Source organism: Vespula vulgaris, chromosome 2, assembly GCF_905475345.1.
Source record: "Vespula vulgaris chromosome 2, iyVesVulg1.1, whole genome shotgun sequence".
In the NCBI taxonomy this organism is placed as follows: Eukaryota; Metazoa; Arthropoda; class Insecta; order Hymenoptera; family Vespidae; genus Vespula; species Vespula vulgaris.
In genome coordinates, this window is record NC_066587.1 from 10,537,771 (window position 1) to 10,681,949 (window position 144,179).

A 144,179-nucleotide genomic window follows, 5' to 3' on the forward strand; every position below is an offset into this window, starting at 1 on the left:
ATACATAAACTTCATTATGCTTTTATATCGTATTTAATATTCATTTAATTAGAATATCTCATTATATACAAACCTTTTACTATAGCTTATCGAAATCCTCTTGAGAGTGTAAAATTATATCTAAAAGTCTTCATATTTGTATAAATATATAATCTCTTCGTCATTATATATAAACTTCATTATGCTTTTATATCATATTTAAAATCATTCAATTAAGATGCCTCATTATATGTAAATCTTTTATTGTACCTTATTGGTGTTCTGTTGAGAGTATAAACTATGTAATGTATATCTAACAGTTTCACTGTATTTGTAGATGTATGTATAAGCTTTTCATTATTATATATGGACTTCATTATGCTTTTATATCGTATTAAATACATATAAATCATTTTATTACGATGCTTCATTATATGCAATCCATTTATTATAATTTATTGATAGCTTAACAAGAATATAAAAATATATATGTATATGCGTATTTGTATATAGATTTTCTTGATCACTATATACAAATCCTCTCTTCTTTTTTGTATATTATATTTACATGTGTGTATAAAGGTATATATAATATGTCCATCCATAGATATCCGAACAAATATTTTGCGACTAGTTGAAATTACAAGAAAATTTATTACAAAAAATTTGCACAACTCTGAGTCAGCTATAAAGTGTATACAAACATTTTTTCTTACTCTTGATTTTTTCGAGTTATGAAAATCGATATAGTTTTTTTAAATGTATATCTATAATTTTTTGGTATATTTATATAGTAGTGATCATTTACAATCGAAATCATACGTAGTAAAAAATTGTTACTATGCATTGTTTAAGAGATAATCGATATTTTGACGACTCACTAAGATATTTGTATTATATTGTAATTCATACTCCATGCTATATAGATATATTACTTACAAATTAAGCAATCGTATTTTGAAATTGATTTTGTTTGATGTAATCGACATAAAAATATTATGTAGTCTGATGATTATCTTTCACATTGTGATACTATAACACTTTAAATTCCAATTATCTCGTAAATTATCGATGTATTTTAACAATTTTTTATTACATATAATTTTTATTACTTATGAGCATTGCTATATAAATATGCAAAAAAGATTACAGGTGTCCATAAAAAAAATCTACGTTTTTTTAGTTAACTTCGTCTATAAGTCAACCTTCGCAATTCGAAAAAATAAATATAATTAAAAAAAATTGAGAACAAATTTTTATGTGCTATTTATAGCTGACTCAGAGCTGTGCAAATTTTTTTTATTAAACTTTCTTGTAACTTCAATCAGTTGCGAGATACTTACTCAGACATCTGTCGACGAACACCCTGTATATTTATACAATAATAACACATATATGTGTATGTATTTCATTTAATGAAGTTCATTATATATATGTTTCCAAACTTGATAATGATTATAATCTAACGAATCGTCGTGGGTAGCCTTTTTGCGTCGCACATGCAATTTTTCTCAGTATATACAAATGGAAGGACATACATATATGTTCACACAGTAGTAAGTGTACTCTGCACGTGACAGAATGACAGATTGCATACACGCGAATGTGTCTCCTTCGTCTCCCTTTCCCTCTCTTTCTCTCTCTCTCTCTCTCTCTCTTTCTCTCTCTCTCTCTCTCTCTCTCTCGCTCTCTCGCTCTCTCGCTCTCTCTCTCTCTCTCTCTCTCTCTCTTTCTGTGTGTCTGTCTTTCTCTCTCCGGAATCCCGTAATTTATTTCGACAATCGACGACTGCCTTCAAATTTCTATTCTGCATCTGCTACGAGAAAATTCGTTTCGAACGCGAAATTTTGTTCCAACTAACGTAAGAGAAGGAAATTACAGAGAAGAGAAAAGGAGATTACGAAAAGTTTCTTTGATCTTAATTTCTTTTATTGGGTATATATACCAACTTTGCGCTAATACCTTTTAATATTTAAGAGATTATTTCTCGTGGTAGCATGAGTAGTAATAATGATATTGTGATTAGCAGCAGTAATGATATTATTAATATATTTATATAGCACTTTAAAAAATATTTTCAAATTTTATACTTCTATTATATTTCTTTTATTCGATATGAAACTTAGACTAACAACAATGATTAATAGTGATAATTTTATTTATCAGGTTAGCCAATAAATAATGTTGGAACTTTCGATATTTTATATCTAGATAAACAACACTGTAATTAGTATTTTTTATTGAAAATTCTGAGATTATTTATTGTCCAATTCAATATTGAGATATATTTATTAAAATTAAAACAATATTTGTGAATATTGTCTCATCATATTTTTTTTTAAAAAGCTCATAATAATAATAATGATTGATAGTAGTAATGATATTTATATTAACATATCTATATAATTAGAAAGAATATTTTAAATACACTATTTTCTAACTAACAATAATAATAATTAATAATAATATATAACACATATTGACTTATTTATATACCGTTTAAAGCAATATCTATATATCAATGTTGTTTTCTAATCATCTTATTTTTACGTGTGAAAGTAAAATTCAAACTATTTAATGATGATTATTAATAATAATAATACATACAAACATATGTATATAATAATAATAATATTTATTAACATGTTTATGAAATTAAAAACAATATCACCAAACATTATTCCCCTTTAGAATACTTTAGATTATTTACCATTGTAGTATAATGTTTCAAATCCCAAATGGATTAGCTTCGATCGACTTTCCAAGTTATTTTTCGAAAACATTTAGAATATTTCCCTAGTGCTACGACTTCGATCTCCGGCCTTGGCGTTATCCCCGTCGGAGTGTCTCGGAGTTTGGCTCTATCGGAGATCCCCTACTCCAGATCTCCATATATATATATATATATCCCTCTCTCTTCGTCTCTCTCTCTTTTTCTCTATAGCGTAGCCTATTTTGTGCAGTCGCTGCGGAACTTCTCTCGGTAATGCTTGTGAGCGCGAGATAGAATCCGTCTATCGATACGAGAATGGATATTCGTTCGTGCCTCCGGCCGTATTTTATCTCAAGAGAAAGAGAGGGGGAAGAAAGAGAGAGAGAGAGAAAGCATACAAGAGATCCGATACAATGACAACGGACGAGGACAGAAGCAAGGACGAACTTTCAGTCATCTTTTTATCTTTTTTCCTTTTATCATTCTTTTTCTTTTGTTTCTCTTTTCATCTTAAACCTGAATCTCTTATAAATATCATAAGAAACTCACAGAGTTAAATTCGAATTTGTTCTTTTGTTTCCTCCATCGAGCGAGTATCGAGACACATTTTATATAGTATAATTAACAAAGTTTTTTTACTTTCCAATCAATATCACTTTGTTGTTTGTCATTGTTATTACGATCATTAAAAGTAGTTTCTTCTTAATGGAATTTTATTGTAGATTATCTACAGAAATTTTTACAAGAAATGGTTCTTCCCGTTGACATGATTAGATATATATCTATAGACTATAAATCTCAATATTATATCGTTTAACAAACGTTAAATAAACATAAACGTTAATAAATATTTTGTTCATATCATAAACGTTAATACATCTTTTGTTCATGGATCAATCGGTCATTAACCATAACGTTGAATTACATCACTCGATATTCTCGTCTCGTGTTACTACGATTCTTTTGTGATTATCAATATCTTCCAAATTTATTTATCAGTTAAAACAAATTCACTCTGGAAAATTCATTAAATTAATCAGTGAACGAAAGTTTACGAAAAAAATCTTTCAGGCAGGTTTTTCGAAACAAAATTACGCAATCGATATACAGGAATACACGTGTTTGAAAGAACGAATGCGCAACGACTGTGGTTGGTATATACATACATACATGCATACATGTGTGTGTGTGTGCGTGTGGTGTGTATTCTGGCACATCAATCGTGTTTTATAAATTTTAAACAGCTTGTCTACAACTGCTTATATCTTCCTCCTTCTTTCTTTTTTTGTCTTTCTTAAAATGAACAAAGGAAAATACACTGAAAATATAATATGTACTTCTTTAAAACAATGGAATTATATTTATATTCGTCCCTAATCATTATTAGAATTTTCTATAAAATTTATTCATTGATTCATTTTAATTTATAGATACGAAATCACTGTTCTCAATGGATCATCTTTAATATATAAATATTCAGAAAGAAGTTAGTTACTTTTTGATTAATTTCAATCGTTGCATAGAATAATCGCACAGAATTTATTCACTATCTTACCTTTTTAATTTATACTTGTGAAATCATCATTCTTAATCAATTATTTTTAAACCGTAAACATCAATATAAAAGAATTTAGATTAAATGAGAAAAAACAATGTTCTAGTACAATGACAGCATAAACAACGCTTCGGTAGATCGAAATGAACTCTATTGGAATGTGATCATGAAGTAGGCTAATTCTAAATTTCATATAGAGGAATTATACAAAATTTATTGATTGTTTTATCATTTGAATTTGTAGTTATGAAATTATCATTTTTAATCGATTATTTTTAAAACAGAAAATTGACAAAAAAGAAGTTGATCCAATCAAAAAAATAATATTACAACCTTAACGACTCGCTTCGATAAATTGAAGGCGATCATAAAGTAGGTTGATACTGATGATTATATCAAATTATGGCAAATTATAGTTAAGCAATTCATTCGGTGCATCGATCCGAAAAAAACCTCCCTCAGGTTTAAACCGGTTAATTATGCATCGGTGTAATATAACTGTAATGCCGATTCGTCTATACTTATTTGTATCACGTGATGTATGTATATATATATATATATATATATATATATATATATATATGTATGTACCTATGTATATATTTGTTGAAGATATATATGCACTCATCGTGCTTGCGAGTTTCCCATTAAATTCGTTCAAGTTCATATGCATAGATTTATTGAATTATAGGAATATTTGAACTTTTCAAACAAAATAACATTTTATAAATTGGATAATACACTCTTAGATTTTTCACATAAGATACAAAATGTACGTATTCTATTTTTTATATAGCACATTACTTTCTCTATTCGTAAAAAAAGTGTTTAATTTTTTAAAAATATTTTTATAACGTACTGTGTTTTGAAAATGTCATAGAAATATAATATAAATCTTTTAAGATTAGTATATTTTATTATCAAAATTATTACAAATATTTCTATATAAGTTACATGTTCAAAAACTATAAAAAATCTGCGTAACACGTGATCTCTATTTTTATCTAATAAGAATCACGATCAATAAAATATAAAAATCCATCTATTGCTCTCTCTCTCTCTCTCTCTCTCTCTCTCTCTTTCTCTCTCTCTCTCTCTCTCTCTCTCTCTACTTATCTCTCTTTCTCCCTTTTTTCCACACGTTTTCCTTCTTGAAACGGACGTAGTCATAAATTGTACATAGTTAATCTCTCAACGTAAGTGTATGTAACTATCGATTTAAAGGGAAAATAATTGACTAAGGTAATAATTTATTCGTTGCATCGAAGATCTAATGAACCAAGCGATCTATTATCCGTATTGCGGGGGACTCGTCGTCAACGACGATGAACGACAATATATGTATAAAAGATGTCTATTGCGCAAAAGATTTTTCCACGAAGAGTCGTACATTCTAATAAGATTTATTTCCATCTATGAACGAACAAACGAACGAAAGAAAGATGGCAAGACTCTTGTTAGCCATTTTCATGTAAATCACATTGGTACGTCGTTCGTTTTGTTCATTCGCGGAATATTTTACGAAACTCGTTCGACGTCGTCGTTGTCGTCGTCGTCCTCATCGTCGTTATCGTTGTCGTGTTGAATGAACCACATCGTTTTCTCTCTCCAGTTCATGCGAGTTTCATGCTTGTCGAGGATTTGAATCTATCGTGTGAGAAGGAAGGTGAAAAAAGCAGGGAACAAATAAAACAAAGAAGAAAGAGAGAAAAAGAAACACAAGATAGTTCGAAATGAAATAGGAAAAAATTTCTCGAGATAATCGTATCAATATTCTAAAACTACCGATAATTATTTTAGAATATTAAATAAAAACTCAGAAAAATAAGGAAGAGGAGATAAAAAAACATTTATTCGATTAATCGTATGCATATAATAAAAAAATTGAAATGCTTTGAAAGAACATGCGATGAGAGTGAAAACAGACATTTTTATAAAAATTGAAACCAATCATTTTTGATCGATATATTTACTATTAAATCGACTTAATAAAATTTCAACTTTTATTTTCATATATTAACTACTTCGCTTGTTTAATTTTGTTAAAAACATCTGTATAATATATAAATATAAATTTATCGTCATTTTCTTACTTTAAAATTATTATTATCATCTTTGTTCAACCTAACGAACATAAAAATATGCAGAAGTCAAAGAACACGGAGAAAAGCAGAGCTCTTCTTGGATCACTCGAGTTGAGTGAAAGAAAAAAGAGAAAAAGAAGAAGAATTCAAAGAGGACATGGAAGGAGAGCTACCTAAAGTAGAAAACGATGTTATCAGGATGATGAAAGAGAGTCGGGCCGGTAGCGGAGTTTAAGAATAATTGAAAGTTATGATTGCCGTTCTCTTCGCTAGCAAGAAGTGCATCCGATGTGCTGTCAACGGGATCCCGTGGGACGCGATGAGATTTTGCGTGACCAAACGAATAACGACGACAACGACGACGACGACGACGATGACGACGGCGACGACGACGACGACGGCGACGGCGACGACGACGACGGCGACAACGACAACGACAACTACGACGATGATGAAGATCTTTGCTTAGGAGCTTCCGCCTACGAGCAATCTCGAGGTACTAATTCTCTACTCTAATGGGAGCCGATTTCAGTCTATTCCTCTGGGAGTTGTCTCTTCTCTTACTGTAATTGCAGTCAGCTACGAGTCTCTCTACCCTTCTATATCTCAATTTATCGAACAGAAACGTAAGAAGATGAATGCTGTATCGAATTGAGAAAGATATTTTTCTAATTTCATTCTCGAATTTGATTCTCGGATTTGATTTTCAAATTTTTTATTTCATTTTTATTATAGAACTTAATCGTTCTGATCTGTCATGCATCACATATTAGTTTCTTCTTCCATATTGTTTTAATCTAGTAATTGTCACTAGAATTTAATAAGCAAGCGATCAAAATCGATCTATGAAGAAATTAATAATATTTTTTCTTTTTCTTCTTCTCTTAGACATCAATAGGAAAAAAAGTGCAGTGATTCTTTGGAGAAAATATAGTTAAGTAGGAAGTACATAGTATTGCATAATTAAATATAATTATATTTCTGCTTTTCATTTGATATATATTTTCGTTATTATATCTTTTTTCATTGTATATTCTTATTATATCTTTTTTTATTATATAATACATATATATATAAATTTTTTTCGTTTAGTATATATATATATAACTGAAATTATAACGAATTTCGAAAGTAACAAATTTTACTTGAATTTATTCAACAAGTAAAACTATTGATAATATTATTCTAGTATATTAAGATATAACTCATATATACATTCATTTATAAATATTCTGTATGTTAGAAAAAAAGAAAGAGCGAGAAAAAGTAAATCATATAATTAATCATATGTATATAATAAAAAAAGTCATAATGCAATGAAAAAACATATGATGAAATTTTTAGTAAACATTTTTATAAAAATGGCTCGGGCCGATTATTTTGATTTTGATTTAATATTAAATAATTAAATATAGTTCCTGGTATTTCTGGTATATTTTAAAATTTTGCATTTTTTTGTGTGATTAGATCGATAATTAAATGTATTTGCTGAGAGTTTTTGAGAAATGTTTGTGAAACAAAAATTTGAAAGAGGAAGAGAAAAAGGCGTGGTCATTGAAAAGAGGGAATAGGTTTCTGGGTTTGTTTAATTTACACAAGAACTTTTAATAATATAACAATAATAATAATAATATATTACTAATAATAACAATACTATATCACAACAAGAAGTTTAATAAAACATCTCAAAACATTGGGTACATATACACATATATACATAGGAAGCAGTAATATTAAAAATAGCTACTATAATTAGAAAAATGTTATAATAATAGTGAAATGACATATGGTTAAATCATGATCCGTCAGATGGTTGCATACTCATGAAGCGTGAGGTAAAAACACGATGAAAGCAATAATAATAAATATAATAATAATGATGATGATGATGATGATGATGATAACAACAATATTATTATTACTATTATTATTATTAATAGTTAATAATAATAATAATAATAATAATAATAATAATAATAATAATAATAATAATAATAATAATAATAATAATAATAATAATAATGATAATGATAATGATAATGATAATAATAGTAGTGGTAGCAATAGTAGTAGTAGTAGTAGTAGTAGTAGTAGTAGTAGTAGTAGTAGTAGTAGTAGTAGTAGTAGTAGTAGTAGTAGTAGTAGTAGTAGTAGTAATAATAATGAAAATAATAATAATAATGATGATAATAATGTATGAGAGAAATGAAATGGAATATGGACTCATGTTATCTAATATTCATTATAATTTTAATTGAATATAAAATTTATCTAATTTCATCTTTCTCTCTTTCTTGTTAAAAGATAATATTAATAAAAAGAAAGAAAAGAGAATTGTCCTTTAGTTCATTGTATTCTTCTTCTTTTACTTCATAATGGTATTCGAACAATCGACGAAATGGCAAAGATCAACAAAGAGATCTTTTAGAAAAGGATTATTCTCCTTCAAGTAACAGATTCCAGCGGTTTTGTTCGACCTACGTTGCGGTGGTAGTGATAGTAGTAGTACGGTGTGTGTGGTAATGGTAGTGGGGACGAGGAAAAGACGCATCGCCATCTGTTTCTCGGCGTCACCGTAGATTATTCTTTGACTTGGAGTTGTTGGATTAATCAAAGCACGCATATCGCGGTTTTCTCGCATAACGGAGAAGAAAGTTCGTTGACTTTACACAATAATTTCAGTCAATAGATACGAAAAGAGATACGAAGAAGCCAAAAAGAATTTGGAATTCTTTCATTTATTTACAACAGAACAACAAGCGATCGAATGATCGATATTTTTTGTCTTTTTTTTCTTCTCTGACAATTCTCTCTCTCTCTCTCTCTTTCTTTTCCTCTCCCCCACTCTTTTCATGACATGCGTCACATCTCATTCCGTCAGTCATTTTTGACCGCTCTCGACAGCTCGCATTCGTTTTCTTCTCAACGACCGATGACGTCTCTCTCGAAAGCATTGTCACGAGAATTTCGTGGAGTAAGTACTACGAAAATAACTCTGCTCTTTTTCTCCTTCCTCTTTCACTTTCTCTTTCTTTCTCTTTACAACGTGGATATATCCGTACATCGTAGAAACGAACTTTATGCGTTTCGTAATACTTCTCACTTCTCCATTTATACGACGAGCAACAAATTGCAAAGAAAAGGAGAAGGACTAACTGAGATAAACTTAAACATTTCATTTGATCGTTCAAACGATTCTAAATGATTTAATATGAATCATTATTTGTTTGTTAATAACAGTCACTTCGTCATGATGTTTCTTCAATCTCCATCTTCAGCTCTTACTAATTTTCTATCTCTACCATTCACCAGAATAGTCTGGGTGCTTTCGTGACACTCGTAGGAAAATCTGATTACCGTGAGCAGTAATCCTAGAGATTCTCTCTCCCTTTCTCTCTCCCTTTCTCTCTCTCTCTCTCTCTCTCTCCTTCTCTAACGCTACTTTCATCCAAGCCTCTTTATCCTCTAACCCCTCACCTTTCAGTACTCTCTTCTCTCCATTTGTGAGAGGAGTTAACGAGACCGACCATGAAACAATCTAAGGGGTTGCATACTGAAATTTTCTCTTTCTTTTTTTCTCTTTCATGAATATTTAAATTGGCCGCCTGAAAGACGGTAGACGTTTCCTCCTCTTCATCCTCCTCATGTTTTTTTTTTTATTTCTTTTTCACTTTCTTTTTTATATTTCATACACATGCGATTAGAGTTTGAGTTCGCATATATGCCGATATTACGTGATACATTTAAGGATATTGAAAAGCAAAGATATTCGTAGAAAAAGAAGAAAAGATTCTGAAAGAGCAAAAAAAAGACAGAGAGAGAGAGAGAGAGAGAGAGAGAGAGAGAGACAGAGACAGAAAGAGACGTCGGTGAAAGCAATTCCTTATAAATTTATATTTCAGGGAAACTTCTCGTCATGGGTCGAAAACTTCGAAGGAAAATTTACCGAGCCTTCCTTCCTTCACCGACTAGAGAAAATTAGTTTAGACCAGACGGATTAGCCCTTTGCACTGGAAGTACTCCTCTCAGACACAGATAATATTTGACGTTGTACTCGAAGCGTGTCTTCTCAGGCATATTGCTAATATACTGCAATAAAGAATCGATATATATTGTGATTTATAATTAAAATATTCTATTCTGTAATTGACAAGAAAATTCTTGAAGAAGACAGCATTTGCGTAAATAGCCAAAAACAGTTCAAGTGTTGTAATATTTAGCTAAAATAAAGTTCGAATGCAAAGATCTTAAATCGTTTCTTCAAAAATTTTGTTCTTTTCAAAGATAAGATTTTATTGTCTCGTTTCTTGAAAAAAAATTAAAAAAAAGTTATATCATCTTTCGATAACATCTTTTCTTTCAAAGAGAATGTAAGAAATCGTTCGATATTTTTCAAACCGTTCTCTCCCTTTCTCTTTCTCTCGTTGTCACAATGGCGAAAGAAAGTATAAAAGAGCTGTTGTCGGTCGATTACAGAACGTTGTTAAGCTATTTCCTTCTTTTTTCTTTTCTTTCTTTTTTGACTTTTTTTTCCAAACGACCGTCGTCGTCACAGTTCGCCACAACTTGGCCAATATAAGCGAAGAAAAGAATTTCGGGAGTGGTTAAAAAGGGACTACTCTTTCTATCGGACTTACTTTTATCTACGGCTCGCAGCGTGCATGAACGTGATTACTCGAAACTTTTAGAGTTCTCTAGAAGCACGATGTCAGCGGTCATTTTTATAGAAACTTTTCTCTCTTTAAAAAGAAAAAAAAGAAGAAGAGGAAAATAAAGAAAAAAATTCAGATTATTTTGATTCCTGAACAATTTTTTCGAATTGTATAAATAATCGTTGAATATTAGTTAAGAAAGTAAAGACAAAAAGTTAAGTAATTATCCAAGTTTTTGTACCATTTAATTGAGTTTTGTTAATAATTGTTTTTATACATTTATTTAAGGTTTGTTAACTAAGAAAATAAAGATAAGAATTTAGGTAATTATCTTAGTCTTTGTACGATCTAATAAAATTTTATAAATAATCGTTATTTAAAATTTTATCAATCAAATTAAAAACAAAACATCTAAAATATTTGTACAAACAATCGTAAGATTTCAGGTAATAGCTTTTTAGAACAAAAGCTCCAAAAAGCTTAAGGATTTTTTCGTAAGTACCTATAACATTCTGTCCGTTTTCATGCGTATATAAAATCGGTTTAGACATGGCCGGCAGTTAAACTGGAATATATATGAGTCGCGCGTGCTTTCCTCCCGTAAGCTCGAAAGCTCTCGAAAGCTCTTGGCGATGTAGTCACATAGGTATTCTCGACAGATACACCATACACTAGCGGAGCTTAGTATATCGGACTTTGATGGTCGACGACATACGGTGAAAATGAGAAAATTCCTTTCTTTCCCGATGCATTCTCTGGCCTTTTCTTTCTTTTTTTATTTTTTTCTCATTCTTGAGCGACGTGTTTTCTTGTACTTGTCGTCGAGTCACTGATCTCGAAAGACTGCTCTTGCAACCGAAATTAAGCAGGAACACACCCATCGAATATTTTACTTTTGTCTTTCCTTCATCAATTCAACGATTTATTATCTTCTTCGAGCATACGTATATATGTATGTATACTTACATGTACATACACATATATATATACACTATTGTATCGTATATATGTTATATATATATATATATATATATATATATATATATACATATAATGTAATAATTCATATTTATATATTAGCATAATATATAAGATAAATATATATTAATATTATAATATGTTTATCTCATTTGTTGTGATGAGTATTTAAATTGTCTCATAAAGTAAATTTATAAAAGTATATTTGTTTTGTCAAATAATTTCAATAGATGCGTAAAAGAATAAATAAATAAATAAATAAAAATAAAATAAAGGTGTTAACGCACAACTTTGTTCAAGAAGAATGTTTTTAATAAATTAAATATTTAATTATCCTGATCTCACTTCGTCTTAATTGATTTTAAAATAGTTTAGTATATTAAATTGATAAAGATATATTTATTTGTAATAATTTTGGCAATAGTTTAAATGGGTGCAAAACAAAAAATAAATAAAATGTAAATATGTATTTATGCAGTTATGTTTATAAAGAATGGTTCTAGTAAATTACACACTTAAGAATTAGTTTTACCTCACTTTTTTTCATTAATTTGTCAATTATTTATTATTAAATTAAATTAATAGAAATATATTTATATATTTACATATTAAAATAATTTGAAGAGATACCTAATAAAGAAAAAAAAAATAAAGAAAAAAAATATATTACATATATTTGTACTTTTTTTAGAAACAATTAATTTTTGTATGCAGAAAATGTTTGTTCATAAAAAAATTTACTTTCCTCATAAATGGAGAAAATTTCCTTTTCATGATGCTCCATTATAACGAGATATTATAAATGAAAAAGATAATATGAATTTTCCCATCTTATTTAAAATAGGTATTTCTTTTTTGAAAAAATATTATTTCAATAAATATTCAAAATGATGGCCTTATAATAATTGTAATTGATGTAATATAATTTTTTTATCTAATTAATATTAAATATCATAGAAAGTGAAAGCTAGATGAATAAATGTTTCAAACAGAAATTGTTTGCTTTTTTGCTTAAAATAAGATACCGTCCCAAAAATTATAGATTTTTATTAAAAATAAGTAAAGTTGATTTTATAAGGACTAAAAATATTTACTGAATTAGACAGAAAGAGTATTGGTATGTTTGCTTCTTAGAATTAAACACTTTTGTTTTAAACTTTCTTTTCAAAAACGTTTTATTTTTGAGATATTTAAGTTAATTTAAAAATCTATTATATACTATATATTGTACACCTTATATTATGTACTACATATTATACTAAAATATTATTCTCTATATTAGTTATATGTATATAATTTTACTTTATACTTACTATTATATTATATTGGAGATAACTAATATACATAAGTCATAATAATAATAACTTTTGTATTAGATTATAATTATATTTTAGTAAGTGTAACTTATAATTATCAAACATTTACATAAAAACTAACAATGAATTTTATTAAAAAAAAGAAATAAAGTAAGATATACGTGAGTATATAACTTCCAAATTCCATAATATTACAAAAAGTTAATATAATTACGCGATTTATTAAAAATGTATAACGTAAATCTCTGATCGATTTTCATAAAGGTACCATAAAGTTTACCACTAAAAATCTCTTCGAAGTTGAAAGAAAAGCAGCAAGACGAGTAGAAAAGTTTGTAGGGGAAGCACATCTTCGGAGTCATCTTCCAAGTCAATCGCGGATTACGTCGCATTCAAGGAGGAAAAAGAGATTTGGATTCTGGAAAGTAGGTCAGAGTGGTATTGGTTGATGCTGATTGTGATGGCGGATATGTTATGTATGTAGGTAGGAAGAAAAGGATAGATTTTACGATCGACAGAAGCTCTGACTCGTTTTTAGGGTCTTCTTTCGATCGGAGCTCGCGTAGCCTAGCCTCGTTTATTCGTCTCTATAAAATCAATTCCGAGGTTATGCGCCCTCTTCTCGTCGTCCCTTCAACCTGCTTTCCTTTCTTTATCTTTCACATGAGTCTACATAAAGCTCATATATATGTACTCTTACTTATACTTTAACATATACTACGTAGTCTTCTTAACGATTTTAGTTCACGCTCAACGTTGACCTACTTTCATCGTTCCGCCCTATAGTTCTTTTTCTATGTTTTCTTTTTTTTTTATTCTATTTTTATTTATTATTTTTGTAATATAGAATATCTTTTTCTGATATCTATGTTTCACTTCGTCTCGCACGTTCGCTTCATTTCGTGCGTTTTCAACCGTCACAAATATATTTGTAATATATTTGAGTAAACCAATTGTGAGATCATTTTCTCCCTCTCATTTGTCATCAGATATCTCCCTCTACTTAATTTCCAATGTCTTATCGTTATCTAATGTTCCTAAAGCATTGAAATTATTCAAAAATGCTCGATATACATCATGCATGTTATTCAAATGTCCCCAAATATGATTTTCCCTTATCGTCTTTCGATTATTATTCTTTTTACCTATCAAGATTGAAAGCGGCACGAGTTAACGTCACGTTAAATGCGGAAATTTTCACCATTTAGGAGGAAAGTAAATTTTTTTCGAACACATTTTCTTTATATAAACAAAAATGTATTTATTTATAAAGAAAATTGCATGCAGTAAATAAATTACAGAAATTACTACAAATAAATATCGTCTTTTAATGTACTTAACAATTTTAAAATCAATTAAGAAAAAATAAGATTAAAACAATTAAGTATTTAATTTATTAAAAGTATTCTTCGTAAACAAAACTGTGCGTAAACATTTAATTTTGTTTTTTTTTTATTTATTTATTATTTGATGCACCTATTGGAACTATTGTCAAAACAAATACACTTTTATAAATTTAATTTATGAAACAATTTAAATACTAATTACATTGAATGAGATAAATCTAATTCTTAAATGTGTAATTTTCCAGAAACACATTTTTTTGTATTCATCTCATATCTATTCGTTGAGTCATTCATTTCTCAGGAAATCTAGTGCTTTATATATTTGAATCTGTTCGATCTCATTAGATTGGAAAAATTCATTAAAAACAAAAAATAATGGTCCAATGTCCAATGGTTTTTCAATACTATATCAAAACTTTTGAATAAAATGTTAATCGAAATTAGCATTGTACAACTATTTTAAACGATTCATTGTTTTTGTAACGCACTATAGTCAACGGTTAAATGGCGATCTGTCTATATCTGGCACTTGCAATCCATCTTCTTTACGAGGCTATTCGTTATTGGTCATTCATTGGCCCTGCCTTGATCCGGTACGCTAGCTCGCAAACGTGCAGCATCTCGAAATAGCTTTTCGTTGCTTCTTATAAATGGATGAACGCGTTATATATGTATCCACACACACACACACACACATGTGTATATATATATATATATATATATATATATATTTTATAGATGAGCAAAAAAGAAAGAGAGAGATAAAACGATAATGCGTCATTATTACAATAATTCAGACGATAAAATTTATAAATATCTCTAATTTTTATTAGTAACATAAATACAGCAATACTTAGTATCGCAATCGAGCAATATTTAATTATTAATTATGATTAAAGATTCAATTTTTAAATACATCAGAACTGTCTATATTTTAAAAATCAAATTATCTAGATTACTGAGTAACAGTTGAAGTTCAAAACGACTGCGGTACTTGTATCTTCTTAGAAATTAGATTTTTTTTTTGTATGATATTATAAATTAAAGTAGATAGAAAAGCTTTTACGGACTCATATACATCTATCGATTTAATTTATTGATGAATTAAAAAATTTATTGAAACGAGATAAGTGAGAACGTATGTAATTTACTAACAGCATACATCGAACAGAAATGAAATTAAATTTCAATCGAAAGCTAACAATAGAGGATTATTGTTTTTAATTACGACTTTTAGTAATTGATAATAATTATTAATCGACCAATTACATTAAAACTGTAAACGATTAATTCGCGAAAGGTAATTTTTTCTGTAGGATCATCATCGATATTGTATTTGAATGATCATTGTAAAAATAAAGAAAGTGAAAGAAATGGGACAAAAATAAAAAAAGGACTGGAAGAATTCTGAGTGGGCAAAGGGTTGAGTGGTTAATGGTCCACAATAGGCAGGAACACCCTCCAATCGTACGGCCGTGAAAAGCAGTAAAATAGAGGGGGCGAGTCGAGCAGAGAGTTAATCGTCCACGAGGTGACATTTGAAGAGGAAAACGGAGTGCAATTGGAGAGAAATGGAGAGTGAGTGAGTGAGAAAGAGAGAGAGAAAGAGAGAGAGAGAGAGAGTTTGTGTGTAAAATGATAGTGTGTGAAGAGCCAAGAACGAAAAGAGAAAAACTGGAAAGAGAGAAACGGGAACAGGACTCTCGTGTGTCGGGGTTGAAGTGTAGGAAAAGAGAGAGAAAGAGAGAGAGTCGAAAGCTGCATTGCGGTGCTCGACCCTGCCTAACAGAAGCGCCGTCTACTGGCACGTTGTTTTGCCAAACTCACCCTTACTTTATTTTCTTACCTCCTTCTTTTTCTTCTCCCTTTTCGTATGCCTTAAAAGAATCTTACAAATTTCCTCCTCTCATTAATTAATTATAAATTTTGTTACCACAACTTTTTGTAGATACAAGATATATGGAAATTTATTGTCTCATATACTTTTTATACTAGATTTAACTCTTATAAAGAAGAGACTATATTTAAATAGATATTTTATATGTTAATAACATTTTATTATATATTAGCTTTCAAGTATAAATCAATATTATTATATTATTCTGAGATACTAAATAGATACCAGATAATATATAGGGGAATTTAATTTTTATATTATACTTTACTCTTACTAGAAATGTTTTAATGCTATTATACAATATTATTAATACAATAGATGCTATTATACAAAAGATATTTTTTATTTTGAATTTTATTTTTATTTTTCTGATCGTACAATAGAAAAATAGTAAATTCCTCTATTTTTTGTCATACGTTTTTTATAAAATTTTTTTCTTCTCTAGAAGTATACTCTTAAATGCTAGATAGATAAGAGATACAGGCACATTTAAACATCACTCTTAATATTATATAACCTTTAATATTTTAAATGTCACAAAAAAGATTTTAAAATGAAATCTGCAAAGTTAAATGTCAATTGAAAGTTTACAATTTGAGGGCTAACGACTGTATCATACTACGTAAATTTTTGATATATTTTTAGTTTTTGAAAATAACTAATATAAAAATCAATCAATCAAAGTCACTATATATAAATATCTCATTTTGGTTTCACTATTTCGAAAAAAGGAAAAAGTTACTGGAAATAATCCCTTTAAATTTTTTAGAAAATCCTTTGATTATTTCGCTTATTCTCTCTACTTGCTTGTTTTTTTACTCATCCGATTGCAAGTAATTTCTCGTTCACTAGAACGAACGAGGAAAACGACACGGGCGCTTAGGCGAGGAAACGAGCAGCCCTATCATCGTCCTACGAATTACATCTCTCCTCTACTATCTTTGAAACTCGCTATTTTTTCAGGCAAATTTATTCATTATCTCAACTTTCCTCGTTCGACTATCTCTCTGTCTTTTCATTTTACGAAAGGAGATAGTGTTATTTAGAGAAAAAAAACCTAAATCTTTATTTTGAATTAGATTTGTACAAAAATCAGTGCAATGATTTTTAAAAGTAGATTATAAGAAGAGTTTTTCTTTGCATTTTGAAAATAAATAACAAAAAAATGACGATCTGTATTGATCTTTATAACGTTTTTTCTATAGAAAAATCAAAAAAAATTATCGAATAAAAAGCGTCGTTTTCTTAGTAAAATAAAAAAGTATCTATATATATTAAGTATATTATAATTACTTATCTTTAGGTATACTTATATATTATAATATTTTATAACACTTTTATAGCTTGTATACATATATAGTCACATATGTATACAATGATTAGAATTAAAAGTTGCTAATAGATCTTTTAAATATTTTCCTTAATATCTTTTAATCTTAATCTTTTATCATTTTTGGTACCAGGTCTTTTTATCTCGATCGTTTTACCATTTTCAAACTTATCTTTGATCGATACTCAATGAATGGCATCGATTTTTTTTTACATTGGAAAAAGATATTCATTTTTGATTCAATTCAAAAATTATCTATTTCACTGACTTTCCTTCTCTCTCTCTCTCTCTCTCTCTCTCTCTCTCTCTCTCTCTCTCTCTCTCTCTTTCTCTTTATCTATCTATCTATCTATCTTGCTTTCTCTCTTTCATATTTTCTTTTTCTTTTTTCCCTCTTCAACCCTTTCAAACCGGTTTTGTAGCTCTCACAGAAGCTCTCAAGCGAGTCGTCGTTAGAAATTCATTCGAAAATGCCTTCTTCTCTCTCCTTCTCTCTTCTTCTTTCTCCCTCTCCCTCACTCTCTCTCTCTCTCTCTTTCCTCCTTTAGAAACGAGCCCAAGATTTAATTTATTATTCGCGCAGATAATCTCTCGTGGGATAAGGTCGAGGAAATTGAGAGTGCCGAGATATTGGATATTCGCGCATTATTACGAGATGACATAATTATGTCATTTAATTTGATAATTATTTCCGATTACTTTCTTTTTATGTTAAAAAACGGCTATTTATTTTGAAAAAATATCTGACCAAAAAGAATCAAAAGATAAAATAGTCGAGAAATTTTAGTCCATGGAAAATGTTGAGATGGAAATCAATGTATGAGAACGCATGTATGTTATTATAGAGATATAGAGCTCTCAAAAAATTGTCGTCATTGTTATATTTGATTCACCTCTCTTTCAAATACCTTCCTACATATATGTGTGTGTGTGTGTGTGTGTACATATATATACATATATATACATATATATAAGTACATATATACATACTGCTGCACATACCTACATAAATAGGTGTGCAAAAAAGAAAAATATAAGTACTCGTTCGGATAACATTATCTGTTGACCCACTTGCTCGCTTCACCAAAAACTTGCCATCGTGTCGGCATTTACCTATCTATCGTATTTTGTACATATAGATACATATATATCTATGCGTGTACATACACACACACAGATGTATATATATATATATATATATATATATATATATATATATATATTATTTATATGGTATAAAACGAACGATCGAATATTTCAGTGGCATCGAGTCGCTTACAATCAATGTGAAATGGTAAAGAAAGCGAGAAAGATAAAGAGAAAGGGAGAAGAGAATATATGTAGCGAGCATGCGTGGGCGTTTCACCATCAAAAACGCCCCTGTTTTTTTTATCTCCGCTTGACCTTTTGATGCAGCCCCATTTTTTTATCGTTCGTTTCGCCGAAATACGAGAAAATGTGAAAGAAAAAATATCATCAAAAATACGCCGATGGTCTTTTTCTTCATTCTTTTATTAAATTTCTAGATTAGATATCGTAAAAATTATATTGAGTATATGTTTATTATATTTTTGTGTATACATATATTATTGTATATATCATAAGATTATTATATCGATATTCTCTTCTATATCATTGTCTTTTACTAATTGTTTAGATTATATATCGTAAAAATTAGATTTGATGCATATTTATTATATTATTTTATATCATTATATATCATATGATAATCAAGATATAGCTTTGTTGGAAGAAAAAAAGAGAGAGAGAAAGAAAATTCTTTTTTTAGATTATACATTTGGACGATAGTTATGTGTTGTTTTGTCATTTAGCAGCTAAAAAAAGTAAACACGTGTTTTTACTTAAGTATCGTTGTGACGAAACAATGAACCAATCAGTGGAGTAACAAGTATCGAACTGTTTACATCGCGAGATCTCGAATTATAGTTGTTATAACTTTCCATATATGTCACCAGTTGCGATCACCGGGAAAATGCCGAAAATATTACAGTACTAACAATATCATTCGTTCGTTACGCGCATGTGCGACAATGCTTTCAATGAAAGAAAGTAGTGATATTAACTTCTACTAAAACACGCTATTTAGAGATTAAAACTCCGAAATTTATTAATTTAATATATTTGTAAAAATTTAAGAAAATTTTTCTATTCTATTATTATTACTAAATATAACTATTATAATTATTCTATTATTAAAATATATTAGTCTTTTATATGCAGATAGATAAATTATGCTGTCTGTACGACCGGAAAATATAAAACGCAAAATATTTCATTAGATAGATAAATGTATAGAAAATATTTATATTATTTAATACTTTTCTTCTAATAAACAATAGTGATGTATAATCAATTTTGGTTTTTCTAAGGATTGATTATACGTAAAAGTGATTAAATGTTGGCTGATTAAGTTTAAACGATGATGTACTACGCAATTAATAATCAATTATTATTATAGACTATCAGTAATTATTAATATAAATAAAAGTAAAAAGTAAAATTAATTAAATAATTATTATTATAAAATTTATTGTCATTTTTACATTTCATTTTGTAAGCATTTCATTAATAAAATATCAATTATATTTTATAATTTTATTATCTTTATTTTTCTTTTTATTATTATACCGATAGTTAATATCTATATAACATGTTCTTATAAAGAAATATAATTTTATAGAGTACAGTTTTTATTTTTAATTTTATATTTTGTGAATGTTATTTGCCTATTTGTATTAAACTGTTTTACTAGTACTAACTTATTATTAGCAAATTATTTCTAAATTAATCTATATAGTTATTTAATATATTTGTTGATCATTTGTAAATGAGGGCGGCTTATAAATTTATTTATACGTTCTGTCCTATTCTTAAGCATCTAACGGTTGTATAATTCAGTTTCATATTTAATCGACTGCGCACAATATCTTGCTTAGAATGGTAACAAAGTAAATTTTTTTATTTCAGCGGTGACTCTTCCACTTATAGGAACTAGCGATAAATACTACTACATATATGTAGTTTTTATCGTACTTTTCCAGTGATTTTTTATAGAATTATAAGAGAAAACCATTTTGTCCTGTCATTATTAACACTCGAACATTCAACTCTCCACAATCATATCAATGAATATTGAATATTACTGCATTATATTCCTGAATATATACACATACTCACGTATATGTATATATAATAACACTTTTAAAATATTTAATTCGCATAACTTTTAAATTACATATATAAATCACATTCTATAGAAAATTAATATAATATATATTATAATGGAATATATGCGTGTGTATATATGTCTCTATCTATCAATACAATTCATGCTTGTATTCTACAAATATATTTTACAGTGGATGTAAATCAATCAAGCACGGTGCATCAATCAAATTTCCTAGGCAATACGCTTCGTATCTTGTTAACGTATATTTAATTACATGCTATTTAATTAACGACCTCTTCTACGGTGGAGAAAATGAAATCGCTTTTCCTGTATTCTAGGATGCTTGCATTTTTATTTTTATTTTTTCACTCTTTTTCGTTTTCCTCTTCGTTCCACTCTTCTTTTTCAAGAGTTTTGCTATCTCTCACAGTCTCTCGGTAGTCTACAGAGCAAATTTTTCAACGTTGACCCTCTTTCAACTTTGATCCATCCGTTGAGTATTCATCTCTCTCTCTCTCTCTCTCTCTCTCTCTCTCTCTCTCTCTCTCTCTCTCTCTCTCTCTCTCTCTCTCTCTCATTCACTCTCTATTTCTTTTTCTCCCGTTAACGAGACTTGAAAAATTTCTGACGAAAATTGTTGATTCCGGTAGTTCTACATGTAATATAACAAAATTATTAATATAAAACTATCTATCCTGAATTTATTTTTTATATCCCCTCGTCGAAACGTAAAAAATCTAGTCTTTTATGTATCATGACATTTTTTCATATAATTTTTTGCACATTTACAAATTATATTATTATATAGTTAATAATTATTATAGTTAACATAGTTAATAATTTAAAGTGCAAGATTTATACTTCTTTATATTTATTCTATTAGTTTTTTATTCATCACGCAAAAGGTGTCAGGAATATTGTAAAAATCTTGAAAAAAGAAAAGGAGAAGAAAAAAGAGAAAACGATTCAGCAAAACGAAAGGGAAACGTAGCGTCTTGTAAGAGGAAAGGAATTCAAGGAGGACCGAAGGCCGTTATTGTTCTCGCCCAACAATATTTTTCCACCCACTTTGATACGAAAAGAACGGGGGTGAAAACACTTCTCCCTTGCGGTCCTTTTTTGGTTCTCATCCCTCACGTTGTTCTCGCGTGGAAAGCAAGCTTTCTTTTCTCTCCGCCTTGCTTGTACTTCTCTTTTCTTTTCTTTATTTTTCTCGTATTTCCTTTTTTTTTGTCTATTTTCATAGTAAGTACGAAAAGAGTACGGTTCTAGAGTGTTCGTTCTACTTTCTCTCTTTGTCTTTTTCTTCTGAATTTTCTTTTTCTTTTTTCTTTTTTGTTTCATTCTTTCCTATTATATTTTTACGTTGGCCAGGTTAGGTATTCGTCGGAAAATTCAAACGCGTGAAAAATACGAACGGATCTGCTGCGGCTCGGCACGTAAATTGAATATAAAAATTGTACCATGAAACGAGAGAACAAAATAAAAAAAAGAGAGGGAGATAGAGAGAGGAACGTGAAAAACAGAAAACGTGAAATTCTGAAAATGTGAGGAGAGAGGCTAGGAGGGAGGGAGGAAGGTAGCTTTGGGAATCGTTTTGTCGTCAACATCTCGCGCGACAATCGATATGACAGAACCTCCGTTCCAACAAAGTTCATTTTTCCTGTCGACTTTCGTCGCTCGAAAGTAATAGGCGCGCAATTTCCGCATTCGCGATCTACGCTCGACGTTTTTCTTTTAGTACGAAAAAAGTGACGTGTATGTGTTTATTAAAAAATAAAAGAGAGAGAGAGAGAGAGAGAGAAAATTAAAGGAACTTTCAAACGTTTTAATCGAAACAGACAGCATTTTATTTAAATATGACGACTGAAAGGGGTACTTTTACGTTAGACTAAAGTAAACGATTTTTCTTTGAATTTATAAAATGTTTTACAATGTTGTAAACATAATTACTTATTTTCATCAACATAATTACTTTATTTTCTATTTGCACTATGACAGATTTGTCGATGCCATTATACGTCGACAAGCAAACGAATGAAATGTTATAAAATTATAAATATAATTAAAATATCATACATATATTGAATATGTTATAAAGAAAACACTCTCTCATTGGTGAAAATTTTTCGCCCTTCAGCGTTTTCTATTTTCACTGTGACCGATCTTTCAATGCCATAAACGGAAAAGTTAACATTTCTTTGAACTAATAAAACGTTCGAAAATTGTATGGATATCGAAAATGTTAGAAAGAAATTACTTTTATCGGAGACGATCGTTCATGTTTCTTTTTCTTTTCTTTTGGAGCATCTTCAATTTTCTCTGTCATCATTTTCTCGATGTCATTAATGGAAAAGCCAACGAATAAGATGTTACAAAATTGTAAATATTATTAAAATATTACATGAATATTTAAAATATTTAAAAGATATCGCTCTCCTTGATGAAGATCTTTCATCTTCTAACATCTTCTCTATGAAAATTTTTTCAAATATTCTAAAATTCTAAAATTGCATGAATATTAAAAATGTTAAATAAAAGAAATCTCTCTTAATGAAAATGATCTATCTTTTCCATTGCCATTTTGATAATTTTCTCAAAGCTATATAAATAAAAAAGTAAACAACGTTTTTTCGAACTGATAAAACATTTCAATATTACACGATTATTAAAAATATTAAAATGAAAAAATCTCTCTCGATCAAAATAATCTAGCATCTTCGATCATCGCTCTGATTATTTTCTCGACATCAGTGAAAAAGTTCATCGTTATATAAGCATTTAAACTAGTTTTAACGGCAATTTCGTTGTCATAAAACACGTATGTTTAAAAATGGAACGAGATATAGTATTTAGAGTACCATCTTCAGCATAAGCCGCTTTTAAAATCATTTTCGATAGACGAGATATAAAAGATAATCTCGATTATCATGCCCTCTCTTTCTAACTCATCTGGTAAAGAAAAAAAGATAAAAGGAGAGAGTCTAGCATGGTTGACCCTTCTTGCGTTCAATTATTGACGAGGCGCTGTGACCCGTATGCTCGTTTGTATTTGACGATTCTCCTTATTCGTTTTCGTATTTCCCTTCAAACAAATTTCACTCTCCTATCAATCCTTATTTTCTCTCTCTTTCTCTCTAGCTCACTTTCTCTATTTTTTTAACACGTTTAAAGAGGAAGTGTTCAACACTGTATTTACGAATATCGATTACGCACTTATTTTTACTAAAGTAAAAAATCCTTTTTTTTCCCAATAACAATAGTTCATACCATTACATTAATCAAAGTGAACCCAATTATTGAGGAATTATATTTATGATTTCTCTAATTATAAGCAAGAAATTTCAAATCTTTTTAATTCACGAATTCTCTAAATCCATTTTAGAATTTTACTAATTGTTTACTGTTCGTTTATTAATGTTTAATTAACATAAAAATACTTCGAAACTGTCTTGCATTTCAATCATTGATTCGATTAAATCGATTAGATTTTCTAACTTAATTATTATTAATGAAATGAAAATAAATTAGAACGAAAAAGAATTTACGAGCGTTTAATTCGAAATAGTAGTTATCGTCTAGTCGTCGTGTGTCTCGTTTTCAACATTCTTCTTATTTTCCTTCTCTCTCTCTCTCTTTCCCACTGTTTCGGTGACGGAAAGATTGTAGCGAACGATGCGAGTACCATAACAGCCACCGTCGACGTCAAGAATCGTGCCAAGTAATAACCCTCCGGCTATTCTACTATCTCTACGCCGCACTTCCTTGCCCCTTTTCTTACTCACTCTCTCTCTCTCTCTCCTTCTCTCTCTCTCTCTCTCTCTCTCTCTCTCTCTCTCTCTTTCTCTCCCTCTCTCTCTTACACTCATCCTGGATCGTAAGCAACTACTCGAGGCTTCTCTTCTTTCTCTTTCTCTCTCTTCCACTCATTCACTCACCCTCTCGAAAGCAGCTCATATCCTTCGACATAACCCAAAAGAGAAAGGAAAAGATTGTGAGAGAACGAGGGAGAGAGATAGAGAGAAACTTGGGGTGCACTCCCTCGTGCGGGAAATAGCTCGACCTTGACCTTTAACCATCGTCCCACGATCTCGCGTTTAAGGGAGGACCGAAGTGACGGCAGTGGCAGCTTCGAGAACTTGAGGAGAACGTAGAGAAATGTTCCATTATCGATCACAAGATACGAACGAGAAAGAAAAGGATAAAGACAGAATAAAGAATGAATTTTATTCGTCTGCGTTCTTACGTTCCTCAATAAACTGAATATTAAAAAGAAAATACGAGCATGCTGTGTGAGAAAAAAGATATTTTTTCAATCGTAGCTTAGCTCGCTCTGTTTTCTTTATCTTTTCTCTTTCCCATTTTGCAAACGCTTAGTAATATGATGGCTCCTCTGTATGTGTGCCTGTGTGTATGTGTGCATTACTTTGCAACTTAATGCTTATAAAATTACAAAATATTTTAATGTTGTTTAATTTAATTATTCATTAAATATTATAATAATTTTATGTAATTTTGTTTAAAAATAATAATGATAATACAACTGCACTATTATATTCGCTTTAATATTGAATTAATAGATAATATAATATTATCATACATTTAATCTATACAAAAATAAATACTATATATTAAAGAATTAAACAATAATCTATTTATTTTATCATCATTTTTATTCATTTATTGATTTTACATCTTCAAGTTTTTTATTCTTCAGTTAATATTGAAATTTTAAAAACGAGTTTCGAGAAAACGATTTAATTTGAAAAATTAAAAAAGAATTGGGGCGATTTCATCCAGATGAAAATCTCTAAAACGACGATCAGGAAAATTTCAATTATAATGAATATTGGAAAAAAAAGGAACATTTCAATTTGAATTGTCAGGCCTTACTTTGAATGATGTAGTAATACTTCGATCGATCTCGCTAATATACGATTATCAGCACTTAATTTGCACATAGAAACTATGCGCATAACTAATTGCGTATTCGCACCTGATGACGGCAGAGGAACTACCCCTAAAGCTCCCGGTAGTTAGCTAATTAAACCGTTTAACTCCCCGAAATCTAATATGTTCGCATAACCACTTTCTCTCTCTCTCTCTCTCTCTCTCTCCCTCTCTCCCTCTCTTTCTCTTTCTCTCTCTCTCTATGTTTCTCTCTCTCTCTCTTCCTATTTGTATTATTTGTTGCCACAAATTAATTACTTTATCCTTGACCAAAAAACATTCTGTACTTTATTTTAATACGATGGTTTAATTTAAAGAAATACGTCAAGCTTGTAAAAGAAAAATTTAACTCAAGTTTGTAAATGAAAAATCTACTTTGAATCGTACCGTTTATATGACTATAAAAAACTTTAATTACCTACTTCTCGGAAAATAATTAAGAATTATAAACACCGTAAATATCAAGCTGCGATCTCAAATATTCAATTAAATTTCTATTGTATATAGAGGCATAAATATGATAAACAGATAAAGTTAGATGTAGTCATGTAAAAATTAAGAAGTTAACCTCGAATAGACTGGCATGAAGAGCTATATCAAACCAGTGTACAAAGTGATGTCGAATCAAACAATTTCATATAGATTATTTGATAAAAAATTATATATAATGAGTCAATAAATATATGATATGATTTTATAACAATATATTTTATATTTATTTATGGAAAAAATTTGTTATATTAATTCGAATTATTATTATAAAAATTATTATAATAATAATTCTTTTCATTTATTTTATTTATTCATTTTAATCAATCTAATACATACGATATTTTATAATCAGAATTCCTAATTTTTTCCATTTAGAAACCCAATAAATATATTTTATAATAAGAATACCGTTTTACAAATATATTAAATTTTGAATTGTAATCAATAGTGTATTATTCTAAACAAACTCCTTTATTGAGAACATATTTTAATATTTTTATTTGAGAAAACGCCTTTATTTGAGAAAATTATGATGTATAAATGTTAGGAGTTCGAAGTATCTTACAAAGAGAAATCAAATCAGATTCTTCTCCTTACGATTGTAACGTTGCATCCAACGACAGTTGGTCGAGGCCTAGGATCCTTTAATCGATACTTCGTTCTCTGAACACTCGTGAAAAAGACGAAAATAGTCATTCATCGACTCCTATCTTCTTCGAAATAACTGCGATCGATCGGATACTTCGTCGGATGTTTCACCCTTCTCTCTCATTCTTCCCTCATCATTATTCTCATGGTCATTTTCATATTTCACAGAAATATCCCATTGATTTGAATTGATTGTCAGTTTCATCGTTGCTGGAGTTGGTCCAGTTCTATTCGACCGAGCCGCTATATTGTTTGAGACTGCTAATTATAAGCTCACGTGATGATGATACATATTTCTTAAATAAAAATTAAATTCTGAATGACATAAAAATTATCTTTAGCATTTTTACATTTGAAAATCTCGGATAGTTTCTGAGATATTAATTTGAAAAGTAATATATTTTAATGAAATGAAGAAAGACATATAGAAGAGAAAGAAACATGGAAGATTAGCAGCAAGGTTTTTCGTAATTTTGTTTCTTTCTTTTTTGTTTCCAAAGGGCAGAAAAGAATGAACAAACGAAAAAATTTTTGTTACGTGGAGAAGAGCTTTTCTATATCATAGCAGTGAGAAAAAGAGAGGTCGTATTATAGATAATCCCTTTCATGAGGGATAGAAACGGAACCAACTCGCCACGGATTAATATCCAGGGACGCATATAAGCGCATGCTTTTCAAAAGGGAGATTACGCTTTTGTTATCGAGGCCAGTTTTTTCGTTTCTCTTTCCCCTCTTCTCTCTCTTTCTCTCTTTCTCTCTCTCTTTTATCGCAAGTCCGTCACAACGTTACGAAAATTAATTTCGAACGGACTCTCGTCAAAGAGAACTTGGATTGAGCGATTGAGGAATAAAATCAAGTAATAAAGAAAGAAAAAAGAAAAAAAAAATGGCAGGCACTTTTGAAATATTATTGAGTTCTTGTACTCCTTTCTATTCACAGATCTAACAATTTTTTTTATTAGTTTATTATGATGGAAAATGTATAAATAAAAAGTATAGTTGACATCATAAAAAAATATAAGAACTAGAGGAAGAGAAAGAGAGAGAAATAGTTAGCGCGAAAAAGATAAACGTGAAGTAAACGACGATTGCCCTCGGCCATTCCGGTTTAATTAATTCATTAATTAAACGTCTGCGGTCGTACAGCTATGAATCCGAAGGCTTTGACGCGGTTTGAGCAAAACGGAAATGGACTTAACCATTCGTGAATTAAACTTGTAGGACAGGACCAAAAAAATGATTCCTATCTTCCTTTTTAACGTTTCTTCAACGTTAGAATTATAACAGCAACTCAAATCACAAATTTTAGTTTTTCTACCTGATGATAAATAAAAACCTGTAATTATTAACTGTCTATAAATCAAATTACTTCTTGGGTCTAAAGAAAACATTATATAATATAAAACTTATATTACAAATTATACGAAATAGAATTTATACTATAATATAACTTATATACCAGTATACTCTGATATAATTACATAGTATATAGTGTAAATATATATAGTAACAAAATATACTCATATTACTGTAATAAGTATATTAGTATAAGTTATACTGTAGTATAGTATAACTTATATTTATCAAACATTAATCTTCAAATACGAATCAATACGATTTTATGAGGATAAAATGAAATAAATCTAGTACAAAATATATAATCTAAATATAGGAAATAAATCTAGATACGGAATATATAAGTATCTGATTTAAAAATTTCATGGTATTATAGAGGATTAACAAAAAAATTATTAAAAACTATTTATATTTGTTTATTATCGCAATATTTAATAAATTAAAAATAATAACAAATAATTTTTATTATTTTCTTCTCTCTTGTAAGTATTTGTAAAATTTACAGGATTTTATAAAAATCGATAACTGTAATGTCAAAGATAAACTTTTGTTAATATTATCTACTTTATTAGTTTAGAAAGAATCCAGAGATTACAAACAAGAGAAAAATTAATTATTAGTAAAATAAAATAATTCGTTATTAGTCGTTTATTTATTAACCCTAAATTAATTAATCATTTCTTTATCAACAAATCATTTGTTCTTTCTTCTATAATTTTCTCTATAATTAATAATAATTAATTGTTAAGTCAAGTAATCGTTTTTTTTATATTATTACCCCTTCCAACATTTAAAGTGATTTATAGAAAATGTTTTAATATTTAATTAGATAAAACTCTTCTACTTGTTATTTTTACAGATAAAATCGTGTAAAGCAAAAAAGAAAATCAGAGAATAATCATAAGAAATCATAATCAAGCAAGGTTTAGTTCCAAGGTGGACAAAACAGGAAAGCTGCCTATCGATACTCATAAAAGAATCGTCTCTAAGTAAATTCCAAAGTTCATGGATTGCAACCAGTTACTACGAGCAACGAATCCGAGGTTGAGAAAGGAAATCGAGACAGGATGCATTCCTGTTTCGAAATCGCTCGAAATGCTCAGAGGTGCTTGTACGTATGATACTTTTAGATATAGCTACGTGTACCTACACGTAAGTAAGTAAGTACGTACATTTTCCTTTGCCTCTGGATAAACCAGTTCTAGACTCACCAGACATAGGCGTAGACTCAACGAACCCTATTCTTCTTCAGCTAGATTTCTTGTCACTCTTTTATCTCTTGATAAAAGGATTTTTATCGTTGAACAAAAAAAAATACAAGAAAAAATACTTATTAATTTTTTATGCTCTAGAATTATTGACCTTTATGAAAGATAAGGATTTCTATAGATCAAGAGATTTCAATTAAAATTCTTTCACTTGAAAACTACAATATTCACAATCGTTGACGTATATGATCATAGGGAATCATAGAAAGTTTTCTTATGCTTTTGTTCTTGTAAATTTTATTTAATTTATTTTTCTTTCTAAATTATACTTTTGTTCTATTGAAGAAAAGATACTTATTAATTTTGTATGCTTGAGAATCATTGAACTTTGTGAAAGAAATAAAAATTGATAGGGATCTATAGACCGAAAGATTTTAATTAGAATAATTTCATTTAAAAGTTTTATAATATTCACATTTGTCGACGTCTATGATCGTAGGAAACCATAGAAAGCTCGAAGGTGGAATCGAACGAAATGCATCAGCAGCATCCCCGAGTCTGTAATGCCTTAAGTAAAGCACTCCGGTAGAAATGCAATGCTATTATAAACGTGTCGAGAGTGCTTTGAATATGTTACAGTTGCGTACGACGTATTCGGACATTTCTACGTATCTAAATCCGACGTAGTAGCAACCATTGTCCTGCTACGTGATGAAACGAAAATCGAGTATGATTGATGACAGGCCAAGGTTTACTCGTCGACTGTGTGTATGTTGCTAAGATAACATTTCGTAATCCGAATCAAAATAATATCATCTCTCTCTCTATATATATCTGTGTGTGTTTGTGTGTATGTGTATGATAAATATATTATATATAATAGAATATATTATAGAAAATATTCAATAAGGAGATATATAGTTCAATATAAATTGATATAGGACACCAGAAGTAAATTTTGGCCCGATCATTTTGTAAACTATATAAAATAAGTTAAAGCTTGGATGACATGATCATGGATTATCACCACTGATCAAATGAAAATCATGATCCCATGACATTTGAAATTATTATATTTATCCGAATGAAGAATATGAAACTGATCATCGTATCGTTTTGAATTAGTTATCGATCTTGATACGATCTGACGAATTAATTGAAACTATATAAATCCAAAAATATTTATATTATATACTTAAACGAACAATAATAAATTACTTTATTTAAAAATGATCAAATCCCACGTTTATTATTTCCTTCGAATAAACGCTAAACCATGGAATGTCAAAGTTCGTCATACCACCTACGCTCAATACTCATTCAACGCGGCTACGCAACTCGGCGAATAAGTTTCATTTGGTATGCCTGAACCAAATTTCAACGAAGGGAAACTGTTCTATGATTTTCATCGACTTTGATAACCATTGGCCCAATACATATCAAAGCTTCCAGGATTTGGTAGAAGCGTAAAATAGATGATTATAGTCACGCATCTCCCTTCATATTTTTTTCAGAATGATATTTTTTGTAAAATACGAATAATATGAAAGGAACAAAAATAGTACTACTTATTTTCTCCGTTTATTTAGGTAATGCTTACAATCGCATATGTCATTTTGCAAAATATCAATGAACGTATACGCACATGCAGGTGAGGAATCATGCATGAAAGAAGCGAGGTGCTGCAAGGGGAAAGAAAAGAGGTAAAAAAAAGAAGAAATAAAGGAAAAGTATTGGCGGTCTTGAAGTGGGCCGACAAGGACGAGGTCGCGAGCACTGCCTAATCGACCCCGGTTCTTATAGGTGTTGTGCAGAAAGATAGAAAGGGAGAGAGAAAGAGAGGGTGCAGCAAAAGGGATATATACGGCTGCAGAGTGCAGGCGCATCCCCGGGCAGCAGAGCGATGGTGGATGCACGATGGAAGGGTGGGTGGGGGTGGTGAGCAGGTACCGGGTCGCGAGCCAACGAGAGAGAGAGAGAGAGAAGGAGAGAGGAAGAGAGAGAAGGTGCGACAAGGCAAGGATTCGCTTCCGTGTCCCAGTAGCACTAATGACCGCCATCCTCCCCTCCTTCCGTTAACTCGTAGCATTCTCCCCACCAACTCGGCCTTGCCCGCGTACCCCCACTCTTTTCTCACTCAGCTCTCTCTCTCTCCCTCCTTCCCTCTCTCTCTTCCCTTCTCTTTCTTTCACTCTTGCGCTGGCGCACGACACATCCAGGATGACTCGAGTTACGTCACATGCAGAGCGTGCGACCTGATAGTTTCTCCTCCAAGTTCTCTTCCCCCACTATGCTAACCAACCTACCTCCACCAGGTTTCTTTCGGTACTCCCCTCTACCGTCCTCTTAGGAGAAATACACATAGCGCAGGGACGACACGACGTTGTTTGTAAGTGTTAGTAACGACGATAGTAGACCTGCTTCGCTACTGCTACTGCTGGAATAGTGGTGTAGTGGTGTGGTGGCAGTGGTGGGGCAGTGGTGGTGGTGGTAGTAGTTATATAGCACACAACGATATACGGTTAGCATCGTAGCTGTATGTATATACGTCTCTTTTCCACTATACCGGCTACCACTCGGTGAGTCCGAGGGGAAGCCGCCAGTCTCTGCTGGTACATCGGAGTTGCGCGTTCTCTCACTTTTCTCGTTTTCCGATCTCTCTCATAACGCGTTTCCCGAGCGAGTTCTCTGGGAAGAGGCGATCGTATAATAGTTTCATGATAATCGTTCCTTCCTTCGTCGATACGTCGTAAATTCTCTAGTCATATAACTGTTCCATCAAGGAGATATATATACGCATTACATATATATATATAGCATACAGACATATTATATATATATATATTTTACTGTGCATCCTGTTCTACGCTTCTACACGTCTTCAAGTTTGCATATGGAGAAAGTATAAGATACACGTACGTAAGCCTGTAAGAGCGAGCATGTGCATTTGTGTGTATGTACGTGCGTGCTCGAGTTTCCAAGGAAAGCACTATCCTTTTAGGGCTAGCGTAACGTGCCACGAAGTGTATGTGTGTGTGTTTGTTTGTTGATGTGAACGTATCGAGTACAGGGGTATGTAAGTACGTTACATGATATTTGATTGCCGTAGGTACATCTCATGTGTGTATGTGTGAGTGCGTGTTCCCTAATGCTAGGTTTAACCACAAAAAAGAGAGAAAGAGAGAGAAAGAATTAAAAGTGTAGAACACGGAGAATGATTAGACGAAAAGAAATGTACGTGTCACAAGCATGATGATTCTTTTTCATCTCCTCTCTCTGTCTCTCTTCCATTTTCGTTTATATCTTTGTTTCTTTCGTCTTATGAAAAAAAAAGAAAATATGAAAATGATTAATTAATGAGATTGTTATCTTGCTTTGTTTAGATTTTGATTTCGTTTATATGCGATCAGCTTTATATTAAACGTATAAGTATAGTAATTAGAGTATACGTTTAGTATTTTGCAATCATTTCGTGATAATGCATACGATCACTCTCTCGTTTTCATCTTTTTATTCGAATCTTTCGTGTTAGAAATATGTTACACATTTATCCTAATGAAGATGCTCCTTTAAAAAAAAAAAGAGGAAAAACGACTAAATCCATAAGAATTATGTCAAAATAACTTTCTCGATTTACTCGAGATTGGATTTAGGTTTTTAGGAATTTAATTATTAGGAATTAATTTTGATTTATAGAAAAGAAATCATTAGAAATTACGAAAGGATAAACGTCGTTGATAGTTATATATCTATCTCTATTTCCCAAGGCCAATGAATCGTCCTTATATTTGCATATATACATATATCTTTCGTTTAAGCGGTGTTACTTTTCTCTTCGTCTCTTTAAAAATTTAAATATAAACTTAGAAACGAGGGTGTTATATTAGAATATTATTGTATCTGAATTTTCGAGATGTATTTATTATTATGGTATATCGTAATTGTTAAATACGATAAATAATATTATTATGAAAAAGATAAAAAAGAAACTCTCCTTTCTCTCTCTCTCCCCTATTTCTTTCTCAACGTTCATAAATCTAATCTATTTGTTGACAAAATGACCGCTCACAAAGTCGATAAAAGCTGGTATGAATCATGATGGCGTGAAAGAAAATTTTAGGAAAGACAGTGCTAATATTTCGTGAGTGCGCGTAAAATGAGCCATAAAAGATTTATATTTGGCATCGGCATGTCGCATGATTTACAACACTCGAAGGCTCTTTCGCGTCTTCTCTCTCTCTCTCTCTCTTTCTTTCTCTTTCTCTATCTCTATGTCTATCTCTATCTCTATCTCTTTTTCTCTTTTGTGTCCGTCCGACAGGTGTCGTAACTGGCCCAGATTCCGGTTAATTCACCAATAGGCTGTCGTCGTCGTTACTGGTGGCGGTACGCTTAAATATATCGTAGGACAGCTGCGCGCACACATTTCGTAACGTATAAGCGACGAAACATTGCAAATTGCAAATTGATATATATATATATATATATATCGATCGGATTTGAAATCGGCTTTGTTCGTTTGAAGACAAGGAAAGAAATGTTTTTTCTTGTAACAATAACAGTGAGCATCCATTTTTGTTTTTTCTATTTCTTTTTTTCTACCTAATCTTTATATTTTCGTCATTTATACGGATTCTACATGTGTATTTAATGATTTTCATATTTTAATTTTTATATAAAATCATATAAATAACTTGTAAAAGAAAGAGGAAAGAATATCACGAGGAATCTTATCTCATTGGTATGAAAAGGAACAGGAAGAGGAAAGATATAATAATATTTTGCTTTTGTCAAGGCGGAAAGTCGTATTCGAGGTATATTTTAACGTAGCTAATAAATACGAGCGTGCTCGAAGAAGATACCGAGACCTTGCGTACTCGTTATATGTTACTTAGAGAATATGAATAGAGAATATACGAGACAATGACGATTACGACAATTACGTGCGACCGCGTAATACGTCTTCTCGCGTGTTATTTTATATACACATATGTATTTATGCATGTATATATACTAGTACATTTATATGCGTACTTACATTGTTTGCGTGAAATAATTAATGTTATAATTACGTATCGTTTCTTTTTTTTTCAAAAAAAAAGGACGAGAAGAAAAAACAAAAATTAAATATAATCGGACGAATGACGAAAGTCGACAAAATTATTGAAAACGCCGGAAGAAAGCACGGAAATCATTGAAAGTGGAACAATAGTCGAATGTTTCCTGAACACGAGAAAGAGATGGAACAGTCGAAGAAGAAAGAGTGAGAGAGAGGGAGAGAGAGAGAGAGAGAGCACTTTGCACGAGAATCGATCGGCGGTCTAATCGATTCGATACTCCCACGCCCGTTCCAATCAGTGCCCGTACGAGTTATACAAGACGTTGTGATTGGTTGGTTCTCTCTCTTTCCCCCTGTCTCTCTCTCTCTCTCTCTCTCTCTCTTTTTTACTTTATCTTAGTTTTCGCTTGCTACATCAAGTCCCTGTAGAAGGTTCTTCTCGAGACACGAATTCGAAAGAAGTAAGAAAAAAAGATATTCTAGATCCGGATTTATCGGGCTACTGTGATCATTAACGATCGAGATCTAACTAACGAGGGAAAGGAAGCAGCATAAAAAGCGGCGACCGTTCGAGGAAAGTTTTCCGGCTTTATAACTACATTAACTTTTTTTTTCAACGCCCCGCTAGCTTTCACTCGTTACTTTAGAGTTCACCGAATATAATCAGAATCGGACTCGATTGTCCTTATCTTTAGCTTAGTTCGTCAATTAATAAAAAAGAAAGTAGCTTGTAACTCGTTAGTTGAGATGAAAATCGATTTTTCATTATCAGCAAATTCTAGAAATAATGTATATATCACTCATAGAATTAATTGACAATTGAAAATAAATAAAAGATTTGTTCTGAAAAATATTGTAAAATGAAAAAATAAATAAATAAACGTCGAAATGTTTAAATAAATTCTAGAAATAATGTATCATAAAATAAGTCGATAAAATTGATTGATAATCGAAAATACATGAAAAATTTATTGTGAAAAGAAATTGAACAAAAAAATTAAAAATTAATAAATAAACGAGAACTCTTTTGAATGGTACGTAAAATAAAGGATGCGTAGTTCTTTTTTATAACCGTATTACTTTGGACAACGGAGGATAATGTGAATAGTGGTCGAGGGGAAACCTAGCGAGTGCCTTCCTAATCTACCGGGCGCGGAATTAATTTTAGCTCTTTCAGTAGTTTAACTCTCGGCGTGGCTTCTCTCCTACGTGGCAACTATGACGTAGCGAGCTCGCGTGGCCGCGTAAATAAATAAACGTCTTGTCTCTCATGCATGCTGTCTTCTCATCTTCATCTTCTTCTTCTTCCTCTTTTTCTTCTTTTTTTTCTTCTTTTTCTTCTTTTTCTTTCTCTTTTTCTCTTTCGTCCTGTTTTTCATCTTCTTCGTTTTCACTGGCAACAACGCATCTCGAGAAAGTTAAAATTCAGAACATGACGAAACAAAGTTGATACTATTTTTATCCTTTTCTCAACATTCGACAAAAAATTCTCCCAAAAAAATCTACTTCGCTAAATCGGAAACGAGATTTAAAAAAAAAATTCATTTTAAATTATACACTGAAATTCAATTACTCTTCACGCGAAAAATATAGAATAAAATTATTCGAATTCGAAGTGATTTTTCATCGATTTTTCACGAAACGATAAAGAATTCTTTTTAATTTTCGGAGCAATGGACATTAATGTAGGAACTTATGAATTGATTGGAAATTCATTGTATTCATAAATATGTGTGTGTGTGTGTATATGCGTGTGTACGATGTATGTATGTATGTATGTATGTATGTATGTACGTATTAAAATACGGGCGGGTCCACACTGAGTCATGGGTCGATCTTCGCAACGTAACGTGCCAATTCGTGCTTGATATTGATCTGAGTTTTTCCAACCGTCTTATAAATGCCCTAGGTTCAGAATATGATCTAGTTTTCTGACACAGCTCTATATAAAGAACTTATTTGTATTATTTATCGTTCTATTTTTAACATTCCATCCTAATATCGATAACATTGCAAATTTCAATAATTAGAAATTATTACCATTTTAAGAATCATGTATATACGATTATTATAGATATCTTATCATCAAGATATTTATCGGCACTTACAGTTTTCATTTACAGAATTAGTAATATTAAAAAGATTAAGAAATCTTCAGTAAATCTTCATTTGTATTAATTTATTCATATTAATTAATTCGTCGTTATTACGATTTTATGTGTCACAAAGAATCAATTAATAATGCTGATGGCAACACTGTATAAGGAAAAATAAATACTTAGTTGATACAAGGATAAACATGAATGAGTCAAAGAGAGAGAGAGAGAGAGAGAGAGAGAGAGAGAGAGAGGTTTGATTTATGTAATGGATCATTTGCTTATTAGTCAATTATTCCGAGTGTATCGAGCACTTGCAAGCTTCACAGTATATTTTGCAGAATTAACTTTCGAAGAACAATAATGCGAATAAATCCAAATACTATTCTCTAACTATTTTCTATTTGTCTCTTTACGTAAAAAAGAGAGAACAGGCACAACCGATCGGTCGATTCCTTAAAATAGTGTATTTATTTTAGTCTCATCTTTTATCCTTTTTTCATTTAAGCTACAATGCATGTGTCCTTGAGAATCTAACTCTTCTCAGACGTGTGTTAGTTTGTATCTTCCAAATAGGGCGAGAAAAGAAAGAGAGAGAGAGAGAGACAGTATGATGACTTTCTTTGATAAGATGAGCATTTTGAGAGCTTTAGGAAGAGAAAGAAAAAGAGATAGAGAGAGAGGAAAAAGGGAAAATGTTTTCAGCACGATCAATACGTCTATCTCTCTACCTTTTTATCATCCTGTGCTCCAATCTCCCACTAACGACCCTCAAAATTACCCTCGTTCCGTTTAAACGTTCCTCTTATCGAAAATTTTTTTCTTCTGGCTTCTCCCTTTCGCGAATCTTGAAAATGTGCTCTGATTACGAGTCGATTTGTTACGTTTCATAATCTTTTCTTTTTCTCCTTTTTTCCTTTTTTTATTTATATTATCTCATTGAAACGAGCAACTTTCTACGTTTCTAGAAAATTTTACGAGCTGATTAAAAAATTTTCAGATATGGCATTAGAGCGAGGAGAGTGCTAGAAAAAAGAAATCTTAGAATCGAAAGAAATCTTCGGAATTCGTTTGATCGAGACAACGAAGGTCAGCCACTGAGTAGGCTGACCTTCTGATCGATGGTAGAAAGTCAACGTACCTCCTGTTTCCAATCTATTCAATGTTCAACATCGATACGTGTCGTTATTCGATCGAATGAGAAGAAAGAAAATTACTGCTATTAAACGAACAGTCAATTTCATTTGAAAGATCGTTAAGATCGAATCGAATCGATCGATTATATGCGCGTTTTAATTTGTCATTGAAAATAATGAAAATTTTGTATAGTTCTTTGATATTGCAATGTAGATGTCAAATTGATTTTATTTATTACAATTAGAATTTGTTATTTTCTTATAATTATAATATACTATTATAATATTTATGTCTACATTTCAACTTCTAGTCATTTTTTAATTTACGTTATTCTTTGTTTACTTCCAAGTAAAAAATAAATAAATACAAAAAAGTAAAAGAAGAAAAAAAAAACACACCAGCTAACCACTCAAATGTTTCCTGTATGTAACATATTATCGCAAGAACGAGCGATAACGTTCGGATAATCGCAGCGTATTGACATGTGAGTTTTAAAGGATTCCTCTTATCAGAGGTACGCCGTGTTGTACGGAATACGTTCGTGATCCTCGAGAGAACGTTCGTGTATATTAGTAGTCAATATTATATACTCCTATATAAGTTGAATATAACACGATAAAAAAAAATAACGATTCACAAATCAATAAAGAATTTTATTAAAAAGATATTGTTTTTCACAGAATCATAAATTATTCATACGAATTACTTCTTTATTAGTTTCTTTTATAGGACTCGTGTTACAGTTCATATGTAGGAAGTTAAATTGTCTGATTAAAAAATTCCAATCAAGATTATCGTCGCATTTGATCCAATTTTCCATCTCGTGTTGTCCCATTCCATTTTACCGCTAACTAGACAAGAGGAAGAGAGAGAAATAAAGAAACTCGTTTCACGTTAAAAGTTTCATTACATATACGGCTCGACAACTTTCATTAACACGCTATAAGATCGCGTTAGAAGAGCATGCGCAAACCTTGGCAGTTGTATCTGGAACAAGTCTAGGTTTAGATTAAGTTTTAATCTAGATTAGGATAAAGGATCACACGATCTTTCTCATTCAGTGGTGAAAGCGATTTGTCTTGTTAGTTTCGTTAAAAAGTGGTAGAATGTTTGATGAATTTTCTTCGTTACGATCTTCGTATCTGGTTTTTTTTTTTTTTTGTTATTAATAGAATAGGAAGACGAGATCGAACAATTTTTTCCATTTTCTTAATCTTGTTAAATGAAACAAAAAATAGAAAAATATAAAAATACGGACGAAAGATTTTTTCAAAATAAATCAGACACGACCGATTATTGTTTGTTTTCCTATCGTTCGAAGCAACAAGCAAATGCTCGACAATTTTTTCAAGCTTCTCTTATCTTTTAGAAAAAGAAATTAAATGCGATAGGACTTCTACTCGGGAATTTATAGATCGTCGTGATCCAATCATATAATCTCGTGGATCATACGTGACCAATCGAATTTTCCTCCTCTCTCCTTTCGTTCACTTTTTTTTATAATGATAATTATTGTGCGATCGTATTTACTGAAAACCTACGATTACTCAACTAATTATCATCTCTAATTCGTTCTATTGATCACTAAGATTTATAATTTAATCTTTTAATGTTAGACATTTTTCGAAGCAAAATTTTGTATTAAAATTATCAGTAATAAATATTTATAAAAAATATTAAATATATTTTTGTTTATTTAGATATAACATTTATATATATAATTTATTATATATCTATATTTATAATTATAAATTAATACTATTTATTATTTTTTGTACAGATCGATCAAAGAGTACGGAATCGACGAAAGGAAGAACGCTATTGACTGAAAACGACAACAAGGTAATAGAAAAAATAAAAAAAATCGAAAAACTTTGATAAAAGATGAAAAGGAAACGATAAAAATGTGATTAATGACTTGCTATCTTACGATTAAATCTTAAGTCTTAGCTTTGATAACAAAAAGAGCGATAGAGACGAGAGTGACGACGTTTTAGAATCTCGCGACAAGAAGCGTCGCGAAACGGAATGCGTACTCGTGACATTTGAAGACGTACCTTAATTTAAAACGGTAGCGCGGAAGGTGAGCTGGCAGTCCACGAAGGAACGCGTCGATTGGCACATCTCGTGTTTTGGCAGTCTTCTATTGCCTTTCATCTTTCTTCTTCTTTCAATGATCTTTTGTAACACTAGATTTACAAACATTAATTATAAATTTTTATTAAAACCTAGTTCGGGTTGACAGGTATATTAAAATGTTATTTCTTTTTTTCATTCATATCATTATATTAATCATATTCAACATAAATTGCAGAAAAAGAAGTAATATTTATAATTTTTGTAATTTTAAGTATAAAATCTGAAAAAAGTCAAATTGACGAGTGCGTCATAATTCAGTTTTTTAGTTCATATCATTGTATGAATTGAAGTCAATATAAATTGCTAAAAAATAATATTTATAATTTCTGTAATTTTCAGCATAAAATCTGAAATCCGTCGAATTGACAGTTATGTTAAGAAAAGAAAAATAATTTTTTTGTTATTAATTCATATCATATCAATCAAAATCGACATAAATGATATGCTTAAAAGTGATAATGTACTAAGTATGAAACCTGAAATCCGTCAAATCGATAGATCCTGCAAATCTAGTGTTAGAAGATCATACTTCATCGTATATAACTTCACGAGTATAAAAAATTTGAGAAAAAAATGTCTATTTTAATCCGAGGGAATTATTCTAATCAAATGACAACACTAATAAAGAAAACAAGATTAGTTTGCGATGTGTATCGTTAATTGGTCGATGTGGTCGCGCGTTCTCGTTTGAATAGAAAAATTTAATGGAGAGTGGCGCGATGCACTTCGGCTTATTGGCACGGACACGATGTTATGCTAAAAGAGGGGTGCACACATAGAGACACATGCACATACATTTCTCGTAACGTAACGGTGTAAAATGCGCTGACGTTACACGATGGAGCGATTATGTCGTTGCGTTTAATGAATGCTGGATCGACGCAAACGAGCGCTCTACTTCAAGGTTAGCTAAGAGAATGCGATTTTTCGTGAATACGTTAGAAAGTGAATGTGTTTCAATTCATGAGTATGTGAATTTATTTCTTTTCTAATTAAATTTACTCTCTATGACCCAATTTTCGTGACTTAAACAAAAATTATATTATATGAAAATTATATAACAGTATAATATATGATATAATAATATACATAGAATTATGTCGTGTGTGTGTGTATGTGTGTACCATATCATATCACAGTATAGTATAACTTATACTTAGTAAACATTAATCTTCAAATATAAACTGACAATTAATATTGTGGTGAGGAGATAGAAGATTTTTTGAGATCTAAACCTTTAAACTTTCAAGATCAAAAAACATTCAGATATATAAATATATACTTATTTCATTCAATATTTATTTCACAATAGAAATAATCTCCATTAATAATTTTTAATAATAATAACTAATGAATGTACATAATTTTGATATTCACATTTTACTATATCTATTTAAAAAAGGGTCAAAAGTTAAAGAAATATTCATATATTTATCTCGAATATCTAGCTCGTTTTATTTATCTACAAAATTTCTTGTGCGAAGTCCAGTCAATATTATAAGTGCACGCGTACTTATCTTTTCTAATACATTTATTATAGCGATTATACAGAGAGGTGTAAATAAGACATATATAATATGCCAGTATAAGTGATAAAGAAAGGAAAATTTAATCTCATTGAGTCGCTTTATCGATAACGAACAGAGTTAAAAGAGAGAGAGAAAGAGAGAGAGAGAGAGAAGAGTATAATTTTATCATTTAATAAGAAGTCGCTTCTGTTCAAACTGCGTATTTATTACGTAGACTCATATATTGGTTCATTATTCTGCACAAACCTAGCACCGAAATCGATATCTTGAACTATTCAATAACGTAATCTTCGTATCGGAAATTAAGAAAATAACAAAAAGTCATACAAATGAAAGATCTAAAAAATAAATGAAAAAATATTTCTTTCTGCACTTTCTTGTTCGACAAAAAAATTACTACGTTCTCATACTGTAAAAAAATGGTAAATTGAAAAAAGATAAAGAGAGAGAGAGAGAGGGGGAAAGAAAGGAAATAGAAAGAGATGAATAAATAGATAGATAGATAAATAGAGATAGAAGAAAAAGGTATGGACGAGCGCAGCCAACTACTATTAAAACGGTATCGCGCGTTGCGGCCTACTATTCGTTAGACCTTGGACGCATTGGACTGGCACGAGTACGTGCGCAATATTTCATTGTTCGAAGGTCAATCGACAACATATCGATTATTGCCGAGAGAAGAATTTTGTACGAGCTCATTCGACATACTCATTCTCATATTAACGAGAATATTTTTTTTCTTCCTTATATATATTCTTTTATTTCATTACAGCGTCTATAGTTCTATAAAACTTCGTTTAAAGAAAATCAGAAATAGTAAAAATTGCTAATAATTAGGCATAATTCATCTAAATCTAATCGTAAGTATAACTCATAAAAAGTTTAATTTAGGCTTAATTTAATTTAGTTCTCGTTGTAATCATTCTACGTCTCAAATCCATTCGTATATCTTGAACCCAACGAGTTTCGTTATCATTATCGTTAAAAATTTTCAATGATATCGCGCGGATCGATTAGAATAGAATATCAGTTCTACGTATGAGCATGTTTACGTTATATTATATTTTATTATTTGCTAACGATATATGGGAAAAAACAAACAGAAAAAAGAAAAAAAATGAAACAATAAATCGTTTAGGAATATTTATCAATGGCAGATAAAAAAATGAGGATTAAATATAAAAGTTCGCATCTCGTGAGACGATCTTTTATTTGTATTGTAACTCGTTCGTGAATGCATGGCGATCTAAGTCAAATAAACATTAAATTACTCGATCATGCCGCAAGTTCATTTATCATTGATCGACAAACGCTGGTTAGAGATCCTGTTTCTACTTCGAGTTAAGCAATGATTCTTAATTTTTTTCTTTTTTTTTTCTTTACTTTTTTTTCGAAGAAAATAAAAAACTTGCTTATTAGAAAAATCTTGATAAATCTTTGACTTTATTGCGTGGTAATAACATTATCGTTTCTAAACGGAACGATCGCATCGTCACGTTGAGAAAATCATAATCGTTACGTAAGAACTTATCAAAAGAGTCGAAGGACAAAAGATATTAATGGAGACACAATCAAAAGAGACATAAGGAAAAGTCGAGAATTCCTTTTTGATTATTACGAACGAATATTTGATTATATCAAGGAATAATGAGACAAAGAAAAAACAAGTGTATGTTAGTGTGAAATTTTATAAAACTAATCTTGTAAGTCCCTATGCCTACATGGTATTCTTTTAATACTCTATTTAACTTTAACTTGTTATTCAGAAAAATTTTTGATCAGAAATGTATAAAATTTTTATTATTTATCTAAACAAAACAAAAACTAGTACGGATAAAACAGTTTTCAATAAATCAATAAATTAGAAAATATAATATAGTAGAAATGAGAAACAAATAATTAATTAATATTTTTTATTAGTTAAATATATAATTCATTAATTTTCTCAGTAAAGAAATTAAAAACATTTTATTATTTGTAATAAGAATTGAAAAATGTCGAAATACGAATTGTGCGTTTCTTTTTTCGGAGTTTCATAACTTCGTTTGAAAATTTTCTGACAATTCAAAAAGTTGGATATCTTGTTAACGATATACTCTATGTATAAATATAGGTTCTACTTATTCCATGGCGCCTGCAATTGCAACATTGCGTAATTGGATTCAGCAGACGTAGACGCGTTTACGCTCGAACTCGTTCGGTAGTTGAGAGTTCTCATTTCCTCCTCCTCCCCTCCCCCCCCCCCATCATCTCTTTCTCTCTCTATCTCTCTGTCTCTGTTATACGCACGAAGGAAGGTCTCGCAATGACCGTGGCCAATAGTACGAGAACCGATCGAAGCTCATGCCTCGTGTTCGAGAACTTACTTTTGAATTTCCCGCCAGATTTGGAGAATTTATTTAAAGAACTTCGCCAAGATAAATTGTAATTATCAATTATCGTATTACAAGACAAATTTATTTATCATTATTATTATCATTCTGTTTTGTTTTATGTAAATTCTCTTTTTTAATGTTCGTCAATTGCACGTAATATGAAGATTTAAATACAATATTTTTATTTATTAAATGTTAAAAAAATGATTTGCGAAATTTTTGAAATGAATCGAATCACAAACAAGACGATTCTTTCGTAATAAGTAAAGAAAACATTATTCGCATGAAAAACGAAATAAGTTTTATATGCAATAAAAATAATAAATTTCACAAAAAATTTTATATAAAATATATATAAATTGCATAAAAATAATACATTTGTATTGCATATAAATTACTATCATATATAAATGTATTATTTGTACAGGTAAATGTATCGAAAATTGGGAAGGAAATGTACGCAATACTTTAAAACTCTAATCGTAACATCAACAGTAATATTTCGAAATTCGAAGAAAAACCTCACAGGTATGCGTAGAAATAGTTTCGTAAATAGAGCATCAACGAAAACTCGGTTATTACGTTTGAGCGAGTCACTCAAATGATAACGTGACGTCTTATCTCTCTCTTCTACACGGACTGTCTTCTTATCATTCGACCCTTCCATTATCAGAGAAAAGAAAGGAAAAAAAGAAATTAATAGACCGTGAAAAAATAAAAAAAAGAAAAAAGAAAAAAGAAAGAGGAAAATCATGCGTTAGAAAACGGAAGTTAATGGTGAAACGAATGCTCGTTCGCGAACTCGTATTATTTTTCTACGAGTAAGTGGAAGCAAGAGTTCGATGGTCTTGAATAACATGAGTTTAAAAGAAGGAGAGGTGGTTGATGAAAGAGGGGGGAGGGAGAGAGCTTGGCTTATAGAAAAAAACAACAAAGTATCGTACCCGGAACTTTGGACCTTGAGTACGACACAATGTTAGAAGTTTACGTGTATATACGTGTTTGTATGTGTACATATATCTATATATGTATATATGTACACACACACACATATATATATATAAAACATAAAGAAGCGTTACCACAAGTAACGATGATACATGCATAGTGCACACGCATGCACGTGTCAGTCTCGTTGGCCGGCAGCAAACAGGAACACGACGATTATCCGGCAAATGAATGAAATCGAGTGAACCGACTACTACTAGCCACCACTATGAACGGCGATTGCTCGTCCGGGCTTCGTTGTATTGCGTTACATGTGATATCACCTTAGAAATAATATCAAGTTCTTCGAAATCGAGTCGAAACAATTATTGCAAAAAATAAATCAAAACAAGTTGTGAATTTAGAAAACGTGGTAGACTTTATTAACTGAATTGATCGATATCTTAAATACAACATTGTTTGCTTTCTATTTATCGTTTTACGTTTATTTAGATTGATATCATGGTCAACGTGTATTATCTACACACGTATCTAATTCTTTAATAATATTCACATATACGAAAACATAAATCGGTTAAAATATACGAATGATAATACGATAGAAAGATCTAGTTGATCAGATATATAGATATACACACACACACACATATATGTATATACATACGTAATGCATACGTAATGTATATCTACATTGCAGAATGTGATGCATTTATCATGATCATCATTTTCTTTTTTTTTCTCCTTAACGATTAACAATTTATAATTAAGTCCTTTATAGATAGTGTTATAAAATTGATTACGATATCATCGTTTGACATCGAAATTGATCGATGATGGAAATTTTCAAGAAAGAAACAAATTTCGATCGATTACGTTTAATACCATTCGTTTTGTATAATAACTGCATCGTATGCATGTATACATTGTAACTTCTTTGAAATTACAATAGCATAATGACGCACGAGGTTTTGCACGCACGTTCACTTACACGGACACATACATATCTCCATATACAAACACTTTTTATTTTCGAACATATCCATCGATATTTCTTCTGTTTCTGCAAGTTTCCAAAGCGAATACGACAGTAGCAGCATCTCCCGGCGATATAGATTTGATTTTACAATTAGTCTTATGTTGCTCCTTACGTAATAGCAGATAAGTTAAAAGAGAGAGAAAGAGAGAGAGAGAGATAGAAAGGGAGGAGCCGTTTCTTTTGCGAACGGAAATCTTATACACCAGAGAGTACGCGCGCGCGCGCGCGCACGTTACACGCGAATTGCGCAAGCAAAAACGTTGTGGAAACGTAACACGAGTATTTCTATCAAGAAAAGTACGTTACGCAGTAGTCGATCTGTTACACATCGCGTCGTATCTATACTACGTATGTGTATATATGTGTGTACACTTTTTTTACAAGAGCGACAGGTTGAAAGATAATTTTATTTTTTCGTATACTCTCGGTTATCTCATTGATACTCCAATTAAGATTACGATCTCGCATACCTCGAATTTTGTCTCTTGGAATTCATTAAGAATCTTTTTTCTTGCAATATACATGTGTATTGATGACTAGAAATAACTTTGTTTTATGAATTATGAGTTATATCTTCGAAATAAAAAAAAATATATTGAGAATATCGGAAACGTTTCGTAGACAAGCAATTTCCTATTTTATATTGCAATTTCCTCTTGTCGATTCTTCCCGTTCTCTACCTCTCTCTCTCTCTCTCCCTCTCTCTCTCTCTCTCTCTCTCTCTCTTTCTCTCTATCTATCTATCTATCTCTTCTCTGATTTATCTCGTCTTATTTCGTTCCAAGTTTCGTCGATATCAATATACTCTCGAAGCTTTCAAAAGACCTACGGATCTTCCAATTTCGAAAGAGATTTTCTTAAAGTCGAGCGTTACCTTTCCAACAGATATCTTCTCTCGTTCGCGAGATTATATCCATAGAATTCACGTAGAATTCTCAAGAGCAGCCAACTTGGTAATTACTCGGTGCTTCTCGAATCCCTGACATTGTCGCTTCAAAGTATTCATCTTTCCTTCGATCAAATTTTTCTTTTCTTTTCCACTTTGAAATTTCAAGCAACTTCTATCAAATAATACTAAAGAAAAACGAATGTCGTTATCCCTTCCTGATAAGCTAATGGAAATTTCTTAGAAAATTCATTCTGAACGTTACGTTAATTAGCAAGTAGGAAAATAGAAGAGAGAGAGAGAGAGAGAGTGAGAGAGTGAATGAGTGAGTGAATAAGTAAGTGAGAATTTCACGAGTTTTCACTGAACGAACAACGACGATGATGGAAAATTCTTGAGGTTTCTATAACCATACATGTTCCTTACGGACAATTCGATATCAATGGCGAAACGAACGTTTATAAGCTGGTCAACGTAACGTCGATGGAATTCGCTTGATATCGAACGTTCGTTCGTTCGAAGCGAAAAAGAATTTCGCTAAGGGAAAAGATGCGTCGTTTGAAAGAAAAATGCGTATGGCGCGTTATCGAACGAATACGCTAAAAACGCATCCTCTTCTGTATATCGCTGATGGCCTTTTCACAGCGCCAGTTTAATCGTAACTCGATAAGTCTTCTCGTGTACCTGCTGGGCTTTTTTTCGAGTGTGCATACGTATATATGTGTATAGATATGTACCTATCTATATAAATACGTACTCGATAACGAGTATGGCGCACGACAGACACGACGATTCGTTCTGTTATTACACCAGGATTATCACGAAACGAAAATACTTTTTGCCTTGTCGAGTATTCCATGATACTTTTTTTTCTCTTTTTTACGAAGATTAAAAAGATCGTTCGTTGTTTATTTTGCTTTGTAGACTTTATCTCTTTCAAAAGAGAGAGAGAAAGAGAGAGAGAGAGAGAGAGAGAACGTAACCTTTTTTATTTTTTCGAAAAGTATTTGAAAGAAGATTAAAAATAGAAAGAAAATCTCGAACGACAACCCTTGACACTCTCTCTCTCTCTCTCTCTTTCTCTTTTTCCTTGTAACTGCACCTCATGGAAAGTCGATGCGACGAGTAGTATAATAGTATATGTCGGTCGGTCGGCCGAAGCGTCGCGTCCTTGCCAGTTAGCTCTCCCCACTACTCTGCCCACGGTGAACACCGCGACGATACTGTGTCGCGAGAGGGGTAGCCCACTGCTGAGCGCTCAACCCCCACTACCGAGCCAAATCTCTACTCCCACTCCGAGCATACATGGCGCCGCCGTCCCGTCCACCGCTCTATGTAAGAGTCCGCAGATGTTACCCCGCGTTCCAGTCTCGCAGCAGTAGTCGTGGATGTCGTGTGTCGCGGGTACCAATGACACAAGTGTGGGAAAGAGAATTGTGAAAAAGAACATAATCCATACACGTATTATATATATATATATATACACACATATATGACGCTCAAAATCTCTCGGTGTTTCTCGCGGAGTTAATAGGAACGAAAAAGTAAGGATCGTAAAATCGTGATATCTTCCACTTCGCTTTATCTTTATTTTCCACGCTTCATTTTCTATCTTTTTTCATTTTTTACGTAAGAAGTACCGTGACGATCGATCGTAAGAAAAAGAGAGAGGGGGTGAGAGAGAGAGAGAGAGAGAAATAGAAAGAGAGACGGAAGAAAGAAGTGGATAATCGATCGAAGTGCGCGTGTGGATAGGAATGTGAAATTTGTCTTTTTTTCTTTACTACGTGTGCAATTTCGTCCTAACTTAATCTTTTCTCTTTCTGTGGATATAATTATCAAAGATTGTTATCTTCCAAGTGGGCATCTTCGTAGACGAAGAGGAAACATATTTCTTTTGAAAAGATTACTACACAAGAAAGGTGTGTACGTGTGTGGATTATTACGGAAGAGAGAGGGAAACATAAGTTTCGGAATATACCGCTACGTAAAGGAAAGAAGCATGTGAGTACGAGATTTCGCTCGCTCGCTCGCTCGCTCGCGACTCTAGACGTTTCCACGATAAAGAATGAGAGAGAGAGAGATGGAGCGAAGGGTGGAGGAGGAGGAGGGGCATACGCTTCGGCGGCTCGAGGCTGGCGCGTGATGCGTCACGCGCGTGTATGGCAGAATACTGTGTACGTGTGTACATGCGTGAGGGCTTACGACTATCGCATATGCTGTGTGCATGTGTTGAGTACGACGCAAGAACGACGCAATACGTAGCGCACGTGCGCACGTCGTCATATCGTGCCCTCGTAATTCGTCCGATCGTGCAATTTTTTTAAGTAAATCCGTATTCTCTTCCTTTTTCCTTCTTCCTTTTTCCTCAAAAAACAATAACACATTGCGAAAACGTAAGTAACTAATTAGAAAGATTAGTTCAGAACGTAATGGAAATATTTCAAATTATTTATCGATATCGGAGAATGCTATTTAATTTAAAGAAGCGTCGGATTGGTAGAACAGAAGAAAGTGAAAACAATTTTCTGAAAATAAAAATCAAACGTCGAGTAACTTTCCTATTTTTATTTTTACTTTATTTTTTTTTCGATTTGTGAACTTAGAACGGGAATACGATAATACAAGGTCATATTTTTTCACTACGACCACGTAATATTATATACGAAAGAGAGAGAGAGAGAGAGAATATGGCGATAATAAGTAAAAGAAGGAGCAAGGTTCTATTTTCTACGTAGTCGCGAAAGATCGTACAGTATTTGACCTCTCTCCCCCACTACTTTATACTACTCATCATCCCTTCTCTTCCTCTCTCTCTCTCTCTCTCTCTCTCTCTCTCTCTCTCTTTCTCTCTCTTTCTCTTTCTCTCTTTCTCTTTCTGGCCACGTGTATGGATTTATTATCGTCGTATTTTCATTAGCCCGCCGAAATGTAATTTTCTCTCTCTTTCTATCTAGTTATACATGATCCAGCTGTTTAGTAGAAATATGCAAAAGTCTGAATCATAAGAAAAGTATGTATTTTGGCAAACGTTTCAAATTCGAAATTGCTTTTAATCGGTAGACAGAGAGAGACGGCGGGGGGGGAGAACGATAGAGATAGAAAGAGATAGAAATCTTAGTGGATGAGCCAATATTTCTCTTTGTAATTCGAGAGCTTAGCTTTGTAAGTACTTACGTTCTCTTACCATTTATAGAAAAGACTACTTTCCGCGAAGCGCGTTCGATAATAGAGAGCTCGAATAGAACGGGACTCGTTGCCGAGAATAATTTTCCATCGTTAAAAACAACGACGACGACGTTTCCTTTCTGACGAAACGTCGTTTGGTATCATTTACACAACTCCACTTTGAAAAAAAAAGTATATAAGCAGTAGAAATAACATAAAAATCATGGAATGTTCTCAAGCGTAACGTTCGTTTAAACGCATTGAAAACTTATTAGAATTCTAAAGAAATAGGATGTTAACTACTCCAGATTCTTGATAGACAAGATCGATTTATCGTTCAAATTATTAATTCATATGATTCTTGTAATAGGTATTATTCGTATAATAAATAACGTATACTCTAATTAACTTTATTTTAATTTCATTTTAAACAGATCGGATAGATCTAAAAAGAACATTAAATCGAACGTCGATCGTTGGAATTATTAACTTTGAATTTTAGAAGAAAGGAACATTTATAAGGGCAGTGTATTAGATTGTAGCTATCGATAAAGACGGATTATGAAATTCAATCACGGATTTTATTAATCAACGAGTTGAAATTTTCATATCGTCTCAAGTTCGTCCGTGTTGCTCTTTGAGGTTCTTTTATTTATTTTTCACAAATTAAATATGCGATTTAATTATATACAGATATCTATATGATAATAGAGCAATGGTATAGAACAATGTTACTAGTTTTTTAAATCCGCTACTTATTTACCAAGTATTTTATATCACATTTACAAATTAAACAGGACATTCTCATTTATTGAAATATGCATTATCTGTTTTTTAAAAGCTACTCTCGTTAACATTTATGACATTTAAATTGGATTTAAATAGAAATGATATTAATTACGTAAATTATAGTCGTATTTCATTTATTTATAGCAATCAATAAAGTGTAAAGATATCTCAATTGAGCTTATGATTATATTTTTTTTGTTCTAAATGACGCTTTATTATATTGTTCATTACCGTATATAAAATTGTACGCATATACGTCGATATAGAAAAGAGGAACGAAGGCCGTCGAAAGGTCGATATCGTGTCGGTGTGTAAGCAGCTCCACTTGGCAGTGCCAAGCGAAGTTTTTGTTCCGAATATAAAATTAGGTCCGTTCGCGGGCCAGACGAGCGCGTGCGCCTGTTCGTCGTCTGTAGCAGTGGTGCGCAAATTATTTAGATGCGACCTTTTTCTTAGATAAAAATTCCATGAAAACTGTACCATTTTTCCATTATTATATTAACTATAAATATAGTAATAATACTTTATTTAAAAGATAACTTTTTAGAAGTATAACTTAGAAATATTATTATCATTACTATTATCATTACTATCATCATCATCATCATCATCATCATCATCATCATCATCATCATCATCATCATCATCATCATCATCATCATCATTATTATTGTTATTATTATTATTATTATTACTGTTATTATTATTATTATTATTACATGTAAAATCGATGGAAACATTTCTAATAATTTGAACACCACTGTTCTATGTAGGAAGAAGAGACGCGTGGGCCAGAAAGCACGGTTGTGAGCCGGGCTTTTTCGGCGAAGAGCACAGTGTGTCGACGTAAATAGATCAACTTTAGAATGCGGCTCGTCTTATTCACACTTACGTAAACGCGTCTCGCTTCGGGGACGTATCACGTAATGCGAGGTCATTACGAGCCACTCGACTCGATCGGTAGCGCCTGCGTTTCTTCACTTATTCTTCGTTGAACAAAAAATAATCGATTAGCTATACAATATTAGAAAGATAATTATTAATCTGTTTTTTTTCCTTTTTTCTTAGAATTTACTTTATTTTCTTTTTAAGATTTTAATTAATAATATACCGTTTATAGCATCTTCCCCTATCATCGTTAAATCTTTTCTTGGTTGAACGAAAGTAGATCGATCGATGTTCTTTCCTATGTACTTATATCTCTTATGAATTATGAAAAAAGAAATTCGACGAAAGCTCGACTTAAAATAGTATACATGTATACATTTCTTATTATAAAATATTCTTTTCAGTATTCATTTTGACTAATTTCATATATATATACATATTAGATTGGACAATAAGTAATAATGAAATTTTTAATATTTTACATACAATAATATTTTATATGAAAATATCAATATATTATTTATTAATCAATCCAATATTATACTGTTATGCATAAATAATATATTATATTGATTATTCAAAAATAAAGTACTGATATTACTAATTAGTCAATCCAATACAAACATCGAATTATTGAAAATAAATAATAACAAAATCAATATAATATGACAAATGTACATAAATTATGATGGAATTTTCATTACAAAATATTAGTATTATTTATTTAAACATAAAATATTGAAAATTCTATTACCTAATAACCATTTTAACATATTTATCAAAATATTCAAAATATTTCGTTACGAAAAATATTTATAAACAATGTCGAAATATTAATTAAAAAAAAACGTATTATTACTTATAGTTCCATATAACTATAGGATTCAATAAGAATTTTGATATTACTTATTGTAATTAATTCAATACAAATACCAAATTATTGAAAATGAATAATAATAACAACATCAGTTTCATTATGAAAAATATATAATTTTCAATTACAACTTTCAATTAAATATAAAATATAAAAATTCCAATATTATTTATTGGTCAAGCCAATACTAACATATGTAGATAAATAACAAATCAATGTAGTACGCATACGTACTCGATCTTCATTGAAAACATTTAACTATGGTATAAAAGTAAGAAGCTTTGTAATAAGAAGTCAGGAAGATGATCGAACAACGCCTTGCTTTTTTTAGCTCGATACGCTTTTTTTTTCGTTTCTTTCTTTCTTTCACTCCTTTCACCTCCAGAAGTGGTTATATAGAAAGTCGCGAATATAACGAATATGAATAGAAAAAAGGGTCGAAAGAAGCTTCGTCTGAAATATCTTTACTTGGATCACACGACACGCTTTCCTACGATAGCAGGCTAGTAGGCAGTGCTACGCCCTTCGAGACGTAGGAGGAACACGGCCATTGTACGAGAAGTATCGATCCTACTTCGACGCTTCTTATTTTCTACCTTTCCACCTTATCCATCGTCTTCTTTTTTTTCTTTTTCTTCCTCCTCCACCTCTTCCATCGTCTTACGTCGTTTCTTATCTTATATCCTGTGACATATATATACAAAGTATTTACGCATCTTCGATGACCTTGTCTCCTTTTACGAAGACTTTCATTTCAAAGAGAAAAAGAACACCCTTTATAATACCATGTAAAAAGTCACACTCATAGGTTAAAAAGTAATTGCTCGTTTATATCTAAAAGTTAATGTTTTCTAACTATAAATTATACTAATTGTTAATATGATATATATGTATAGTTCTTTTATTGTAAATTTCAAATGATATAATTTTTTTATTTAGAAAAAAGATTCAATTATATAAAGTCAAAAAGCAAACTTGTATAAGTTATTTTATAGCAAATTTATAACTTATAAAGAGTTTGTTTTAGATAATTGGTTTCATCGATGCCTGTTTCTTAGTTGATTTCTTTGCTATTTATTTTTCTAATATAAAAGAGAACTTCTTGACCGCAGAAAGTCTGGTGGATATAATCAAGTATAAATAAAAGTTTTAATCATAAAAAATCGTACATCATAATATAGAGAAAATGTCCAGATCCTTCGAGAAATTCGTTTGGTGTTTCTCGGATATCGACTAGTACCTACGTTCCTTCCTAGGCGACCTCTCTAGCTCGTAGGATTAACTCTACGACTCTCTAGGTCGTCTCTCGTCCAGCCCTCTTCACCATTCGAGGCGTCTTGCCTTGGATCGATCGACCTACCCATGTATCTCTTCTTTCTTCCTCGTCTTTTTATTATTAAAATTATCGCAACTGCATGGTAAAAGTCTCTCTCTCTCTCTCTCTCTCTCTCTCTCTCTCTCTCTCTCTCTCTCTCTCTCTCTCTCTCTCTCTCTCTCTCTCTCTCTCTCTCTCTATCTATCTATCTATCTATCTATATATATATCTATCTCTCTCTTTCTCTTTCTCTTTCTCTTTCTCTTCCTCTTCCTCTTCCTCTTCCTCTTCCTCTTCCTCTTTATCTTTTTCTTTCTGATTGTCTTCTTACTGAAAAGAAAAGCCTCAAGGGTTTTTATACGATGGACCTGTCACTGCAGTTAGAACTTGGAACGGCAGGTGTCTTTACCAGATCCCCAAAGAAGCTACGAAAGACAGTCTAATTACATCACGTTCCTGTTGATATCTTCTCAAAGACAGGGTCAAATTAGATAGCTAGGCCGAACATTAAGAGTAATGTTTCTGATCGTTTCGCAAGTGTCGATAACAGATAACACGTGCTTTCCATATGTTCTACTCTTTTCAACACAGCATAGTAATTGCATCCTTAGTATTTTCTTAGGGGACTTATATAACTCGAGTTATCTCATTGAATTATTCTTGATCAAACAAGATGATTACGTCGTACGAATTTCATTGAATTTTATTGAATAGATATTTGAAAAATTTCTAAAAGAGAAAAAGGAATCGTGATGTAAACACGAAGTCAGTTTCGCAAATATACCAATCTACAGCGTGTCGAGCAAATACACTTTCAATGTGTAGTAGGGTTACACCAGCATAACCGGTGGATTACCTTTGTGTCTCTCGAGATATTCGATATGGCTGAGTGAACGGCGATAACTTGCAATAATCCTGGCTGGGATTTCCCAAGTGTCGTGGCTACCTCTATCGTGTCTACGGCTCTCTCTCTCTCTCTCTCTCTCTCTCTCTCTCTCTCTTTCTCTCTCTCTCGCTCCTTCTCTAACTGTAGTTGATAAACTCATTTTCTTGGAGCAACTGGCGAGAGTATTTCTCGAGGAAAAAACTTATCGAGATAACGCCTTCGCAAGATGAAATAATCATCGTTCCGTGAATCCTTCGATTTATCCTACCAAGAACGATACTTATAATTCATATTATTTACATATTTTTCTAAACGTTTTTAAGTTATCATAAAAATATTTTGGTTGAGCTGGTACTAAGAAAATTCTAGCTTTTAATATCAATCGAAGAATTGGAGAATTGTAAGATATTGGAAAATGATTTAATTTATAATTATTTGGTCGACCATTTCGTCGTTATTTAGTTTATTTGATAATTCACTTTGAAATGAAATTACTTTAGTTTTTAAAAAATACACTTTGGAAATACTTGAAAAGACTTTTCATGGTTGATTCTTCATATCTTATTGTCAAGAAATTTTAGGTCAAAAGAAAAGGAAATTTTGCGTTTTCAGCAGTATTTAAATGGAGGCTTATAGGACAGGTCCTCACCTTGTTATTTGGAGCAGCAACGCCTGTGTCTGCGGAGAGGCTGTGGTGTATTGATCTGTCGGTCCGCTGGTCTCGCACTCTCTCTGTCTCTCTTTCTTCCTCTCTCTCTCTCTCTCTCTCTCTCTCTCTCTCTCTCGCTCGCTCTCTCTCGCTCTCAGCCTTGCTCTCTGCACTCTCATCGAGAGAAAAGGATACGCTGAAAAAAGAAATCAACAAAAGAAAAAATGAAGAAGAGAAACTGTTAAAACAAATTCTTTCTTTTTTGCTGAGAAAGCCAACAAACTCAGGAATGTGGATTAGGTCGATGCAAACTACAGGAATATTCATTTTAGAGCTCTCTTAGAAATTTACTATACTTCTCTGAAATTACTTGTTAACAAAAGAAAAACTTCGAATTGGAATATTCTTCAAAGAAAAACATTATCAAAGAAAAAAATGTCTTCTTTTCGATCGTATGCATTTAAGTCTTTAAGTTATTTTCACTCTTCTGTTAATCGTATCAATAATGCATAAAAGACGATGAAATTCCTAAAGGAAAGGGAAATTATCATAGGTCGACATCTAAAGTGCCATGCGACGCGTAGATCACGTGCCTCCCTCAGCAAAATGTCATAGTTCGTCTCACCGACACGTCAGATTAGAATATGTCAAAAGGTTTCTATCGATTTAATGGGTATTCTCTTTTATGCATGTATCGCGTAACATTACGTATTGGAAATTCAGAAATAGTTCGAATAGTTTCTTCGGATCAAAAATATTCTGTTTTCGTCACTTGATCTCTATGATTAATTTACCGTAATCTTTCTCATAGAGAGAAAAAATAAATGAGATATCAAATCTTTCCAATAGAGAAATAAACCAATCAATAATCGTAACCTTTTTATCGATTTCTATTAGAGTAAGAAAACAAATAAAACTTTGTTAACGCATGAGTAATCTAAAGAATAATCATAATCTTCTCCTCTATCGATTCAACGAAATAAGAAAATTCGAGTAAACAAAACAAGTCAAATATTTCTGACAGAAAAACAAGCTAGACGATAAATTTTTTATCTTCTTATTGATTCTTATTCGAAAGAACAAACAAATAAAAAAATGAATCGAAAGGGGTTAAAACACTCTAGAGGACACGTCAATGCGTATAGACGAGTACGTCGTACACGCCGAGTACAAGTACGATACGCGAACCGTACTCCATTGACTTCGTTCGTTGAAGGACACTTCTCCGGCCCACATTTGCTACCCCCTTTTGCCATGGTGACCTCCATTCAGGCTCAATGCAAACGTAAAGGGTGTATTCGTTGCCTTTTCATGCGTTTCTCTGCACCATAGACTTTTTGTCTTTTTCCTATTTTATTTTCCTTCCTTACGCTTTCATTTCGACGATCAAACTTGAATTGCAACATACAATTGGAATTGAATTCAAATTCATCGTTTATCCTTCTTTGCTTCTCTAAGCAAATCGATTGAATTTATTTAAACGAATGGGATGAAAAAATTTGGCAGGATTATTACTTTGATCTATAATACTCGGATCGTGTTAAACCACCCTACTAGAGTCAGGTCTACTTGCAAGGCCGCGAGTGTATTTTTAACTTGAGAACCTTCGGGCGACTCTGCCGGGATCAATATCTACCACCCCCTACGCTGTGCCATGTACTACGTATTACTGAAAGCAAGAAGGATACACGAGTTCGCTTTAACCTACATATCGAGCTTCCTGCCTCGACTTCACCCGTTGAAATTTCCTACGGATTTTAGTGGCTTGAGTGGTTAAAACGTACGTTCCTATGAAATTGTGAGGTAAAACTTTACGTCACGTTGAATATCTACCCAAGTAGAAGAATTTCTATTAACAATGATACTGGTGTTATTTTCTTATCGATCGAGTAATCGCACAAAAGTGACTTTCTTCTTTCGAGAAATACAAAGTTAGACCATTCCGTGCCAGCCTACGTCCTGTTAGGATATCATATAGTCATTTGATATTACGGCCAGGGAACGACATTCGCAATGGGGAAGTTATTCTCGAAGGTCTCCAAGCAATAATCTCCTTTATTGCCTCCCCTTTCGTCGAGCTAGGAAATACTGGTTCCATAATGTGTGCCAATTCGTATTGGCTAGACTACATTACATAGATATAGTCGGTTAAAATGAAAAACGTGGATAGAATAAAGTATAAGGTGGAGAAGCGAGTCATACGAAATAGTGCCAATTTAAACTATACAACGTAGTTAGATATTGTATCTCGGGAAATTAATGACGTAAGGTCTTATGGGAGCTTTTTTTTTTATTGAGCGATATATTTCTCATGTAAATAAAAGAATTACCTAATAAAGGTCGGAGAAAGGCTTCGTCCGACGTCACGATACGTTTTCATGTCCGAATCAATTTGCTATTAACGTTACATTCGACTGACATCGTTGCTTTTATTTTCTGTTAAAGATTCGTGATCAGCCAAGATCAGCCACGACGACGTCACGAAGGACAACGTTGTCATCAACGCCGCGTCAAAGTCGGCAGGAGCCTTAACGAATATAATATTCCCGCGCTGGTGGCAAGACGGCCGATCGTGCGGTAGTACCACTCTCGATTATCCCGTGGTCGCTACGAGCGAGAACAGCCCGAAGATTTTTCCACCGAGGTCCAAAATGCACATCGAGGTGCAGGTGGCGCTCAATTTCGTGATATCGTATCTCTATAATAAGTTACCACGGAGGCGGGTCAATATCTTTGGCGAGGAGCTCGAGAAGGCTCTGAAGGATAAGTTCAAAGGACACTGGTATCCGGAGAAGCCGTTCAAGGGTTCGGCCTTCAGATGCCTGAAAACCGGCGATCCCGTGGATCCTGTCCTAGAACGAGCCGCGAAAGAAAGCGGTGTACCGATTCAAGACATCCTGGAGAATTTACCGGCCGAATTAGCTGTGTGGGTGGACCCTGGTGAAGTCAGCTATCGAATAGGCGAGATGAATGCCGTAAAGATCCTCTACTCTGAAACCGGAGATCCCCACGATGAGAGTTCGGCCGATCGAGAAGTTACCAAGACGTTCAATCCGGAGGCTCAATGCTTCAGACCGATCGAAGCCGTCGGTACGTCCTTGGGTGGTCTCAGTCTAAGTCCCAAATCCACTTCGCCCTTCCCGAATTCTTTAGCCAGTAGCAGCAGCAACAGCAATGGTTCCTCCAACAATCAGCAGAACAGTCACGGTTCCGGCTCTTCTTCGGCACCCTCGCCCACGCCTATCGGTAGCTCATTCAAGGGTTCGCCCAGTCCCGTACCAAACTTCATACCGCGTACCACAGCGCCGCTCACCTTCACGACCGCCACCTTCGCTCAAACCAAATTCGGCAGCACCAAGCTGAAGACAAGCAGCAAACGAGCGAACAGGTACGTCCTACTGCCTTCCCCTATCACCTGCGTGTCGTTCACGATCAAACGATAAAAAGAACGCACCTTAGCGTACCCGCTAATCTTTGAGAAAAAAACAGACTCGTTCAGCAGCATTATGTCTGACCGGTTTCAGGATGTCGCCCACCGAGTTTTCGAATTATATAAAGCAGCGTGCGATGCAACAACAGATTCATCATCATCATCATCATCAGCAACACCAGCAGCAGCAACAGCAGCAACAGCAACAACAACAGCAGCAACAGGCGCAACAGGCACAGCAGCAACAGGGTCAACAGCAAGGTAGCACCGGACTACCGGTGTCGCAGAATTCACCGAGCAATCGCAGCCTGTCGCCGGGTAGCATAGTCGGCGCTGGTGGAGCAGCGACTCAACAGCACACGGATCCGAGTGCATATTTCTTCCAGCACGGTCCAGCTGCGGCTGCTGCTGCCGCATATCATCCTCAATTTTCTCATCGCAACATCTTCGATTCGTCGAGCCACGGCGGTTACCTTCCAAGCGATCTTTACGCCGGTGCCGCCAAGTTCCCGTCGTCTTATCTCGACCCCGGTACGATCGCCGGGCATCAGTTTTACGGTGGTAGCGTGAACGGTACTGGCGGTAGCAACGGCACCAGCAGCAACGGCATCGTTACAGCTGGTAACGGTGGTAATGCGCAAAACGCCGCGAATCTTGGACCTATTGGATCAGCAGTGACACCCAGTGCTGCCAGCGTAAATGCGGCGACGGCTCAACAACAGCCCGACAAGAACGCTCTCGTCGAGGGCTTGAATAATTTCGGACTCGGCTCGGTGGCACCCTATCCTGCCAGCCAATATCAGCATCTCCTCGTAGCCAATTAATATCCTGCGCGTTTACACACTACTCGGCAAGTTGCCACGCGCCTAACGATACGCTCCGCAGCGCGACGCTCCTCCTCGACCTCCCCATCGCCAGGACGACTCTTGCCGACCTTTAACAAGGTCTGTCCATCGGTTTATCGCCTCCCTCTTAGGAGGTCCCCGTAAAGAATAGAAAACGAATCTGAAGAAGAGGACGCGTTTCTTACATGTTTCCGTTCTCCGACTCCTGTATTTTGATAGTCGAAAGAGAGGGAGAGAGAAAGAGAGAGACAGAGAGAGAGAGAGAGAGAGAGAGAGAGAGAGAGAGATACGATACGAAGAAGAAAAGAGGAGGTAGACGTCAAAATGATCGTGGGAGCGTTGTCGTTAACGACACAAAAGTAAAAGTAAAAATAACGACAACAACGCATACCCAAAATAGAGACCCGATGACTACGACGACAGGGACGACTAGGACGACGAAGACGAAGACAGCGCAGCAGTTTGTTCGATAAAACCGAATCGATCACACGAGTCCGGTACTCTACGAGCGAACATAACGCATCCACGACGTTACCGCCGACATGGAAACGTATCACACACACACACACACACATATATATATATATGTATCTATACATACATACACATATATATACATATATATATATTATTATTATTAAAAGGACAGACATACACACATGTCACGAAGAAAAGAGATGATACACGCATAAAGCTACACACAAGGACACAAAACTACCTCGAAAACGAAGCTTACAGAAAGCATCATGGTCCACGATCCCGCGACGATTACGTATGCGTGTGCACGAACGCATTACGTTTCACTGTTGCATGCGATATATACAGAAGATGGAGCAACGAGATGCTACTCTTTGGATCCCGTGAAACGTTCTAGAAGAAGAAAAGAAAGAAGAAAACAGCGATAACTGACGGACAACAGCTAAACGAACGTTCGAGGATGACGGTCCGACGGTGAACACACATATACATAAAAATACATACATGCATACTTACACGGCACGTATTACACGTACACACACATACATATTACCAAGACGTAATAATTTATTTTTTCACTGGTATAGTCGGAGAATTGATAATGAATATAACTGTAGAGCCTATGTATTATATTCAAGATGCACTCACTTTACGGGTTCTCGCGAAACGGTAGGAAGTATCTGTCAATTTCTGTCGAGCTTGACGACGGATATTATTAACGGGGAAAGAGATACAAGAGGTGATTAAAAACGATGGTATAGAGAGAGAGAGGGAGGGGGCAAAGAGAAAAGAGAATATCTGAAGATCGCCGAGCGAAATCCGAAAAAGGGAGGAAGTGAATTTCTCTCTTTCTCGTGGGTAGCACGGATAAAAAAAGAAAGAAAGAAAGAAAGAAAGAGAGCGCATGCAGTTTCATACCGTTCGGAAAATTCGTCTTCGGTACGGTTTTACATTTTATTTTTATAATAAATGCAGTAGAACGTAGAAGAGATGATGTGAGAGAGGGTGAAAAAGTAGAAGAGGAAGAATTGGACGAAGACGATGGGCGTTATACTCGCAAGGATTAGCGTACGAACGACGAAGTCATATTTATCGATCTTCGAATCTATCAATCCTATATACTATATAAGATCGAAAGGAAGGAAGATTTGATATGTGACACGTCGTCTCTGTACCATCTTGGAGATTAGAAAATTAGGTTAAAAGGCCGCGGTTATTGTCTTACGGTGTCCCGTGCGAGCTCGCGATTTTGTCCGATCGACGTTTAAATTAAAGAAAGAGGCTCGGCTGTTTTCATTTTGGGGAAAAGACACGTTTCTATTCGAATTATCGACTTTTTCTGATGAATCTGAAATTAAAGAAAAAAAAGGTGAAGAAAGAAGAAAAACAAAAATCGAATAAACTTTTTTGATTCCGAACAATTTAGATTTTGCCGGGGGGAGGGGATTTTTTTCATTTTCATCGATCGAACCTCTCTCGCGAGCTCTCGTCGAGAAAAAAAGGAAAGAAATACAAAGCAAAGGGAGAGAAAGAAACAGAAAAAAAATATAACTCGACAGTAACGGCGGCAGCAGCGGCGATGATAAAAAAAGTTTGATAGGCGAAGAAAAAGGAGGAAGTGTTACGAGCCGCGGGCTGGGGTACACTAGGTGCTAAAAGTATTAAAAACAAACAAACAAAGTGTTTAACTTATCGTAAATGTGACAAAATCGTAAGGATGCGCGCATCCGGAGACCGTCGACAGGCCCGGCAACAGTTGGATAATAGAAAAATGAAAAAAAGAGAGATGGAGAGGAGAGAGAGAGAGAGAGAGGAAGAGAGAAATTTTAGAAACGAGGAGAAAAGCGGAATCAAAGAGGAAATTCGAATTCCTCGTTTCTGTGTACGCATCTCTCTCTCTCTAGTAACATTCGTACTTACATACGTATTATGTAAAGAAGAAGGAGGAGAAGGAGAAGAAAAAAGAAGAAGAAGAGGATACAAAAATAAGCACGAAAAAATGTGTATATAAATGTATATCATTTACGGACCGCGTCAACGTTTATCAAATGTTCGACGGCTCTGTCGCCTTTTCTTCGTTGATTTTCTTCTCTTTCTAAAATTATTTACCATCGAAAAAAAGAAGAAAACAAAGAAAAAGAAAAAAATGGCGACAGCTCAGCGTCCTTCCTTTGCGTACTTCTTCTGTGAGTGAACGAAATTTACTTGAGAATCTCTCAACTTATCTCGACGATTTCAAATGTACGTGAAGGAACATCGTCGTTGATGATCGATGTCGTTGTTGTTGTATTGTCATTGAGTCACGAGAAAGAAGAGAAGATAGCCGTGTTAGATTGACTTCGGAACGAACGAGGATCCTATAACGATATATCCTCCGCGATTAGTATAAAATAGTCCCTATAAAATATGTATATGCGCGGGCCACTCGGCAGCCGTCCTCTCCGGATGCACGGGGCGTGTTGGAATGGGAGGTCATAATATATGAGTTTTTAACTACGGAAACCTATACTAATAAAATTAATAAAAAGGGTAAAAGTGTTAAATAAAAAGAAGAAGAGACGTATGAGAACGACACGAAGACAAGGAAGGAAAGAAAAAAATACAGAGAGAAATGAACGAAGAAGAAGAAGTGAAAGAGAAGCACGGCAGTACCCTGTAGTAATATCTAAACTTAATTGTAACTATTAACGATACGTACGACTGTGGTAGCTATGCTAGTACCTGCTATTATTAACAAGAGAAAAAACGATGTGGTGGTGTGAGATGGATTGATTGGGAAAGTGAGTAAGAGAAAGAGAAACAGACAAACAGAAAGACACGGAAGAAACGAAAGAAAAAGGAAAACACTAGGAAGGCCTTAGAAGCATCGAGATAGAAGAGAGGAAAAAAAGTTGAGATGCTGCGAACCGAGTTGCCATATTCTCTCTAACTGTGGTAAAAATCCATCTTGCGGCAACGAGGAAACGCTCGGGTAACCTAGTGCTTCCGCTTTTTGTACGTGAGGGAATAGGAACGAAAAAGAAAAGGTGAAATAAAAAAAATGGGATTTGCGAATGGCAAAGAGTAATTCGAACCTTCCTAGTGCGCGATACGAAATCTGTACGAGGCTTTCAGATTTTTTTCTACGTGTTGTACTTATGATATGAAAGAGAGAAAGAGAGAGAGAGAGAGAGAGAGAGAGAGGGAGAAAGAGAGAGGGAGAGAGAGATTAGATAAAATGAAAACGAAGAGAGAAGGAGAGTTAGATGGAGAATCGTTCGTGATCGTTTTGTCTTTCACGTGGCCTCCGCGTTTCGTATCGAATAATGGGAAAGTGAGAAGGTGAGAGTGAGAGAGAGAGAGAGAGAGCGCGCGAAAATGTATGTTGTGTGTGCAAATGTACGTAAGAAAGAAAGAGAGAGATCGGATGTTTCTGTCGTAAAATTGCAAAAAGAAAGGAAGAGGCGAGAATGAGGACAAAGTGTGAAGCAAAACGTTGCAATAAGTACGCGAATCAAACGGATCTCGGCTCGAAACGAGAGGCTCAGCTCAGCGAAGAATCAAACATGATGTATACTCTTTAAAATAAAAAGAGAGAGAAAGTGAAGAAGGGGAAAAGACGAAACGACGAAAGAAAGAAAAAAAAAAGTATGCAAGATGTAGAAAAAAATAAAAAAAGAACGTGTCAAGTCAAAAAGAAGATCGAGAAGGGCTTTGGTCGCTATGGATTTTATTTAAACTACTAAACGATATATAGGATGCATACACGAAAAAGAGTACACGAAAGAGGAAGTATATAGTATTATACGTTTACAATACAATTAAACTTAACACTGTAAGCAAGGAAAGAAGTACGCATAGTTTTCCATACTCTGTAATCGATGTACTTGTTTAGAAGAAAAAAAAAAAGAATAATGGAGAGAAAGAGAAAATTTATGATATACATACCACACGGCCACATAAATTACATATAAAATACGTTTCAAATGGAATAATAAGGAAACAATATGAAGACGCTAAACCGAGACACGCATAATGCGAGAGTGAAAGAGAAAGAGAGTTACGTAAGAAAGAAAGAAAGAAAGAAAGAAAGAGAGAGAGAGAGAGAGAGAGAGATCAACAAAATAATCTGTCTTTAAAATGTCATGTGTCTATAACTAATAGCCATCGGTATTGTCTCTTACATAAATGGTAAACAAGTAACCGTGGTAATGTCGTATAATGTCATATAGTGATAATCGGACACTTTGCAATACACCATATATGATATATATATATATATATACACATATACATACACATATACATGCATATATATATATTCTTACAATTAGAATGAAAGGAAAAGAAGAAAAAGGAGAAGAGAAATGAAACGCATATTGCTAACGTAACAAAAATTGGAACACGCTGAAAGCGTACTTACATACATAACATATATATATACCTAACTACCTACCTACCTACCTACCTAACTTATCTACCTACTGTTGTATATGAAGAAGAGATAACGGAGAAGAGTGGCGAGAGTATGCGAAGTCGAAACGTGGAAAGAGAAGGGCGGGAGCAGAGGCAAATCTTGATTTACGAAGGACACCGTCTGAAATCGTCTTTTACCGGATTACCGGCTTTCCTTTACGTTGGCTTCGTGCCGGTAAAGAAAGATTTAAAAAAAGAGAAGGTCGATTAAAAACTCCCTTGCGTAAACGACTCTCGCCTACTTGGCAAAAGTCACTCTTCCTTTTTTCTTTTCTTTTTTTTTTTGTTATATTTTTCTGACAAACAGCGATTTGCATTTTTCTAAACCTAACTTACGTCATGAGAATATTACTTATGAATAGAAGAGAATGAAAAAGAAAGAGAGAAAATGGCCGCAGACGTCTCCACACACACACGCGCGCAAGAAGATATATATATACGTATATGCAATTCGAGGTATTCATCATCGGGTATTATATAACTTTTTTATTTATGAAAATAGAAGGAAATCTTTCGGATAATATTTGTTCTCATACGGTTATTGTTAGGAGGGAATAAGAATTGTAATAGATTTTTTATGAAACGTATTTTATTTTCTTACGAGATGCCAAAAAAAGTCTATTTTTTCAAAGGATATAATAATAATAAAGTTTTTTGTCTACATATACCTGTATATATAAATTATAGGACATGTCGATGTGAATTTCATTCGATTACTGAACGCTCAAAATAGATAATAATTTTTCAATCAAATAAAACATATTTTTTAAAAGAAAATAATAAATAATATTTGATTTATAATATCTCGTAAAATGAAAGACATCATAATAAATTTCTTATACTTATCGTATTTCTTCTTAAACATTAATCGTACAAATTTTGATCCGAAAGATATTGTTCTAATTTTAAGAATAATGAATTAAACTTTTTCCGGCTAAAAATCCGTTTCAAATGTTTTCACCTTAAACATATACATATTATACTCTAAATCACACTTTGGAGTGTCACGAGAAGAAACAAAAAGCAAAAAAAAAAGAAAAAGAAAAAGTAAACTATATAGATTATTCTACCAAGTAAGGAATTAAGCAGAGAGAGAAAGAGAGAGGATGATAATTAGATTTGTAATTGATTATATATATACATACATATATATATATATTTTTCAATACTTTAATTACTTGCTGAATGTAAACTATATACATATTATTATACATATACATATATTACACAAAACACATTTGAAAAAGAAGAATAATAATAATAAGCTGAGTAGAGCCGAAAATATCGGCTTTTTGAAGACGCATAAAGTGGAGGGAGAGAAATGGATCCCTTGTAACTTCTTTTCACTGTATGAGCGTTAAAAAGCAAAAATTAAAGTAAAACAAACGATGATCCATCCGTCGTTTGTTGATAGAAAGGATAAATAGAACGCGTTCTAGTCGGTTGAAGATCGATGCCGATTCCCTTCGACGCTTTTTATGTGGATGAGAAAAGGACAACACGAAAGAGAGAGAGAGAGAGAAAGGGAAAAACCAATTTTTGTACCCTATCCAAAATCACATACACGCTCTCGGTGTCAAAAAAAAAAAGAAAAAACTTCATTAATCGTATAAGCGCGAAGTAACGGTAATATCCGTTAATAATTACCCCTTTTTATTAATAAAAATAATAATAATAATAGAGAGAAAGACAGCAGGAGAAACCCCTCCCAACTATCATTGTTCTTCGTAGTAAAGAAAATGCGAAAGAGAGAGAGAGAGGAAGAAAGAGACACACACAAAGAAGCCAAGAATCAAGATAAACAGCAACAAAGATAAACGATAACAAATATTACTTGAGAAGAAAGAAAAAAGAAAATAAAAGAGAAGACTCGAAGGAGACGAAGCATTGCGTGGACCTCGTTAAGGATCAAAACCGTACGCGTGTATCATTTTTATTAGTTTTTAATGAATGAACGAGACGAGAGTGAAAGAGAGAGAGAGAAAGAGAAAGAATGTAAGATTGTGAGTAAAAGCACCTATGTATATACGCATATGTATGTATATAGGTACCTCTTATCACGTCTATTATAACTATTATCATTATATTTTTATTATTATTATGATTATTATTATTAATCATTTTCTCTTTAATTGTTTACTTCTTTTTTTCTTTTTTTTTTATATGATAAAGATTTTACTTTCCGTTGACTTTAGTTTTCTTTTTTTGTTCCTTTATTTTTTTATGAGAAATCGACGTGAATTTACATCGTCGCTGATTCTGCTTATTCACGTGTTTATTATTATACGTTGCACACACGAATTTATATACACATACAAATGTACACTCACACGAACGCAATCACGTAAAAACACATACATAGAGTATACACTATCGTTACGCGTTAACGCGCAAATATACATATATACATATACATATTTAGACATATTACGTTAGCGAATAGTGTAATTATAATATATATATATCGTGTAAAAAGCCGTTATTATTTTCTCGCAAGTTTACGAGACGAAAAAGTTAGACTTAAGGATTCCTATTTCATCTTCTTTTTTGATAGTTTGTTAACGTTGTTTTTTTTGTATGATGTTTGATATAATCGGTGCTCTAATGGCGCATCAGAATAATAATATATTACGATTTAATATTATAAAAGTTATATATATAATATAAACTATATATATATACATATTATATATACACGTACAAACATACGATACATACATACATGTTCCTTTGTTAATACCATAGTTGGTTGATCATCTGAATTTGTTTCAGTTTCTTATACGGCCTGTATAAAAAAAATCTTTTTGAGAACAGATGCATCAGCTATATTTTTTAACGTACATATATACGCTATACACTTTTTATTTAGCACGCAAGCAACGTTCGTTCGTCGCTTTTAAAAGAAACGACGAAGCGGTAGACGACGAATACGAGCACAGGGATTCGACAATGAAAGAAAGAATTTTCTCGAGCGTCACGACAAAACATACACACACACACACACACACACATATACGTACACATGAACACACACAGGCTGCGATCCCAAATATTTAACAAAAAAAAGGAAAAGAAAAAGGAAGAAAAAAAATGGAATAACTCGCGTGTGATATACTTATCAGTTTGTAAATTATTTTTTGTATTTTTATATATACATACATATACATATAATATATTATATATAACGTACGCGTATATATATATATATGTAGAAAGAGCAAATGCTCGCGCATATAGATTGCAAACAAATATACATAGACGTACACATAACAATATAAACACACACACACACACACACACACATACCCACACATGCGCGCAGAGGTATATAACACAGAGAAGAAACGGTGTGCGTTCACGTCATGGAGCGTCGTTTTATCCGACAAATAGAAAGAAAATTTGGGAAAGTAAAATACGACGCGTTGCATTCTCGTGAATGCATCGATCACACCAACGATATTTACGAATTAGTCGATTGCTAATTAATAGCCCTTTCGTTGATCGAGAGCGGCGCTAAGCGTAATTAGTAGCTTCGAAAGCAAATCGCAGTGTATATAATATGTATGTATGTATGTAATCGATACGCGATATATATATATATGTATGTATATATATATATATATATATATATATATATCACCGTTTCTATCTTTGTCACTCCTTTTTTTAAAGATACGCGTAAATATACACTCATACACGTACACTTACACACAATAATTTTAATTCCACACGCGATTACCCCTTCTTTCGGTGATATACGATATATCAGTTCGTTCCCTATTATTTGTACCTTTGTAATTTGTAATCTTCAAACTTGTCAATGCTTTGTTTATTACTATAATAATGATTATTATTATTATTATTATTATTATTATTATTATTATTATTATTATTATTACTATTATTATTATTATTATTATTATTATTATTATTATTATTATCATAATAATATTATTATATATTTTAAATATCTATCGATGTTGTTTTGTTATTGATCGTTCAGTTGACGCGATACACATGCGTTTCTACCATCGTGTTACACGCATAAAGGACGAATGAATAACGAAGAGTGAAAGAGAAGGAGAGAGAAAATAGAGTAAAAGGAGGAAGATGAAAGAAAACTACGCGAAAAGAACTCCATTTACGGTGAACCTTACAATTTTATATTTAAAAAATTAATTTTGCATGCATATTCCTTTACATACTTTTTTCACTATATATATTTGTTTGAAAGATTAAAATGTAAAATGAAGGATTCAAATCAGCACAACTTTAGTATAGTAAAAAAGAGATGAGAAAGAACAGAGAATGAAGTAACGTTTACGTATCAAAATTAAATTTCGTTTATATACTTTTTTCAATAGAAATTTATTATTCGTTTCAAGGATTAAAACAATAAAAAATATAATTGGATCGATATATTCGTCGCATAATAAAACATGATTTTGATATAATAAAAAAAGAGGAAGAATGGAGTTACGGATCAAAAATAGCGATTAAATCTAAAACATGCCACGTATACGATATAAACGATTCGACGATAAGAAAGTTTCTTTGGATGCTATCATCTCATAAATTTTAACACGTTGAGTGTCACGGGGATGTGATTGGGAAATAGGGGAGTTTTGCGTTCAAAATGTTTAAAGAATTTATGAGACTAATATAAATATCATAGTAAATTCATCTGTATCTTTATACTGAACAAAAAAAAAGAAAACATTAGATGGACATATCGATTGAAAAAAAAGAAAAGAAAAAGAAGAAATTGGTTTCGGCAGTCAACGCGTTAAACAAAATAATCCATCCATGGGATTGCTCGTCCTTTCATTTCCTTGTTCATTTCCACTTTAAATCATCCTAACTTTCTCTTTCATTCCTTTTCGTCTTCTTTTTTTTTCTCTTTTCCTCGTAAAAAACACTCGGTGAAAGAAACTAAGCTGATACTAGAACGTGACGCGATCGTTATGGTTATTTTGCAATTAAATTCGTACTGTAAACAAAACAAAAATTTGAAAAAAAAAAGAAAAATTACATGTGTGTACTTTGTTGAAAACGAATTAGGCCAGCTTGAATGGAGGCACAAGACGCTTTTAAATTAGCATGCGAAGGGCTGCTGATTTGTATCGAAAAAATTTGTATCGAAAGAGGACGTTCGGAAAAGGGTCGAAAGTTAATATGCCAAACGAAAAAAAAAAGAAAAGAAAAGAAAGAAAGAAAGACGAGATATATCTGAGGACGCCATTGGCAATGGTGAAATAAAAGGGAGGGGGATGGATGGATGGATGGATGGATGGATGGATGGAAATCGATGGCAAAGGCCGGTCGCTTGCGATTGGCCAGGACACGTTTGTAGTGACCTTCGATTGGAGGGCGTCCTATTAATTGTTGGAATTTTTGTAGTTTACTAGGAAGTACGATTCGCGATACGTTATTTGTATATGTATATACGTATACATATATAAACATATAATATTTATATACATATATATATATATATACATACATATATTATTATTATTATTATAGTTGAATCGTTCTCTCGAGTTCTTACATTATGAGTCGGATAAATTTTCTGGCAGAGGAAAAATATGGGAAGGGATAGAAGATAAACGAAAATAAGAAATGCGACGAAAGAAAGTAAAACATGATAAAGATTTCGCAATACGCGACTACTTCCGCGCTTTCTCTGCATTTCGAACTTTTAGAATGTTGAACTTCTTTTATTTTATTTTGCTGTGTTTTGCACACCATATATATATATAGACACATATAATACAGTTTTTCCGATATAAAAGAAAAAATAAAAGAGAGAAAGAGATAAAAAGGAAATCGAAGGGGTGAACTCGTTAGCTCGGTTAAAGGAATTTTTGTATTCGATAATAATAACGATAATAATCATAATATAAAGAGAAAAAAGAAAAAAGTCGAAGTTAAATCACATAGGAGGAGGAATTATTACCATTTCTTCTCGAGCGAATCGCAGCTTGCTTCGCTTCAACCATCCTCGAGAGCAACTTGTCTCATAAGATGGGTGTGTAATTAGCTAATGATTATTTCTATTTGTTTGTATGTGTATGGTAGTCCGTTTCAATAGAAAAGAAAAAAAGGAAAAACATAAAAGATTACGATAGATACAACTCATATAACATGACAATATATCCGTATTATACGCAAGTCATATAGATTGCATAGTTTTCATATCATTGTATTTCCTATTGAAACAATACATCTTTATCCTGAAACGTATTCCTATCAATCATCGAAAATAAATGAAATATTCAAAATGCTCAAGTTTGATAGGACATCTTTTTTTACCGTGTTATATAAACAAATACAAGTCACAATTTTTGCATCATGTTATATGAGATTGCGTCTACTATCTATTTGAAAAATGATGGACGAAAACTAGATGAAGTCTGGTTAACGATTGATAAGAGTTAGATAGTTTGTTCTTTTTTCTTGTTTGAAATTAGACAAGAGAGATAGATAGATAGAGAGAGAGACAAAGAGAGAGAGAGAGGAAAAGAGAGAGAGAGATCATTTGTAATAAACGAGTCATCAAAGAATCGAAATCTCTCCTAATTCGTTCTATCGTTTAAATCTAGTTTGAAAATTTCCACTAAAACAAGAGGCCCTTCAGTCAAACTAGAACTCCTTCGATTATTTAAGTACGCTCGAATCGAGCTGTGACACTTCGTCCTACGACAAAGTCAAGCTCGTGTTATGCTCTCCACACATCATCGATGGCAAGTCCGATCGGTCCAAACTGTCATTCGCATACGCACTCCCCGCGGTATTTAATATGCGAACATGAGTATTAATTGTAATAAATAGATAGATAAATAGACAGATAGATATATACATACGTCATGCATATATGTAATAATCTCAAGAAATACGCGCATCTAGAGGAAAATAGTAACTGAGCGGGAGGAAGAAAGGGAAAGAGAGAGATAAATAAAAAAATAAAAAGGACAAGTTTTCTTGTGTATGCGTGCGTGTGTGTTGTGCTGTGTACGAATGATACAGAAGGAGAGAAAAAGAAAGAGAGAGAGAGAGAGAGAAAAGATGAACGAAAGAGAAAGAGAAACAAATGATCCGATGATAAACACGAAATTACTATTCTTTGTTACTTCTTTATAATTAAAACAATAAAAATGATAAAAATATATTAAACAGTTTTATTTGAACGAAGAAACAACGATAAATTTTCTTTTGCAAAATTAATGTCATCGAGATCATTCGTATTTTTAATTCATTATTTACGAATAGTATATCAAAATCATTCATTAGTTTACGAGATTAAACCAGATGAGAGTGTTCACGTGTACAACGATTTACGTAATGATTATTGGGTTAGAACCACCTCGAAAATTGGATAGGGACGAACATTGGTTTACGACGCAGATAATGAGTATTTCGATTAAAGGTCACGAAAATTAAATTTCTTTTGCTCTCTATTCGTTAGATTTTTATCTTCTTCTTTACGTAAGGAAACAAGTAAAATGTTACGAGCTGTTTTCACTAGAACTATTCCAGATCTTCGTTTCGTTCTAAAAGATTCAAATCATTGCCTCTAATGATTTCAATAGAAAACAGTTTTCAATGTTTCATTTCAATCATGTACATATAAATATCTAAGGAAAACTTTAAATAATCCTTATTTTTGCAGTAATGCTGTACTTATCAACAAACCTTATTTTTCATTAAAGTTTCCGATTGATCGTTCCACGAATTCAAAATGAAATTATCATCAACGTGTACGTGCTCGATTATTTAATAATCGATTAGATTTTCCCTTTCATTAAATATTTGTAGAATCCGTTCCTTCCAACGACGCTAATGTATCGAGAATATATTTATCAGAGTTTTATTTTTTAATATCTTCAGGAAGAAGTCACAATCGACCGTTTCAAAACAGGATTAGAAGGAAATCCATAAATGGCTATCGATCTAATAGGATGAAACAAATGAGTGATTACATGATCACTGGATTTGCTTTTTCCGTTTATTTTCTTATAACTTATAATATTTCTTAAGGTACGTATCCATTTATTGTGTATACTCGTATTGTATCGTATCACCGTTGAGTATCAATATGGATAGGTAAAAAACAATTCGTGTTTTACGTTTTTATATGAATATGCACGTACCAATAATACACGATAATGATACTCAACAATGATATGGTACAAAAATACGCAACAAGAGGATACGTACTTTGAAATCACGAATTTTTTTATAACTTCAAAAAAAAATCCTTTTTTCTTACGAGCTATGAATAAAGAAGTAACAATAAATATAGACGAACGAATTTCAAGCAAGCGACGACATTCGCTCTTCTCTTTTCTTTTTTTCTTCTATGATCAATTTAATAGTAAGTGTTCTTTGTTTCTCTCTTTGAATGAATGAATTGAAAGTATGCTGAGTTTTAAAAAAGGAACAGCGAGATAGTGACTCATTATTTGATTGCGAATGTGATTAATTAATTATGTTCATAAAGAGAAAGAGAGAGAGAGAGAGAGAGAGAGAGAGTGAGGGAGAGAAAAGAAAGAAGAATAGAGAAAGACATCCTCATAACTGTAACGCAAATCAAACCCAAAGTGCACACACGAGAGTTAGAAAAGGAAAAGGTTATACGTCTAATTATTATTATTATTATTATTATTATTAGTATTATTATTATTATCATTAGTAGTAGTATTAGTGTTAGTATTATTATTATTATTATTATTAGTAGTAGTAGTAGAAGTAGTAGTAGTAATACTATTCTAGTAGTAGTAATACTACTACTTCTACTACTACTACTACTACTATTATTATTATTATTATTATTATTATTACTAAACATCGTTGTACGCACAATACAAAAATGCAAAATCAAAGACAAGAGAATATATAATGTAAAGAGAATCAAGATTAGACGATAGAAACTAGACGATGAGGAAAAAACATCTTCACAATCTCACGATCGTTATTAGGATCGAATTACAAGGAATTGTTATTGACGAGGATGGAAAAGAAAGAGAAGAAAAGAGATGAGAATATGTAACAGGGTCGTAATTTTAAATCGAATCTCTTAAAACGACGCTTGTATAATGTTCGTTTGCAATTCATCTGTAGATTAGGAAAGAAAAAAGGAAGTTTGCAGATTAACGAAGATACAAGGACGTCCAATAATTCAGTGTTTATTTCGCATAAATGTATCTAACCTACTACGAAATAAGAGAAAGCTCGGTAAGGCTCGATTGAAATTGTTGAAAAAAAAGTGACAAAAAAGAGATAAGATGGAAAGAAAGAGAGAGAGAGAGAGAGAGAGGTAGAGAGTTTGTTTGTTTCGCGACCGATCGTACGTGTAAAGAGATTATAAACTTTAAGAGAACTTCTTTTTTTCTTATCACCTATCATCAGCTAGTATACGTACGTACAACATACAGCTAATTAAGTGAAGATAAAAAAAAAAATACAAAAAAAGAACAAAAAAATAAGCCGCTGTTGGTTCAATGTCGATGTCGTATCTATTTCTACAAGCCCTAAAATATGATCTCTCTTTACGATTAATGAATGTGAATACGTAATAACATTCGCTAGACAAGTGTTATTAGTATTTATTATAAATAGTACTTGGATTAAAAGAAAAAAAAATAATATATGGTCTCTCGCGCATCCACGAATGCGCGTCGGGTCGATGGCGGATCGAGCGAGCAAACGAGAGAGAGAGAAAGAGAGAGAGAGAAAGAAAATATGCGATAGAAAAGTAGTCTCTCCGTATATAGAGCGCCGCCATTACTGGGACAGCGTTGCTCACCTTCGAACATATCCGATCCGATCCGATCATGTCCGATCAGTAACAGAAAATAAAAAACGCATGGAGCGTTTTCAGTTAACCGACTTTACGACGCAATGCTATTCTAAATTCGAATGAAGATTTTTTGAGGACGAGAGAATGAGGATTTTCGTTAATCTCTATTATTATTATTATTTTTTTTTCTTTTTTAATAGATTTGTAAAATATCGATACATATATACATATATATCTTTTTGTGACCACCAATCGCCACATCACGTTACATTTTTTTTTTCAAAATTTTTCCGTAATGTTAACGACTATAAACTATGTTATAGCATAATCAAAATGGTTGAATAAGACATGTGAAAGGAACAGATAAAAAGAAGAGAAAGTGAGAAAGAGAGAGAGAGTGAAAGAGTATGCGAGAAAGTGTGTAAGAGAGAGAGGAAAGTATGACGACGCGTTATTCGTGGGCGCTTAACTAATCGAACAGTTTCGAAGAGCGCAGCTACATCTCGTACATGAATCTTAAAGGTTAAATAATCCTTCGCATAAGTATCAGTTAGACAAGCAAAATTAAGGTGTTTATAAAAAGTATAACAAAAAAAAAATGATAAAAAAAAGAAAAAAATACAAAAAAGAACGAAGTAAACGATTAATTTGAGATAACGCGGCAAATTTAAACGGTGTTTATCCATGGACTAGACGGTGAATGTTGCCAAAATAAAAATATCTGCGTTATGCATTACTATAAGGGAATTGCACGAAACGGAAAACCATGGAATTTTTATGTCGAGCGCGATTAATACGAATTTTTCTGTGGTTTGTATTATTTATTAATTAATCAGTTTTTTACGTTAATCAATTAATTGCTTCAATTAAATTTGAACAATGAACGACGTCTATGTCTAAAAAAAGAAACACAGAAATCGTCAAAGTTGTTTGCTATGAATCGTGAATTTTTTTAACCAAACTATTTTAAAACATACTCGTTCTCTTCACCTTTCTTCGTAGTTTACTGTTCGATCGAAATAGAAAAAGAAAAGGAACAACAAAAATAAATTCTTAATAAAATCAATTTAACGATTAATATCAGAAAGAACAATATCTCGAGCGCCGTCTATACAAAATTTTTATCGGTTGCGCAAAACTATACTAATTAAAATATTAACAAAAAAAATAAGAAAAGAAAAAAAGAAAAGAGAAACATTTTCGCTAGAACTAAAACGAAAATTCTCTTCTTCTTTTCTTTTTTAATTCTTCTTATATTTCAAGGTAGAAAATCTCGCGAACGAAAGAAACTGCGTCGCGTTTCCGTTTCCGTAGCGTCCGAGAATGCGCGACGCCATTTTCTTTTCCGGCGAAATTTTGCCCGACAGTTCTTTGTCCGTAATAGCAAAAATACATTTGCAAGAGTATATTGCTTCGATGCTACACTTGAAATTAAAGAAATAATAAAGTAGTAATTAAAAAGAAAAAGAAAAAGAGAGAATACCATAAGTAACATACACGGTCGTGTCACGAACAAAAAGGGACAAGGAACTCGAGAAGCGAGGAAGAACGTACTATATCAATTGTTATTGTTACTATTATTATTCTAATTATTCTAATTATTATTATTATTATTATTATTATTATTATTAATTATTATATATAATTAACATTATAATTATATCATCGCTGTTTGTATTACAAGTACAATTATTACAAAATATCTTTGAATTAGTAAGGTTTCAAACGAGTGTGTGTGTGTATATATATATATATATATACATATATATATATGTATGTATATACTAAACACGCTAAAGAAAAAGAAAAAGAAGAAAAACAGGGAAAAAAAAGAAAAAAAAAACTCAAGTATCTTGAATGTAAGAAGTAGCGCGCGGCCGTACGATGATTCACTTTATATTTCTACATTAATAATATTTAAAATACACATAATAACTTTAGTGAGAAACGGAAGTTTTCCATTCCGGATGAATAAATAAATGAAAATAAAATAAAATAAAATAAAATAAAATAAAAAAGGTATATATATATACGTATATACACGTACATATATATATACATATATATATATTGATAAAACTTTGAAAAAAATGAGAAATAAAAGGTACGACGTATGTCTGTATACATGTGTACAATAGTCTATAATTTTTCATGTTGTTGTACGAATTTTTAAGTTTATATTAAAATATTTTGTGCATTCATAAAAAAAAAGTACCAATACTCGTCTCGTAATGAGTTTTCATGCCTTACCTCCGTATTCCATCTTCTTATGTAGCTTGTAATATTTTAGATTTGAAAATAATATTCATTTCCCTTTTCCATGATCGTTATTTATTTTTCAAGGTAATATTTCAATCGAATCAGAGAATTTGTTCTTGGAATTCATCGATGAAGATCATAAGGCTTAAGAAGGATCGTTATATAAAAAGAAGAAGATGCAACGAATTTATATCAATAATCTTTATTTACTGCTACATGGAAAATGCTACAACTTATACGTTGCATATACAAATATGCCTTTTACGAAAAAACCTAAAACACTTTCCTAGTTTTTTTTTTGTCCCACGATTAGAACGATACACTGAGTAAATCGAACGAATCATCTCTGGGGAGTAATCAAAAACGATGTCTCCTTCTTTTTATTCATTCTTACTTTTATTATTTCTTTTCTTTATCATTTATCTCTAAAAAAACAATTGAAATCCCCAAAGTCTCTTTCTCATTTTTTTCTTCTACCCTTCTCTCATATAGAGTCGTATATCTGACGATAACTTACATCATCTTCATCAAAGGGGATACTCAATGAATATGCGAAGCTTATTTAAAGAAAAAAAGAATATGAGCGTGACTTTACGTTTGAATAAACATATATATATACATATATATATATATACATACACATACATACATATATATATATATGTATATAATAGCCATTTATTATATATATATATATTTTACATACATATCTTATATATATATAAAATATATATATATATATAAAATAAACAATAAACGTGTAAATATAAGTGTACAATGGCTCTGTTCTTAACAGAAAAATGGCTATTTACACAAACGTCGTGTTGTAAGTTAATTGAATGAGAAAAATCTGACGATGATAATGATTGGTCAAAGTAGATAGCCCAAAGGATAGTTTGTGAAAGTACATACACACATACATATATGAGCGAACGATCCATCGATCAAGCGAGCGAGCGAACAAAACGATACGTTTCTTCGACAAAAAGGATCAAGTTTGTGTAATTGTTATTACAATATTCAATAATGATGTCCAAGAGAAGGAAGAATCGCCAGTTAACGTTCTGGAACGAATCTTATATACGTTCAAACGTATCATTAATCAGAGACAAGATTGAAGAAGAAAGGAAGGCTCGTAGTAAAAAAATCAATGCTATCTGGATTCACTAATTGATTGGAAAAGTGGATTAGTCTGTAGCTTCGTGGAATTTAAAGTAATGGATCTTCATAGCTCTATTGTTAGGATATTTGATATTGCAACGAGGACAGGTCGCATTAACGGCACCTTCGACGACGTAAGTGGTAAGATCAGTTTCCCTATGAAAATTACTGTTATTATCGGGTTCATAAGCTGTTCCATGTACAGAAACCATGTGATTAGCTATCTCTTCTCTGCTCCAAACGTGACGATTGCAGAGTTTGCAACAGAGAATCATTGCTTTGTGCGGTAAACTTTCGGTCTTTAGAGACTGCGATTGAACCGAGTACGTAGGGTTACAGCTGGCTGTGGTACAACGACTTTTCGGGTTGTTTCTATGCTTCACGGAGAAGTGTTGTCTCAAATTTGACAATGCCGAGAACTGTTTACCACACAAATTGCACGAAATTCGACCGTCAGCGCTTGGTATAGGAACGCACTCGTTCGTCGATAGTTTACCGATCACCTTTGCTACTCTTGGTTTGTGAATCAATTGTTTGTGTTTGTACAAAACACTCATGTTCGGAAATATCTTCTTACACAAATGACAAGTAACCGGTTTCCTACCGGCATTGGTTAAATTCAAAGTATATTCCTTCGCGACATCCTCTTCTAATTCGAAGTCAATTTTCTTTGATTTATATTCCTCGCTAGATATTCGCAGAGTACTACTGTTCTGTGCTTGATTAGTCTGTAAATCGCTGTGGAAAGACATTCTATGTCGTTGCAACGATTGATTGCTGCTGAAGATCTTTCGACAGATGTTGCAGAAGAATTGAGCGTTCTTTCTACCGAGCGATTGGAACTTCATCGAAGCTACCGTGTTCGCTTTGTGAAGCTTCTTGTGTTTTGTCAAGACCTTCTTCGAACTGTAATGCTTGCCGCATATCTCGCAAGGGAAAGTTTGCTTTTGTAAATCGCTCAATATCGGATTCGCTTTGTGCCAATCCATGTGCGTTTTTAGGGTCTTCTGATCAGGAAAAATATTGGTACATAACTGACATTGAAGTTCGTCACCTGAAAAACTTTTCTCTGGCTTGTTACGAGCACAATGGACGTCCCACAAATGTTTCCTTAACTCAACCACGTCTTCGAATTTGCCGTCGCATACTTGACACTGGTAATTGTTCTGTGGCTTCGTAGGTGGTGGATTGGGAAAAGATTTTCTTGCCCTGGCTGGACGTTCGGGCGTTGTAACGACTAAACTGCCGACGCTGCCCTCGGCAGGAGAGAGCGAAGTTGCAGCTTTAATTTCATTGTTCAAGAAGGACCGAGTATACAAACGCGAATTTGCTCGGTTGTGCCAACCTCGATGAATCTTTAACGAGGCTTCCTCTAAAAAGACTTTACCACAAATATCACATTCTTGATTACCAGATTTATCTCCGTGAGCACTCCTACAATGGAGATCCAAATTAGCTTTGAAGGTAAACGTTTTAGGACACTGACGACACATTAACATAACTTTCGTTTTGTGATCGAGTCTCGCATGACGTTCGTAAAGCTCTTTAGTTTTGAAGGATAACGAGCAACGTATACAAGTGAAACGTGCTTTGCTGTCCTTGTGAATATTCCTAAAGTGCCTTCTCAGATTCGGATAATTGGAGAATACCTTTCCGCATATGTTACATTCGTTTCTTCGTTCGCCTGGATCTGAGACCGCACTTGTGTTAATAGAATTAATTCCTTGTGGACTATCGTCGAGTCGTTCGTATTCGACGCAAGAACTATTGGCATTTCTTTCTTGTGGATCTTCAATGCCGTGATCTTTCATGTGAATTTCTAAAGCACCAGCGCTGCTAAACATACTACGGCAAATAACGCACGAATATATCTTTACTTTTAGATGAAGGTTCTTATGTTCAGCCAATTTGGCTCTCGTAGTAAAATCCTGACCACAAAGATTACAAACGTATCGTTGACCCTCGACGCTTCGTCTCGATACCGTAGCTTCCTCGTTATCACTCCACGATTTTAAAGGACTCTGCCCACGATGAGGCGACATGATTGGATTACTAGCAACCTGCGGATGATGTTGATCGACGTTCATCAGTCGATGCTTCTCGTGATGCGTCAGATAATCACTCGGTGATCTGAACTTGGCGTTACATTCGAAACAAACGAATTCTTTCTTCTTATGATCGATAGTGATATGATTATGAAATTTTTTAAAGACGAGATAAGTCATACCACAATGAATGCATCTGTAACAAGTTCTTACTTCCGGTGACAACCTGATACAGATTACACGATGCTTCAACAGATTAGGCTTGTATCTGTAAATCATGCCGCATAAATCGCAGGCGTGATTATGCGCTGGATCGCCGTTCTTATAAGGTCCAAGAATGACCCTATTCATCTGAGATGTTTTCGGCAACGTTTCTTTCTTCGGACACGGCAAGGGTGCCATAGGCTGTAACTTGGGTGGAGATCTCATTGGTGACATCATTTCTTCGTATTGCTTGTCCGAATGTTTCGACAGATGACTCAATAATTCTTTTCTGTTTGGCATCGGTCGTAAACACATGTTACAAGTGAAATACTTTTCCTCCCCTTCCTTAGGTATAACCAACGCAATTTTCATAGCACACTCGAAGGATGCACTGCAGTGCAATTTGTACATAGATCGATCAGGAAATTCCGTTAAACATGCGATACAAGTGTACGGTCTTAAGTCTGGCATGTGTTGACGAATATGAGAAAGCGTATTTCTTCTGTCGGAAAAAGTTTGCTGACACGAGTAACACGAGAATGTCTTCAATTGGCTGATTATACTTTGTTGTACCTCTGTCAATGGTGCATCGTTCTCCATACTCGTTAATTCGTCCTCCACGTCTTCGATCGATTCTTCTTCGTCAGCAGACATCGACTTAGATAACTCTTTATTTTCGCATTCGTCACTATGAAATCTTTGCATGTGTCTTATATACGTGTACTTAGAATGTAAATTTATTTGACAATGCGTACACTTTTGTTTATAAACACGAGTACCTCGGAAATGCGTATGAGGACCACGTTTCATCTTCTTTCTACTGCTTGGAGTAGCCGCATTTGATTTTTGAGTCGAATCAGCTTCCATAATTCTGTCCTCTTTACCTGCAATCGCCATTGGATTCAATAGTAATTCGTTACCAGTGACAGATTCTATTTCTATCGTACAATCCGTATCATAATCATCTTCTGGCTCAGTTTTTATCGATAGACCATAAAATTGTTTATCCATTCTATGCTCCTCCCTATCTGCATTCTTCAATGGAGTCGACTGAAAAGCTTTAAATTCCTTATCTTTACCTAAGTCACGCGTCTTGTCAATTTGTACTTCTCCCGTCCTAGCTTCATCTTTAGAATGAAGTTTACTTGCAGACTTTACATGATTTACACGCTGAAATGAAAATTAAAAAGAAGTTGGGAGGAGAATCTTAAATGGCAAAACTTTTTTGTATTTGAACTTACAGAGCTTGATTCATTGTTGCATTCAGATATTTTAGCGTTATCTTCGCAATAATCTATGTCCATAGGTTCCTCTTTTATATTTACAACCTGTTTAATAAAGAAATAATTTTGCGTTAAAAATGTTTTCCTCCGATGTCATCCAATCAAAGAATAATTATAATAATACCACTGGGTTTGTCTGTGGATGAGTTTCTAGCCATTTCTGCAATTTGTCCTGAGAACGAAAACAAGTTTCCTTGTAGTTGTACCACTGATTTACATTGTTTACGCACGAAGAACATATCAACGTAGACACTTTGTCGGTAGATAAAATCTGAAACAAAATACGAATATATAACTTTGAAATATACTCTATTTCGATTAAGTAATCTTTATATAAATCGTCTAGACCGATGTTCTTTTACGATCCTATTGGTCGCAGTATCGGATATAAAATAAATGTCGTATCACTTATTTGTAAACTTTGAACAAAAAGAGAAAACAACATACGAATGCACTGTACCAAAGAAGAATCGTGTGGCATCAATGTATGCTTTCCACTACATAATATAATAATCCTACAAAGAAGCCTCATCCAGTTTTGAAGAAACGATTGTATTGTCATAAACATTTAATCGTGAGACAGGAGAGAAAAAACATTATTAAGTGTTTCTTATATCGCTCGCTGTGGACATAACCTCCAAAGGAGAAAAACTGAATTCGTTCAAAGTAGAACGCCTTACGTTATAATTCGCCGACGTAAAATCGATCTCGTCGATCATCGAACGTGTGATAAAAATAAAACGAACCTGAAGTGATAGGCATGCCTGTATTTTAGTAACGAGTGGTACAGCAGCAGAGGAATCTTGTGCCCCGAAGATTGACGATTTCGGTTCTTCGACAGATAGACACAATCTGCACACGTTTTCAACGTTCAATAGCTCAACGATGTCGTCCATTATGGACGGCAAAACTTCTTGGTGCTTTCCGAAGCACCACTCGAACCGTCACGAATCCGTCTCCTCCTTAGGGCCAGGTTAGGGACGCAGAGTTTTGTTTGTAAGTCGACATTTGAATACGGAATCGAGCGGTCCCTTTCGGAGCGTTCCTTCCATTTAACATTCTTACCAGTAAGAACCAGTCAGAACGCTTTCAACACCGTCGTGATGATGTGCGAAACGAATTGGTATGGCAGTGCTGCCATCTGAAGTAAGAATATAAATTAATAGATTAAAACTTGATACACATCGAACAATTCTTGACGGATCCATGGTGAAAAAAAAGTAGAAAAAAAATTGCATACGACGATTGTTTTGAAAGGAGAGAATGTTTTTCTTATATAAAAAGAAAAATCAAACCAATATTTGTAATTTTGCGATCAGTTTTTATTCTTCGATCTTTCATTATCATACATTGTTTGTTATCCTTTGTACACATTGAACATACACCTTGTACATTTACATTTTATATGTACACCTTATGTAACTTATATGATGCACATTTCATTTGTCCAGATACAACACGCTCGTATTCAACGATGGATTTGTCATAAAATTAGTAAAAACGAGATCGATGAAATTATTCGTACATTTGGCTTGTTAAAAAGCATATTTAAAAAACCATGCCTTAATCATCATCTATATTAATCATTTGAGCAAATGTCCGTGTTTAGAAATCGCTAGGATTTGAAAAAATAATATCCAAGGTGGTATCAAAAATTTGTTATTGAAAAATGAGATTATAAGCTCATTAATCGTTCTGTTATCTATTTGGACCATAAATGCATCGAAATTTTTCAAAAAGTATACTACATTCCATGTGTTTCTACTAATTCGTGTGGTCAACGTACGACGTCTCCAAATTGCAGATAATTTCTACAAATGTTCATGTTAGCATAACTTCTTCATAAATATTAGATTATCTTCAAATCGATGATCATCGATCGAAAAAACAATATTTAACAAAACGAATACAATTGGTTCATTTCTTGTTCCTATTGCTAATTACTTTGTGCCATTAACGACAATATTTTCTATTATATCACAATTTTCTCAACGAATTGTGTCAAGTCGGGGATTCCTTATAATTTGTTATCTTTGTTTTTTGCAGAAAAAAAAAACTAGATTTTAGCTCGTAATGATTTTGTTTGATTATCTCATCTCGATCTAATCTACATATAAATTCCAAACTATGAATTTTGACGAGATCCATCGTCATTTTTTACTTTTTTTCTTCCTTTTTTGTTTTTTTTCTTTTTTTTTTTTTTTTTTTTTAATTTACGAACGAAATAGCAATCAAAATAAATCTCATTGCTTCTTTACATGCTCACAGTCCGTCGTGTTCGAATTAATGAAAATAGCATATCACAATTCGACGGCCAACCAGTTCCGGTTCCCATTCCATCGTTCCGCCAATCCAAACGGTTAAAAAGATTTACGAGCGAGGGACTATAATCATGCCGCGATCAAGTTCAGGTTGTCAAACAATTAGAGTTGAAGCAAGAATTTCGTTTGGATTGTTGACGCACGTAATCCTGTACATTGAATTTCGTATCGTCTGGATCACTGCTCTTTCTAGCTTTCAATTCTCTACAAAATCAATGGAAACACATTTTTATCTTGACTAATAGATTCTAATTGATGAATTTAGTGATTAAAACGAGTCGTTAATTAAAAAAAGAAGAATTTTTCTATTTCGATCTAATTATTTGTTTCTTTCTTATATAAGAACAGAGTACATACCTAGCTACTGCGAGAAATGCCAATTCGACGTTGAGTCCGGTCTTGGCGGAGGTTTCCATGAAAGGAACTTTGTACTCTTGCGCCAATCGCTCGCCGTCTTCTTTCTTGACCACTCGTTCCTGTCCACAATCCGATTTGTTGCCTGTAATTCGATCGGGTCAACAGTGCGAAGCAGAGTATTTAGATCGATGGAATGACGGTAAACTCTGACTAATCGTTTCAACTGAAACACATTTTTTACGATCTTACCCTCTATAACTTCATATACCTTTGAAGTTAAACGCTTACGTACGTGTATTTTTTATTTCGTTTCATTTTATCGCCACAAAATTAATTGCTACTTCATATCCGAACGTATTCTAAAATGCTTCTAAAATATAAGTGAAAATGAAGCGTATTTAAGATTAGTATGGTATAATTGTATTAATAATAAATAAAACTATAACTTTCATTATTCCATATTATTCCATATTACAGCATTTTCTTGTAGATAAAACAAAATTATATTATAGAGGGTTAAGGAATAATAATTCTCTACTGCCATTAATAATAACAATAACGATGATGATGATCATAATAAAAATAATAATCATAAAAAATTACCGAGCAACATGATAACGACGTCCTCATTGGCATGTTCCCGGATCTCGCTGAGCCAGGCTCTGATGTTATCAAAGCTCGTCTTGTTCGTTACGTCGTACAGCAATAGAAGAGCTGAAAGCAAACGCGCTATGTTTATCGACAAAGGCGATAAACAGCTAGGAATGATCTTTTGTTTGCTTTGACTCCACCGTAAAGGGAAGGAGATAAATTTCCTACGAAACAACAAGGACAATAATAATAATTGCAATAGTACCATGAGCGTCTCTGTAATACGCATGAGTTACGCTACGAAATCTTTCCTGCCCGGCGGTATCCCAAATCTGCAATTTCACTCTTGTTTCATCGACGGTGACGATCTTGTTCTGAAATAGAAAATGAAATTATTGATTATCAGAGTCTATTGTTTCTATTGCTTTTTCATTAATTTTGTCTAATGTGCGAGCAACGCGACGAGGATCGCTTTCCCATCGATTTGAATTCTGTTTAGAAATAGAAAATATCGAAGATCGTCGTAGGATACGCAGGATGGAATCTAGTTCTCACCCTGAAGTCAATGCCGACGGTAGTTATGTAGTTTCCAAATAAGAAACGACCATCGCGAAATCGAGTGAGTAGGCAGGTCTTCCCGACTCCACTGTCGCCCAATAGCATAACCTGAAGTATATGAAAGTGATAGGATAAAATAAGAGACAAGGAAGGATTATCTCGATGGAAAGAGTCGATTTTGGGATTGCTAAAGAAAAAGATATATATAGTCAACCCTGTAACGTATCGTTATGAGGATGACTATATATATTCGTTGAATCGATATAAGAAAAAACTTTCTTTTCCAAAGTTATTCCACGATCATTGTCGTTACCAAACGATATCCTTCTGAAGCATTTTTTCATTTTACGGTAATTGCTGGATTCTCAATAGCATATAGATATTTAAGTATAACATGAAAAAAAAATAGAAAGAAAGAATAAGAAAGGAGGACCTTGAAGAAGAAGTCAACTTGATCGGGTGTGGCTTGCCGAGCGGTCGAGTCGAGGTTGTCGAAGCGACGGCTCGGCGGGCCCAACGGATCCTGGGTCCTGAGAGAGGCGGACGAGAATCTCGATGTGTCGGCGGTGGGGACCACCTGGACTGGGTCCCGTGTATCACTGGTGGGAGTAGTCGAGCTGCTCCAATCGGTCGGCTCGCTCGTGCCGCAACGTGAGCCAAGCTTGTTACGTTTTGTCACGCTACGCACGCTTTCCTCCACGGTACTCATGGACCCCTGTTACCGGGAGCACCAATTTGCTCTTCTTCTTCTCAGCCACTCCTTGCCGTCGTCGTCCTCGTCGTCTTCCTTATTCTCCTCTTACTCCTCTCGATCGTCTTGATCTTCGTCGTTGTCCCGTGCCCTTGCTTTACTCTTGCTTCTCTTCGACTTTCCTCTCTCCTTCTCTTGCTCTCTCTCTCTCTCTCTCTCTCTCTCTCTCTCTCTCTCGCTCGCTCGCTCGCTCGCTCGCTCTCTTTATACCTCCTGCCACACGGTCTAAGGGTCACTCAACTCCAGACGTAATCGGGACCCGTTCCACCGAGAACGAGCTTCTTCGTATTTCTCTCCTCGTACTTCTTCTTCTTCTTCTTCTCCTTTTCCTTCTTCTCCTCCTCTTCTTCCTCTTGCTACAAACTGCGACTCCCTAACAGACAAAGACCGACCAAGTGAAAGTTCCTCCGAAGATATTATCGAAGCCATAAGATTTTGGCTGTTTCATCATCTTACATTAAGATAACGATCTCTTGACTTATTATTTTCGAATATCTATTTTTTCTTTTCTTTTCCTGTTTCTTTTCCTCTAAGATCACGTTTTAATAGTTTATCATTTTTAATCAAATATCTTTCCTAAACTATTGAATATTTTTTTCAATCATATGATATAAAAATCTGGGTCAAGCGTTACGATAAATATCGAATATTTTTATCGTCATGTCTCATACAGATGGATAATGAGAGACTCGTATAAAAAGAATTTCAAAGTTTGATCAGCAAAAAGTTGGATCGACTCGAAACAGCATCAGTTCAACCTACTATTTTTGATCCACTTATGTTACACCTGTCGTTCGAAAGAGACTTTTTAGGATTTAACGTAAACTAAGTTTCTTTGATGATGATAAATGGGGATGACCCGATTGGTGGCGCCATTCATAACATTACATCGAACAGAATATATCTATATAATACGGCACGTATGAATGAAGTGAAATGAAATGAAATGAAATAGACTAAGTGACTTCTAACAATGAACTACTCTTATATTCTCATCGAAAAAAGTTATTTTGAAGGAAATCTTTTATTATAATTGGATAATAAAAAAAACATTTTATATTTTAAATATAAAAGAGGAACCTATGCATATAGTTTATAATAATTAAATTAAACTTTTTCCATACGTTAAAACAAGGAAAAATATTTTTATTAGATACGATGTAAAAAGAAAAAATTAATAGAGCACTTTACTTTCATTGAAAAAAGTGTATAACAAAATAATTGTATTATTTTTCTATCGTATCAATTTTGTATCTATGAACATATCGGTAATTATTTTCCGGTGCACTCGAAACGTACATTCAACGAAGTTACCACAGTTAATTGTATGAACATGATGGATAGACGGCGCATGCAAATAATACATTTATATTCTCTTGTCCTCGATTCCTTTGAAGGCAGCGCGCACATAACGCACGAATTGTAATGAAATTCTTTGTTCGTTATTAGTTTAGTAAGTTGTACGCTTTTGTAAAAAACAGAATATACACCTCTGCACAAAATCTCTTTAAAATAATCCCCCCCTTCTTCTCCTCACTTTTCTTCGAGGTTTTTCACAAAAGTTCACACTCAGAGTAACTATGACTGCAGTTGCAAAGGATTCATCGACTCAACGAGATCCTCCAAATTGGAGGTTCGATCGTTAGAATCTCGGCAAACTTTTAGAGTTATCATCATTGTGTGAAACTGTGAGAGGCAAGAGGGAGGAGGAGAGGGGCTGTGACCACACTGCTATAATGTATATTATTATCTTCAATAGAAGGGAATGAGGGGAGATAGGAGAAGGGACACACCACACACAGAGTGGAGGGAACGAACCCCTCATGATAGATTTTTTTTGCGATTCTAAACAGGGGAGGAGATGTCTGAAAGGGGAAAGTTAGGAATAAAGAGAGAGAACCAAACAAAGAATGAGAAATTAACCCCTCCCTCTCCCCTAAATATAACTCATAACCCCCGCCCCGCAATTGGATATACAAATTTTGTTTTGTTTGCAAATAAAGAAAGAGGAGAGTTTTTGCTAGCGTGTATAAGCGGAAGAGAAACGAAAAAGTCGTACCGTGGGACGAACGGGATTCGAACCTGCGTCGGAACGGGTGAAGAGAAGTCGATCCGAGGATCCGTAAACCGGCACGCTAGACGCTTCACTAAAGGCATCCACAAACAGAATGTTTAAAATAGTAAATTTATACCTTTTAAGAAGATATTTAATGTTTGTTAAAAATATGTATGTTCATGAACACGGAAACATATATTTATACGATATCATACATAACTACGCGTTTCATAGAACAATTTTATCAAATAGAACAACTATCGCGTTTATTTATCGCACTGAGAATTTCGAGATACGTTTGAACAAGTGTTACATATCTTCGGTGTGCTCACGCGAGTTGCTTTAAATAGATCGACTCCGTTCAGTCTACTTTCCATAACTCGAGTTTCTCGAATCTCTTCTTTCTCGTAGATTGCTTCGTTATCCATCTCGATTACTTATAATTAAAATTTTTCTGCAATTTTTAAGTTGATACAGTTAACGAGTTAATATTCTTCTTATTGGTTTTTTTGCGGGATTAAAAATACAAGAAAAAATAGAAATACGATGGAAAAAGGAGATTCTCTCTATTTTTTTTTTTTTTTTTTTAATCAAAGCAAACGAAAAGCAGAGTTATAAATCGAAAGAAAATCACGAAGCGTAAATGAAAGTGAAGGATTTTCTTCACAACGATGTGGAGAAATGATATTTAGAGTGGAAAAAGTACGACGGTAAACTTATCGAAAAAGCAGGGATTCTTCTCTCTCTCTCTTTTTCTCTCAGTTATCGTATCTTTCCATCTCGCTTTCCTCTTTTCCCTCGTCTTTCTTAGACGCTCCTCTTCAGATTCCTTAGGTCCTTACGAGGCTCTTCTCAAGCTTCTTCACCAGTGAAATTAACTCTTATCGCTTTTATAGTTCCTTCAAAAATCGATTCTCTTTACCGTGGACATCGTAAAAAGATTCTCTTCTTTTCGATATCATTACGACGTGATTGGCTAGTACGGTATTCATTTTATTATATAGACAACTTAAATGACATTTTTATTAATTAGTTTCGCATATGTGAATGTTTTTTTTTTTTATTAGAAAAAACCTTTCTTTCTTTTATTACATACAAAAGAGAGAAAAAAGAGAGAGAGAAAAGAGAGAGAGAGAGAGAGAGAGAGAGAGGACAGGTTACATGGTCAAACAGAGCAAGAAAAAGAACCAATCGAATCAACGATGCGCGCGCATCTATATCGTCTTTTTTGAACGTCGCTTTTACGTCGATCGTTTGCCGCCAGCGTCCATCTTCACAGCGGGAGATTCGCAAAGAAAAATTAGTAAAAGACCAATGAAATTGTATATTTGATAAATATTCGTTGCTTGTTTCTTTATAGGTAAGATGCACGAAGATCAAAGAAAACTGAGATACGCGATATACGCAGACAAGACGCCATCTTTTCGGCCCAACAATTTTAACGAAACATCGTTCTTTACATCGACGAATGGGAAAGTAATGCATTTTTTTCTTTTAGATACTTTTTATAAGAGCCATATTGAATGCTTAATTAATTTATATCCACTCTTAATAGGTTATTACGAATATAAATGCCATGTATCCGAAGATAAAATCTATATAAATTGTAAAGTGTGTTGAGCACGACGTTGCAGTATATATATACACACATATATATTTTGTGAGCATGTATATATATACGGATGTAGTTGCATGACAAATGAACTCAGTAAAAATAACATCTCATAATGGCAAAAATGATCACACGTACATACATACATATACACATTTATAAACATGTCTAGTAGTAGGTACCAATTTCACAAGATTAATATCATGCGGACGTAACAGCTGCAGTTGGAGTATCATTATTCTAGCTTTGATATGTTCTTTCTCTTTCGTTCGTTTCTATCGCATTTCTCGCGATGACATTTTTACGCGTATATATTATCTTGAAAGTTTATCAAAGCGAATGAAATGAGATGATATTCTTTTACTATATGCTAGAAAAATTATGTTATACTTTTCATGGTAAATTTGTTTGGGAAGTTTTATAAATTCTATCATCTTATCAACGTCTTTCCTTTTTCTTTTAAAACAATTTCATTGTAACTCCTTACATTTTTGTCCTTGACGTTCGATATACTTTCAGAATTATACAGAAAAATTATCGTTTCTCGAACGTATAGGAATTTCAAATGCAAACGAACGAACGAGGAAAACAAAAAGAAAAGTAAACGAAGATTAATCACAAATTCTTGAAATGTCATAAAAACTTTGAAAAAACTCACCTACTCCAAAGACAAAAAAGTAACTAACAAAGATCGATGTTATACCGATCTTAATAAAGAGAACTCGATTTTCGATAAAATCTTGCCAAATTTTTTCCGCGTGATCTTTGTATCTTTTAAAAATCTTTAGTTTAAATAAGACGAAGAAGAAGAAGAAAACAATTCTTCGATCTCTTCAACATCCGCTATTCACACTCTCTTACTCTCGCGATCTATCTCTTCCGGCAACTACGACGAAAGCTTTGGTACTGTCAAGCGATTCGAGGGGTTTTCTACCCCCTAGTGGAGTACCACCTGAAGGCCATGAAGAGGCGAATGAGGAGGAGGGAGGCTGTCGCACACAAACACGTCGGCAACATTCACGAATACACTTGTAGGAATTATAGAGGAATATTGAGAGAGAGGTATAGAGAGAGGGAGAGAGAGAAAGAGAGAGAGAGAGAGAGAGAGAGAGAGGAAGAGAGAGAGTCTGTGTTCGCACTAAGCTGTGCTCGTGGCTACCAGGAGCCTTCAGTGTTTCTATGGTGACATGCTGAGCGCGCGCCTGTTCCTCGTTGCGCCAGCGCGTATTCTCTCTCTCTCTCTCTCTCTCTCTATCTATCTATCTATGTATCTATCTCTATGTACCTCTCTCTCTCTCTCTTCCTCTCACATGAATATATACATTTGACGTGCTTTTATCATCTCATGGCAACAGGTTTTGGACTGGTCCAGAAGAATAAAACCACCCCTAGGAAAAGCACTAAAAAGCAGCTTATATAACAAAAGAGAAACCATACGTGCGAATCGATATTGATCTCGTTCAAAACTCCCGCTAGTTCTTAACCGAAACCTTGACAAAGCTGGTCGGAAAACGATTTCTAGAATAAATTATTATTGATAAAATAATTTTAATAAGGCATACGTTTAGATAGAACTTCTATAATCCAAACATTCTAGTCTAAGTGTACATCGTATATCTAATTTGTTTTAGAATGGACATTCAAAAAATCCACTTGTGTGTATATGAGCAATTTTTAGAAGAAAAAATCATTTTATATAGAATATTTTAATTAAAATATAGATATGTTTAGATAAAACTTCTGAAATATAAATATCTTGATGTAAATGTATATTGTATGTTCGATTTGTTTCAAAGATAGATGTTATAAGAAAAATCTATTTGAGCAGTTTGGACAGAATATTTAAGTAATTTTTAGTAAAACGTCATTATGTATAACAAATTTTTTGCTAGAATAGAACTTCTACTATCTAAATATCTTAATATAAGTATGTACTACATCTTCGATTCGTTTCAGAGACATACACCATCTAAAAAATTCATTCAAGGACACAGTTCTCTCGGTGTATATATATATATATCATCGAATCAGTCTATAATATATAAATAATTGTTAGTTTAGTTAGTTCTATTAAAACATACACATAAATAAGATTTCAGCGACGTTAAAAATTTGTGATGTACTGTTCTAATATAAATATTATATATATAATATCTATGATCCATTTCGATATGATACAAGGGCATGTATTATTTTAAAAATTCATTCGACCAGTTTTCTCATCCTATGATGTATGTATATATAATACATACTTACATAAGTTAAAGAGGTCGAGAAGTTTTCGAGAGAAGGAGTTAGTTTCTCAAGGAGTATTGGTTTAATCTCATTGCCCTCTTGTTACAATCATTCGTCGATCGATCTTCTTTCTCAAGAAAAACAAGAGGAAAGAACACTTGTTGTCGGACCTTGAAGATCTTATACGCGATTTGTATAAAAGTAGCCGAATACCTCTGTTGCATACAAATACGTAGAAGATTTCGTATTTGTGAAAACTAAAAACAGAAGAGGATTCCTCTGTCCCATAGGAATTCCGTGGAAAATCGACGAATTCGAACAGAAGAGATTCGCTCATTGAGAATACATACATATATGAATAAAGAAGAACTTATGTGCAATGCATTACGCTTATTCGATGATACACGTGAGTATAAATATTGGTTGTGTATAAGGAACGTCAAGGATCGAATAAGCAGAACGGAGAGAATGTAAGAAGAAAGGAGTCAGAGGAAGAGAGAGAAAGAGAGAGGGAAAGGAAGGAGAGAGAGAAGGGGCGAGAGAGAAAGAGGAAGAGAGGGAGAGAGAGAGAGAGTGAGGAATACGAGTTCGTGACCAGAATAACGCGCAATCCGCTGGCACACGTAGGTACGAGCAAAAAGTTCAAAACGTGATACGTCCTGCTTTTAAGGATCTTTTCATCGAGACTCGATCTTCTTTTTCGAATAGATTTCCTACCAATCATCCCGTTTGTTTTCATCATTAAAATTCTGTATACGTTTGCAACATTTTTTTTTTTTATATTTTTTTTTAATCACTTTTTACATCAACATTCAGTATTCATTTTTTGTGAAAAATAACATTCGAAATGTTCTTCAAATTAATTAGATGATAATTGAATGAATGTCTAAAAAAAGGGCATATCTTACAAATTTTTTGAAAGATGTTTTTGAGCTTTAAATGTTATATTTATAGGTAAGTATATTTTATACTTATACATTATAAAATTTTATACCATGTTACGTTCAGCTAAATATTCTTAATGCATTCATTAAAAAAGAGAAAAGTTATTTTTATTCCTTATGAAAAATTGATACATGTCAGATCAAAAACAATGATTTTTATATCCAATTTTGTATTTACAATTATCAAACTACTTTCTCATTATTGGATTATTATTTATTTTTCAAACTGGACGAATGACTTATGTTACATTAACTGTTTTTTTAGTTGCTACAGTAAGCAATTCATTATTTTTACATTATTATGTAAATTTTATGAAATGTATTGCCCTTCTTCTAGACACCCATTCAATTAAATATGATTAGCTGCTCTACAATTATAAATTTATCTGTATTTTTATTTTAAAAAAATATGTAGAATACCTATATATATAGTTTATCTATGATAATAAAAAAATATATTTTATAATATATATAGTACAATTATAATACTCTCTCTTTCTGCTCTCTCTCTCTCTCTCTCTCTCTCTCTCTCTATATATATATATATATATATATATATATATATATATATATATATGTATGTATGTATGTATGTATGTATGTATGTATGTATGTATGTATGTATGTATGTATGTATAGTACTATCTATAATACTATCTATATATAGGACGCTAATATTAATAGTACAAAATAGACTTTCTTAGGGCTCTAACTGTTGAAGACATTGTATCAAATCCATTTTCTATGACTCAACATACTCTAAGTAATCGATAGTTAAATGCTTATTCTAACTCTTCGTTTGAATGTCAGTATATGGTTTCATTAAACAAGTTTTTAAAGGGAAAGCATCATCGACAATAAAAACATGGCACCTTTTCTGTCGATGTAGCAATGCCGCGTAATAATAATGCTCGTTTAATTTTTTTTCGAAATCTGAATTCTTAAAAATTCCTTTATTGGAAATTCTGATGACATAACAAATTCTTTCTGTAGCTTGTCGATTGCGGTATTGAAGTTCTCCATATTGTCGGAGTAACTGCTATTGCTTTCTTCATAGTTAAGTTCTATAAATATTATATTCAAATTAACTTCTATAATTCAAAACGTCTTTCTATACAACATTACAAAAGTGACATGGATTCTCTAATGACTTTCAAATTGCTTAATTTCTTGACTAAGTCTCAGAGAAAAAGCAAGATACGGCACGTTTGTTCTTCTTCGTGTTTTCTTTTTATTAAAGTTGAAATTTCGATATTTTGTAAAGCGTTCAACAGACGTTTTTCTTAGATAGATAGTTAAACAAATTTTAATAAAAATTATGTCTATAGCTGAGCCAGCCATAAAAAGTTTAATAAATTTGATTGTCTATCGCTAAGCAGTCGTATGAAATTCGGCGAATATCGAAGTGCCATTGCCATTTATGCGCACACTATCGTTGTTTATGATAACTACAGCGTATAACGATAAATCCATTTATATTTTATTTGATTATTTAACACCTTCAATGAACTTTCCCAAAGGCAAGACCTATCTAAATTGCTTTCTTGCATCCGAAAATGCTAGATTCATCTCAATATATCAAATTGTTTTAATTTTCAAGATAAAATTAACAAATATAGAGATAAGAATTAATCGTTTAGCAATATAGAATAACATAATATTTACATATTTAATGTATAAGAAAAGCCGATTAATAAAAATCGAAAGAACATTATGATCCAATTTTCAACAATGTATTTAAATATTTATTTGATATATATCCATGTATCAAGGAATAAAAATGAAAGAATGTTTCACGCACGATTCAACGACGCTTCCGATTATCTTATCATTCTCATCAAAAATTTTGTGAAAAGGATAAAAAGAAGAAAGAAAGAAGACGAACGAAATCACTTCGTCATGCCGAACTATACTCGATTACAACTGACGGAAGTGATTTATTGTTTTTTTTATGTCTTTCTCTTTCTCTCTTTCTTCTTTCCATTCCATAAGTGGACTGCAAGAAAAAAGTGATATAGCTATACAAGTACAGAATGAGGCAAAGATCTCCATATAAACGGTGATACACAAGTTTCAATCACTGTGTAACAAATACATTACAATATATGTTCGATATATCTCCGCTGTAAGTCATAACAAATGTGAAACAACCAATCAAGAAAATCACGTGACAACACATCCTACATTTGGTTGAGAACTTCTTTGATTCTTTTCTTCGTGTAATCGATATTCATGGGTAATATCCTTCTGATATACCACAGCTCTCAGTTATCCCTATAGATAAAAATTCATGGGGATGAGGTATAGTGACCTCAGTAGCCACTCTACCAGCCATGCCGACCGATCCAATGGCTAGAAAACTGCTGGAGCTCTATTGTATAACTTGTTCGTATGCGTATGATTTGAATGATAAAAATGTGCATATGTTTCTGACATGGTATTCTTTAACATAAATGTGTAATATTCGCAATCGATAACGTATACGCTTTCAGTTACACTGATTTACACAATTTGGCAATATCGGAAAATATATGGATATCCTAAAAATAGCAATAAAAAGAAGAAAAACTAAATAAATAAATCCATAAACATTATATAATATATATTGTTTAAAAAGATATTTTATATTAATTGATAATATATATTAATCACTTTTGAAATTTAATTTTTAACTTTTTTATTAACTTTTACTAACTTTTTTAAGTTAATAGAATCCATAAATAAGCGTCCAAGATTACTAAAAAGAAAGTTAACATCTTTATTTATCTTAAAAAATTTCATATGTTTGTGAAATGAAATAATTAAAATGTTAAATACAGTAAATCGCGCGAGAGAACATTGATAAAGTTTGGTTTTTTATAAAATTAAATAAAAATAAGTTACTGGCATAATTTGTACGTTTTTTAATTAATATATAGTGTTAGAAAAACATATATACAAATATACAAACATTGAAAATAAAAAAATAATCGCTGCGCGCATAATCGATGCGTTTATTATAAAATCTTCTAAATCCATTTTTGAAAAAATTGCATGTTTTTTTACAGTGACTCTGTTCAAATATTATATATATGTATATACATTTATTTTTGCTCTATATTTTTTACAACTGTCACCACTGAAACGTATGGTATAAACTATTCGCTGCATCGTATACAAAATAGTGCACATGTTTTTTTGCATGTTTTCGTATTTACGACTAACAAAGAGATTTGTTCTAGGGATTTTCCATTGCGATCATTTGCAATTTATCATTTACGTATACGTAACTATTTCGTGAATAGAGCTCCTGATCCAGCCATTGACGCATTTGCATACTAGTGAGGTGGCATCCCGTCATAATAGTAGAATGCAGGGAAGTCATTTAGGATTCATACGAAGATCTGATCTTTCAAAACCAGATACATATTCGCATTCAGGTTTCCATCAATGAAGAAATCCTATCAGTCTAGATACCACATCACAATATGATTTTCTCTAAAACCTGCATTTTACTATTTGACATGCAATTTGGATCCGCATCACTCCAATATGCAAACAACAAAAAAAAAACATGGATTTTCGATCGTGTGGAGATTTTTACTTCACCCTATGTATGTATACATACACGTGATATAGAAGTACATAAATATTATATATACATATATGTACATATATTTATAGTATATATACGATATATATACACACATACATATACACACAATATAGAAGATAAAGAAAATATAAGTATATGGAATGTGAAAGAAAGATAGGTGTCTATATATGTATGTATACGTTTATGTGTATTAAACCTTTTATTCTCCGGATATTAGATTATTCAAATTATTCGAAATCCAAGTAGAAATCTGGATTTGCTTATTCAGATACTCGGATTTGAATTTAAGTATCAAGTATATACGGGCTCATATACGTGCACATTTAGTGGACTCATGTATGATCTTATGCAATGGACTGATATACACGCTCATGTAAGAGCTTGTGTAACGGAATAATGTACAAACTCATGTACAGACTCATGTAGCAGGCTTATTTACCAAAATCATGTTCGGACTCATGTAATAAGCTCATCTACGAGCTTATATAATGGGCTCATCTATGGACTCATGTAATAGATTCTTGTAACGGGCTAATGTAACGGATTTTTGTAACGGGCTTATGTACAAGTTCATATAACGGGTTAATGTAACGGACTCATGTAAAGATCTAATGTAAGAGCTCATGTAGTGGACCCATGTAAAAGCTCATGTAACGAACTTATCTAATGAGTTCATGTAAGGCCCCATGTAACGGGTTGGTAACAACGATCTAGGAGGCTCTTCGTGACCAAATATTTAATGACAATATATCATTGCAAAACATATTAGAAAAAACTTAGGATTGTTGACTATAAATGAATAATTTCGCTAAGAGTTGTGATAAATACATTTTAATAGGTTTCATAAACATTGATGGCGTAAAATGACGCTAATAGATCTGTCATAAACATCTGATTTTCCAAATGTATTAATTAAAAGTATGTTTAATTCCTAACATTCAGGCTAAAGCGATTAACTCCACTTTAAAATGTTTTCTTAATTTTAATACCAAAGCATTTAATTAATATTTAATATTTTATATTAAAAATTTTGCTAATAATTAAGTTTAACATTACTAAGTGATAAAACCCAAACACAACTTCGGCGCAACTTAGTTGTTAAAAGTTTGACTCCAAGAAGAGTAGACTTCAAACCAAAGTTTATTTTTCATTTCCTGATCCTTGAACTTGTCACTTGTTTGGTCCCACAAACATGCTCTGTTTTCTGCTAATTCAAACAAACTGAATACGTAAACATACTTGAAATTGATTGACATTTTATCCAATAATTGCTATTCTCAGAATCTATACAATAAACTGTCAATATCAAATCCGTTACACAGAATAATGAAAAAACAAGAATCTATTCTTTCGATAGATGAAGTAGAAAACGAGTGCGCACTTTCTATGCGCACCGATATCGGTGTATTTATCGAGGGTTCGCCGTTATCACGCCGACATATCGGTGTTCCTCTCGATAATGTCGTCCTGCCGGCCTCGTGTGCGTCTTGACCATAAGATTATATGTAATATGAGTATCACCGATATCGTCACCGATACCGATACCGATTTTATCGATACATGTATGCCTGCCCTTATAGATACTAGATCGCAAATCATAAAAATATTTGAATATTCAAATTTAAATCAAGCATCCGGTACTATCAAGTATCCGGATACTCGGCTATGCTGGGTCATTTTAACCCATTTCTTAGTCGTTACAATTTATACTGTCGTAGATAACCTTCCGCAGCGTGCTCAATCCTTGCTAGGACTAAATCGATTTGTTATTGTTTATATTAAAATGATATATGTATCAGTTATGGTGAAGCGATCAATCCAGCAGTCGTATCAAAATACCTCGATATTAATTAAGTTAAACAAATGTTCGGATACATCATTCGAATACTTAAAACTCGAACCATACATCTGAGCAATTTGTACGTGTATATACATGTATGTATGTCTTTCACTTCAATATTCTCGAAATTTAAAAAATCCTCAAATATTATAGAAATCAATTGGAAATATTACTTTGATTCATAAATAATTGAATTTTTTTTATAATAAATATTTTATTTATGAATCAATCCACACATACAATAATAATTTCCATTTGAAATAATAATTTCCATGAATTGAAAACAGATGTTTTTAAACCACTGTAAAAATGTTTCTAACAACTGAAAGATGTTTCTAAATCACTGTAAAAATATGACAGATTAGAATTTAGAAAGGTTTTATTTCTTCATAGTTTGTATAGAGGTATGCATAGTATCATTATATCAGCTCATTGTATAGCTCATAATGCTAAACATCGATCGAACGATCCTTGTCGAGGATATGTTACATATTTATATACATATGTACTTACAACGCGTCTAGGTGAGAAAGCGATCTTAAGGACGCCTTGCTTGCAGTAAACAAACTACACGGTATACACGTGTGTTCAGTATCAGTGTTAAACTCTACGTTACATACCGTGAAGCCAATACCAACGGTAGCTGCAAAATTTCCTGGTTGAAAATTTCCGGTGTCGAACTGAACTAGTAATGATGTTTTACCTACGCCGCTGTCGCCAAGGAGAATTGTCTGTAACGAATTAAAAATACAATAAATAATAGTTACAATAATTAAAATTTGTCAAATAATTGAAAAATAATTATATATAATATAATTAATAATTTGATACAAAAATTTGTATATTTTATTTTATACATATTCAAATATGAGTGATAAAAAAAATGATGGAATATTAATATAGGAGGTAATTATTGTATTAGAAACGGATGTGAACAATTTTGAAGGGAATAATTGAATGTTTTATGATAATATATAAATTTAATCTTTTCAGAAACGACGACATGATAAAAAATTTGCATATAGATACATATGTACATATGCATACACATACACAGAGTATAACAAAACTTCTTGACGAAACTTCAGAAATGAATTAATTTTTCACGTGTAAAAAAGAAAAATAGGTTCTATCAATACGGAAACGAAAATCCTTCATTTTCTTATCTACATATGAGAAATGCTTCCTGAAGTTTTGCCGTGCACTTCTGTTATACCCTGTATATTTTTATGTATATATATATATATATAGGTATATATTATATATATTCAAACTATTATATATACCTATATGTAATTATATGATATTACGATAGAAGCTGTAGAAACAAAAGGAAATAAAGCAATATTGACAAAACGAGTTACTTCATTATATAAAATGTTAATGATTTTGAAAATAATATTTGAACGTTTAATTCAATATGATATAAAAATGAAATCTTTGAAAAACGACGATATAATAGAAAATGTGTATATTAATATGTATATATTTAAACGTAATTATGAAATATTTGAAGCAGCAGAGACAAGAGAAAATGATCCGATATTGATAGAAATTAATTATTACAATTACAGCGTTTGAACAATTTTAAAAGGAAATATATGAATATTCTTATTTAACATGATAATATAAAAATTGAATTTTATTCAGATTCAATAAAATGCAAGCTCGAAAATTTCGATCGAACCTACCAGCTCTCGTTCAAGTTCTTTTTCGGCTTCATGCTGTATTGGTTTTCACGCATGAATGCTTCTTATCGAAATCGATAGAATAACAGAGCCAAGATTTTTTTTTCTTTTTCTTTTTGAGCTCGGTCATGTTGCCAAAAATCTGCTTCAAAGCGATACCAGTCATTGCACTTATCTTTGATCAGAAATTAGTCTGATGTGCATCAATATCGATTCGTGAAGAATCTTTTCGAAAAAACTTTATTATTCTCTAGGGTAATCGTAACCATACGTCGTACGAATAAGTTGACGTTAGTTTAGGGGCGGAGAAACATAGTTCACTGCCCTCCTTTTCTCTTTCCCACTCTCACTCTCGCTCTCGATATACGCTACTCTCGAACTTTATTACCTTTATCATGGTGTCGGAAAGAGCTCCTCATAATAAACGGAATTCGTTTAACCCTCCGTAACGTCGTCTAACTTTGAAATCACATACTCATATAATATTAATATTTTTTAAATCTTATTTTCTTTTTTCTTCACAAAAATATCATAGTTAGCTTATATTCCAAGTTAATATTTTCTATTTATAAGTTATATTCTAAGTGTAGTATAATTATATTAATATAAATAATGTTAGAAATTTCATTTTACGTAATTTCTTATTAGATACAATCAAGGATTGTAGAGGTGGTTAACACGCTAATTGCCACGAAGGATCATCAAATTTCAAACTTAAGTAAAATCCGTTCAAAAATATGGTAAGTATGGGCAACCAAAGAAAAAGGAAAAAAGATGTATTAAAAAACTATAAGATTAGAATTTTTCTTTCTTTTTATTTTTTACAAACAAGTTACAAAAGATACTTTATATATATATATATATATATATATATATATATATATATATAATGATATTATACAAATTATATTTGTTATAAAACATAGTAGCGACTAACATACCTATAAAATTAAAATACCAATAAAAACTGAAATGTAAATAATTTCCTAAATGATTATTCGATTTATTTATTAAATTTTCGATGGCAAAGATCTACACCATCAAGGAAAAGTTCGCGTTCCTTAGTACACGTACGGAAATGGACGTAAATTACGCTCAACGTTTCCCCCGTCAATTAGGAAGGCAAAGTAATTACTATTAATGGGCAAACGTGTTTTCTACTTGGTTCGCGTTATATATAGCCTACCGAATACGGCGCCTTCGCTCGTGTTACTGGCTTTATATATCGTTGGTGAAAGCGAGGACTACTTTCGAGAGTATTTATATGTGAGTATGTGTGTATGTTGTGCCGAATGAAAAATATCTACGTCCATTGCGATAGCTTTTGATTAGTTAGAACGATCATTTCGAGTTAAGAACCTTTTCTAGTCGTCAAACAACAAACGCTTCAATACATATCCATGTAATAACATAAATGAATTTTGTTATTAATTAATAATCGATTATCATTTTAAAACAAAAAGATGGTAGTAACCGTACCTCATAGATTGCATATTTTCTGATTCAAAATTAAAGTCTCCTGCATTACCGACGAAGTTATCTATGTTATCGGTCGAATATTAATTTTCAATAGGGCGCATTATTTTTTCAAGAAAAGAAAACAAGAATGATAACTTACCTAATTTCCTTGAGTTTGATTACTTTCGATATTTGGAGCAAAAGTAAAAAGTAAAGTCGAAAGAGTGAGAAGTAAGTAGTACGTAGATTGGGAGCGGTCGGACGCTCAGTAGCATGTCAACATAGCTAGAATAAACATCACTATTGATCTTCTTACTCGATCGAACAACGATTACCAAGCACTTATCCACTTATATTTAATTATCCATTGCTAATTAATCTGTTTAATGTATTTTCGATTCTTTCATGTTCACCAATAATTAATAAACGTGAATTATTTTCAGAATCTTTCAAACATAGGGATTTCTGTTTACTTAACCTCTATGAGATAAGATTCATATAGCGAATATTAACGAATCAATTCGACGTCATTGATTAGTACACTTTGAAAAAAAATGGATGATCGATCGTAGAAATAATAATAACGAAAAAGAAAATAATAAAAGCGAGTGTTTGAAGACTTAATTCATGCAGCATGTAAGTACATATATGTATATACCGACCTTATGCGCAAAATCCTCCTCCTTCTCTTGGTCCCGCTTGAAGTTGGCTCTCGCGCTATCGAAGCCACCGCTCGTGTGAAATGTCGTGCTATAGCTGTTACTCAAGACCTCGGCTGGTGGTTTGTAGTCTCGATAACCGGTAGGGGAAGGAGCTGTAGCCGATCGTTGCTCTGCGGCGACAGGAGTGAGTCTCGAAGATCCATTTACCTCCATGTCAAAGACATTGTCGTTTACTGAGCCTTCACCGGTCATAACCTAGACGTTAATGATAAATTAGTTCAGTGATTAAGATATCCAATTAAAAATCATATTTAATGTGAGTGAGCCTAACTTCGAATGTTTTAGATTATATTAAGAATAAAAAATGAAACATCATACTGGGTTCTTTTTATCGATTGAACTCGTGCAATTTTCTTTTTAATATATTATGATCAAATTTTTGTCGTGTCTAACAAAGCATTATATAGTGTAAAACTTATGATATAACTTATATACATCAATATAATTGCTTATATTATATTAAGCGTAATTACACTTATTATACTATACTATAGATAATTAAACTATTTATACATATTTTATGATATATTATATTTATACATATTGTATAGTATAGTATGATATAATGAAATTGTATATATATATATATTATAATATAGATAATATACTTATACAATTTTATTATTATATTGTTATATTTTATTTATATTATTGTATGTACTAATCATTGTACTATACTAAATATAACCTATATTAACAAACATTACAACTCTCATATACAAAGAAACTGTGATACGCGACGAAAAGAATTTAAAATTTAGCAAATATGAGTATATGACTTTAAAGTTGCATTTAAGAAAATTAATGGTTTTTCAAGAATAACTTCCTCTGAGATGTCTATAAAAAAAATTAATTTAACATTTCTTAATACGATATTACAAACAATAGACATAATATTCGATCCTGGATCTCGCCGAATCGATCGATCAGACGATTCTATTAAGAAATTATATTGAAGGCCACTTGTGATGGAACTTCAACTCCCTCTAGATCCGCCCTTTCAACGATCTCGACCCTGATATACCCTCGCTCATGAAAATAAGATAAATATTTTTTTTTATAACGAAAGAAGAACTCTTACCCCAAACTCTCGTAGATATTTGAAAGCAACGGCTCTCGTTACGAGTGAGAATGAGAAGAGGGACTTTAACACGGTCAAAGCCTACCGGTAAATCGGCCGTAGCGTTGAGCCCACGTCGTTATCTTTTTTCAATATCAATTTCATCAGCAAGCTGCATACAATCATCCATGTGTAGTCGTAAGATCATCAGCGAAGAGATATCAAAACAAATTCTATGTTCGTCAATCACAGACAAATTAGAGGCGAACTTTGAACGCCTTTTTTTTGGTCACTCTCGTCACGTCACGTGATAATCACGAGACGATCACGATGTCACTTAACAGAAGGATTCTCACGATTGTCTGAAGCTTTTAACAGACAAAAGAAGATTGATAAACGTTCGAGAAGTTTCTAAAGATGATTGCGAAGCAACTAAATGTAAGGAAGGAAGGAGAATCACTTGGAAATCTGAAACTAGGGCATCCCGTAGTATTCATCGACGCTCGCGCTATCCTCGACGGCGTACTAGTCTTTTCGTTGCGCTTACACCTCTGGATTACGTCATACGAGGCCAAACGCGTCATGAAGAAAGAGAGAAAGAGAGAGAGAGAGAGAGAGAGAGAGAGAGAGAGAGAGAGAGACGCGTGCGCGCACATGTCACCAGGAACGAGGCACGCGCTCTTTACTTTTATCGCCTTGCGGCGATATCATCTTTGTTGATGTAGGTTCAGGATACATTTTTGACTCGACCTTGAACATTTCACAAGCTCTACAACACTTCGATTAAATCATATATATAAATTTGTATTTGGTATTTATCGATCATTCAACTTTTCACATTGAAAGATCTAACTAAGATAAGGATCGAACGATCTAAAGTATGTCTTATCAATTAGCAAGCACCTTTCAGAATTCCCTCGGTAGAATGTCGTCGGACGATCGATTGGCTTGCTCCTCGTGACGTCATGGAACAAGCCAACCGAGAGAGTTGGAAGGATGTAGGCGAGGAGTTGAGAGGGAAAAATCGATTAGAAGGAAAAGCACATGTGTTTTCTCGAGTAGACGTCAACAATCTTTTCTCCGTCTTCTTCTTCTTGTTCTTTCGCTTCCTCTTCTTTTTCTTCTTCAAAAAACAACCTCGATGTCTTCGTCGTTCTTGCTAAATGTTGATGGTCAACAGACTGTTTTGACAAACTTTCAGATGTCGGTCGAGCTTGCGCAGATAAAAGAGAGAGAGCGTGAGAGAGACAGACAGAGAAAGAGAGGGAACGCTTTTGAATGGAATATCGTTCTGGTTCGCAATGCAATGTGTGAGACTCACGATATACCACGAGTTTACAAATTATTGCTAATTTATATTCGATAACGAGACCTCGAACTAATCTAACTCTGACTATCGTAGCCAGGATATTATGTTTTATCGTATCGCTTGAATATTATACCTTTCCTTCCTCGTTTTACTCTCGTTCGTCGTTATAACTTGTGCTCGCTCGAGTTTGTCAGAAAAATATAGCGCGTTTTCTCTATAAGCTGGCTTAATAATTTATCGGGAATAACTAGTTATCGATTTCGCGTCCTTGCCTTGACGTAGTTTTGAAATAGTTTAGAAGGAAACAACTAGCTTAGCTAGCTAGTTGAACGATATATGTACGTATTTATCGATTTATCGAGCTTATTTTCTCGACGTGTTTCTAAACTAAGTCTATTATTAACTTTAAGTATTCTAATTCATATAAACATGATTAAATTTTTAGAAAAGAAAAAAAAGCAAAAAAGGATCAAAATCTTTGAATATGTTCAATTGTTACCTTTTCTTTCGCGATTTTCTTGAAGGTTCATCATCGATTATAGATTTTTTGTTTACCTTACAGGATCAAGAAGATTCAAATTTTTAAGGATCACGAACAAGCAGTGCCCTCGTCATCGTTTACGAGATCTTCCGAAAATGTGGGAACTTTCCACACGGCCGATAAAATCGCATTCTCGAAAGCGAGATTATCAACCCTTGGCGAGGATAGGAAAATCGTTGAGGAAGAGAGAGAGAGAGAGAGAGAGAGAGAGAGAGAGAGAGAGAGAGAGAGAGAGAATGAGCGAGAACACAGGGATGACTATGGTCATAGTGTGGTAGCAAACATCTTGATGATTTTGTCTGTATGACGTAGTACCACCGCCATATTCGTTTCGCCGAACAACGGAAAGCTTTGCAAGCTCGCTACAGGATGGCGGCGCTTCAACGAAGAAGAAAACATTTCGACAATTCAACCGAAGCCGAGCAACGACCAATCAGAAAAGTGTCGTGTCGGTACTTTCTAGAATTCGGTGAACACGGCCGCCATTTTCGGCTACCTTGTATTTAATTCGACATCTCTTTTTAGCTTCGACGAAAAATCGAAGAAGAGAGATTGAAGGTGGAACGTTTGGATCGTTGATTAATTCGAAAGCATGAAGTTTTTAACATAAGAATTATACTTGAACCTTAATTTTTATTAATTAATAATTATTAATAAAAAGTTATTGTTTTATCCATTCCTAATATCAAAACAATTAGAATATACGTATACTCGATAGAATTGTCATCGAAATTGGTGACACGTCATTAACAAAGTAACATCGAGAAAGTTCTATCACTGGTACCGCTACGTTCATCTCTCTCTCTCTCTCTCTCTCTCTCTCTTTCTCTCTCTCTCTCTCTCTCTCTCTCTCTTTCTCTCTCTCTCTCTCTCTCTCTTCCTTTCTCTGTCTGTCTGTCTGTCTGCTTCTCTCTGTCTCTCTCTCTTTCTATCTCTCTCTTTCTGTCTGTTTCTGTCTGTCTTTTTTTCACAAACATAACATAGAGAAATTTGCATCGAATACAGCCATCTCTTTCTTTTTGTCGAGGAGCCAGCTAGCGTGAATGATACTGAACGCATCAAAAACATGCGTTCCTGTTTCCGTATCGACACCGAGCATCGATGGCGTCTGCGTGGCGGCAGTTAGGCGTGCCATCTTACACGTCTGCGTTCACTTGCCCATGGTATCGGGAGATCATGATGCTTTTCTTAAATAGTAGAGAAAATACAGGAGAGAGAGAGAGAAGAGAAAGAAAACTAGAAGGGTAGTGAAAAGAGGAAAAGCAAATGTTAGCCAACGATTCTTTTCCAAAGACCATAAAATTTGTGTTGAATATATATATTTTTTTTATATATTTCATATTATACATATTATAGGTATATTATACATTTAATTTTATATATAATATATATATATATATATATATATATATATATATATATATATATATATAGATATCTATACTATCTCTTTTCTTTTTCTTATACACTACGATATAATATATAACATATTATTATAATATAGTATATCGTTATAGGAGAGCATACAGTATAGTATACGTGATATAAAATATTTTTTTAGTTTTTATTTTGTGTATATACATATATACATATATACATATATACATATATACATACATATATATATACACACATATATACAAACAATATGAATTACTATATATATACGTAATAATAAAATAAGAAAGAGAGAGAGAGAGAAAAAGGGAGAGAGAGACAACAAAAAATGTCTACAAGAGAAATAGGAAATCTCTCTGGGCGGTTAAATCGGTGCTGCCACACGTTAGAAAAGTCGAGTCACGCTCTCTCGGTTCTGCATGGAAGAAACGAGGAGAGGAGCTAAGTTGTAGCAAGGCTTCAGAAGTTGCAGGAAGTTTGCATTGTACCTCCCCTTCTCTATCTCTTTCTCTTTCTCTCTCTCCATATCTCTCTCGCTCTCTTTCTCTCTCTCTCTCTCTCTCTCTCTCTATATATATATATATATATATATATATCTTTCTCTCTCTTTTTCTCACATATCATAGCTTTACACTCCTACGTCAACTTCTAACGCTTTACACGACAAACGTAAAAGCACATAGTATCGAGCATCGAAAACGTGATAACTAAAAGTACCTTTTTTATCTCTCTAGTCGTAATGATACGAGTAAGATCGTAAAAATATATACCCTATCTTCTTTCTTTTGAAAGTTTCCGCATTATGTTTTAACATATAACTTAGTTTTCTTTAGAATAGTTTAAGTCGACAATTCAACTAGTTATTTATTATATAGATGTTTACGATGTGGCCGAATAATTAGATAAATTTTAGGATAACACTAATTTCCTATTCGTTTCTCGATATCTTTCGAATCATTCGAACAACTCACAATGGGGTATTTGAAAAAATAATATAATATAAATGTTATAGAAAAAAGAATGTGTAGAATGAAAGTTCGTCGTTCGAAATGATATATCAAATTTCTGTGATTACATTCGTAAACAATAATTAATATTTAATTCGATCAATTTGTAAATCAAAAAAAAAATTTTTCAATGAATGAAAAAAAAGAACTAATCGAGAGAAAGTAGAGAAAAGAAAAGAAAAGAAAATTGTTAATTTAATTAAACTAGGAGCATCACCGCCAATGTTGAGATAGGGACAACACCGATGGGGTGGTAACGACCCCTATGCTCGTATGCGCTCAACGAACGACTCCACTACGTTGTAGAAGAACGTAGAGAACCGGCGCTGCGCGCGAGTAGATATCGATTTGTCTGCGTTCGGTAGGAAAAAAAGTTGCTCGGCTTCCTGACGTTCGCCGATATTGGCCCGCAGGGTCAAACTCGTCCTCATCGTCTTCTTCTTCCTCTTCCTTTTCTTCTTCTTTTTCTTCTTCTTTTGTCAATGCAAAGAGATCTATATCCCCAACATTTACTACTACTACTACTACTGCAACTTACTACTCTATTAATATTAATACTACCATTACTATTACCAGACTTATGTAGTTTGCTAGCTCTATAAGCAAGTCGAATGATTACTTTAGTTTGACTTCCAACTCAACGACTACTCACATTACTTGTTTCCTTCCTTCATTCTTTACCTTCTTCCTTCTACTTCTCCGTTTCCATCGGTTCGATTCACCTCCTCGATAGTTTACCTCCTTCGACTGTCTTCTTCTCGATCCTTCCTGATCAAGTTCGTCGCCCGTCACGCTCCCGACTCTATTTCCGACACGTTCGACCGATTTCCAACGAGCACTCGTCCTCGAGTACTATAGAACATCGTTTACGGATGCGTTTTTCTTTTTTAGTTGGATTTCGTTGGAAGAGAATAAGTTCAATAGTAATTTTATGTTATTTATATTTGTACTATTTTTATATTGAAATTTGTATATGGATTTCTTATTGTATCTACCTGTTCTGCTTTTTGTGATATACATGCAGTGGTCTAAGAGTCTATCACTTGTCTGTTAAATGTTTTCATTAGCATTTATATGTGAAATTAGATTTGCCTGGAAGTTTTCTATTCGTTTATTACCTCTATGTACTTCGTATAGCTTATTTTTTATATTTTTTTTTGCATACGTTCGAATTCTTCAGAGTTTTCGTAATACTCCTTTTAAAATAATATTCTTTCTAAAAAAGGTCTTGTAAAGATTATGTCTTTGATAACTACATAAATACAGGAGAAGAACAGACTTTAACTTTACTTACGTTTCGAATACTACAATAACATCTGCTAATGAGTAATCTATCTCGAAAGGGATAAGATTGTTAAATATGTTAAGATACAAGGTGGAAGGCAGATTTTGATTTCAGTTACGTGAAATATATAATGAAATAACTCGCTAACAGAATTCCTAAAATTAGAAGAATAAATTACCTTTGTATAAATAAATAAAATTAAAGCATAAATATTACTTAAGATAAGACGTTACATCATACTTCAGATCAATCAACTATTATTTTTAGATATATAGATACAGATAAGTTTTTATTGCACGCGTTTTATTTTTTGCGATACATATTTATTTGTTTCAGAACTCATATCTTGTTTTTTCAATGTCTTCACTAAGACGTCCATGTGCAGTCTTATTTTGTAACTTGTTAAGAAACGGAAAACAAATTTTAACTTCTGTTATGTTGTAGTCAACGGAACAATTTCTTATTGATAACACTTCTAAAAGTTGGAAATGACATTGCCTTCGGTTAAATGAACGACGTTTAAAAAGTATGAAATCGAAATATCATATCTAAGACATATTTCACACGCAAACTACAGCTATTTGTAAAGATTGTGTAAGTAATTTCTTATTTTACGTTTTCAATTCTTTATGATAGCCATAGAATTTATATCTTATCTGTTAAATGGCTTCATCAACGCGTCAATTTACAACCAACTTTAAAAAGAACTTGATATATTGATAAATATATCAAGATACAAGACGGAGAATACATTTTGATTTCGGTTATATCTTTCAATCGCCAAAACAACAACTTATTATTAAAAGTCTAATGAAATAATAAACGAAATTTAAAGAACACAAAATATTATTCAAATCATATTTCAGAAACAACTTACAGGTATTTTCAAAGATTCAAATACAAATAATGCTTATTTTATGTTTTCTATATTTTATGATCAGAGTCTATGGCTTGCTTGTTGGATATCTTCACCAATATGTCAATGTGCAGTCTATTTAAGAATAGAAACGAGCAAAAAATAGAGACGAGAGAAGGCAAATTTTAATTTTAGTCAGGTCGTAGACACTGGAATGATTTCTTATTTTTAATATTTTTAAAAGCCTGATAAAATAATGAACAAAATTAAGAGAGCATAAAATATCATCCAAGATAAATTTTATATTAATTTACAACTATTTTCGAACATATGGATATAGGTAATTCCTTATTGTACCCGGCCTTTTTTTTCTTGTAATTCTTTCTTTGAGACACTAAAACAATTCCTCATCCATGACATTGCAAAAAATATGATAAAATAGTGAACGACATTTAAGCATAGAATATCATCGAAGATATGTTTCAAGAGCAATCTATATTTTCGAACATATAGATAAATAATTTCTTATTATAATCTATTAATATTCTTTTTCTTATACAAATTTCTTTTCAAATCTTAACTGTTGTATATCTTCAGTGGCATACCAACGTGCAAGAAATTGCGAACGGCAAAAGTACAGGAGGCGCGATGGTGGCGTGAGTTTGTGGACAGGATCCAGCAGGAGCGATATCTCGAAGAGTGGGACGAGGACGTGTGGGATGGTACCGTGGAGCGGTACCTGCAAAGAAGGTGGGACACCAAGGGCCAGGCAGTTAGCGGCAGACGGTCAAAAACTTGCCGAACCGGCTGCCACCATGAGAGAAAAAGAGAGAGAAATAGTAGGTATACACACACGCGAACACACACTTGTATATAGACTTACCTACGTATAACACAAGATCTCTCTCTCTCTCTCTCTCTCTTTTTTTTCCCTTCTCGTTCTTTTTCGCTGTCGCCTTTATACGTCGAAAAGAGCACTCTCCTCTTCGTCAAATGAATCATCTCATTCGCCTCTCGAATTATACATTTAACGCCTGAAAATCTTCTGATTCGGACCTCTTCTCTTATTTTTTTTTTTTTTCGGCGTCTTCTTTCTTTTTATAGCAGGAGAATATTCGAAGAAAACTATAACAATTAGCTCGTTCGAATCAATGATTTGTTCGACTTGTTATCTCATCCATGACAGTAGAATTGGTTTTATTTTTGAAAAGTTCTACATTTTTATCTCGTTGGAAAATTAGAAATTCAAATTGGTTCGAAACGTAGAGATTCATCTGGTTAAAAAAATTATAAGAAGAAAGAGAAATTGATAGAAAATCGGATAGAAAGACAAGAAAATATAAAAAAAGTACGGTGATTAACTCTATCGATTTAATGAGTTGTTTGACTCGTTGTTATTCATCAATACTGAAGTAACTTTTGGAAAATTCTAAGTTTCCATCTCATTGAAAAGTTAGAAATTGATTTAATGAAATCGACAAGCTCTAGTACAAACCGTTTTAAGAAGGAGAGAATCGAGTAAAAAAAGAAAGAGAAGAAACAGACAAGTAGAGAAAGGGAGAGAGAGAGAGAGAGAGAGAGAGAGACAGAGAGAGAGAGAGAAAGGAAAAAGGAGGGAAAATAAGAAGTAAAAGACGATAGGGAAAAACTAGAGAATCCCTTCTTTTCGATCCCGTTGAATTTGCATACGATTCACCTTGGACCGACTCTCGAGATATCGATTGGCAGGTGGCTGCCCGAGGGAACTGCTGACAATACGATTTATTACGGAGGACCACCTGCTCGCGGAAATCTCAATCGGACCGCTTTTGCTGCTATAACATCGAGGGCAAATAGCAAATGGCGCTACCGGACTCTATTCTTTCTTTCTTCCCACGGATCTTCATTAAATCGTCGATTCGTGGTTGGACCCTTAATCTTTGAGAATATTCTCAGGATATCATTCTTTTCTTTCAAATTTTACATTGTGAGAAACACTTTAAGAATATTTTAACTTCGATAAAAGGAATATAAATTACGAAAAAGAGAAATAAAAATGTAACAATTGTTTATATTTCATCACCTACGTTCGAAGATTAATAATAAAGAAATTAAAAAATTAAACTATTCACAACGGAATAACATTACATCATTTAGATCAAAGATTGGTCTTTTAGTTTTTCAGAATCCTTTCTGGAGAGAAAAATGTTTTTCGATTGAATTTTTACACTATGACAGATACTTTGCAGGTTTTTTAACTTTGTCAAGAAAAATAGAAATTACGAGAAAGATAAGAACAAAAGCAATTTGTACTTTTCATCGTTCATTTTTAGACATTAATGGTAAATAAATTGAAAAATTGATTTACATAACACATTTTCATTTTAATGAAGATTTATCGTCGATTTACAATTGGATTCTTAGTCTTTAAAAATCATCACTAAGAAAAAGGAATTTCTTTTATTTAAAATTTTAATACTTTAAAAATTTTACACTACCTCTATATATATATATATATAGTGTGTGTGTGTATGTATATATATAAAACATTTCGTTAATTTTTTAATCTAAATTAAAAAAATAGTAATTATTTTTAGAAGGAGGAACAAAAATGCTCTACTTTTCATTGCACACGTTTAAAATAACAGCAAAGAAATAAAATAATCAATCTGCAAGAGATCTTTATTCAGATCCAGAAAATCTTTTCTGAAATGAATTATTATATTACGTTGAAAATTCTACATACATTGTCCTTTGGAAATACCATCACTACCATAGAAATTGTACATTACGAACGAAAAATAAATGAAAACATTTAGTATTCATTATATATTTTTAAAGATTAAAAATAAACAAATAGAGAATCTTCATTAAAAATTGTCGATTTCTGATTGAACTTTTATCCTCTTTAGAAAAAAGAAATAATTCATTTTATGTGAAAGTCTACGTTAAAGAAATTTAAAAAAACTTTAACTGTGGAAAAACAAATAAAAATTACAAAAAAGTCAAAAATATGAAACTGTTCTAATACTTTTCATTATCTACATATAAAAATTCAGGATAAACCAAGTCATTAAATAAAAATATTAATTTAAAAGATCAATCTATGGAACACTATTCTAGTCATTAATTCGTATCTTCATTTCTCGTTCCTGACGGTTGCGAATGGCGGTAATTAAATGTCCCTAGACTCTGAATGAAGTTAACGAGCTGCTAACGAGCGCCTACGTGCAAGAGCGATTATCATAATCAATGAAGCGTAAAGATGGTCGACATCAAACTTTCCTTCGTTCTTAAAGAGAGAAAGAGCTAAAGAAAGAAAAGGAGAGAGAGAGAGACGAAGAGAGAGAAAAAGAGCAAGAAGACACGAATAAAGAACACGAAAAGAGAAGGCACGGCACCTTCGTGTTATCTGGCTACTTGTCAGTCCATTTAAGTGAATAAAATACAAAGTATCACAGATCTTACTTTAAAGCTTCGATACGGACGAATTGTGCTGATTTAATAGTCTACTGCACCCTTTTTCTTCAAACACTCCTAAGTTTCTTTAACGATGTATTTCTTTTTCTTCTTTAAATAAGATAAAGAATAAATGGTACATACATTTATAAGAAGACATCATATATAAAAAATAAAATACTGATATATAATATATATCTTCTATATAAATATAGTACATACCTTATAATATATATTTCATATATAAATATAAAAAAAGTAATAAAAGTCGCTATAAAATCATAGACAACAAATAGATAGGTACATTTGTTCTCTCTTCTTCCTGTTTTTCTCTCTTCCATCACCTTCCTCTTCGTTACACTTTCACAAGCATAAAACCCGTGTAAAAGCCAATAATATAAAGCAGAAGAGAGAATGATAGGCTAGCGGATACCACCACTATTATCATGGGGTTTGCCTAACGAAACATTCACGCGACGTGAGCCGATGAATCGACCAACCGTTGTAAATGGAATGAAACAAAAACAACTTTCTTATTATATAATTGTTTCTTATCAATTGTGCGTGAATCTTGCTAGAGAAAATATATTTGTCTATACAAAGTTGATTGTTAATAAAAGTGCCACAAAAAAAAATAAGGAAATAAGAAATGTTATTAAACGATATTTACAATTTTATATACGAAGGAAGAGTTTGGAAGAAAAGAAAGAGGGAAAAAATACGCAAAATAAGAAATGTTGAAGATGAAAGGAAAAGGTAGAAGGGAGAGAAGGCAAGCATCATTAAGGACAATAGATGTCTCGGCAAAGGATCAGAGAAACAGGAGAAGTAAGTGGTATGCTAAAGCCTCCTGCCGTGGTGGCCTCATACGCATCGCTGATTGGAGGATGAGGGGTGGCCCTTCCATTCGAAACGCTCGAATGCGCCGAATGATACGTGTGGACCTGACCAACTCGGCTATATCAATCGTAGGGAAGAGATTGGAAACCATTTCGTACGAAAGACGACCGTTAGCATTGCAATAGAGTACAAAAATAGCCTTGAAACGCTATGTGCGAGGGAAAAAAAATCGATTAGCTAACCAACTATCGATCTTTCCTTACCTCGTTTATTTGATCGAATCGAACGATAAGACGTTCGAACGTTTCCATCAGCAATCTCTCTCGTTGATTAGTTTTAAGCAAACTATAGTAAGCTTATAAATTTCAAGAAGTATCTTTATTAACAAAAAGGTAACATTAGCTAAAATAAAATAAAACTTTAAGGGAAGATGATCTACAGTGAGAGAATAAGAAAGATAAAAGGAAAAGATCTTCAAGGTCAGATTCGAAATTCGTTTGAAAGCTGATCATTTATCTAAGAAACGAAAATTTAACCAAGTCACAATTAATAGCTATTAGTTTCGTATGCGCTCGCACACACACAAACATATACTTATAATATTAACAGATTAAAACAATAATAAATAAAGTTATAGTTTACGAGATTTAAAAAAGATTAACTTTCGCATATTTGTCAGGAATGTGATAATCGAATAGTTAGATATAAAAGTAGTTCTACATAGATAGCAAGCACGTATACGAAGATATACTATATACCTACATAGACGTGTTATCGAATGATTATTGATACGCTTGAAAAAAGTTGTCCAATGCATAACGATAGTGTCACCAACATCAATAGTCCAGAGAGCTATCAGATATTTCTCTAGTATATCATAGACGTGTGTGTGTGTGCGCGCGCGCGCGTGCAATATGTATATATGTATATATTATCTGCAATGTAGAAATAATAACGAAGTTCACTTTCAGAAAAGTAATTCCATTTATCATTCTAACGGTCTCTTAATTTAACATTATCGAACTTTTACGAACCTGTTGAACGTGAAAAGAAACTACTACTACTTGAACAGATTGTAGTAAGATAAGAGAAAAACGAAGATGGTTCATCGAATCCAGTGAAAGATCTCACTTTTCTAACTCGTCATTTTCGGATTTGCGAAACCAGGGCAAATCCATAGGTAGAAGGTAAAAGGTGGTAGTGGTGGTAGTAAGTAGGGAAAGGATTCTCGTGTTTCATCCTGGTGATATTACTAGCATAGTCGCATTGTTACATAGCCCTAGCACGAGCGTGCCAGCCGTAGACCGATTTCCTTGGCATTTTGCCAAATGATAATGTATTCCCTCTTTTAAGACTGGGAGAATCCTCCTCTTTCTCTCTCTTCCTTCAATCTTGCTTCCTTCCTTTTCAGTTATAAATAGGTAACGATATTAGTCGTGTAAACCATGAAACTTAAAACGATCATTCTTCTGCTTTTTTCGTTTTTTCATAAATAAAATTTTTCTTTAATTCTCGTATGACCTAATAATCTATTTATTTGATAGATTATGTCAATTTTTAGGTGTTCAAATACTATCAAAATGAGTACTGTTATAAACTGCAATATCCGATCAGTTGAATTTGGGTTAATTTAAATATTTGATTAATCAATCGATCAATTAACGATTAAATTTGTAATTACGCCAACGTTAATCACATGGTATAATTAATTTAAGGTTTTAATTACTAGATAGATTAATGATTAACTATTGAAGTACTTGTTGTCGTTAAATTAATATTTGATTGTAAGCAATTATCAAATACGTCATTCGTTTTCGAATATCTTATAAATGTAAACAAATTACTATACATAATTCACAAATTAACTGAAATTAAATTGTTAAAGAATTAAAATATTCGAACTTCATAAAAAGCTAACAACTAATGATTATCAATAAATTTGCATTAGCTTTAACCTTTTGCTCAAAATAATTTCGGTATAATATTATTCGTAATTTTCTTATAGAAAAACTTATTAGACAATAATCTCTTATGATATTACACATCATTATTAAATTTGGCTTATTTTTATATACGGTAAATCGGAGAATGATGACCCACTTTTCTTTATATCTTCAATACATGGTAAATTTAATGATTGTTCCAAAATATATTCATATATTTAAAAATGTATTTGTAAGGGTAGAAATACGAGAAATTATAATATCAAGATAAAACTAAAAAGACGATCATAGAATTTTGTAAAAAGAATAGAAATTTTCTATATACGTCTCATCTAGACTGTCCGAGAATTATGACCGACGCAAAAAAAGTTTCAGACATAACAAGAAGAAAAATTATTCATATTTTACTCGCTCAAAACATCTCAAAGATCATAAAAATTTACATCTTTCGTGAAATCACTTATTACACCTCACACATCAAATCCAGTCGTCTTGTTTCGATATAAACTGTTACTCACACCCGATATATTTTCGAGCATTTTCTTCCGCAAAACTTTCTTCAAAAACTCTTAAGTTACAATATTTGAAAAATTTTCAAAGAGACAAGTCATTACTTTTTAATAAATTGTTAATAAATTATGATTTAAAGAACAAACAGAAATCTTTTGAGTATTTAATTTCTATAGGGTAATTTAATATCGCGTATAAAACAGTTTCATATTATGTATATATGATCCAATTTTCCAATATCTTTAATGATAAAACTGATAATTACAATATAGAATTGATAATCACAAAACTTTTATACAATACTCTTTGTTTGTTTTCAATTAAGAAATTAGATAAGTTATTTCTAATATAGAAATTAAATACTCTAACAAATTTTCTACTTCTTTTTTAAATCATAATTTACTAATGATTTATCAAAAAATGATAACTTTTTCTGTATATTAATATAATATTTAAAAATAAAGTTTCTAACCGTGCGATAAAATATTATTGTAACATTATTGAAAAAACAAATGACTTATCATTCCCTGACACTCAATATAAATGGCACGATTTTTTCGGGGATAATTGATCTCGTCAAATTTTACGTTGTTGCGTTCTTACGATGTAAATCTAACTGCTTACGAAAATGATTTTAGTCTTAATGAATTTTTTTCTTTGTTTTAATCATTTGTAATGATAAAAGTCAATTGTCCGCTTTCTTAAACGAAAAAAGATTACCAGATCCAGGTGTACTTCTGAGTAGTAACTGAAAAAAATACGAAGGAAAATAAAGAACCACAATCTGTCTCACTTGATTGTTCGCAAGCTATTAATAAAAAGACAATGGTAAATAAAATTAATCCAATCTCCAGTACATCGTGATTCAACGAATTAGAGAATGTAAGAAATGTTTCAAAAGATAAGAGTAACGAACCTTTAAAAATTCAGGAAAACCCAAAAATTCAAGTAAACCCCTAAAATTAAGATAAATGTCTCCGTTATAGAAGATTTATTTACAGATGAAAATTGTTCAGAGTTTATAGCCCTAAAGCCTAAAGAAAGTTATGAAGAAAAAGATAATGTTGAATGAGTTGGGTATAGGTATACGTTGAAACAAGACGACTGGATTCGATGTATAGTTGTAAGATGTGATAAATGGTTTTACGAAGGATATTTAACATTTTCGAACTTATGTGATTTTTGCAAAGAAGTTTTATGCAAGCAGAAGAAATCATTTTTCTTTCTGTTATGTTCAAAACTTCTTTTATTATTTGGACCATGACATTTTGAATTATGGCTCATCTCACTCGGACAGTATGGATGGTATGGCCTTTTGCATAGGAAATAATTTATTTTTTTTTTATAGAAATCTATAATTATTTTTATCATGAAAATTGAAAATTATTTATATAATAATTTTTCATCTACTACTGCAGATATATTTTCTTTTCTTCAAATATCGATTAAATTGACAACGTAATGAAGCTTTAAAAAAAAAGTGGGCCTGCATTTCCAAAATGATCTTATTACAGATAATTTAATTTCTCAATAGAAAGCAAACAAAAAATTAATAACACTTGTTAATAATGATTAGTCCTATCATTAAAAATAGTTGAAAATCGGATAATATTCGCAGTGTATGAGACCGAGTTATCTCACTCGTAGAACCGTCTCACCTGTAGATTACTCTACAAGAACTAGATAATTTTTAACGATATTACGTATCATTCTTAAATTTTCAAAATATTAGTATAAACAAATTATTTATTCAGAAACTTAATAAATAATAATTTTATATGATACTAAATATATCATTTTTAAATTTCAAAAATATTAGGAAAACAAAAACGAGACAAATCTATTGCTATATATCTTTACATTTATTCAATAAAAATATGAATACCGTGATATAGATATGTTTTCCAGAATGGAACGATATCATCGAAGAAGAAGAAGAAAGAGAAGAAGAAGAAGAAGAAGAAGAAGAAGAAGAAGAAGTAGAAGCAGAAAAAGAAAAAGAAGAAGAAAAAAGAAGAAAAAAGGAGACTCTCTTCTCTCTCTCGGCAAGGTTACGTTGTCAAAGTTCCATGCTCGCTTGAAATTACGTTGGACGTTAATGAACCGATCGAGCGAATGCAAACGATGCCGCCTCTTTGCGCCCTTCGTGTGTGGTGGCATGTGTTGCGTCGAGCAACATCTCTTCATCTCTCTCTCTTTCTCTCTCTCTCTCTCTCTCTCTCTCTCTCTCTCTCTCTCTCTCTCATCCTCTGCTGGTCTTTTCTTACTATTCTCTTTACTCTTCTTCGGTCTTTTTCTTTTGCTCCTTCCTTCCTTCCAAGATTTATTAACACGCTACGGACTGACATTACGTGCACTACATACGCGTTACAAGTTAGCGACGTCTTTGAAAGAAGAAGGAGGAAGGAAAGGAAGGTGGGGTAGAGAGAAAGGAAGGGGGTGAAAGCATTACGCCCGTGATATTTACACACAATGGCAACTGTGAATGACCGATAAAAAGTGTTCGTATTAAACGATCCTCTTTTGAAAGCTCCATTCCGCACGACGAATATTCTTCGTGTGTTGTCTTTTTTTATAATAATTATTTTATTTATAACATTTGTTATATAATATTCAAATAGTAAATCTTACGAGCATTTAGAGGCTAATGATTTTATATATTAAACGAGATTACATATCTCAAAGAAGAGAAGTCAAAGAAAATTTATCATTAGAAGGATTTATTATTTGAAAGGAAATGTTCGATTGAACTCTATTATACAGTAGCTAATTATTTAAATAAGAGAATAGTGTGAAAATGCAACTATTTATTATGATTATTAAATATCAGTGATGTTAATAAGTTTATAAAACACAGAGATAATAGTCAGATATGTTTTGAAAAAAATAGATGATCTAATTCCATATAACAATTAATATACCATGCAATTGAAAACATATAAAGCCAGACTTTTATATACTTTCATAGATTCTATTTCATTTTAGCGTAATTTCAAACAAAATTAATTATTACTTCGTGTTCAAAATTGTTTATACATATACATACATATGAGTTATACTCTCTTAGTATAACATATTAGAAAATATAAATAATAATATAACTTTTATATTATATAATTTTTTTTAAGCATAATAAAAAATTGAATTAGAAAGCATTAATGAGCAAAAACTGCGAAAATGTTTCCACTTATTATAATTACTAAATATTGATAATTCTAAGCAAATATTCTATTCAATATAATCATATACAAGAAAAAATGAACTAATTATTTTAACGAGAGAGAACTATGAAAACGCAAATTCGTTCGTTCATTGTTTTCCTCCTTTTTTCTTTATTTTTTTTTTTTTTTAATAGCCCGAATGTCATTATTTTTACGAGCATAGCCAAGAGTGTAAAAGTCTTCTTAGAAGGCAATTAGGAACGCGAGCGAAACCGTGTCGCCATGCATACACCTACAAGGTCGACTCTGTACTTAGGAACTAGGAACGATCGCTCGCGGGCATCGCTCGATGGACAATTATTATCATCTCCGACAACTTTTCATTGTCCCATGAGTGGGAACAATCGGAAAGCCTTCGTGGAAAAAGCTCTTGCGTCACTTGCACGCGAACATAACCGAAGCTCTCACGCGATACGAATTTTCTTCATCCTTCTCGATTCCATTCTCAACGAAGTAATAGATCTCAATCGATCGTTTCGAATTACCATCTCACTAATTGATTTTTCTTGATTATTAGATATTTCACTAATACATATTTACATATAAGTACGTTTAAGTGCATACTTATCTACTAATACACTATGTATCACTAACATACGTTTATAAGTATCTATTTAGTTAATAGTCTGTATACTTATTTATCTATATATCATATATATATACATATATATGTGTGTATGTGTTTTTTTTCTATTCATTATTAACGATTCTTCTTTACCTGGTCCACTTCTCGAGCATGACGAGTTATCCTGTGTTCTCGATATATCGACGTTTTACTAAAGAATAGACGATGAACAACGGCGAGATAGCAAGATGGCTGAAACAAGAGGGAGAAAAGTCCAAGCTCTTGAGTTCTCTTTGGCCTACCGCCAAATTCGATCCGTGACTATATAGAAACATACAAATATATATATACATACATACATATATATATATATATATACGTATCTATGTAGACACATATACAAATCAATATATTGCATACATAAATAAGTAACTTGGCAGCCTACTAATTATCAACTAAAATCGAAAACCTCGATATTAGATAAAATCTAATATACAGTATAAAAATTGATGATTCTAAAACTGTACCAACTCATAAAAAAGAGAAAAAAAGAACAAGAAAAGCAAGAACAAAAATTATTACGATTATCGATTTTAGCAAAAACCAACCCTACGGACTCAATTCGATTTCCCAGAGAAACCGATATCCTGATTAAGCGTTCATAAATGCTGGCAGACGACGGAAAGACGAGCCACAATTTATCAGCGGGCATGCGTGCGCGCGAGCGCGCTTGCAACGTTCGTAAATTCGAACGGTTCGTTCGGCGAACGCTTCGTGGCAGCAACGCGTACACCAGAGAGAGAGAGAGAGAGAAAGAGAGAGAGAAGGAAAAAGAGAGAGAGAGAGAGAGAGAGAGAGAGAAAGAAAGAGAGAGAGATAGAAAGAGAAAGAAAGAGAGAGAGAGAGAGTGAGAGCAACGTGCAGCAATGTGCACGGTTAGACACGAAGGACATATGTCGGAGAGATGTCGGAGAGTTGGCGCATTCCAAGCGTTCGAGCGCGACGATATCTCCCTCCCTCCCTCTACTCCTCCTCCCCCTTTTCACCCTTCTCCTCCACCAAACCCGTCAACTACTCGACTCCTCATCCCTTCCACTCTATCTTCTCCACCTCCACGTCACTGTCGCGTGCTGAGTTTGGTGTACTTACACATACTATGTTCTAGTAATATCTGATCTCTCACACAATTTTCCATAAAATCGTGAAAAGTTAAAAGAAAATTCGTTTAATTATCGTAGCGGTAGGAAGTTAAGTCTTTTCTCGAACGTGCTTCTCCCTTCGATCATGCGAGTCTGCGAAGCTCGCGAGGTAAAGGGAATGAAAGAGGTAGAGATACATAGAGAGAAAGAGAGAGAGAGAGAGAAACGGGCAGGAAATTATACTTTCATGAGGCAACCCTCCCTCCGGCTTGAATGGTAATTAAAGCGTGCTAGACTTTCTTACAGCGTTCTTCATTCCCAAGAGCATCGAGCCAACGATTTGTCGTCAGATCTGTCCTGAATTATATCGATTGGCCGATGAATTTTTGTATAGGTATATAGGTGTGTGTGTGTGTTCGTGCAAGCGCGCGCGCGCGCGCGCGTCTGTGTATATACGTATAGGCGTACAGTGTGCTGAGTTAATTCAGTAATAAGCTTGGATAAATTATTACTATCGGTATTTATCAATCGATTGACCGGAAGGCTAAATTTATCTGGGCGAGTTAAATCGGTAGATGAAATAAATATAAAAACGAATAGTTTCAGTATATTTCTTCTTCAAAGAAAAACGAGAAGAGTAGTATTGGCAGTAGCGATCTTGGACTAGTTGTTCGACAAAGAGCCGCCACGCCAGGAGGTGGTCCCTGACCGGAATAACGAGACAAAAGAGAAAGACAACAAGAGTCCAAGAAGTTAAGTTCGCGTTGCGCAGCTATCTCTCTGTCTCTCTTATTCTTTTATTCTCATCTTCCTCCATCCTTCGTTTCTTCATCTTTCTTTCTCTCACTCTCCCTCTCTCTCTCTCTCTCTCTCTCTCCCTCTCTCTCCATTTTTCTGCGAGCGGCCAGTGTTGCACATCCGAAGAATGCAACGACCTTTCCGTGTTGGGAGAGAACAAACCTTCTCGCATTTAGGAAGGAAACGTCCGACTTTGTCGAACGTAAGTAAGCACTTTTGCTTATGCGTACCTGCTTACCGACTCTCCATCTTCTTCTTCTTCTTCTTATTCCTCGTCTTTAGCTTCATTTTCTTTTTATTTTCCGATTTGTATTCTCTTCTTTTTCTCGATCTTTTAAAAAATCGTTGCTTTTTAACATAAGATTTTTGAGATTAGATTATCTTGTTAGAACGTTAATTAACTACTGTCAATTTTTATTATTCTTACTTTTCTTTCAATATGAATTGAAGTATCTATAGCTTTACTATGGTCTCAGTTTGATTCAGAAAAAGAAAGAGACAAAGAAAAAAGAGAAAGAGAGATAGAGAGACAGAAAAATCGTTTAAAGAGAATCATAAATATCAAACGTTCAGTCCTGTCTAGCTTATTTCCTGTTTTCCTAAACTGAACTAAATAGATACTTAAAGAAAGTAGATAATTCTTTAATTAGAATTATCGCATTAATAACAGGTTTCAGTCTAAATCTTCACTCGAATGAAGCATATCATCCCTTTTATCGTTCTCCCTCTTTCTCCCTGCCATTTCCAGATCTTTAATTAATAATAACTTGGTCAGTTAGAATTAATCTCTATATAATAGTTTTTGATTTTCACTCGAATCAAAAATATCTTTCATTTTTTCTCTTTCTTCTAAACTATTTATTTTTATATCGATAATATAATTAATTTTTATTTTGTATCTTGGATTTTCGTTATTTTATTTTTTCGAACATATCGTTATATCACTTTTTCAAATCTTTTATTTATAACTCAATAACGAATCCTTATTTTTTAGTTCTTGATTTTTATTCAACTTCAAAGTATCGTTCTCTTTTTTCGGACTTTCTTATTTATGACAATTTATAACAAATCCTAAATTATTACTTTCCTATCATTTAGTAATTATCTATTCTTATCATATAAAGATTGAATTTTATTTCCATACAATATCGAATGATCGACCGATAAAAATTATGATGAAAAAAATCTATTTTCAAATCGTTAAAATATTTTATCTAGCTAATAAATTAAAGAAAGAGAAATAGAATAGGTATAATTTAGAATAACGTTCGCCTCGTCATCATCAGGAAACATAACGAACGAGTAGAATACATCATTGTATTTAAAAATTATATATATATATATATATATATATATATATATATATATATATAAATACCATTTTAAATCGAATCTCAGATCATTAGAATATTTTATTTCGATGAATGAAAAAGATAGAAATAGAATATTCTTCAAACAACATCGTTCTTGTCGTCATCAAGAAATATAACGTACGAGCGAAATACATCAATATATGTATTTAAAATTTCTATTTTACTACAATATCAAATTGTTAATAGACGAACATTTTAATGCAAAGGATCGAATCATTAGAATATTTTAATTCGCCAATGAATAAGAGAGATAAAGATAGAATATCGTTCAGAACAACGTCGTGCTCGTTGTCGTCAGGAAATGTGACGTACGAGCGGAATGCATCGAGATATCCCTCGATATGCACACTCTGCGATCTTGCGCTCGACCACCGGAACAGCCGACACGCTTGCATCCGTGTCCTTGTTAAGCCACTTACCTACTATATTTCAACGGCGAGACGCGACAACGACGATTAACGTCCTCATGAAATTACAACGTGGAAAAAATAAAAAGAGAGAGAGATAAAATAGGCATACATTTTGAAATTTGTCTAGTCTTTGTAAAGTCAAAAATATATAATTAAAAAAGTTAAAATATTTTCTTCGTGTATTGTTATTATCGTTCAGAGAAAAAAACAGTTTATTGTATATTTATTATATCAACTATAAAATTTCATTGATTGTATCGTTTAGAATGTATTTATAGAAAGTTACTCATTTCTTTTGAATCATATAGTATCAAGCCGTATTTTATCGAAACGAAACATCATTGAAACGATGGAAAAACAAGTTGTTTCACTCGATGATCTTATTCTTCCGACGTTTCATCATTCTTCGAAGTATTAACGTATGCAAATAAAATATAACAAATAATGTATGTATATGAAATATAAGTTTGGTAATTACTGTATATTGTTTATCTTTTGAGATAGATATAATTGGAATTAAAAGTAACATAAGGAGATAACTTTTTATGCATAAGCATACAATAATTTTTTCTTTAAATATATTTGTATAAAGGCTACAATAATATTGAGTCGACGAAAGAAAACAAAAACTATATGACAAAAGTTAAAAATATGGAGACTTCTTGGAATGAATAAAGGATGCAAAATAAACAAATATGGTTGAAGAAATTCAGTTTCCTCTCTGATATCGTCGAGCGTGGTTTATATTACAAGCTTTACTGTAATTAAATATACAGCAAGAAGTAACTAAAAAATTAACTGAAACTGGAAAACGAAATGTAGTGGAAATGAATGGTTTAAAAAAACGTTTGATGCAAATCATTGTGTTATCACGAAGATTATAAAACTATTTCAAGAATATAGTATGTTAAAACATCACAAACCGGCAGACTGTGAAAAACTAGTCCATAGTTAGATCGTCGAATTGCAAGACTCTTTAAATGCAATTCATTTTGCATTGCTTCGAAAATTAAAAATCAATTGAAAATATTATTAACAGGATAGTTAGCCGTCGTCTGAACGAAAATAATCTTTCTTCCACTTAAAAGTATGTAAAAAACCGTTTGTTTCTGAAAAGAATTAAAAAGTCCAATTGAAATTTGGTAAAGAGAGTATCAACTGAACTATTACTGAGTGGTCACAAATTCTGTAAAATAATAACATGAGTAAATGAGTAAATGAGTAAATAACAGCAACGATTTAACAAAAGCAACGATTTAATGTCAAATATCTAGAATCGATAATAAAATTTGATGATGGTAATTTGATGATGTGAAATTATTTATCGCGTAGCGGTTCTAGTCCATTAATACAAATAAAAGAAACTTTATGTATCATAATATCTTACAAAATCATATGCTACCATTTACTAACGAGAAAATGTCAACCGAGTAATCACTTTAACATGATAATGACCCAAAATATTCTAAATTAATTAAGATAATTGAATTAATTAAGATAATTTAATTAAAAATTACGCTGGACGTTAATCGGAAAGTCATTCTTTTATCAATAAAACGGAGTTAATGCTAAAAATCACGAGAGCAAGGTCTAAAATACCGGTTGTTTTGTGTTCGATTAGTCGAATCTACGTCACGCAGATATCGGCAAACATCAAATCTAACCAATCATCGAATTTAAGTCAATATCCAACATCTTACTAGATTGCCACGAAAATTACAACCATTTGTACACCTTTATTTTTATTATTTTTATTAAAATTTAAGCAATATATGTTTCTTAAATTTCTCTCGATATTAATTATAATCTTTGTATAAATATATTTAAAAAAAATTCATTGTCTGAAATTTTATTTCATCATACTTTTTTAATTAATCTAATAAGAAATAAAGAATATACAGTAATTCCCAAACGATTTTTCTCTTTCGTAACTTTCGTTAGTAACCAAGTGTGTATCTATGAATGAAGTGACAAAAAGGGAGAAAGATAGAAAAGAAAGAAAGGAAAAAGAAAAAGTACCAAAGAGAACATTTGTTTTGAAGGTCATGAAGGTCGTAAAAGAACCTAAAAGATACGGCCGAAATATGACTCAGGTAATAAAGAATGAATAAGCCACTTATTTTCACGGATTAGGCATATCAACACTATATTCGACAGAGTAAGATTTAAGGATTATGGAAAATCCTGAAAATTTTCTATTGCATCAAAGGAAAAAAAAACTAACATCGATTAGAACACTTTCGTGAAAAACGTTAAATTTCTTCGAGTTGTAAGAGAACTCTCTTTCTCTCTCTCTCTCTCTCTCTCTCTCTCTCTTTCTAATGGCATCTAAGCAAAAACCAGTCGAGTTGCTCGACTAAATGCTCTTCTGATCCTACTCTGTGCTTGGAGTTTTCTTTGAAGGTAGCCGAAAGATGCCATCAAAATGGCCACGAGCTTCTCTACTCGCATTTTTATATAATTAACACAGATAGAGAAGAGATTAGACATCGATGTTCAAGGTCGACATAGTTTCTAAGCGCTAGAACTCTGAAGTTTTTGTAAAATTATGCAAAGTCAAATCAAACTCAACAATTTATTGTCCTAAATAATATAAGCATATAATAATAATAATAATAACAATAACAGTAACAATAACAATAGTAATAATAATAATAATGATAATAATAATAATAATAATAATAATAATAATAATAATAATAATCTATCTGATCTATCTAACTCATCGATATAGCTCTTCGCTCAATGAACACAAACTCTTGACGAATCTATCGAGCGTTCTTATTCTCCGGATCCCACACTGAAATCCTCGTTATTTTCAAAAAAAAAAAAAGAAAGCAAGAAGAAGTGAAAACGAAAAACGAGGAAGAGGGAAAGAGAGAGAAAGAGAGAGAAGAAAAACGTCGACAGGATTATCGCAGCTGCCGCGAAGATCCGCAGGACCAGATGGTTCTTACACTTAGCCCGCTCACGCAGCAACGTTGCCAGTCTCTTAGACTTGCTGCCTACGTAGGTATATAAGTACGTACGATTCTTGAGAACGGAAAGGGAAAGAAAGAGAGAAGAATAATCGCCTGTAGAAGAGCGGTGGGTGAGTGAAAAAAAAAGAATCAGAAAGAAAGACAGAGAGAGAGAGAGGAGGAGAGAAAGAGTAGTGACGTACAAGGAAGAAGAGCGAGTGAGAAAGACAAGGAACGAAGGCAAGCCAAGATGAAACGGTGAGTCTTTCTCTAAACAGCTCCACCTGTTCTTACTCTCTCTCTCTTTCTCTTTTACTCTCTTTCTCTATCTTACTCACTCTGTCTTTCTCTTTCTCTCTTTTACTCTCTCTTCCTTTCTCTCTCTCTCTCTTTGATTGTTTCTCTTTCTCTGTCTTTCTCTCTCTCTCTTTTACTTTCTCTCCCTCTCTCTCTCCCTCTCTCCCTCTTCTACTCTTTCTCTCTCTTGGTCACTCCATCACTACCAACCTAGACCTACATGCGTGACTCCAAAAGAAAAAAAAATGGCGATTAAGTCCTTTAAATTTCGGCTTCCCTTGGCCAACGCACGTACGTTCTTCCCTTCTCTTTTTCACCTGACGAGAGCCTATCGCAAAGGTATTTTTTACTCCAACTATAGCCACACCTGTTCATGGTCTAACACCTACGCGCAAGGCTCAGCGAAACCATTCGAAAAGTTTCCTTTCCTTTTCGCACAAAAATTTCTTTTACATTTTTAAAATATCTCTGATACAATTAAGTTGACAATGATTTCCTTCCTGAAATCTTTTATATGCATCATGTCAGATCGTTATTCGCAAATTTATTTGATTTCAGGAAGCGTTCAAATAGTTTTGTTATTTCGTTAGAACAATAGTTAGCCCATAACTGGGTAAGAAAGAATACGAATGCACACGACAACGTAGAATTCTGGTATCGGTAAAGGGTCCTCTCCCCTCTACTCCCCTCCTCTGCATCTTACTAACCACCACCATCACTTGCAGCAGGCACAGACCACAGCGTTATATTTCGGCATCCAGCAGCGATGGACGCTACGTTCCAGGGGTATCGGTATGTTGAAACACGAGGCGAGCTTCGAAGCGCCGGCAGCCGTCAGGGTATTGATTTACAATGCTTACTCCACTCTATAGCGACTCCCATAACTGCAGGCCCTCTCTCTCTCTCTCTCTCTCTCTCTCTCTCTCTCTTTCTCTTTCATTCTCTCTCTCTCTCTCTGTCTCGCTCACTCCAATGCTATCTCCCTCCCACCCATTCTCTCTCTCCCCCTTCTCTCTCTTTCTCTCTCTCTCTCTCTCTCACTCTCCGGTCGATCAACCGCCACCACAGCGATTACCAATACCGTCGCTAATCCTACTGCTTTAAGAGATCAAGCACGTTGGGATTTATCAGAAGTCGTGTTCAGATATGCAACGATAAACGATTGATACCAACTTCCAACGTGCTTTGAATACCTTTCCTTTCCTTCGCTGAATCTTCGACTATATTTGCTTCCTTCGTCGAAAATAAAGGTAAATATTTGTATACTTTAATTACCTTAGTAATCGTGCTTTAAAAAATGAAAGATTTATACGAAAGTATATTCTCTTTCAAGTATCCTTCACAATCTCTGAGGAACTATTCAAAATTCAAGTGGAGGGTAATTAAAAAGGACGCGAATTTTCTTTTGAAATATTATAGTACGCGAGCCGGGAAAATTCCGGTAATATTTTTCGACAGATCAAAATGAAAGAGAACGAACAAAAGGGACCCGGATTGACCTTAATAAATGTATTTGACCGATGTCAAATTGTCGTCATTCACGACCTAACCCTTTTCAGTTTAAAATCACGTGATCAACTCCAGTGTCGAAAGTCCGGTGAATGAAATCGAACAATTATTTTCTTTACTATCTTTTCTCTACGTGGGACAATCCCTCTTTCTTTTTTTTTTCTTTTCGAATGTGTGCGACAGAAACATCGTTTTCTTATCGAGAGAGAAAGAGAGAAAGTGAGTGAGAAAGGGAAAGAGAGAGAGAGAGAGAGACAAACAGATAGATGGATGGATAGACAGAGAGAGTAAGTGAGAGAGATGAAATTCTATTTGATGAGCTGTCACCTGTTGAATCGTAACACGGCATTGCGATATACTCGTGTTCTCCCCGTATTTCCCTCAGAATTCCATAAGAGAAAGAGAGAAAGGAAGAGAAGAGAGGAGAAGAGAAAGGTCACTTTACGCGTGCGTCACTTACATCGTGCGATCCAACGAACGATGTAAATTATAAGCCTCTTCCATATGTGACTTCGAGCCATTTCTCCTTTTCCTTCTTTGTCACGATAATGGATCTTTAAAGATTTCGATTCGCAATATTGTAAGATTCTTTAACACTATAATGATATAATATAAAAAAAAGTTTGATATAATATCGATATTACGATAGTAAAAAATAGTTTTATAGTTAGATATAATTTTGATTATATTATTATTTTTTAATAGTAGATTTATCAATCTGTTGTAAAATGTAAACTGTAAATATTACAATTATTATATTATTTTATTATTTACCTCAGACATACACGCAGTATATTATTATCCATCTAGATCACGCTAATATAAATTAATTTCTATGATAGGTACTCTATACCTACTTATTTTCTAGAAAATATGTTATTACAAATTTATTTTGCTTATTATCTATCAGTTGCCTTAAGTTGAACAAAACACAATCTTTTTCAACCAAATATCAAATCAGTCATTTTTACTGGTTTCGTTTGAAATTATATTTCAAGGTATACATAGTTCTACTGTTAACTATTACGTTCGTTTTAACTACGTATAATAATAAGTAAATCGCCAAGAAAATATGAAGTTTCTAAAGAAACTAAACGTCTAAAGAAAGAAGAAATGACTTAAGACGTAAAAGATAGAATAATATTAATTTTTTGCACTGTGAGATCACCGCTGACGTGACAACAGTATTTATCCTTACAACTCTCGAATCCCCTCTGACGTAACATCTCATTTAGTTAATAAAACAAATCAGTAGGAAACAGTTTTATTGAAAAATTACTTCGAAAATATACGTATTATGTAGATGTAAGTAGGTATACATGAGATATCATAGATAGAAAAAATCGAGTTAAAGTTGGCCAAGAAGTAACTAGGAAAATAATTATAGTGTAAAGAGATAATCCTTATCGCTTTAAGAACACTATATACTATTTAAGATATATTATTGAATGTGCCAAGCAAAAATGTTACATCATTTCTTATTAGTAAATGTATTTATATACGTATGTTGCGTAAACAGGAATACCGAAAATAAAACAATATATGATCGGCAGGATTACGAGTTTAAAATGATACAGGTTAATACCATAAAATTGTAATATTCGTTATCACTTCAAAAATATTACAGCATATTTTTCAATCAATTCCAAAGATATGTTACGAATTTGAAAATGCTAAGAAAGAAAGCTACATTATTTTTATAAGATAGCTACTATTTATAAATACTATAAACCAAAAAGTACATCAAAAAGCAAAAAAAAAATGCGTTAGGCAGCATTACAATCGGTTGCAATGGTACGTATTAATTAAATTTTAACCCTTCTTCTCTCTCTTTCTCTCTCTTTTATATTTCATTCGTTAAATCTTATCGTCCTATCTCTCTTGATACGCCTTACAATAACGTAAAAAGGGTTGACCTTTATTAATCGAAGAATATTATGGCATATTTACCAGACAATTTCAAAGAAACTTTCTGAATTTAAAGACGCTTAACGCGAACAATTAACATATTCATAAATGTTACGTAAATACAAACATCGAAAAGAAAGAAAATGATTGGTAGCGTTATTGATGATTGGAGTGATAAGAGCTATTAAAGTTATTACTCTAATATTTCATTCATTGGATCTAATCGTTCTATCTTGTTCATATGTCTACAGTTTTAGACTCACACCGTACTGACCCAGTTTTGATAAACATATTTTTCTCTCTCCCTCTCTCTCTCTCTCTCTCTCTCTCTCTCTCCCTCTTTCTTTCCGTCTCTCTCTTTTTCACTGGCTCACTCGATCGCCGCACAGAGAGGGAGAGAAATTAATCGAATTAGCGGGCAATATTCGCGGCTAAATGCGCGGTAACGCTCGGCTACTTAGTCTCGGGCTAATGGCTAATGGATAAAACGCGGACGAGTTATGCTAATACCCGCGCAAAGGCCCACCACGCGAGACGAGGCAGGGCAAGGCAAAAGCAAAGCAAAAGCAAAGCAAAGCGAAACGAAGCGAAACAACGCGCATGCGCGCTCTCACGCTCATGAATATTCACGACGCTATCCGATTACGTCACCGATCGCCGCCAGCTTTCGAAAGTGTTTGCTCGCCAAAGTCCATCGACTATCTATCGAGACGACTGTCGCCGAGTCGACGATGATCATCATCGTTCAACGACGGTATCAACGAAAACAACGATCTCACGATTTTCCCGCCAAAACTTACTATTTCAAGTATGACGTGAAATCATTTATTTTGTCGCCATTAAATCGCGATCTTTAAAGTTAAGATTCTTTCTATCAAATCGTTCGTCTGTTTTTTAGACATTCCATTTTTACAAATTTAAACTAAAATAGGAAAGAAGTACCTATCGCGATATAAAATTTCACGTTCTTCTTGCATTAGAAATTAATGGAAGGTTTTTTTCTTTTCTTGTCCGATATTTCGAAACGGTCTAAAATAAAATAACTTGGATTAAAAATGTAGAAGAAAACTGGATTAACGATATTTAAATCGAGTTTTATTAGATCTTGATAAAATATACGCGGACTTCGGTTTCTTGATTCTTTTCCAAGAGAAAGATAGCGATAAGAAAAACGTAGGTAAAGAGGCGAAGTAAGGTTTGTTTTTCAAAAGAAAATTGATCGGAGCTTGACCTGCGTATGACCGCAGAGCGTGATCCGAGCTAATGTGAGAATCGGCCTTGAGAGATCACGTGAGTATTCAGTATAATGATTTTCGCAATATTAGCGGACGTAATAGGCATCTAGGGGAAATGGATCTCACCGAATGCGTGTCGCACGCGACGCACATTAAAAATGGACGCCGTTGTAACACTTTACCAAGAAGAAAGTTACTAGATGGATATTTTCAAATTATGAAGAGAGTAAAATAAAAGGATAACAAAAAGAAAAAGGAAAAAAAAATTAATCGCCGATATTACAATCGTACCTACATATATAACATTTTATGAATAAATATCGAAGGTCCGATAGGATAATTTTAGACAAAGTTATTATACTAGGTCTCATTATCCTAATATTAGATATTATCCTAGTAAAATTAGAAAAGGACGAAAAGTAAACAGAAATTCCGTAAAGATGGTTAACCGCAGGAATCGACATTATGGATAACACAAAGGGCACGCGCGAATACAAATACGAGTACAAATACTACTACGAATAGAAATGAGAGTTCGTCGAAGCTCGTCGACAGCGAAGCCGAGTGTGTTTTGAAAGGCGAACGCGCAGAAATAGAAAATCCGATCGGCCGGGCGAAGGAGAGCGGGACAAAAGGTTCATGCAGAATTCAGTGTCGGCCGCTCCTCTATAATCGGTGGTGGAGTATCGATCGTTTACTAGCAGATACACCTGCTCGTGTGTTGGCTCTTTCCCTAAGCGATTCTTGCCCTCACTTCTTTTTCTTTCTTGCGTCTCATCGTCTCTCTTTCTCCTTCTCTCTCCCTCTATTTCTCTGTCTTTCGTCGTTTAAGAATTTCGCCTACGGGATGGAACACGTTGATTTCCCCTCCCTTATCGGAGTCTGAACGCCATCTTCACGGGAAGCATCATCGAAAGATCATGATCGATATCACGATGAAATTCAACTTTTATCCATATCATTTCCTTCCGATCGCGTTATACTTAATTAAGATCGAAAATAAAATGAGATCAAAATGTTATCGAAAATAATAATGGATTGAGTATGATACCTATATCAAATATTGATGTAATATGTCAGAATCAACATTTCAAGGGTTCTGTATGATCTGCATGTCAAAAGTAATTACGTACTTTTTTTAAATAAATCGATAATGAAATATCGGGTAGTATCTCTTATGTGACGATCAATTGGCCGTTACCAATGCTCAAAGTGAACATGGTGTTAATTACATTCGTAATTGATAGACAGAGAACATGTCAAACTAGTGTCAAAGGTAACGTTTCGTTATCGCAAAAGTAGTTGATAGAAAATTCATGAAATTTGACCCTTTTACTTTTCCATCCATATATATAGGTAACTATACATACATACATACATACATATATATATATATATATATATATGTAGATATACATACCTATACGATATACAATATCAGGAAACGTTTTCCGATGGATCGATATTCTCGTTCATTAAGAGAGTCGTATTTTCATGTAATATGGTACGCCGATATATATATATATATATACATACATACCTAGGTACATATACACATATACGTTGTTCATATCCATATTTTACACGATGAATTCTTTATAAAGAAAATTTTACGATATTCCTGTATCGCTTCTCGCTGAAATGATTTCGTTTCTCTTTAATATGTATACTACTTTCAAAAAACAGTCGTTCCAATCAGGCTGGTATCGTCTCGTTTCGCTTGGATTCTCGTGAGATCGAAGCATACCCGTTTCTATGATTTTCAATTTTTGCCAGTTTTGTTTGTTTCCTCTTTAACCGAGGACAATACATTGACCTGATTCTCTTTAACCTCCTCGTTAATATTGTTTCAGTTCCACTTTGAAGCTTTGTCATTTTGAAATTGGTACCATCGAACCGTTGATAAAAATCTAATAATTCCAAAATTGGAGCGAGATTGAATTGGTAAGTAAATTAGATAATAAACAGTTCGTTTTCAGGACGATGCTATTCCAATGAGAGAATTTCTTTTTTTTTTTTCTTTTGTTCTTTCTTTAGAATGATTCGACACACTGATTTATGGTGAACGGTATCAGATACCTTAGTCTAGCCTACTGAGAATGTTCCGGTATTCTTGGAGCCAATACGTTTGCGAAACGCGAGCCGATAACGAATTAGAATCGGCACCTTTATTATCCTCGTCTTGATCCGAGACACATCGTAGAAAAAACATTGAGACGTTGGCGATCATACGAAATAAGGAAAAGAAGAATTGTCGCAAAGATCAAGAGATAGATCGTTTGATAAAATAAAAATATATTCGTTATGAATCAATTTTATTTCATCAAATTGGATTTTTATAATTAATCATTTGCAGTCTGAGTTATTCTCGCTGTTTCGTTTCTGCCAATCCGTGCTGAATCAACCACGTTCGGTCAGTATCAAGTAATTAGCCGTTATTTCAATATTTTAACGTTGAACTAATAGGGGAAAATTACCTATATCAGAGCATTTTTGCTGTATTTCACCTATATTTTTATCACGTATTCAATGGAAACAAGTTTTGTAACATATTCAGCATTTGATGTACTTTCATCAGATAATATATTTTTAAATATATTACCGCTATTATATATAAAATGGGACAATATAGATTATGTAAATAGTTCAAAGAGACAAACAGATTGGGTTTCTCAGCCTTCGAAGTTGAATCTGAGGAAGAAACCTATAAATAACAATAATTACAGCAAACCAATAAAAAGATAAATAAAGAAAAATTTTTATAAGAAAACCTTGTAAAACACAACGACGGCTAAACTACTTGATATAATGGTCGAAGCTCGCTATCCGCCGAGTCATGTTTTCACAGACCTGTTATTTATCAGTAAGGCCAATTGCATTTCTTAAAATATTTGTAATTAAGGAAAAACAAAAGCAACCCAATTTAGGCAACGCTCCACTTTCGGTTTCCTATCTTACGACAACATATTTATAAATATACATAGATATATTTATATTTAATATCAACAATTCGAGCAAACAACTCAACATAAAATTCGCGAAAATGTGATACTAACGAAATGTGATGTCAAGTCAAACTCGGCATAGGTCCGCAAAAGATTAAACAATGATAGATACCTAATTAAGGAATAATTTTTATATAATTCTCATAACTACTTACTTATATTTGTAAAATATTGATATTGTACAATAAATATTATATACCTAATACTAAAATAAATAAAATAATATCTATAAGAAAAAGAAGAGAGAGGAAAAGAAAAAGATAAATAACATTGGTGCGAGATATCGAATTCCGTGGGAACTTTTTATGGTTAATAGTTCCAATCAGTTATCAATGGAAATGCAAAGAAGAAATATGCGAAATTCGTCAAAGAAAAAGAAAAAGAAGGAGACAGAAGATAAAAAAAGAAGTAGGAAAGAAGATAGAAGAGTGGAAAAGAGATGGACGAAAACGGAAGTCGAGAATGCGAAGTAGTGATGGGTCACTTCCGGTCCCGGTCCTCGGATCGAGCGTACTCTCTCGTTATCTCTTTTTCTTTTTTTCTTTTCACTTCGACTGCTCGCTCGGTAGTTCTGATCACTGTCCGCCGGCATCGCTCGTCTCTCATCATTCCATTAAGCCTATGCAAAACGTGCATTCTCTTTTACGACCAACGGATTTAGATATATCTTAAAATACCTCAACAAAATTAATATATAGAAATTAAATACAAAGAAATTAATTTTTTGATATGGTTCCTTCAGAAGAATATCGAGCTAATTATATTCACGTTAATAACGAGTCATTTTCTTCGATCATGCTGATCGAATCATATTTACTACAATAATTATGGCAAGAAACAAATATGGCGTTTCCAAGGATATCGATGTACCTTTTTCATTACGGTATAATTAAAAAACGGCAAATAGAAATCGTTGAGTTAGAGGATAACTAGCAATTAGAATACTTTTGTAAACGTAAAAAATGGATATTTTCTTTCTACTTTCTCCTTTTATCTTTTTCCCTTTTTTTCCCTTACTCTTTGGTTTTCTCTTCGCCGCAACAAGAAACGTATCGTAGATGCCGAAAGAGAGAAAGAGAGAGAAAGATAAAGACTAGGGTGCCAATCACGGAAGCGTAACAATGGCTTTTCGAGCGATTCGACCAACCAGACGACTGGCTGACGAACGTGATGGATTTCATTCTCCAAGTCATAATAATTTCAACTAATTATATTCTCTCTATTTCGTTGGACTAATGATTTATCAAAGATCACATTGTAGATCACAATGTATGGATCATAGGATCTTTCATTTCAAGAAAAACGATCAATTTCTAGAAAACGGAGTACTTTGCTCATACATTCATGGATTTATCATGAAAATCGTAGAAAGTATGAAACGAACGTGATGTTAACGTAAAAGCGAGATAAAAGAACTTAAATTCGACGGTTAATTTTGTATATATAGTCGGTATGTTCTATATATATGTATGTTTCTATAATTATCGCAAATTTATAATCATTGATTATCCTTAATGATCACCTAATTATCGACCTTCCTTTAACAAAATTTTGTGATATTCAACGAAATTCTTATCTGGACGATCGATAAACATTTATTGATTCGAATTCGATACATCTTTCGAAATAGACAAAACATACACCTGAATGTCGAATAGACATCCACCTGTAGATACGAGAAGATCAAAGAAAATGATCTGCGTTTTACGCGTGTAACGTGTCTATAAAACACGTGACTCTCAAGATCATAGAAACATCAAAAGGAGACAAAACAAGACGAGGAAAGAAGGTGTCGATTCTTTTTTCCACAATGAATTTTGTTTGCGCAATCCAAGAAGGATAACAGAAGAATCAGCGGGGTAGGGAAAAGAGACAAAATGAAAGAGAGTGAGAGGAGAGAAATAGAAAGAGAGAAAGAGAAAGAGAGAGGGCACTAGCCAATTCCATCGTCAGTGGCATTCCCGGTGGAGTACGTAGGACCTCGAACTCGTTGACGGATCGATACGGACTTCTGATGAACTGGCAATGGGGGCTTCGTCAGGAGGGGAAAGTGCCAGCGGGTGGTGGTTGTGGTGGTGGTGGAATTGAAGGAAAGCGAAAGAGGAAGGAAAAGGGAGGATGATATGAACAGAAGGACAAAGAAAGAGAAAGAGAGACGAAGATCGATAGATAGAAAGGTTACCCAACAACACAGAGAGAAAGAGAGAAAGAGAGAGAAACAGCAACGTGTGTGTTACGTGTGCTTCTACGGGCCGGTGGATTGATACGGGAGCGTCTCGAGGGTGTTGCTATGGTGACAAGAATTATTGTCCAAGGGGTGGGTGTGTGAGATCCCGCTCTACCTCCTCCTCCTCCTCCTCCTTCTCCTCTCAAGTGCAACCCACCTCTGTCTCTGTCTTTCTCTTTCTATCTTCCTCTTTCCCCCCCCCCCCCCTCCACCTCTCTCTCTCACTCTTCAATGCTCTTTCTCGTTCGTCGACAGGATTTTCCCTCTTTCTTTGGGACCAACTCCACTGGCTTCGTAAGGTCAGCCTGATTATACGGTCGCTTCATTTTTCCACTATGGAAAGAGCCAGCTACCATTTTTATCCTACGTAACTTTCGATCTTTTCATCAGTTTCGTCCACAACAAGATGAGCATGGACCCTCGTTGTCTATTCTAAGATGTTTAATAAGAGCTTTTTTAATAGATTCAAGAGATTTATTTTTGAATCTCGTTGAATAATACCACGTTAAAAAATCGATGTTGTTTATGATACGTTAAGTTTCATGTAAGGACAAAATTCCACTTTTATACGAATCGAATAATGTTAGAAAAGATTTTTTGTACACGTGTATATTTACTCTTTCGTTTGTTCGCATAGTTTGACGTAAATGATATATGACTTGTCAAAAATATCATTCAAGGCTAAAGAATTATTGAAGAAAGTTTAGTTCTATCGTCACAATTCGTCGATGAAATTTTCAACGAAGGAAATCATCGGTTTAATGTTTGTAATACGAATCATGATTTGTATTTACGTCAAATTGTAGACGTCATTTTATATGAAGATTTAAAGAGAACAGAAGAAAAACAGCAAAAAGGAAGGACGAGATAAAAAGTAGTGCATCGATCGAAGTATCGATATGTTTAAGTATTATGAAAAAAGCAAAGTCATTTTCTCTGTCTTTCTCTCTTTCTCTTTCAGGCCGTAGAAAGTTCCGCTACGTAGAATTCTCGAGAAGAGGGGCAGGGAAGCTGCGCAAACGTGGTACGCGATTTCGAACGAATCCGCGCAGACGAAATAGCACCGATCTCTATCTCTGAAACCGAAGGAGATATCTCGATCATTCCTTTTGCATCGTACTCGTTATCATTTCGCCGTTCTACAGTTCGAATTTCGTTCGATTCGTCTCAGTACGAATAAAGTTATTAAAGATTCTTCGTAAGCCCACTTTTAGATCTTTCGCTCGGAAAAAATTCATTTTTTGACAAAATCCCTGAGTTTTTTAGATCGGTCGAAATCGATTCTTACGCGCGACATGATTCCCTAAATAATTTCGTTAAGCAAGCACTTAGAAAATCATCGATTATCTATAAAATGATTATCGTTTTTTTTAAGACGACTACGAAACTTTGGATGTTCTTCGAAAACGAACGAATATGGCATTTGGTTTATTATGATTCTTCTTGAAATGAAACAATTGTTTGATTTATTAAGATTCTTCTATAGAATGTTTTTCGTGAATTGTAAAGGATCTTTGAACGATTTAATCTGACAAGTTCAAAGAGAAAGTAACAATGTATGATCTTGGAAAAATCTTATTAAAATCTTAACTATCTTAAATTAGTTAAAATTCGATTTTTACGAATGAAAGGCAATTTCATGTTTAGCGATACCAAATTCTTTTCTCTCCCTCTCACATTTTCGTGTTAGTCATAAAAATACATGTAATGAATAATTTCGGGCGAACTGAAAAGTCAGATCAATCTGATATTTGTATCTTTAGTAGTCCTGATTATCTCGTTCTACGCGAAGGAAACGTGAAAGAAAGAATATCTATTCTTCGTGACGAATAAACTAAAATGAGTTTTAAAGAATAGTAGAATAGTTGAAACGTTAACGGATAACTCAAATGTTATCGCTTTTAACAAGATGATATAATTTCTTCCGAGTTCGAAATTAGCTGTCATTATGTTTTCTCGTATCAAAAATAGGAATCGACAATGTTTCATTACTTCAAATTCGAAAAAATATTGAAATGTAGGTAGTAAATATTTGACCATTACTGATCTATTTAAATCATTCTGGATGTATCTTGTTAAAAATGGAGAAACGACAAATGAGAAATAATCTTTATCGTTTCAAGTCCGAAAAAATATCAAAGTGTTTAGAACGATTATCAAATTTCTCCAAATCTTTTTTTATATATTTTTATCTATTACCTTTTTATCTATCATAATCTTTTACTATAATTTTATCTATTACCCGTCGTAAAATATTTTCTATAATTACGACCAGTATAGTCATAATTTAAGAATTCTTAGTCATTATATCGAGTTCCTATTATACATTTTATGATATTCGTGCATCACGGATTTTCATGGTTTTTGAAATAAACTTACAAAAGCTATAGATATGAATCCTCAAAATATGCTTAGTAAAAGCTAAAAATAAATCCTTTTAAATTTCTTCATTCATTTTTTATAACAATTACTAAGCCCGATTTATGAAAATTCATTCCTTTCCATCTCTTTTCATTCCCCTTTCCATTTCTTCCATCACCCATCCATCTCTTTTCAATCATAAGTTATAATAGTTATACAACTCGATTCATGAAAATTTATTCTTTTTCTTTTTCTTCTACATTTCGGGATAGAATAATTAAAAAACGAAAGGCAAGTAGGCATGATAACCATGACAATCTCATTTAAAGCTAGCTTCTACACACAGATACATTCCTACATCACGTCAAGCGAGTTCGCGCGATAACACGCGTAAGTCCGATAATGCGTCAACGAACGACCGCATTATAAGCGTTCTCTCTCTCTCTCTCTCTCTCTCTCTCTCGCGCGCGCGCGCGCGCGCGCTCTCTCTCGATATCCGCGTACGTGTAATACGTATACATATACACGTACAAGTATACACACGTCAGTGTACACGTATTACGTCCCGACAACGTTTAAAACGGTGCAATGTGCCAAACCAGCGTGGCCGTTGCTCTCATCGCTGAATTAATAAGTGAACTTACGTAGGTGCACTCGTCTAACGGGTGTCTTAAGGAATTACATCATCGAACCAATATTCGTATTCATTTTGCAGTTATTTCTAATTTTCTATAATAATTACAGTTCTGTAGTTTCTTCTCTTTATTAACTACGGTTTCTGTAGTTAATAAAATTATATCAATTATTTGACGACGCAAGATAACGAATCTCGTAAAATTAGTTAATTAGATCTTATTGAAATAGGTAGTTGGCATGCAATTACGATCGATGTAGATATAATTATCAGTACGGATGCATTATTTATTTAAAAAAATCTTTGTAAAGCTTATTGTAGTAAATATGTCAAATAATACATTGCTATAAAATTTAATAACGAGATGGAAATACTGTCGATAGAAATGTTAAATTATTGAATTTCAAACGTAGCGGTACTCGATTCTTTTCTCTTTCTCTTTCCCACTCTCTCAATTTTGTGTTTTCTCTTAAAAATATACATTACGAGTAATTTTGTACGTACGGAAGTTCGGTCAATTTAAAATTTGTATCTTTAGTAATCCTGAATATTTCAAAGTTTTATGTGACAATTCTTACCTCTTCCTCTCACATTTCCGTGTTTTTCAAAAATACATGTAATGAATAATTTCGGACGAACTGAAAAGTCTGATCAATCTGATATTTGTATCTTTAGTAGTCTTGATTATTTCGAAATTTCTATCTCGTTCTACGAGAAGGAAACGTAAAAAAAAAAATATCTCCTGAAATAACAACGGCGAATCAAAAGCTCGCATGCTTCTAACACGGTTTCATTTTATTGTTTGAAAATCGATTTATAATAGAATATAAGTGTATCTATTAATTGTGGTAAAAGAAAGCAATACAGGCAAAAGGTAAAAACACTTTTGCGAACGTTGTTACGAATGAGGGACTTCATCAAAAATTCAGATCATTTTAAATAGACGTAGGTACTTTTACCATTGTCGGTCCACTAGCGATTTATATATTTTTAAAGGTTATTCGAACAAAGGGGAAAAGTCGTATCGAGACTGAATAATTACTAAGATAGTTACTTATCAATCTTTCATATTTCTCTCGGTGATCGATAATTTTTTGTTGGCCATATAAATTACGTTTAGATATTGGAAATCATATCTTTCATTTATGTCAAAATAAACAAATTAAGGATCAATCATGAATTGTATTCCTTTTGTCTCTCATTAAACGAAATCAACTGTGTTAAGGATAATTATTAGGTTACGTGAGTAAGCATCTACTAAGTATTTCTAAGAAGGTAAATACTTATATTGTATAAAAAAATATTATAGTAGATATTTACGGGAATTCGAACATAATTTCAAGTACTTTAAATGTCAATATAATAATTTATCTGAAGAAAAGAAGTAACGTCGATGCAAACACTCACGAGTTACGATTCGGTTCTCCGGTTGATAACCGAGATACTGTGCAATAATTTATCCAAAAATAAACGAACAAATTCTCTTTCTCCCATTTCTTGTTAAAAGAAATGAACTGTGTCAAGTTAATAATTATTAGGTAAATACTTAAAGCATTTCTGAGGAAGCACATACATAAAGGAATACATTGCACAAAGAAAATACTGTAATAGATATTTACGTGCATTTTTCTTGATTCAGCCTGACGTAATTTAAACTACTAGTAAATATGAATATACCTAATAATTTAAATAAATAAAAAAAGTACGGTATTGATCTAAACTCGCAAGAAATTATATTTGATCGTCCATGATAGCGTTGAAGCAAAAAGAAACGATCTGATAAATTTCCTGTCTCCATTACTTCGCTCATTGACAAGAGCCTTAATTAACTCAACACTGTATTGGGAGTAGAGTTCGTTTTAGGTGCAGCCTCGTTCTACGTGCACACGCGTTAAGACCGTAGAGACGCATTGTTCATCAAGGTCCGCGTTGTTCATCGATGCGCGACGTTTAAGAATTACATCGGCGACGCAACTGCTATTTTAAGACAGTCGGAGCCTTTGTTACACATTGCATTTGATTATTTCAACGCGCTCATCTTCTTTTTCTCTCTCAATATTGATTTTCATTCTAATCTCTATTTCACTTAAACGCTTAAATGGATGTTATTGCAAACTTATAACACATATGCGTTCAATGGAATGCAACTATATATTTTTTCAATAAATTTCGTAAGAAGAATGACGATGATTTTCGTAAAAAATTATGGTATTTTCCCTCATTTCCGCGCTTTAATATTTATTTAATAACTGGTACAATACTTTCGTTTCCAAAAATTTCTAAATAATACATCATGTATCAATAATTTTGCTAAATTCTTCTCTTTAATTACCAACTCGACATAATTTGATTTGATTTTTATCGATCTTCCAAGATCCTAACTGACATAAATAATTACTTAATATTTTTCATTGGCACAGCACTGGCTGTACCGACTACCTACGTTTCTAAACGCGAATCTTATCTCGAGAAAAGATCAGAAGACTTGTGATAAAACAGCAGGTGACAACGATATCAAAAACTCTGAGTAAAACTCGACATTAGATATCTATTTTCCTCTTCGTCTTCGAGCAAATAGGTTATTTGATATTTTTACATTTTTATATTATTATTTTTATATTTTATATATTTGATTAATTAGTCGAGTCAATTAATTAGTCATTTTATGAATTACTTTTCTATATCCTAATTCAAGCGAATTCACAAATAGTGACAGAAAAAAATAATCGATTAGAAGAAGAACGAAACGGTTCACCTATTTTTGTCAAAACATTATCTATCATTCATAAAAGTTATAATTTATGAATTAATTAAAATATTGAATGTTGTGGAAATATCCGATAACCGGCACGAAATTTTTCTAAAATCGATTTGCAACGTAAGTATATCAGATTTTCTTACGATCGGTCGCTGTTTGAAAATAAAAAAGAAATAAACCGCGATGAAAAAATTACGAAGCATATTAGGTGAACGATATTGATTTATGCAAAATTAGCCAGCCAATAAACACGTTCTCCGTATTCAACCACAGAAATCTCTGGCATCCGTGATAAAACAATCGAGGAGAAAGAATTCGAATGGAAGTAACACATTTCCAACATTGTTATCATGAGTTACGCATACCTACGCGTTTTACTGACAAGGGGAAGTTTCAACGGAAATAACATAGGAGCAGGTAAAGATAAATCGCAAGTGGTCAGAGAATGAAGAAGGATAAAGAAGGTGGAAAGAAGTCGTGAAACCAAATTGGTGGTTTAAAGAAGTTGGCAAAGGTACGGCGGAGGGAAAAGAGGGAGTACGTTACCCGTACATGATGCACATTGGTATGTGTGTGTGTGAATCGCGACGTCCGTAGAAGGGCAACGCGAGAGAACGATGTGGCGGTGGTGGCGAGGTACGAAATGGTTAGCATGGGAGCAGAGAAGGAGAGGGGAGAAGGGCGACGAACGCGGCTGCGAGAACGAGAGAGAGTAAGAGAGAAAAGTCGAGACTCTCCGAGCACGATTCTCGAGAAGTAAAGAGAAAAGAGAGAGAGAGAGAGAGAACCAGGAGGGGAAAAAGAAGAGTGGGGATAATAAGGTGGGGAGAGAAAAGATAGTTCCGGCCTAGCGTTAGTGGTTACATGCAGAGAGAGAGAGAGAGAGAGAGAGAGAAAAAGTACGGCATCGTCGCATTACTCTACTAGCGCTCTTCAACCAGGACCAAGAGTATTTCAATAGCCATCGAGAGTAGTGGTGGTGCGTTGGACTTCCCCGCCCCGATACTCTCCCTCTAACCCCTCAAGCGTATTACGGGAAAGGGGACCGAAGGCCAGCGAGAGAAAGAGAATATGTGCGCGCGCGCGTTTTTCGCCTGCACGTAGCCGATACGACGCATGCACGTTTATCTATCTCTGTCCCGCTTCAAGTCTCCATGTGCTCTTCGGTTTTCACTAGCACGCGTGTAATTCAACGCATAGAGAAAAATATGCTATATATATATATATATGCTATATATATATATATATATATATATATATATATACACGCATACACGTATGCGTATACATGCACACGCGTGTATCGGAATGGTGACGAACGCGAGAGAAGAGAAGCGACCGGTAGCGCAATGCCATACGACTTTCTTGCACGCGCGAGGGGGATAAAGAACCGTAAGAGAAGAGTGTGACGTGTGAGAGAAAGAGAGAGGAAGAG

At 33.0% G+C, this 144,179-nt stretch overlaps 3 protein-coding genes and 3 long non-coding RNA genes across 17 annotated transcripts; 3 read left to right on the forward strand and 3 right to left on the reverse strand.

Annotated features, from left to right (window-relative positions):
* The first annotated feature begins 2,896 nt into the window (after positions 1–2,896).
* Positions 2,897–11,949, forward strand: LOC127072645 (uncharacterized). 3 transcript variants are annotated; one of them, XR_007785559.1, is made up of 3 exons: positions 2,897–9,305; positions 9,572–9,689; positions 10,234–11,949. It is a non-coding gene; the product is annotated as an uncharacterized LOC127072645 (long non-coding RNA). The 3 variants fall into 3 exon arrangements; XR_007785561.1 differs by lacking the exon at positions 9,572–9,689 and having other exon boundaries at positions 2,897–6,827; positions 7,220–9,305; XR_007785560.1 differs by lacking the exon at positions 9,572–9,689 and having other exon boundaries at positions 2,922–7,264; positions 9,236–9,305.
* A 20,312-nt stretch (positions 11,950–32,261) lies between these two features.
* On the forward strand, positions 32,262–74,409 carry LOC127072637 (protein Tob1). Of its 5 annotated transcripts, none has more exons than XM_051013182.1 (4): positions 32,262–32,609; positions 39,767–39,828; positions 57,914–58,856; positions 58,993–74,409. In XM_051013182.1, the coding sequence occupies exons 3-4, from the start codon at positions 58,120–58,122 to the stop codon at positions 59,720–59,722; spliced, it is 1,467 nt and encodes a 488-aa protein (XP_050869139.1). In that variant the 5' UTR covers positions 32,262–32,609; positions 39,767–39,828; positions 57,914–58,119; the 3' UTR covers positions 59,723–74,409. The 5 variants fall into 5 exon arrangements, with proteins under 5 accessions (XP_050869139.1, XP_050869141.1, XP_050869138.1 ...); XM_051013184.1 differs by lacking the exon at positions 32,262–32,609 and adding an exon at positions 32,620–32,770; XM_051013181.1 differs by lacking the exons at positions 32,262–32,609; positions 39,767–39,828 and adding an exon at positions 48,214–48,903.
* On the reverse strand, positions 38,676–48,183 carry LOC127072646 (uncharacterized). 2 transcript variants are annotated; one of them, XR_007785562.1, is made up of 3 exons: positions 48,002–48,183; positions 40,044–40,175; positions 38,676–39,200 (listed from the first exon to the last, which is right to left on the reverse strand). It is a non-coding gene; the product is annotated as an uncharacterized LOC127072646 (long non-coding RNA). The 2 variants fall into 2 exon arrangements; XR_007785563.1 differs by having other exon boundaries at positions 38,676–38,837; positions 48,002–48,180.
* Positions 74,410–76,922: 2,513 nt separating the features above from the next.
* On the reverse strand, positions 76,923–82,548 carry LOC127072635 (zinc finger protein 616-like). Of its 2 annotated transcripts, XM_051013180.1 has the most exons (5): positions 82,176–82,548; positions 81,554–81,700; positions 81,388–81,474; positions 81,226–81,316; positions 76,923–81,030 (listed from the first exon to the last, which is right to left on the reverse strand). In XM_051013180.1, the coding sequence occupies exons 1-5, from the start codon at positions 82,323–82,325 to the stop codon at positions 77,924–77,926; spliced, it is 3,582 nt and encodes a 1,193-aa protein (XP_050869137.1). In that variant the 5' UTR covers positions 82,326–82,548; the 3' UTR covers positions 76,923–77,923. The 2 variants fall into 2 exon arrangements, with proteins under 2 accessions (XP_050869137.1, XP_050869135.1); XM_051013178.1 differs by having other exon boundaries at positions 76,923–81,316; positions 82,176–82,547.
* A 181-nt stretch (positions 82,549–82,729) lies between these two features.
* Positions 82,730–104,348, reverse strand: LOC127072639 (ras-related protein Rab-37-like). 4 transcript variants are annotated; one of them, XM_051013193.1, is made up of 7 exons: positions 103,324–104,348; positions 102,098–102,352; positions 98,910–99,020; positions 84,964–85,072; positions 84,711–84,821; positions 84,108–84,249; positions 82,730–83,954 (listed from the first exon to the last, which is right to left on the reverse strand). In XM_051013193.1, the coding sequence occupies exons 2-7, from the start codon at positions 102,347–102,349 to the stop codon at positions 83,837–83,839; spliced, it is 843 nt and encodes a 280-aa protein (XP_050869150.1). In that variant the 5' UTR covers positions 102,350–102,352; positions 103,324–104,348; the 3' UTR covers positions 82,730–83,836. The 4 variants fall into 4 exon arrangements, with proteins under 4 accessions (XP_050869150.1, XP_050869149.1, XP_050869147.1 ...); XM_051013192.1 differs by having other exon boundaries at positions 103,239–104,344; XM_051013190.1 differs by lacking the exons at positions 98,910–99,020; positions 102,098–102,352; positions 103,324–104,348 and adding exons at positions 85,254–85,364; positions 85,690–86,380; positions 90,334–90,783.
* A 23,900-nt stretch (positions 104,349–128,248) lies between these two features.
* LOC127061815 (uncharacterized) lies at positions 128,249–135,928 on the forward strand. The gene is made up of 3 exons (XR_007780962.1): positions 128,249–128,357; positions 133,613–133,703; positions 133,797–135,928. It is a non-coding gene; the product is annotated as an uncharacterized LOC127061815 (long non-coding RNA).
* The last annotated feature ends 8,251 nt before the right edge of the window (positions 135,929–144,179 follow it).

Excerpts from the sequence above, each read along its gene's own strand:
- LOC127072637 (XM_051013182.1), top strand. The coding sequence starts at position 58,120 with ATGCACATCGAGGTGCAGGTGGCGCTCAATTTCGTGATATCGTATCTC. Across the intron at positions 58,857-58,992 it reads AGCAGCAAACGAGCGAACAG|GATGTCGCCCACCGAGTTTT; the intron begins GTACGTCCTACT and ends GACCGGTTTCAG.
- LOC127072635 (XM_051013178.1), bottom strand. The coding sequence starts at position 82,325 with ATGGACGACATCGTTGAGCTATTGAACGTTGAAAACGTGTGCAGATTG. Across the intron at positions 81,701-82,175 it reads AGGCATGCCTATCACTTCAG|ATTTTATCTACCGACAAAGT; the intron begins GTTCGTTTTATT and ends ATTTTGTTTCAG. Across the intron at positions 81,475-81,553 it reads ATCCACAGACAAACCCAGTG|GTTGTAAATATAAAAGAGGA; the intron begins GTATTATTATAA and ends TTTATTAAACAG.
- LOC127072639 (XM_051013190.1), bottom strand. The coding sequence starts at position 85,965 with ATGAGTACCGTGGAGGAAAGCGTGCGTAGCGTGACAAAACGTAACAAG. Across the intron at positions 85,365-85,689 it reads AAGTTGACTTCTTCTTCAAG|GTTATGCTATTGGGCGACAG; the intron begins GTCCTCCTTTCT and ends CATATACTTCAG. Across the intron at positions 85,073-85,253 it reads CCGTCGGCATTGACTTCAGG|AACAAGATCGTCACCGTCGA; the intron begins GTGAGAACTAGA and ends TTTCTATTTCAG.